We start from the raw sequence: 135,159 nt of genomic DNA, 5'->3' as shown, positions 1-135,159 counted from the left end.
AACCCTCTAACTAACAATGCACACACAAGATAGAGAATACAACACGCAGCAACACCCACAATGAGACAAGCTACATCTTTTTTCCCTAAACCTCAACTCTGCCCTGTGAATCTTGTCCTTAATCTTCCCCTCTGTCTTCATTCTGAAAATCACCCCCCTCAGCTCTTAAATTTCCTTGTGCATCTTCAGATTCTCTTATGCGATATGTCTAATGAAAGTCGTACACTTCTTATATTGTTCATCAAACCGCATCACAGCCTTATCGTCATCACTAGGCACCTTCATTTCATCAGAAACGACGACAGGGCCAAATTAAAGCAAATCGAACAAAATAATTGGCTTTACCAAATTGACCAATTTTGAAGAGGAGCAGAACTACTGACCGGTATTGCACATTGCGGTGGCACCGTCCAATACACCTCCCGTAAGCCGCATGCCCATTGGACCCGGGCTCACTAATGTCCACCATGACGTGGCCCTCGACGTCAGCCTCCTACCTTCCCCCCGTCGCCTCAACCTTTGTGGCCACCCGCTACAATGGAGTTAGGGTTAGGGATTCAAAAGGAGAGTGGGGAATGAAAGAGGAGGATAGAGGGATTTGAGGTGAGGGACTTCTTTGTAATACTTATTTGGCACGGGGTCTATTTTGGAAAACCAATAACAGACATGTCGCGTGCCTAGTGGCCTCATCCATCTCCCGCCCTCCCCACCCCTCCCCTCACCCTGACCTAGCCGCCACCGATGCCGCGACCACCATCTTCCTCGGCACGCAAAACTGAGCCACGAACACGCGTGCAGCCCATCTATCTTTGCGAACTAGGATCCCAATTTCTCCCCTCCCCCCCGGCTGTCGGCAACAATTTGCAGCCCGAAGCTGCCACCATAGGAGTTTCCCCAATTTGAGCTCCAGATCTGTCCCCATGAGCAGCTCTCATACAGTTGACAAGGTGATATTTTGCTTCCCCCCCCCCCCTCCTCTATTCTTTGCCCGAAGAAGTTCACTATTGATTTGTCCTGTGCGAAAGTGTTTGTAATTCAAAGTTCTGTAATTTTACTGTAGGATGATTTAGGATTTGAGGATCGTAACGTCCGGTTGGCCTTGGAGCTTGGCGATTCTGAGAATCGGCTGAGGAACAACGTTCCTTTGTGGAAGATGTGCTGGATGAGAAAGATGCTTTGGTCAAAGAGATATGTTCTCTGGCATCCATGGTCAGCGAGGAGAACATGCAGAAGAAGAAGCTAGCTGATGAAAAGATTTTCATGGAAATTGAACTAGCTTACCAGGACAAAGTGATAGAGGACCTCGACAAGCAGCTAGAGGAGATGAGGAATCAACAGAATAAAAACAAGAAGAAGGTTGAAGAATTGACCATTTGTTTTGCTGCATCTTTCAGTGCTGCACTGGCGTTCGGGGTTGTGTTATTTTCTTTAGCTGAGAAGTTGTAGAACAAAAGAGTATTTGTATGACTGCATGTTGTGGCAGTGTAGTGATAATGTTTTTGTGTGTACTATTCGAATGATATGTGGCTCTTGATTTGAACTATATGTGTTTGTTCGCATCAATAAAATAGTTATGAACAAAAAAGGAATGAGGAAGCTGCTCTGAAATGTTTGGACTATTAAGCCTGTGGAGCAAAATTGAGCAAGGACAAGAACTTCAAATAAACATATTGCATTGAAGTGATGACACATAGGGCACCACATTGCAAAATAGTCTTACATTCATAGGGGGTTAACATTCGGGCAGTTGCAAGCAAACTAAATGGAACAAACTAAAACTAACTTAAGCATCCGACCTAACTAACTTAAACTCCACTTCTTCAGTTGTGGTAGCTGAGAATGCAGCATGCCATAAAAGTGCCGACTATCACTGCTCCTGCAGTTCCCAACCCCACTGCAGCAGTTGTCCCGACCATCGTCTGGAGGTGCTTGTGGGTAGTAGCTCCTGCTTCGGAGAGCACCTGGATGAGGTCCACGGCATCGCCAAGCAACGCAAGACACGTGATGCCCTTTGTTGTTGTCGATGAAAACATCGGTCTCGTTCGAACCAAGTTGCGCGCCAGGGCTTTTACCCTCCACGTCACGGCCAACCTGAAAATGAAAGTTCGGAGTGCCGTAGGTGGCGTGGAAGAAGGGATGTGCCGTGCCAAGGTGGTGGCGGAGGTAGCCGGCGTAGCCTAGCGAGCGGGCGACCGCCAACGTGGCGGCCGTGACGACGTATGGGGCCGCCACGGAAACTAGGTGAACTTGTTGTCCCCTGACATTGGCGAGCATCACCAAATCATCAGGGCGCCTTCTTCTTCTTCGTGGAGAACTTCTTTTTCTTCGGCTTCGGCGTACCAGCATCCGGCGGCGGCTCCTCTGTGGCCTTGGCGGGCCCACGAGCCTCCTGTCGCGCCCTCCGGTCCGACCGGCTTGCTCCAACCGCCAGTCCTTTGCGTCGTGGGCCAGCTACTTCGGCTTTGGCGGCGAGGATGGCCACGGCGGCGATGAGGTCCTCGAGCCTCGTTCCAGCTGGGAAGATGGCGCACGCGGCCTGCTTATGAACCCTAGCTAGCAATCGGTGGAGGAGGCCAGCGGGGGAGCCTTTCATTTCGTGGCAGGGCTTGATTTCGGTCGACATTGCGAGCTAGGGTTTGAGTTAGTGGCGGCGGAGGCGCGGGTTGGGATGGGGAGAAGGGGGCAGAGGAGGAGGGAATAAGAAGGGGGGTTCTGTACTATTTTCTTGTGGGAGAAGAGAAAATGGAGGGCCCGGCTATGGCTTCTGTTGAAAGGAAAGCATCTCCGTCAGCTCGAGCTAACCGGAGGCGATGGAGGTTTATTGAGTGTGTTATGTTCTGCAATTGTAATCAACATGGAGAAGAAGGAAGTTTTTCTGATAGTGGGCCTGGCGGCCATTGGTTAAAAAATTGTCCGGCCACAGGAGGCAGTCGGGCTTTTTTTAAAATTGGCCAGCCATTCGTTGTATGCACCGGTCTTTTTAAAATTAGGCTCTCAACTTTATGTGGCCAGTCACCGGATCAGCACCAACACCACCACAAAACTACTCCAAACCACCGCCATTGCTCAAACTTAGCACCACAAAATTAGCTCTACATGTCCTATGAAAACAGTAGATCGAGATGTCTTTGGGTGCCAACTAGATAGGGGATGCGATTTTGTGGATAAAATGGGATCAAACTGCACTAATTTGGGCTGGAAATCGAGGCATTTGAGGAGAAAAGGAAGAACAGAAGAAGAAACCGGAGGTGGCTCGGGCGCACGGGACGAAGAAGGGAATGGAAAGGAAAAAGAAAAAGAAAACCCGGTTGCTAATACGTGCAGCTGCACTATTCGACTCTAGCGAGCGCACGGTGGTCCGAACCGTCCGATTGGATTCGTTGCTGCCGGACAATCCATCCTTATCCTCTTTGTCAATTTCCTCGTTTCCATCTCCTCACTTCGATGCCCAAATCGACAAATTCTACTCGGTCGTGGTAGCCATGGCGGCCCGGCCTCCGGGCGCTCAACCTCCCATCGGAGACTCATCCTCCGCCTGCTCGCTATCTCCATCGACCTCCTCCGCCTCCTCGCTGTCTCCCTCGACGCCGTGCAAGCGCAACCTCCTCCGCCTCCTCGTTGTCTGCTTCGACGCCATGGTCTTGTTTTCTTGCTGGGATATGTCTTCCTGTCAACCCTCTGGCTAGCTCGCGTGCGTCGACTCTTGCCCGTCGGCTCTGCGCGCAACGAGTGCTAGCACATCCGGATGAAATCCAGGCTAACCATAATCAGGAATCACAGCCTCCACCTAAGGCGCTGGCGCAAGTCAGAATTCCTTGGGGGCCTTGATCTGGATGCGGCCATGCTAGAGGAGGAGCAACTATCAATTGGTGCATGCCTGCGCCATCTTAGCATTGCTAACGCCATCTTCCTTGGCTTGGCTATGGTTAGTTCATGTAATGCTGCGACCTTGGAATCCCATTATATACAGATACAAATGCTTTTTCCGAAGGTTGTGCGCCTGGACCAATCATAAGCATAAATTTGCATTTGCTAGCGTATTAATGATGTGATTTTCATTCAGTAGAAAATCTTAATTTTATTCTAAACCGTACCGCACACGGAAGGAGGGGATTTGGAAAAATCATCACGTGAAATTGTTTGAGTTTCAGCAGGAAGTTGCAACGTTCTGTATATGACTGATCTTTGCATTATAGAGCGATTGAGTATGACCTTTCGCCGGTTTTTTCTGGTCATTCAAACAGTTGATTGCCGAGTAGTTGTTGACAAGAACCAAACTGTGATCTCCCTGCTGGTTAATGGTATTGATTTCTGTGTGGGTGGTCTCAGTCAAACCGAATTCGGAATTGTTGTGTGTCCGACGTTTCACGTCCGATTGTCTCGGATGGCTAGCTGCGGTGTGCACAAACGGACCGTCGGACGTAAGACGTCATACGTATAGCAGATTTCAACCGAATTTTTCTACCATTGAACAGTGCTGCACTAGAACAACACTTCCCTAATTTTTTCTTGTTTTTAGTTGTCATTTCTATTTTTGATTTTTGTCAGTGTAAAAGATCTACGGATGGTAAGGTTCTGCATACACTTTATGTTTGGCGAGCACTTCATCATTGTTTATATTGCATATAAAGTTGCTTTTCCGTTCATCCGAAGTTGCTAAACCCCAAACATCAGTAAGTTGATTGTTTAACAAATAGTTGCTAATTATGTATAGTTAGTTAATTAATATGTCAAATAATTGTTTAATGTTGATTCAAAGTTGTTGCACCTCGCAAAATAATCCAAAACGTTGCTAAACTTTATATGTACTTAGGATAAATTTTCAGCACAAGGTTGTTTATTATGTGTACATAGTTGTTAAAATAACTCATAGTTGTTTATTATTGATCCTAAGCTGTACATCTTGCACATCGTTGCAATGATTTTTCAATACTCCCTCCCATCCATAATAAGTGTCTCAAATTTTGTACTATGTTGCTAGTATGAGAGTCAAAATTGCCGAATATATGAACCAAAATTTCTAGGATGTGAAACAAAGTTGCTAATATAGCAGTCAAAGTTGCTATTGTGTGAGTAAAAGTTGCCGGTATAAAAGCCGAAGTTGCTACTATGAGAATCAGCGTTGCCGCAGTCAAAATTGCTAGTATATGAGTGAAAGTTGTTGGTATAGCGGCCAAAGTTGCTAGTATGAGAAACAATGTTGCCAGTATAGCAGCCAAAGTTGCTACTATATATGTGAGTGAAAGTTGTCGTTATACAAGCCGAAGTTGCTAGTGTGAGAGTCAACGTTTCCGATATGGGAACCAAAATTGCTAGCATGTGAAACAAAGTCGGCCAGTATAACAGTCGAAGTTGCTATTATATGATTGAAAGTTGTTGTTATAGCAGCAAAGTCGCTTTGCTGGTATAGACACCAAAGTTACTAGTATTTGAGTCAAAGTGTCAGTATTGTAGCCAAAGTTGCTAGTATGAGAATTATTGTTGCAAGTTTTGAAGCCAAAGTTGCTAGTATGAGTATTAAAGTTGCGGGTATAAAAGCCAAATTTGTAAGTATATGAGTCAAAGTAGTCAATATGAGAGAAATATATGCTAGATCACTTGTATGCACCCATTAGGTCTTGTAGCTGCATCAGAACGTACTCTTCTTCTTTAAATTGATGATACACCTACTTGGGTGTATTCTTCTTCTTCAAGGTTGCCGATACATGAACCAAATTACTAGAATGTGAAACAAAGTTGCTAGTATAGTACTCAAAGTTGCTACTATGTGAGTGAAAGTTGATGGTATAGCAGTCGAAGTTGCTAGTATGAGAGTCAACGTTTTCGATATAGGAATCAAAATTTCTAGCATGTGAAACAAAGTCGCCAGTATAACAGTTAAAGTTGTTAGTATATGAGTGAAAGTTGTCAGTATAGCAGCCAAAGTTGCTGGCATGAGAAGTCAAAGTTGCCTATAGCAGCTAAAGATGCTACTACGTGAGTGAAAGTTGCCGGTATAAAAACCAAAGTTGGTAGTATGAGAGTCAACATTGCCAATACATGAACCAAAATTGCTAGCATGTAAAACAAGTCGCTAATATATCAGTCAAAGTTGCTAGTATATGAGTGAAAGTTGTAGGTATAGCAGCAAAATTGCTAGTATGAGTATCAAAGTTGCCACACCAAAATTGTTAATATGTGAGTCAAAGTGCAAGGATAGCCGGCAAAGTTGCTAGTATAAGAATTATTGTTGCAATCAAAGTTGTTAGTATGAGTATTAAAGTTGCAAGTATAAAAGCCAAATTGTTAGTATGAAGTCAAATTGACGGTATAAAAGTCAAATTTGCAAGTATATGAGTCAAAATTGTCAGTATGAAAGACAAATTTGCCGTATGCAATAGGTGCTAGTACGGGAGCAAGAGTCGATACTTATAACATTTTTTGTAGCCAAAGTTGCTTAGATGAGAAAAATAGTTGGTACTATGAGAGTTAAAGTTGTTAACACAAGAGCAGTAATTGCTAGCATGAAAAGTATAAAAGACGAAGTTTCACCAGAATAGCGAAAATTGCCACCAGGGCGCAGCAAAATCTAAATTGTTTGTGTTAAGTGTGGTGGCTATCCTGGTGTGTAGATTTGTACAATCTTGTGTGGTGGCATAAGTTTTTTTTTCTTCATGACTATTTTTTTAACTGAATTCATGACTATTTTCGATGTTACAGATTAGCACTATGTTGCTCCTTGTTCGTATGCTGCTGATTGAATTCTTGTTCAAGAAATTAGAAGCAAGGGAGTGTTATGGAGAGATTTTGGAGACGTTTTTGCAAGCATACGTACCTTTAGTTGCTTCCCTTCAGTAGCTGTTTTAAGCAGATTTATCTACAGTTGCTAGCTCGTAAGTAGCAGCGAAAGACGTATGCATTTTCTGCTATTGATGCGGTAGGTAGGGGAGAACGAATGGAAAAAACCTATAGTTTGCTTGCTGCGCTTACATGGTCGCTTGATGGAAAAAAGCACAGCCTGGCGGATCACTTGGTCGCACGAACGCAAGCGCAGACGGGGGATGGATACGTGCGATGACGGGGCTGCAGGCTGCGGTGGCATTTTTTGATGGGGCGTACTTTCCGTTTCAGGAGGCCGCTCGGGAGGCTTACTTAGCATACGGCCGCTTCCTAGTGAAAGAAAAAGAAAAGAAAGACTGGGCCCTCGACCCACCCAGCCCCCAATCGGCCACAGCTAGGCCGACTGGCTTGTCGGCCTCGGCGAAGCCGACTGGGCTCCTGTTGGCTTGGGCCAGGCCGAGAGCCTGCTGGCTGAGCTGCGGAGGACCGGGCCTTTTCAGCTTCAGCCAGGCCGAGTAGGCTCAGTCAGCCTAAGCCAAAACCGAGGCCGAATTATGTTTAAAAAATTTAAAAAATGCGTATTATGTTAAAAATATATTAAAAATCATATTATTTAAAAAAAATTAGCGCAAATCCATGGCGCTCAATCCTGGGAGAGGAGCAGCATCCCATCCCATCCCGGCAAAATCTGATGCGTATCGTCAATCTGATTTCCCTGGTACTGATCTCGATCGATCTACTATGCTGCTGCAGTGCAATGTCCCGCTTGCGTCATTGGTCGTGCATGCAAGAATCAGATGCAAGCAAGGAAATCAGATGTATCACGCACGCACATCAACACAAACTGTCCGCGTGAAAATGTGACTAAGGATTCAAGAAACTTGGAGTAGAGTAGTGAAAGAAATACTAACGATGAAAACGGCACAGCTATCACAGACAAAATAGTTCTTGCCCCCCAAAATGGCAAGGTTGAATCCAATAGTTCTTGCCACCAAACAGGTTGCTTTCAATCTCTTTCAAAGAATCCTAAAGTCCGAACATGCCCAAAAATGTCCAAATGCAGAATGCTGTCTTGGGCCCAAAACAATAATGCAAACTAATTAGTCGGTTAACGAGTACCACAATGCATTATTACACGACAGAGCACAACATAATCCTAAGAAACAGAAGCAGCACGTAGGCTTGGCAACAAAAGGACCATAACAAGTGACACAGGATAGTTTAAAAAAAAAGGTGGCACAGGTGCAACGATATGGAGAGAAGAATCAAGGGCGTGACTGCATCTATGCGTGCCTGAATTTCACTCCCTTAATATAGCAGTACTCGCGTTCATCAGCATCAAATTTATCCTCATCCACATAATCAGGACGCCGTCAGCATGGCATGGGCACAGGCCACCTGTAGTTATGAATGCATAATTGTTGACAGTCAATCGATGAAATGCTCCAAGCATATAACATGCATCAGGATACCCACCTGTTAAACCTATCGATGCAATCCCTATCCATTTTTCACAAAGGCACACCAGAGGTATCATTGCAAATTTCTCCCGTCGTACTGTTAAGCATACCATTAAATAGATCATGTAGCAAACTTCTTTAAATGCTCAGAAAAAATAATATATGCGATATGCATTTGAATACCTTCTTTTGTCAAACGATGCTAAAATTTTACGAATGTCTGCCCAAAACAGGAAAGGGGTTCCTATCTTCTTATCATAGAAGTTCATGCCAAGAACATCCCCATCCAGAGTAACAAGAGGACCTCCAATCCCAAGCTAGCAAAGTGACATCGACGGGTTGTGATTTCTATTCCAAATAGGTATTGCTAACCAACTCACTCTGATGCAACTATATATGTACGAGTAAATTCCCTATTTGCCACTGAAAAAAGACATGTAACAACAACCTAGTAGAGAGCTTCGATAATTGGCACAAACACTACAAATCCATGAAACGTTGTTCACATGTTTTTACATTAATTCCTTGGTGCAATGACCCTGTTTTTACATACATTATTTTCTTTCATATTATGCAGAGGACCACGAAAAAAACAGAGCAGAACCACCAAAGCAGCCACAGAGTCGAGCATTGTTGCTTTTGATGATAATGCATCGGCAACTCGTATAAGTTTTCCAGCAAGGTTTGCACTCAATTTTACAGTCTTATGTTTCCATTAAAATTTGCAATGTTTTCTAAGTGACTTCCTTATGTAGTCAAAGAATATGAGGCTTCAACTGAAAATAAAATAAAAATAAAGGTGACACATCATGTTCTAGAAAATCCATCAGGTAAGATATCAAATTAGATTCATTGCATGACCTTGTGACTATTTGTGGGGGCTGAAATGTGTTTATGCATACATGTTTAGGTGTAGGTCTGCGAGTGGCTGCCAGAGGCCCTTTCCATTGAGTATCCTATGGCTGCGTCGATGTCCAGTTCAGATGGACAAGCTGTAGGTCCTGCTGCTGTGCCAACCAAGAAAAGAAAGAAAATTGCTACGGCAATCAGGAAAGAAGGGGAGAAGGAGAAGCCTAAAGGGAAAAGAAAGAAGGCGAAGATATTGCAGCCACTTGATAGCCCAGTAATGGCTACCACAAGCAAGAAGCAGTTGTTTACTAGTCGTTCGAAGTCTACGAGAAGCATTCAAATGCTTAGTCTATGATGTGAAAGTGTACCATGAGCTGTGAGCATGTCATCCTTTTGCTTGGCTTGGTTTCTGTGAACCAATGTATGTTAAACCATTATGTGGAGCTTCTGTCCCTTAAGGAACTGCATGCCAGACATGGTGTATTTGGGCCATCTCTATGAACTATGTGTTCAGACTCACTTTTTTCTTTTGATAATGTGTTCGGACCAGTATTTGTGTCATGTTTTGGATAATATTTTCATACCATTTGAACTAATATTATGTGTGCTTGAAACTGAACATAGAGGTCTTTGCACCTTAATGGCATGAAAGGAAACAAAGATCTCTACTCAGCTCAGCTTATCAGCCATGGTATAGTGTTTTTCTCTCACAACAAAACAGCATCAGCCAGCTTATCAGCCGCAGAAACCATCAGCTGAACAGGGTGATGGAAACATTTGCCGCGTCCTATCCTAGGGGCATATTTGCCTTTTTCATATACCAAAAATAGCACCGCTAGTAGGTTCTGTACACTGCAGTGGCACGATAGGAACCGAAGATAAACTTGATGGCAGATAAGGAACTGCAAATTTTTCAATGGCAGATAAGAAAGTACATCTTTTTCCAATGTCAAATAGGGAATTGACTATATTTACTCACCATAAAAAAGTAGGCAATACAAAAACATATAATTACCTTAGTAATCTTGCACGAGGAATATGGAAGTAAGAAACAATCAAGTGCGCTTGTCGAGAAAATTAGCTGCCCACTCGTAGCCGTTAATTCACGTGATTTGAAACAACGCCCTATGGCTGCAACATCAGAACACATAGGCCAAGAAGCAAGAGTATTTGCTGGACGAAGATTATAGCAATTCTTGACACTGACTAGAGCAACATTGTAATGTAGATCATAATGCTCTAACGTCCCATTTATGCTTCTGTTGCTTGGAAGCAACACTTCAATCTGAAAATGATACAAATGATGAGACTTAAGCAGCACCTTAAAAGAACAAGCAATAGCATGATAATAAGCACTAACCCTCAAGTTTTCAACAATGTTGTTCTCGTCACCAGAATTTCTAATCAAGCTTGCCGATGTCAAAATCTTTGTAGATCCATTCCATCCAATAAAAAAACCCGTGCATGCAAAATTTCTTTTTTCTCCTGCACCACATTTTGGTTATCAGGTAGTCTGGTTATCAGCTAGTTGTGATCAAAACAAACATTAAACAGTAAATGGCACGTCACTATAAAGTCACCATTGAATGAAGCCAGTGCGACAACACTGCGATTTATTCTAGAAGAAGTTTTTTCACCAAGTTTTGCCCAAACACCTTCACCACGTATATCGCCAAAAGGCTCTTCAAAAGCATTGACCAAAATCATGCCAGCTGAGAAACATACATTTTGGAATAGTTGTTAGTCGTACAGGAGAGCTAAGAAAGGTCAGCAAATATAGAAATGCTGACTCAAGTCTATATCTAAGTGTTCCTGGTTGAGACAATCCCTGCGTCCTGGTGCAACAAGGTTAGTTTTATATATATACTCCCTCCGTCCAGAAATGATAGGAGTATGGGTATGTACACATACCCAAAGTGGGTTTTTCAATGTGTGAGTAACTACACTTGGGAGTAAAATGGATTTTATATATATATATACTCAAGCAGTATAAGCGTACAAGTAAAAGAGCTAATCTAGTTGATATAAAAATGTAAAGAGCTAAACTTGCACAGCATCTAAATAGATATCGTTACAAAGCCGCAACAATTTGCACGATACCACAATGTTAAGAAGTCTTCAGTGGCTGGAGGCTCACCTTCTGGGTGTCTGTTAGATTTACCACCTACAGGTGCTCCAAACCTGCAGAAGAAAATAATAGTTACCAGTAACCCAAAAATAAAATGGATCAAGCCAGTGTGTTAATACACAAAATGGTGCCAAAACCTAGTTAGAATCATAGGCCAAAAACAAGATACAGAAAATATGACCTGAAGTTGTATGGATATAATAAATGTTTAATGAAAAACATGATGATAATGCCTTCTAGTATGCACATTTCAGTAAGACAAACATGCAGCTGCAACAATGGCATAAGAAATACAAAAAATATAATACAAGGCAACTGTGATACATGCCTAAGAACAACAAATATTTTGGTTGAGGTGTCAAAGAAACAAGTTAATATTTGAAGTAAACATTGAGAAACTGAAAAATGCAGATGCCAAACAAGATAAGGAAGGGCAGTGAATGATCCAGATTATCACATACATATGCTGTCTGGAACACAAAAGCCTGACCTTCTAAGCTCATGCAAGAGAAGAGGAAGTGAGGTAGAATGGAGTAGGTGAACTAATGAAAGGCATACATCAGTTAGACATACCCGTCAACCAAACTTGTTGAACGTGCAAGACCTCTCTCCTTTTCCCAGGTTTTCCAGTAACGGTCCAGACACTTCAAAATTGTGCCCCATGGTAGGAAAACTGTTCTTTCCGTAACCAAAAAAAGGTTCGTGCCAGCAACTTTCCCATGAAAAGAAAAGATCGTTGCACCTTCCCAAATAAAGGTGACAGGTAATGAGGTTACATTTGAACAAAATATAAATGGTATGGAACAAGAGTTAAATATAAAATAAAATTCATTTTTATTGCCTACATGCATAAAATAAATTAAACAGAATAAAATGGCTTTATTGTAACGCGAGTGTACCATTGAGGTTTTACTGTCAAGATCTTTATCATCCACATATGCCCTTAAATCTTCACCCAATTCCACACTCTTGGCCATTAGGTCACCAGAGACATCACGTCCAACTACACATGCCTCACCATGGGGCACAGATTTCAGCTTACGATGGAAATTTCCAACAGTAACATCACGGAAGCCACAGACTTTGACAACAGCAACGTTGTGAACTAAATCATATTCACCCATAAAACCCCTATATACTTCCTTGCCTTCACGGCGCACTTCAATCTACAAAACAATAATAAGGCAAGTAATGATTACATAATGATCAGAACCAAACAAAATAGTAATAAGCAGTGAATGTCAGTGTCAACCTTTAAGTCAAAATAGTGCTCGTTTGTTTTACCATGTAAAGCCCTAACCAAACTTGCAGAACTTAGAAACCTTGTAATACGGTACCCTTCATGTCCTATAGCCATGCCCGAGCATGAAAATAAGGTTATGTCTCCTACAGAAGATTGCAACTCGCTCGGATCATTGAACTGGTAGTGTTTCAATATATATTTGCTGGAAAACTAAGAAGACTGTAGCAGTATCTATAATTACCATTGCATAAAGAAATTGAGACGACACTTCGACCGCAATCAGATAGCTTAGTGCAAACATCTTGACTAGAGTCCCCATCACGCAAGCGACCTAGTTGAAGAAAAGAAATCATTAAGTCAACTGTGAATGCACCAATAAAGGGTGGGGATAGGAGAAAAAGAAAAACTAGAGACCTGAGATCCACTCAGTCTTGCAAGCTTTTCTGTTCTTACAAAAGTTTCTAGTGAGATCTCCGCCGCCCATCTTAGCTTTCCGCATCTTTCTCAAGGCTGAAGCAGAATTGTTTTAGAAATATAACAACGGGGCAATATGTGGGGGGTCATAAGCAGTAATAAAGAAACAATGTAAAACTATAACCATCTAACCAATCAACGGAATGCTAATAAAAGCCATTATGTCAGGACTGAAAGACCAAAGTTTATAATTTTGTTATCTGTTTGTTTCTTCCTAGATCATATAATCTAGCTCATGGTCCAATGGTAGTATTATAAAAGATCACCCAAGATGCCAAAATAATCTGAAATAATCATCTCCTGGGCAGCTTATTTCAGATTATTTTGGCACCCCTGGTGGTCTTTTACTATGTTACACTTGACTCGTAAGCAAGATTATATAATCTAGGAGGGAAACAAACAAGTCCTAAGCTCAACTATCAACTATAGCATCGAGTGCTAACATGAAAATGCCTGCACACACTACTCTATTGCACCTGATGTATCGATAGTATCTACCAGGTAGCCTATTCCTTGGCGCGTAGATGGAGGGGCCGTGGAGGCCGGCGTCGGCGGCGCGGTGGAGGCGCGCGGATGGAGGAGGCGGGGCCCGGGAGGCCGGCAGCGGCGTCGCGGCGGTGTGGTGGAGGCCGGCAGCGGCGTCGCGGCGGTGTGGTGGAGGCCGGCGTCGGCGTCGGGAGGCAGGGAGGAGAGAAAGGAGAGGAGAAAGAGAGAAATGAGAAGGACCCGGGACACCTATAGAGGTTTTTTATAGGTGTCCTGGGTTGAACCTTTATAGGTTGGGCCTGAAATGGGTTGGCCCAAAATATGGGTTTAGACTTAAAAATGATCACTATGTCCATACAAACACTTAAGCGCCGCTTAAAGTTTATCTTTACTATTTCTTAATTTACAGTTACTTACGTCGGTCCCTCATGTCCTATTGTGCTACCACCCGAGCGAAAAAACCATCGTAAGAAAATCTGACATCCCCGATCGACCTCCGTCCTTGCCACCCATGCACACACAATCTGGTTTCCTCCAAAACAGGATAACAATCTCGCCATCCCGAAATTATCTCCAGCTTCCGTCGTTACCTTCTCCCTCCGCAATTATCTCCAGTTTTTTTTCTTTTTTCCTTTTCCAATTTTCCTCGCATCTCGCTCTCCCCCTTACGAAAAGAAACGGGCGGCGCAGCGGCGCTCCTTGGCTGCTCCAACCGCCCAAATGCGAGCCGGAGGCGGGATCCGTGTCTGCGCGCAAATGCAAGCCAGCAGCGGGATCCGAAGGGGGATGAGCCGGCGACAGATTAGAAAGCCGCCGCCGGGATTCGAAGGGGGCGGCGCCGGCGGCTGGAAGCGACAAGGGGGCGATCCTCGACGACTTAGGCCGCACAAGCGCGTGCGCATCAGAACTCGCAGTCCGAGATGCCTTACTTCAGCCTGCTCTGCTTGTCAGTTCGTCTGCCGGTCGCGAGCTGAGGTGGCTACGAATGTGTCGTCCCGTTCCCTTGGGAGGAAGGAAAGGAAGATCGCTGGTGTTGCTTCGCTGCTGCTGCCAATGCCATGGGACCTGCTCGATGGAACGCAAGTACAGGTATATACTTCTTCCTTCTTCTTTTTAGAAATATCTGACTTTATTGATTCAATAAAGAGAGTACAAAGTATCAACTAAACTGAAATAAAAAACTACAACGAAGATCCCTAATAAAACTATAAGTTACATCAAGATTCTTCGAAGTAAAAATCTCTAGATCTGTTATCCGCATCTTGAAATCTCTCCATGTCTCTCGTGATGAAACTCCAAAAGACCAGACCTGCACAAGCTGGACTAACCTTGTAGGTTTTGAATAGCCGCATGAGTCGCTCGCCGCAACCGATGAGAACTTATTATGGTTGAACGCACTTTGGCCGGGGACACACCCCTTGCAAGTCAGGTTGTCGAAACGCAGATCCGTCGCCGAACCGGTGAGGAAGAAGACCAAAATAACAAAAATATAAACCGCGAGATCCACTAGCTCCATGGAGTAGATCGTGTTGACTACACCATGACGAGGATGGAGCCGGGAGACCATTGTTCCACACGCCGCCGCCTCCATCGTCAGGACGCCGTCGTGAGGACACAAAACCTTCAAAGAAGGTACTCAAACTATAGCCAGATGTTTATCTATGGTTCCCCTCATCGTCCGATACCTAATAGACGGTCGGAGACGAGGGGAACCGACAGAACGGTGGCTCCTATTCCTCCGACGGCTAGGGTCCAATCGTGGAGTGTCTGGAGCTGGCCACCTGGGAGACTGGCTCGGGCCTGGCCTGGCACAACTATAGCTGGCCAACGGGCCGGCCGGGCCACATAACTGCTGTCGCCGCCACCCCGTGCGGCCTTTGCGCAGCTTATGCCGCCGCGCGTGCACCGCCCCCGCACTAGATCGGGACGAGGCTGGAGGTGGACCGGGAGATCGGGTTAAGGTGGAGAAGGATGATTAGAGAATTGGCGCACGAAAAAGGAGAGATCTGGATCGGGAAGGATCGGATCGAGAGGTGCCTGCTGAGTGGGCTGCCTCGGCCTGGAGAAAAGAAATTTCAAAAGAGAGGCAGGCCGTTGTGGGATTGGGCCAGGCTTAGAAAAGAAGAACAGATGGGCTTACGGTAGGTAGGTACGTACTGTAAAAATTTCAAAAAAAAAGTTAAACGGGCCGGGCCAGCCCGCGGGCTGGAGGACGAGGCCTAGGCACGGCCAAAGGTGAAAGGGCATTTCTCTCCTAAGTGGTTTTGCTGGTGATGACAACATGTTGTGGTGGTGTCACGGCAGATGCCATAGGATGGCTTAACTTGGGGCCGATGGACGATGAGGGATCTGGAGGAGGGAGGACGTGAAGAAGAACACGCAAGAACACACGGATCTACCCAGGTTCGGAGCCCTCTTGCAGAGGTAAGACTCCTACTCCTGCCTTGTTGTATTAGCCGGGATAGACAAGCTCTACAATGGTGCTCCTTGAGCTGTATTCTTGAGTTGTGGTCCGTCATAGAAATATGTCGGGCTGCGACAGTTTCCCATAGACAGACCACCAACGCTTAGTCGAATCCAGCTAAGAAGGACGCCGAGATATCCCCAGGTTCTCCTAGCCGAGATCAATTTGATTCGGGACTCCGGGCTGTCATACTTATCCTGCTTGTAGCCGAGATTCTTTCTTCTTCGTGACCGACAATTAAAAGCTTGCTTCTGCCGACGTAACCGCCAGCTGTGATTCGGACTTCTTATCTCTTTATCCCAACGGGAGGATAAGGCTCGAGTTACTGCCCTTGCGCTGTTTGAGGCGAGCGTGCCGTCTCACCGGACAGTAAAGCCGACCGAGCCATTTAAGGATTGGGCTTCGGTTTCCACACGCACACACATTCTCCGGATCTCGCGGGATTCTCGGCGGCACGCCGCGCAGCAACCGAGCATGCGCCTTGATGGACATAACTGCCCAAATCACAGGCAATCTTCCCATTAGCCACTAAGGGGATTGCACGGGAAACGCGCACCCCATTACTGCGGCTCGGGTATAAAAGGAGGAGGAGGGCATGGGCGGAAAACCCTTCGCACTCCTTGCTCTCTTCGCCCCTTCGCTCTTCTCTGCTCCTCGCGCACTTCACTGCCGCTTGCTAGCTCCGAGCAACTCCGCCACCGCAGTTTCTCGCCTCCGAGCTCGCAACCGCCGCTGCTTCGCCCGCAACGACTTAGGCCTCCGCCGCATTCGCTTGCTCGCCCGAGCCTTGCGCAAGCACCATCTCCACCGAAACCTCCAAACCCTAGATCTACTTTCCATCCATGGCGTCTTCTTCTCGCGCCCCGGCCGTCAACCCTGTTTCTCAGGCGGAGGAGAGGACCAGCTCCGAGCGCGCCGCCTGGGAAGGCTCCGATGTGACCCCGACGGACATCGAGTGGCTCCGCCGCTCTCGGCGAGTCCCGGAGGAGGTCCAGTGCCGGGTTCCCGGCAAGGAAATCGTTCCGACTCCAGAAGACGGTGAGTGCGTCGTCTTCCTCTCTCATTTTGAGCGCAGCTTCGCTCTCCTCCCTAGCGATTTCTTCGGCACTTTAATCGATTTCTTTGGCCTTCAGCCGCACCATCTCCCAGCGAACGCCATTCTCACCCTCTTAGCATTCGTCACCTGCTGTGAGGGTTATCTCGGCCTCTGGCCATCCATTGACCTGTGGTCCCGGTACTTCATGTTCCGGCCACAGGTTCTCCCAGACAAAGATAATCCCGGTGCCACAAAGCCGATGACCCAATGCGGCGCCGCCACCATCGTCCCTCGCTGTAACTCGGCTTTCCCAAGGATCCAGGGTCTTGAGTCATGTAAAAAGTGGCTCAAGACCTTTTCTATGTCAAAAACTCCTCTTCGGCTGACAAGATCAACCTATCGGGGTTCGAAGTCGGCCCCCCGGAAGAGAAGAAGAATTGGTCTTTCGATCCTAAATAGACCAATCCGGAGGTCAACGAAATCCATACCGCCATCCTCGAGCTCAAGGAGGAGGGGATGACGGCCGACGATCTCCTGGCAACTTTCGTGTACCGGCGGCTGTGCCCACTCCAGCGCCGGTTACACAAAATGTGTTTCTACAGCGGTCAGCTCGACCCGGACCGAGTATCGACAGTCTGGCTTGACCAGGCCGACGTCCGGCGCCGGGTCAAAGCGATTGCAAAGATCAGCCTGCCGGAGCACTGGAGCTGGGGTATGCCCGCGTACAGCCGGAAACACCGAGCGCCCCCGGTAAGTTTCTCGTTTATATGTAACTTCTGCTCTCGTCCGATATAAGATTATACGGGCCTTGCTTTGAATTAACTCGGCGGCACCTGATTTTTCTCTGCAGAGGTTCGCCCGTCAAGAGAATGAAGACGGGAAATCCCCGGACAAACGCTTTGCGGCCCCGCGCCTGACCATCGACCATGAAGATCCGGACTCGGAGGACTTCATGCCGATTGCTCACACCGGCCCTCGCCGTATGGAATATAAGAGTCTCTACCATCTTCTTGTAAACATCATAATTCTCGTAACCAAAATGCTTAATCCTGCCTTATCCCTGAAATAGCTGACTCGGGTGAGCATGCCGCTGAGGCGCCGGAACCGGCTGCTGCCGCTGCTCCGGTTCAGGAGAAGCGCGCGGTTGCAAAGCGCCCCGCCGAGAAGAATCTTTCGCAGAACGTGAAGCGGAAGAAAACCGCGGCACGTGGTCCTAAGCCGAAACCCCTGATCGTCGGGTAAGGCTCTTATTACCTCTACCTCTGATGCCGGCTTCCTTCTTCAAAATCATGCGAATGACTAAGCTTTTTATTTCTGTAGGGAGGCTTTAATGGCCACGCAATCTCGGACGTGTATCGCGTCCGAGATCCCGGCAGCTCCCACTTCCCGCGCCGAGGTTTCAAACCCGGCTAGGGGCGGGACTGAGACTGCCGGGAATCCGACATCCCCCGCCCAGGATGTCGGCCCGAGTGTCGACGCCGCGGTCGTCGGCGAGACCGAGACTCCTGCGGCCGGGTTCTCGGCAGGCGAGGCCGCTACCGAGATCGCTCCTACCTCGGCTGCAGTCGAGACGTCGCAGGAGCCATCAGCTGCGGAGATGCCGCAGCAGCCGGCTGCGGGTCCTCAAGGACCTCAAGAGCCGCAGCCAACCCCGACGCCGCCTCCATCTCCATCGCGGCCGGCGGACGCCCAACCTGCTGCCGCCCAGGCCAAGAAGGCCAAAGGCCCTGCTGCTGCTGCAGGGTCGGCAGCCCAGGGTTCCGTTGCCCCGCGGCCTTCTGTCAGGCCACAGGAGGTGCCCCTTTGAACGACCAGCGGGCACAGCTGGGGGTCGTTGGGCCAGTCCGTCATGGAGTGAAACAGCGCCGACCACTATGAGGTGACTTCCAACACCTTGCAGTCGGCTCGGCAAAGCCTGCTGGTGGGACCTTCGCCCGCAGCAACTCCGGAGTCAATCTCGACCCGGATGTACCAAGCCCGGGTGGCTTTATTCGAGGCCGGCCAAGCCACGGAGGTATGAACAATCCTTCATAAAACTTCAACTTCTAAATTCAGCATAGTATCCATATTCCTAGTCCCCGAGGTTCAGCGTGAGTAGGAAATAGTCGGCCTGAAGCTTGTCCCGAAGAACTGCAAACACTTATTCCCCGAGATTCGGACCGGGTTTAGAATAGTCGGCCTGAAGCTTAGAATACTTCAAACACTTATTCCCCGAGATTCAGGCTGGGTTTAGAATAGTCGGCCTGAAGCTTAGAATACTTCAAACACTTATACCCCGAGATTCGGGCCGGGTTTAGAATAGTCGGCCTGAAGCTTAGAATACTTGAAACACTTATTCCCCGAGATTCGGGCCGGGTTTAGAATAGTCGGCCTAAAGCTTAGAATACTTCAAATACTTATCCCCCGAGATTCGGGCCGGGTTTAGAATAGTCGGCCTGAAGCTTAGAATACTTCAAACATTTATTCCCCGAGATTCGTGCCGGGTTTAGAATAGTCTTCCTGAAGTTTAGAACAGTTGGTCTGAATCTTAGAATACTTCAAACACTTATTTTCCAACATTCAGGGCATTAACTTCCTTTTGCAGTAACCTTAATTGTGAATCACTGTTTTGCAGCTTTGCATGAACAAGTGCACGGCCATTTTCAAGACTTTGCTAGCAAAGTATAAGAAGTTGGAGGCGGAGCACGAGGCGCTCAAAACTGAGCGCGACAGCCAGGGTAAGTATCTTTGACCAGAAAAGAATCTTTGTCCGAGTATCAATGTGCGGCGAGAACTAACACCTGCTCCTGTTCACAGCCAGGGACAGCGCCCAAGTAGCGGAGCTATTGAAGCGCGTCTCCGAAGTCCAAGGTAACTCACCGTCTGTATCCCGGGTTCCATCCATATTAGATATCAATCTCTCTAATATCTGTCTGTTAAACAGATGAGAAGACTCAGCAGGCCGAACTGCACCGGGAAGAGGTGACCCGGCTGCAGGCACAGATCACGGCGCAAGACGATGCGCACCGAATCAAGGTGAATCAACTCACCTCGGTCCTCTCTTCCCAAGCCGATGGGAAGATCCGGCTGGAAAGCGAGGTGAAGAAGGGCAAAGACTTAGCTGCCCAGCTCGAGACCCGCGCTACTGTCGCGGAATTGGAGGACGCCGAGAAGACCGCGCTATTCAAGGTTGTCCAGCGTGAACTCGTCAAGATCGACAGCATGCAGACGAGTAAGTTATCTCGACTTAAATTTCTCATCCAATTCCTTGTCTGAGTAGCCGTGACAATGTGCCGGGACTCACTGCTATTTTTCGTCTCTGACAGAGTTCTTCCCCACATCCCTCCAGCATGCTCAAGAGGCCGTGAAGGTCGCCCGTCGGACGAGGGAGCCGGCAGCAGCGGAGGGGGAGTCATTCGAGTACGACTTGGTGGATTACCTGGTGAGCATCGTTAGCCGGGTTAGACCGCTCAAGTCATTCGGCGTCAACTTGCTGAACGCCGTCATTCGGGCCTTCCGCGCGCTATGGCTGGGAGAAGAAGCTCCGGCGGACATCCCGACTCTGACGAAACGCTTATATAGATGCAATGTGAAGATGAAAAATCTTAGGTATCAAAATATTTAATTCGAATGGACCACCAAAATGGATTTCTAATGTACAACAACACATGACGTGAATGGTGATATGGAGCCTTTAAATCTTCATGATGTACATGACGTGGATGATGATGTGAATACCTTGCACGTCAAGCTTGCAAACATTAATTGCAATTAGGATGATCAACTTTATAGGTTATGTAGATGGGCAAAGTATTAACCTGTTTTAGATACGGTCCAGAGCCGAAGCGGAGGGGTAATTAAACACGAGAGACAGTGCGATGGTATCTTAAACACGATACGACTCCAGGCGATGGAACCGATGAAATTAATTCACCGCTTTTGATCTCGTGTGCAACCCACCCGTCCTCCTTCCTGCCCTCGTATTCTACAGCTTTTCCCCATCTCATATAGTCTACAATCCGCCAAGCTACCATGGCTGCTTGCGCTGGGTGCATACGCTCAACCTTGGTCCTAAACTCCTGATCGAAGAATAAGATCTAGTCGTTCCTTGGCCATAGCTGAGCCGTGAGAGGCCAAACCAGTCACCTTGAAGCGAGCTAGGGAATGGAACGGCGGTGAGGTCGGTGGTGCAGCTCGGGAATGGAGCGCCGGCAGCACGAAAGAACGTGGAGTTAGCTTCTGTCTAGCTCGTGTTGCTTCTTGCTTGTTTGTTTTCGCCATTGCTGCCCCCTGCGACTGTCCAGATGTTCCAACTCTGAGGAAGGTCTGTCAGGGTACTCTTTCACCCTCTTTAGTTTCAACAAATGAACTAGTTTTTTTTAGGTTTCAACAAATGAACTAGTTTCTTTTTCCAAATGTGTCATTTTAAAATTTTAGTTCATTTGGTTGAACTAAGAAAGGTCAAAGGATATCTGAGGGTCACAAAATTACAGCTCTAATCAGGACAGGGCAATTAGTAGTACGGTAGTTCATCAGTTTGACCATGGTTCTTGACCATTGACCCTTGATTCTGGTATACAACACTTCAGAGCTGAACAAGTTTAGGCGATAGTGCCTAAATTCCTTCAGTTTAAGGTTGCCTTTTGTGTTTGAAGCTTTGCAGGCATCAAGGATACAATATGATTTTAATCATTTGCATAATTTGTTCATGAGCCGCGCATGAACTCTTCGATCAGCTAGAAATTCAGTTAGAACATATGCAACTCCGTATTGTGTTAATAGTTTATTTTCTAGACGGACGTTATAGGCAATGAACTTATAAACTGATCAAGTTTGTTTAGCACGAATTTAGTTATTTGTATTGTCACAAATGGAGCTACAAGGTTATTGACAGGGGTGGACCCAGTCGGGTTATTGGGTGGGGCACGCCCCACCCAATAATTTTCAAAATCCTTTATTTTTAGTACAAATTATCAAAAAAATTAGGAAAAAATAGAACCGTAGTGTATTCATCCCATCCAATATTAGAAACGCAATGTTTGTTCCATCCGATATTGAAAACCTAGGTCCGCTACTGGTTATTCAGATGTCAGTATTAATCTCAAAACACATGAAATGAAGTCTCTTTTAGATACAAAGCTACAGTAAGGTACAATGCATCGGTAATTTTGTATCTAAATACCTAATCAATGCTTAAGATACACCATTAAAATAACATTGTGAGTGTCCTTAATGAGTTTGGATTTAAAACGTTAAAACTTTGTAGCGATAGACAGACACATAGTATCTCTCGTCCGAGCTTGCCCAACCCCCAAGGCCCATCTACGGAAGCTTCGTCCAGCGGTCCAGCCTAATCGCCCACGACGCACGAACCAGTAACGACGCGCCACGTCAACCGTCCACATCACTTCCCACCTCAACCCTCACTTACAAGTGGGCTCAAATAACTTACCTGTCCCATCCGGCAGGGACACATTGACACCCTCCATTAATCCTCCCCCACCCGGGCTTCCTTTTCCTTCCAGTCCCCGTTCTCTCTTTCTCTCTCTCTCTCCTCTCTACGATTCCCAATTCGAAGGCTTTACTATCCCTGCACCGATAAGCGGCGGCGGCGGCGAGGCTACGGGCCCTTCTGCAGAGGAGGCGATGGCGGCTACGGGAAAGTTCAACCGGAGCAACCCCGCGGTGAAGCGGATCTTGCAGGAGGTGAAGGAGATGCAGTCCAATCCCTCCCCTGACTTCATGGCCCTGCCCCTTGAGGTCTCAATTCTCGATCCCTTCTCCTACCTTTACCTTGTGTTTTATCCGATCTGGTCTGCTTTAGGCCTGAATCGAATGTTAGTTACGTAATCTTGGAATTAGTGGCGTTTGATGGGGTGCGGAAATTCAGGTGACGGATTTAATCCGTTGACATCTAGGTGTATCTGCATTTTTTGTCTAGATCTTTATTGCGGTATCTGTACTATTTCAATCTGATCAACATAGTTATATCCTTGTTGTCATTAGATCCTTCGTAACGGTAGATATCCTGCAGATTCCAGACATCTCGATGAACCTAGTGTGAATCAAAGAGTGAAATTATTACAGTGCGCTCTAATTCCAGATTAGAGGTTTATTACCGCAATTTGGGACATTGATCGCCTTATTATGACCTCCAAATGTGTATTGCCGTGCAGGAGGACATCTTCGAGTGGCAATTTGCGATCCTGGGGCCACGGGACAGTGAGTTTGAGGGAGGAGTCTACCACGGGAGGATCCAGTTACCCTCGGACTACCCATTCAAGCCACCATCCTTCATGCTGCTCACGGTCTGTAATTGCTGTGTCCTAATTTCTCTCTCTTAGTTCAACATATACGTTTTGTGACCTATTGATAAATCTTGCTTTCTACGTTTCTCTTTATCTATTTGCTGCAGCCAAGTGGAAGATTTGAGATTCAGAAGAAGATATGTTTGAGCATATCCAATTACCACCCTGAGCACTGGCAGCCATCATGGAGTGGTGAGTCAGTGAGTGGTCATTTGTTTGTGAAACGGCTGCTCAAATAAGCCCTTAAAATAATGGACAACAAACTGCATTGAGTGTTACCATTACGAGTACTTAATAGTGTTTTGGTTTTGTGGGATATATTAACGTGGTGCGTATGGAAATACCATCTTCTGTAGGTTTTCAGAATTTTAATGTGGCAAGTACTTATCTACGACAACTGAAAGAAAGATGCATTCTACTTTCCTATAAGATAATGCATTCTACTCCCTCCGTACCATAAAGGTTGGCACGGATTTGAACCTTTATGGAACAGAGGGAGTAGTTCCTATGATTCTTAAGGTGAATTTGAGTACTAGGGTTAGTCTGTTTAACAACATGTTTTAAATGTTGTTATCATGTTATGCCAGCGGCATCTGGTATGTGCTTGAGATGATTACTAGAATAAGCCTAGTATACTAACACTTAAAACTAGAGCCAGAATTCGTATGCGATCATTTGCAGTTTTGCACCTTTATAACGTTGGGGCACCATTTTCTGTAGTATAAAATTTATATTGCTGTCATGCTGTGTACTGTATGCCCATGGAGCCTAATAAAGTTTTCTTTGTGGAATTGCATGCCAAGTGTTTAGTCCCATGGGCAGGTGAAAGGAGGAACATGTTATTCCTTCATTATATGTTATGCATACTTATTTCTTGTGAAACAACTGTAATCTTAGATCTTATTGTCACTAAATTATCTTGGTTAGTACAACGAACCTCTGGTTTGTGAGACTCAATTGCAAACATTTCTCACAATGTGTATGTTTGTAGTGCGTTCATATCTTGTTGGTTGGATTTTATTTGTCCATATGTTATAATCTGGACTCGAGAGTAGGTCGAATGGTTGATTATCTTTAATATAGAAAAACCCACAATTCTTCCTTCCAGCAGATCTATCTATTTCGTTTTCTTGATAGTTATATATATAGTTTTTCTCCTTGTTCGTAAGATTTATCCAGTGCTGAGCTACATTATTCATATTGCAGTGCGCACAGCGCTTGTAGCATTGATTGCTTTCATGCCAACAAATCCTGGTGGGGCATTGGGTTCACTGGACTACAAAAAGGAAGACAGACGAGCATTGGCTCTCAAATCACGTGAAACACCACCAAAATTCGGCTCCCCCGAACGCCAAAGAGTAATTGATGAGGTAAATTCACATTGAGAACTTGAATACATCTTTTGTTATGTTTCTTTGACACAACAAAGTGTTGCAAACACAGATCCATGAGCAAATGCTCAGTAAAGCTCCACCAGTTCCTCAACTACTGACGAATGGCCCTGATGAGGAGGCTAACAAGTTAACCCCACACGATGCTTCTGTTGAGCATGCTGTCAAAGCAGCTGAAGGTGTCAAAACTTCTGACACCAGCTCTGGCTCTGCGATTGCTGACCTCCCAAAGCCTGCTTTGGAGGCCGAAGTTGCTGAAAACATTGTCGAAACTCAAGCTAGGTCAGATGCGGTCACCAACCATTCTACGGCTGATCAAAGTCCCAGGGAAAGCATTCAAAGAGTTGCCACAACACCGCAGATTCCTGCCATTGCAATCCAGAAGCCAAAGCATGACAGATTGCTGACATTGGCTGCATTTGGTCTGACTCTTGCTATTATGGCCCTTGTGATCAAGAAGTTCTTCAAAATCAATGGACTGGCTGGTTACATCGAGGGCAAGTTTTAGGTAGGTTTGTGCATAAGTTGGATACAAGAGCCACCCCCATTCTGCGTCTGAGCGGCTATGTTATGCCTACTATAATTTATAAACCCGTAAGAATTGTAAATGTTGTTGTCTAGCTATAGATGAAGTGAAAAAGTGAGGAGATGGTACTATCCGTACCCTACTGTATGTAGTACACCTGATGGAAATTGTTGCATGATCTTGCATCCTATGTGCGCGCCTGTTGTGCTATGGCTTAAGTTTTGTCTGCCAATAACAGCTGAGTAGAAAACAAATAGCTGAACTAATGCTAAGTATCGGAAGTGCAATAATAATGAAGGAGCATGTTTCGTCAAAAATAATGAAGGAGCATGTTTCGTCAAAAAAAATGAAGGAACATACATTCACTAGCCTGGAAAATTTCGTCACTCTTTGGAGGCTCAAAGCTAGCCTCTGTGCGCTCTATCTGCTGTCCAGCGGATGATTTTATTATTGCGAGTGAAATGCAAGAACAAATGCAAATGCCTCACTGTTGGATACCCAGAAAAACCTTTACGAAAGAAGTAATTCTGTGGAAGCAGTATTCAAACCAAGGCGAAACTAATGAAAATGCTGTTAATCCAGGTGCAACATTTCGCCATTATGATGAATATTATAGTAGTGCATCTGTTTTGTACAACCTCTGAAGCTTCAGGATGCGGAAATACATAAACATCTAGCCAGACTAACGAGAACAGCATGGTACAAACACAATTCCAAAAGATCACAACAAAAATGCTTGAATCTGAGGTTGCCCGCTTCATGGCTAGCTGGAAGCTGGAAGCGGCTGAAGGGCTTTAAGAGGATTCATGATTACTCCGTCAATGAGGCCATACTCCTTTGCCTCCTTGGCACTCATGAAGAAGTCGCGGTCAGTATCTACGTTGATCTTATCCAGGGGCTGCCCGGTATGGTATGCTAGGTACCCATTCAAGTTAGCCTTGTGGTGCAGCATCTCATTGGCCTGATAGAAATGTAATTCAAAATTAGAGCGCTAACAACTAATGATGATGCAAATATCAATTGTATTTCATTGGTGTGTAAAACTAAGTATTGTTTCTTTAGAATAAGCATAAATCAGTAGGGCATAAGATATGGAAGAAAATCGTCATTTACTCGGATGCTGTACTGGTCTAGAATTAGCAGAAGAGTTTCGCTTTGGAAATTCACCTGGATCTCGAGATCAGTCTCTTGTCCTTGGGCTCCTCCAAGAGGTTGATGGATCATTATTCTTGAGTTAGGTAAGCTGTATCGCTTCCCTGCATTACATGCACCAGTTCTATGATGTGTGTGTTGAAGCATGGAGGTCATCCAAGTTGTAGGCTGCATCTAGTACTATAGCAATGTAATTGCAATCAGTCATATTACCTTTTGTCCCACCACTAAGTAGAAAAGCACCCATACTGCAGAAGGAAAGATGGAAAAAAGGTAAAAAAGAAAAGAGTGTTAATAATCAATGTCTCACGTAAAAGCAAGTGCAAGACAATATAGCAGAGGCCATGTATGGCCTGTCACACTTTTTGATGGAGTAATGTGTTTTCAAGTTGTCATGAATAATGTAAGACTTTAGGCTATATGCATCCTAGATGCAGAGGGTGGGGGCAATAAAGCTTCCGTTTTCTAAAAGAAAAGACAATATAGCAGAAGGCATCACAGAATATGAAGTTGAAGCTGAAGGGAAAACAATCAACATAGGGACAATAATGAATATTTGTACATTTGCAGTTGAGAACACATAATCATTTTACTAAGGAACTGTAATCATGAAAATATAGTCAGTTCTCTTGATATTCTATCCAAAACACCGTTACATACCTTCACCTAGATAAACTTAAAACTAGGAACTATTGAACACCTTCTTCTAAAATAATCCATATTCATTGCCGACATTATTCATTGCATTTTTGTCGTATAAGTAAGCATCCAAAAATGAAAGTATGGTAGTAAATATCGACCCAATCTTATTTACAACCTAAATGCTGCAAAAGGTGAGTTTACAAGTGACAAAAACTAAACAAATGACAATGAACAAATGGAGTGGTTCTCTGGTATTTAGCCATCCGTACAGAGTTCACAATCATACAATTTGAAATCCTATTCATCTTAGTTAAGGATATATGAGGTTAGAAAACCCCGTTATGCAAAATTGTTTGCTATCTCGAACTATGAAAGACTTGCAGCAATAAACTGGACTCATCCCTAGTCTGGGAAGGTTATATTAAATAGAACATGCCAGATACCAGCAAAGATTCTATATGTGTATTAAATGTAAGAAATTTAAACGAATTAGGCAGGCTGAATAGCTGGAAACAGGTACTTGTTTAAATAAGCGGAAACCAGAAAAATGGAATTGAAACCCTGATTTTAATAATCAAACACAATGATAAGAGATTATATGCAATGTACAAAGCATTCTATACCTGAACCAATTACATGTTAAATAACAGAATATTTTCAGAAAGATGACAGATCGTCAGTACTCGGTACCTTGCAGCAAGGCCGATACAAACTGTGGAAACATCAGGTCTGATGTGCTTCATTGTATCAAATATGGCCATCCCTTAAAAGGAATTTATGTTACTGAAGCAACTGAAGCAGGAATAAGATGAATCTATGACAACAAATATGAGTCTGAGTTATTACCAGCTGTCACTGACCCTCCTGGAGAGTTCACATACATAATGATATCCTACAAGAAAATTGATGTGTCATGAAAAAATGAGGTATTTGCTAGTTGAGATGGAAACATCAGCCTCTTCTACAAACAATTAAGCTCCAAGATCAGATTTTTTTTCTTTTTCGAACGGGCTCTTTCCATTACTATCATAATGGAAATCACAAGTTCCTAGAAAGCAGAGGAAGGAAAGAGAGTAGTGAGTTCAATGCACTGCCAGGAAAATCCGCTGTCAACGCCTGCAATTGTAACACCAACTATGCGGCAAAAACTTGACAGCACTGAGAAACTTCGAGAACACAATTATGTAACCAATCCCAGGCGTACTCCCTCTGTTTTTTAATACAAGGCATATAAAATTTTCTCTGCGTTTCCGAAATGTAAGGCGCACAGAGTTTTCATTGGTCCATGCGAGCCCACCATTGCATGCGAAGAGAAAAATCGGTAGCCAGCCATTGCACTAGTGGAGAAAAAAACGGCAGTTTCCTTTTGTGGATGTATGTATGCACAGGAGAAGGTGATTTTTTCTCATAGATGGCATCGAGCAGGCAGTTTCTCCCTCCAAGTCAAATGTCTGCCTTGATATTCACGCAAAAGACTATACGCCTTATATAAAAAAACGGAGGGAGTACTTAAGAAGCTCAAAACCAAATCACTGAGGTATGACATCAATACAAATAAACAATCTTAACAGATACACCCGCACATTTATCACATAGGTCTTGGCAATTAGGATCTAGATAATAAAAAAAATTCCTACAATATCGAGTGGCTTTCCTTAAATAGATAAGCACATCCAAGAACCACAGTGCCACACACTACTTCTTAATTTCCAGAAACAGCCCCGTGTTCATATACAGAACAGCGTTTCTAGAGTAAGCTATGATAAGATCATAACAAAGCTTCTGGCCTGACAACTATTGATCTAGAATTAGGAATTGCACAGAAGGAAGAGTGTTATTCTTCTCAGTTTACCTTGTTGGGGTCAATGGCATCCAAGTAAAGAAGCTGCGCAACAATGACGTTTGCCATATCATCCTCCACAGGACCGCCACACCGGATAATTCTCTACACCAAAATGCACGCACATGGTCAGAAACCGCACAATACATATACACAAAATCTCTACAGGGGAGACCAAATAATTGTGCACACAATCCAATAATCCCGTACATGCTGGAAGAGCTGGCTGACAACGCTCTGGAACCGCTCCATCACCATGGGCGAGGGCCCTCGATCCTGTCCCGCAGACTCTATAGGGAAGTAGGGGGACCTCGGCATCAGCAAGTCATCCCTACCATACACATATAGCACCATTAAATCCCTACTCAAAATTTGCCCCAACCCAAGGCTGAGCTACAAAGTGTTTGTCCCCAAATTGACTTCACCTGATCGACCAAATCCCGCGCCTCTGAGCAGCTCCGTAAGTCCCCACTCCGCCTCCACCGGCTGCAGCGACCACAGGTCGGGCGCACCTCCGGGTCCTGCAAGACGAGACGGTTAGGGTAGAGAGGCTGGGAAGGGGAAGAGGAGACAGAAGGACAGTGCGTGAGGCAAGGGAACCTGAGGAGCGGGAGAGATCTGGGGCCTGGATTGGGGTTAGCTTTGGGGCCGAGGAGAGGGGCGGTGAGAGAGGAGGAGGAGGCGGTGGTGGTCGCCATGGATGGGGCGAGAAGAGCTCGCGATGGTGGGGTTTTGGCCGGAGGGGGCTTTGGCTGCGCTTCTTATCCGCGAAGAGCAGACAGTGCTTAGAAGAAGGGCAGTGAGACACAGAGACAGGGTGAGCGAAGAAACTGAAGAAGACCCAACGACGCGGGGCGCAGGAAGAGTATGGCCTTTTTTACTTTGGGCCTGGGCTTGCATTTAGCAGCATTGTCAGGCATCTCTATGGTTTTTGGATTGAAATCCTTAGAAATATATTTTATGTAGTAGGAAATTTTCCATTGATTCAAAATTCATGGAGAAACTCTTCTATTTTTGCATACCACAATCTAACGAACACCGCTGCAAATTCAATTGTGTAGGATTCAAATTCAAGTGGTCCTATATTGTAATGTTACCATATATTTTTATTTCTGCGCCTAAGGATCTTGAAAATTAAAGAGGCCTTATACAAATGCTAGTACTCCGTATTTGGTTTGTTCGTATATTTATTGCCTCTCTTTGTTGCTCATACATGGCATACTTATCGTAGAGAGTTGCGGTGGTCATTTTGTTCGCCACATCATTTGTGATAGCTACACTTGGTCTATGATTCTATGATTGCTCACCAACTAGACGCTCCCTAAATTCACGCGCCTTCTGATAAGTGCCAAATGTTCCTAACAAAGAATTGTGGAAATCGTGTTTAAACATTGATGTGGAGTGCAAGTTTGGAATTTCAGCATTTTTCTGCTACTACTAAAAGCGAGTAACGGCTGATCTAAAATATCAGTCAACCAACCGACTGGATCCATCTTATGTCGTTTCAATGACATATGATATACGTCACGTTTTAATTACCTCCCAATGCCACTGTCACCCATATGACTTGCCCCCATAAATTATGAAACCGAGTTTATAAGGACCGAACGTTCGCCCTTTCATCTGCTGTTCATCTGATTGGGAAGAACGTGGTTGCAATGGAGCAACGTGTCGCAGTGGCAATTTTAGTCCGGCGGTGCCAACTTTTCATGTGCAAGTGGTAGCTTTAGCCCGTCGCACGGCAATCTAATTTGTTTCATTAGTTTCAAGTCATGACTAATTTGTTTCATTAGTTTCACGTCATGACTAATTTGGAAACCTTTCTGTCAATTGAACTCAACTAAAAACAAATCACTCTCACTAATTTAAAAATACTCCAAGCAATGGACAATTTCTCTCGCAAATAACTTTCACGTGCTAGTTGACACGTGCAAGCACTAATGATGCCACAGCCACTAGTACTCAGAAATGCTTGTTTTGTTACACCTGATGCAGCCAATCTCTTCATAATTCGACCAAAATATGAACGTATCGGCTTCAGGTGATATACGTTGCATCATTCCATTTGCCCTTTCTCTTCTTTTACGTTTTTCAAAATTCCTAGACTACATAAATGGAGCATACATGGAGAGGCAACGGAGAGAATGTTCATAGACCATACGCAATAAGTCTCGAATAGAAGTTTGCTCCCTACAGACAACATACATGCTAGGTTACAGCCAACTAGTACTGAGATACTGTACGCATGACCATACACACGCTACGGCCGGTTAGTACATGAGATACACGTGGTCATGCATACGCTACAACAACTAATAATACCACGTTACATACAGCCAGATGGCCAAGTCTTTAAGATAAACAAACTAGTGTTGGATGCTTATATAGATACTTAAGCATAGCTCTGCTCAGGATGGTTAGCTGTGATCCCCAAGGCTGATCACATCTCTAACTTGGTGCGATAGGCAGCCTTTAGGAAGTTGTCGAAGGGGCTGGCGGGTGGAAGCTTCACCGTGGAGCACGGCTCTAATGACGTGCGGTTGATCTCCAAACCACAGGAATTTGCCTGGACAAATGTAGTTAGTGATACCGAGATCCGCAGCAAACCAGTATTGACATTTGGGGTTCAATGAATCTTCATACCTTGGGAGTGATAAAATTCTGGGCAGCGGGGAGATTTGGAACCGGATTGTCGGGAGTCGACTCGTGGCCATTCACAAGCCAACTTGATAGCTTCTTTCTAGTGCCTGATCCCAGGGCCTCGCATTGACTAGTCATTGTTCCGTATGGGAGGGGGGAGGTAGAAACAGATGCACCTGCAACCTGGCCAGCTACATGTAGCGCCTGACCACAGAAACAGTCTGTTACTGAGAGACCGATATGGATAATGAAGTGAAGAATAACAATGATTATGTAGTTATAACTAGCTTCAATGCACACACATACAATAGATTACAGCAGAGGTAGAAAGGGAAAGAGGGCTAGCCCAGTAGTAAATCATGTGCAAGGGGGGCAGATGAATTTCATCGCAGGAACTCACCGATTCAAGCAACTGACCAACACCCAAGACGCGGGGAGCAGATTGTGGTAGAGTAATCTTGGATATGGAGCTAGCAGTATTTGTAGCTGGTGACTCGTGAAATCCACCATCCACCGAAGAGGTTCTCGAACACTCCTACAATAGAAAAGGACCTCTCAGAAGATGTAAAAATAAATATTAATGATGATAAGGTGCAGTTACAAGAAGGAACATTGCACTATCGTAAACTGTTGCAAGTGCATCCACCTAACAAATTTTGTGCCTTCCTCTCAAAATAAAAATAAAAAAGTGTGCCATCACTAATGGCCATTTAATGTGAGTGACCTACCTCGTCAAAAGAAAGGGATTCATCAGAAAATGCCTGTGCATTAAAGTTGGCCCAGTCAAGGGCTGAATTTGACCCAAACAAGGGCACTTCTTCAGGAGTAAACATTTCCGTGAGCTCCTTAGTGAGTACATCCTTGTCCATCTGGTTACGTAATTCCAAGAACGGTAGAAATAGTACATCACTTTCAACAGCATCAGCATGTGATCTTACTAGGACCACAAATGCAGTCAACAGCAAACAGATGAAAATAACAAAACAATCTCACATGACTAACCTCAGTTAAACTAGAAAGTGCAGAAGCAATGACATCAAGTACTCGCTGATCAGTTATCCCCACTTTCTTCCTGCAATCAGAAAGAACAGATCTACCAATGTCTTGATCACTTTCAGAACCATAGTTGCCTATATCCGATTGCAACCTTACATAGAGCTGCAAGTCTTCACCAATTCTTAGATAAGAATCAATCTGCAAAAAATTCCATAACATAGTTTGCACTGAACATTCAGGAAATACAAAATAATTTTACATTTTGCTAAGTAGAATAAGCAAATGTTTGTATAGAGATAATTGGGCAATGGGCACAAAAGAAGAAGGCTACCATCAAAGTGAAGCACCAATGAACATGAGTATTAAGAAATATGCCTAAAAAATGTCTATTGCAATCATACATTTTTAGAAGAAAAAAAACTGAAGTGAAATTTCACATAAAGAAACATAATATAACTATCTTATTAGAATCTGTACTAGAACTTCGCACTTACATTGGATGATGTAAAACATCTTAGCAGCTCTGCCAATTCGGTAATGTGGCAGATTTTTCCAGCAAAAGCCAGCATACTCGTTGCTAAGGTAAAAATAGACCGTTGGCAAGAAGGGGACAGGTCTCCTGGAAAATTTGCATAAACAAATACAAGTGACTTTCACGATGCGGATGCAGGAAAGAGACAATCATAAATTTCATTATGCAGATCCTACCACTTGGGGTTAAGGCAATACTTCTGAGGGACAAAGGCAACTGGAAGAACTGAACGTTATTAGTGTTGCTTGAATTCTGCAGCAGCAACATCATTATTTCAACATGGGGAATACTACTCAACCAAAATAATGTGAACTTTCATACTATGCAAGGATATATTTCTTGATGTATAAAGAGGAGAGAAAACCACTGACATGGCTATTTATCTTTTCATAAAAGAAAAATTCATATCCCAAAATGTGAAAACAAATAACAACCATTCGATAAACTTTCCTTGATGATAATTGAAATTTCAAAGCTGTAGTTCCAAAAGGAACTCATACCTTAAGGCGGGAAGAAAGAACCGTAAGGCTGTACGAATGACCTATGGCCTCATAATTAAAAGGAGTGTTATCAGTCTGATTGGCCTGTATCCAGAACGCAGACAACAATTGATTTGTTTGATCTTCAGTCAACGGGACGATTTTCGTTTCCTGGAAGATACATTCAAGATTTTTTTCAGTAATTGTGATTAAGAGATACATGTCCCTCTACATGGACCCACCTGACTAAAATATAAACATTAGCAACATAAACAAAAAACTCTTGCAGGCGAACCGGTACTAAAATAACCTTTGGAGAGGGGAGGGGGTAGGGGGAGGTACCTCTGCGGAACTACTCAGTGTTGCCCATCGATCGATAAAAGAGAAGACCAACTTTGAAAAATAAGCAGGACTTTTTCGTGCCCAAACATGTTTATTATCCTCTTCGTGTATGTTTCTTTCCTTTCCATCATCATGCATCATATTTCCAGGCTTATCTGAACCTAAACATTCTTTCTCTCTCCTTAACTTTTCAAGTAGAGCAGTAGCTGAAGCAAATACAGATGTAGCTCGAGACTGCCACTTCTTTGTTTCATATAGGAACTCTGAATCCCCCCTCTGATGGCTTCGGCCTCGGACAATAACAGCGGAAAATATGTGATGCGCCCCCACACGAGTATCTACATCTGGATGTACCATGGACTTCAGTATCTGCTGGAGAAGAGCTTCTGGAAACACCTGCTAACAAAAGTTAGATAAAGGAATCAGCAAAGAATGGCAGCCGTGGCCCACTAACCAGTGAATATGGATTAGCATTTTGTAAAAGATGGAAAGTAGGCAGTACGGTAAATTATTTAATGTGTAGAAGAGATACACGGTTTCTGAACCTGATTGCAGCCCTTAATATTCAGTTCATTTGTTTAACGACTAGATAGTATGAATTCAAAACTGACCATAGGAGAATTTGAAGATCCTGAAGTCAAAGAGATTATGTGGCAAAGTATCAGCAGACTTCCAATAGTTGCTCTGGCAACAGCAGGCATAGAAGGCAAATTCTCCAACGTAATCGCCATCATATCATAAAGTGACCGCACATCATGAACCTAGAAGAAATTCTGAAACTTAGAGAAAGTGGGGAAATTATATGTATTTGCTGGTGCAATTCTTTGACATCAAAGCTTGTGAAGTTGCAAATTTCTACGAAAGATGCAACAAAAATATTTATGGCGATTGACAAATGTTAGCATGTAACTTGAATAGTATAGGACATACTCCTCTAACAACTTCAAGAAGGCAACCCTCCAGGAAATTTTGAAGAGACTCATTCAAGTTAAGCTCTTCGACACTGGCTGACTCCAGAGCCTCTAGTGTTTTCCTCAAGTGCCTGCACAAGTCACCTGCTACTACAAGTTCAGGAGCAACTCCTCGTGATCGCAACTGCCGTGCCAAAGACGTTGCTGTCTGAATAATATCAGACTTAGTCTGAGGATCATGCAAAATATTCTTGTGGTCCAGGTGACGGATGACAGCAGTCAAAATCAATTGTTCATTGCCTATGAGAAAAAAAAAGTATTAGCAGACAAGGGAAGCCCTTAAAACAGTGCAAAGAGGAAAAGAAAGTGCACTTCATCAGACTACAAATGTACTTGATAATAAAGTTGTCAGCAAACTTGTAATAAGCTTATAACGCACCTGACAATTGAAAACACCAAACATAGTGTCTGCTCAAAGGCAACTAGATAGATTGGCAGTTTGGAAGAGCAAGGAAATTATTGACATGTTCTCTACTACTAGGAAGAATAAGGTCTCCATAGCATGCTAGGCAACTACAATAATAAGATCTTAACAGAACTTCCATATGTATTATAATGTGGCTTATGCAGTTTTACATTTTTATTATACATGCAATTCTGATCATCCAAAATTCTAAATCTTCTTGGGGAATAAAAATGCTACCTGAACTTTTCTCTAGATAAGACATATCAGACAAGACAAGCAAAGCCAATCCATGCCGAGGAGCCCATTGCTTCTTCATATCAAAGTACGAAAGCATTGGATCCAGGATGCGCCGCATGGTTGTACTCTCTTTGGCCAGTTCAGCAAGCTTCTGAACACAGATAAATGACCATACTTCTGGAGATTCACGCTCCTCCCTGCATCGCCATTCAAAGAAATTGTAATTTGTTGGGTGCATCTGAGCTTGAGTATGAAAGAAGAAGCATCAAGCATGTCGGATGATCATTCACAAGGCAATTACTTATGTTATCAAGTTCCCGTTCATCTCTTCATTGGTGGATCAAACAGTGAACATGAACTTGACTTCTTTATATTGTTACTCTACTATTCTTCTAAAGGAAAGTTTATTTAGTGTGTTCTTTCATGATCTTTTTCTGCATTCTGGTGCACCGTGCATGCACTTAATAGTAAGATCACATTAGTCACATAAATAAGTTGTAAAATAATCATTGAAACACATCTACGCCTTTAAGTGTGCCATACTGCCATTAGCATGCATGTACCCTTCAAAATAGGAAAAGGAATAGATGCCCAATTGTTTGACAGCATGTAAGACCAAAATGAACTGAGAGACCGCAATGCAGTAAAAACTTGTGTAATCTACAGAAGCATGAATCCTTCCGAACAAAATTTAGAAAACAGTGGTACAACAAGCATACATAAATGACACTTCACCTGGTCAAGGCTGAAGAATCCCTTGCTGATCGCAGTGTAATAGTTGCAGTTGCACTACGGAAATTCACATCATTACCTCCACCTAAGCCAGCTCTTCCATCACGCCTGACTATTTCATCAACCCAGTTATGCTGTGATGCATGTCTCTCATCATCACCACCAGTGGATTCCTCCATTCTGTAATTTTCCAAGACCGATTGCACTATCTGTAACATCCAAGAAATTTGAATTCTCAACATTCGTTGTTGCAATAAACTTGAGAAATATAAATTTATTCAAGAACTAATCAAATAGAAATAGTACACGGAGCCTAAACTCCCCGAAGAAAGAAAGAAACCATAATGCAATCATTTGAATTCTAATGTATAATGATCTAATCATTTTATTATAAGTCAGAATATCAGATCATGAGTAAAATGGATAAGTTGATAATGTTTGCAGTGTGCAGAAGACAATACAAATTGAGAAATTTGCACCTACTCCAGTAACAAGTTTAATCTCCTTTGATTCTCCACAACCACAAGTATGATCAATGGAACAATGCCATAAAAAGAACCGATCGAAGTTACCTCGTCGAAATCAGCAAATATGTATGAATGTTCCTTCATAAACCATATCTGCACAAGTATTACAATAATTAACAGAAGTTAACTTTTAAACAAAAATACAAAGTAACAGAACTAAAGAAAAAGAACTGCAAAACCACATTTACCATTGCTGACAGACACTGCAGGCTTGCTGCCCGCAGAAGATTATGCTCCACTCCCTGTTGACGTGAGAGCGTGCACACTTTGTGAACCAAGCTTTCAACATTCCGTGCATATGTGTTGTCTACCTGGAAACATGCTAGAATAATGAAATCTCATACACAACGCAAAGAAAACAAAGTGACTTGGATGATTATGAGGAACGGATTGAAATACAATGTTTATAACACAATATGTGTGTGGTTCATCATAATGCCCACCTGACTGTAAATAAACTTCGCTAAAGTTTGACATCCAAGAATATGAATGTTCTCTTGCTTGCTTTCCAGAAGGTCCGTAAGGACATTCACTAGGCTGATTGCAAAATATGCCCTGTGCCATCACATGTGTAACATGACATAGAAAATTAGCCACAAAGCTTCATCGGAAACTATTAGCATTTTGACATATGAAACATGAGTGGCAGCCAACATTTTCAGAAACTCACATCTGCTCCTTACAAATGAAGAGCAGTTTGCTGTACGCTTCAGTGATAATTTTGACATAGTTCACATGGGCAGCACGCAGCTCCTTGCGACTCCTCTGTTCCAGAAACTTGGCAATCTGGCAAGCATGCAGTGAAGGAAGAACTAGTGGTTATTTTCCTAAGGAATATTTTAGCAATAAAATAAGAGAAAACATAACGCGAACATCACATGCCTTAGGAATGCGCAGGGGGTTCTTCGCAGCATATTCGCATAACTTCATGATTTTCCTCTCATTTGGAGGGCCATCCTGCGAAAGTAAATTCTGCAACATAAGAAGCTATACACCCCACTACTAAAATATGACCATCAGTGGTCTTTTACAAGTAATACCGGAAGCTACATTCTGCAGGAAAAAACATCGACAGTGGCGGCACAAGATAACCAGGTGATTTGGCTACATTCTGTAGAGCATGTTAAGCGAACTATAGCGACAACCGAACACTTACGGGCATCTTGGGGAATATCTCAGCGAGCAGCTTCTTGTAACGCTTGACGGGGCGCCGCGAGCTCGGGCGCAGCGCCGGGCAGCACACGCACATGCTCTCGCACGACGGGAACAGCTTCGCCCCCATGAACCCCATCTTCTGTGGCCCGCTGCCCGCAGAGGCTGCAGCAACCGACTGGATCTCCGCCCCTACACCTGCAATGGAGCGGATCTAGATGGTGTGCCGGGTGGGCGACGCGAGTGAGAGGTGTGAGGCGTTGGTGGTGACGCTAAGCTAGGGCTGCGGGCGGCGGATTGGAGCTTTGGGTAGGCCGGAGCACGAGATAGGTCAGGGAGAAGAAAGAGGACGTACGGGGTGGATGGGGGGAGACGAAAGGCAAGTAGGAGTATATTGTTGGAGTGGAGTGGATGCACTGGAGTTGATCCTTTTCTAAGTAGGTCAACAAAATTTTATTCCAAAAATGACAGTTCCGGACGTTTTCTATCCAACAAGAAATGAATAATTGGAAGGAAAAAACAATCATGTCAAACTATCACATATCAAGTGATTTTCTATTACATGTATTTTAGTGGCGGAGCCAGCTGGGTGGCCTGGTGGGGCCAGCCCCACCCTAACAATTTGATTTTATATATACATATACTATTAATGATGATAAAAAGGCCTGAGAAAAATGCAAAAAAGCCCAAAAAACCCGGTTGCCACCCTAAAAAAATGTTCCAACTCCACCACGGATGTATCTAGACACTTTTTAAGCATAGATACATCCATATTTAGACAAATTTAAGTAACTTAATATGGGACGGAAGAAGTATGATAAAAAAGATTTTAAACAAACTCTTAGGAGTATGAGGCCCAGTTTGTTTTTAGTCTTGTGTTTACTCACAAGCTGGTGTGGAAAATAACCGGAGAAAATACACTGGCATGATCGACCAGTCTGAATTAAAAATAACTGACTACAAAAAAGTACGATTAGCTTGCATAGGTACAACCACATTGATAGCTCCTCTTAAATGTTAAATGTTTTTCTTTTCTTCATCTGTTACTTGTCTAGAGTATTAGCCTAGAGTTGTACTCCTAGTTTTGGTAGAAAAAAAATAAGAGTTCTACTCCTAGTAAACTTAGTTTGGGCTGGTTTAAGGACAAAACAGTAACCTCATAGCAAAACGCCAAAGTTTGGTTCCGTCGAATAAAGGCTACCGTAGTCAACTGTAAGTCCGTGATGGCAAACCCCAAACGAATCCTCATATGAAGCCAAATTACACGCGATATTAGCGAGCCATCGATTTGTAGACTAAAATGAGCAGCCCAAAATGGTACAGAGTAGTCTTTGTTTCATGTATGTTAAACAAATGTACTGACTGATGCACTGAGTTAGCAGGATGACCGGTTTGAATTCTCATAGGGGTGTCTTTTGTTTGATTCCGCACTTATTTCGGGACGGAAATAGGTAGTTTAGTGGAGGATACAATTCATTCCTTGTATTAAGACACTGTCCATGCGTCCATGCATTCTAGGACTTATAATAGCCAGCTGTTGTACCTTTGATCAACTTTAATGCTGCCATGCCTGACTAACTATGATGTTCAATGATGTTCCTTTCTCAGAACATTGGATTCTTTTTAATAGCTACTATACGACGGTGATTATTTGGCAGGACGTTTGATGTCAAGAACTCGAGATTTTATATCATCACATGTGATGCAGCTTTTTCTTGGTTTGACTTAAAGTGGTACTCTGCTTTTTTTTGGAAGGTAGTGATGCACATGCAGCATTCCAGAGATCACATCACGCGTGACCGACCGTGTCCACTTTTATGGTTCGTGGCAGGAGCCGGTCCTGGATTTCATGACACGAGGCTGCCAAACAAGGCAACTTAAACTGGCGAGTCGGCCCGGCCCAAGACGCTCTCCGTTTATCACGAGCCGGCTCCATCAAATGACGGCCCACTGCAGCGACCGACCTTGACCCGCCACGGCCCACTCCAACCCCCGACCCAGCCAAGCGGCGCCAGTACTCTCCGCGGCCATCGTCTTCCTCGCCGTTTCGCAAACCCTAGCCCGCTCGCTCGCTCGCTACCTCCTCGCTGCCCGCCGGCCAGTCATGTCGAAGCGAACGAGGCTTGAGGGCTTCAGCATCCCGCGCCCCACGTCCTACAGCTTCGAGCGCTCCCAGCCCGCCCCGCGTCTCTACGTCCCCGCTGAGGATGACCTCGACGACATCGCCTTCTCCGACGACGCCGCCGCCCCCTCGGATGCCGCGGAGGGAGGCAAGGCGGAGGATGAAGAGATCGACCCGCTTGACGCCTTCATGGCGGAGATCCAGGAGGAGATTCGCGCCCCGCCCCCGCCGCCCAAGCCCGAGGCCCTCCGCCTCGGGGACTCTGACGAGGATGACGACCCAATGGAGAGCTTCCTGAGGGCCAAGAAGGATGCCGGGCTCGCGCTTGCCGCCGACGTTATGAACGCCGGGTATAATTCCGACGAGGAGGTATACGCTGCCGCCAAGGCCGTGGACGCCGGCATGATGGAGTATGACTCGGACGACAACCCCATAGTTGTGGACAAGAGGAAGATAGAACCCATACCTCCCCTGGACCATTCGACTATCGAATACGAGTCGTTCAACAAGGATTTCTACGAGGAGAAGCCGTCCATTTCAGGTGAAGCACTTGGCTCCCATATTTAACTTGTGATACCAATTTGATTAATCATTTCGTTGACTGTTAAATCTCAGTTTGATCTCATAGTATAAAGTCTGACGATAGGTCTAGCTTCAGTATATTAAGTCATGAACTATGCATAAGCTATTTTGATTGTATGTTAAAGCTTAATGTCCCATTGTTTTGTAATGGAAATGATGCCTTACTCAGCTCTTGGATCACTATTTTTATTTTTTATGGCATGCTTATTGTTTGGTTGTCGGCTATTAGGATAGATACCTCCAAGTCTGTTATTTTGAGATGGCAGGCACCTGGTCATCATCACCTTACAGTTATGGCGCTCATGCACCTGAAACGGTTTCAATACATAATAATTATTTGAAAGCCATGACTCATTTTTCAACATTTTGTGCCGGATATTTTTGGTGTGATCCATTAGGTTTGTTAATTAAGCTCTAGCATTTACTTCAGTATCCTTGGGCTGAAGCTTTTCCTCCACCTTTGTCTTGTGGAGGCCCTTGCCAGTGTTCCAAATGGACATAAATCTTGTCTACCCTAATTTCCACATTGTTCTGGCTTATTTATCTGAATATATACAGAACCGAGATATATCTTTTTTGTGAATATTCTTTTTTATGAATGAGCTTATTCTGCACTAACAAGGTTGCATTTGATGAGCTAGTGGCCCATGCACAAAGGTGTTGTGTCCAAGTAGAGAATCTGCTGGACATATTTTTAGCATCCTATATGCTTCCTTAACACTTAACACTATCTCTTTACAGTATTTTGTTATAGTGCATTCAAAGGGAACAGTTGCTGGAGGGTTTAGTATCACTAGTCCTGAGTTACCCTCCACGAGGAAGCAGTCAAAGGCCCATACTAGTGATTTCCCTATTCCAGCACACTAAGACAGAACTTACTTTAATTGCTAGTGTCTATACGAAAGTGGAATATTTTCAGTTGTGCATATTGTATTTTCTTCGTCTTCTGTCTTTTCCTAAAGAATCAGTGTAATGAAGTTTCTTTATGTTACAAAGCCTATGCAACTGGACCCCTGCAAGTATTTTCTCATGTTTGGCGTGGTAACAACTAGCATGAACCAAATTGCTTATAACTTCTACAGGTTCTTTTTTCTCGTTATTTATCCTAGGAGTCAACATGTATTGAGTACCTCCTTGTCTCTTGTAGGGATGAATGCTGAAGAGGTGGCTGATTATATGAAAAGTTTGGCAATTCGGGTTTCAGGCTTTGATGTGCCAAGGCCAGTTAAAAACTTTGCGGATTGTGGGTTTCCTGTTCCGTTAATGAATGCTATTGCCAAGCAGGGCTATGAAAAACCGACAACAATTCAGTGCCAGGCTTTACCTATCGTACTTTCAGGGAGAGATATCATTGGTATTGCGAAAACCGGTTCAGGCAAAACTGCAGCATTTGTGCTCCCTATGATTGTTCACATTATGGATCAGCCTGAGCTTGAGAAAGAAGAAGGTCCAATAGGAGTGATATGTGCTCCGACAAGAGAATTAGCACATCAGATATACCTCGAAGCTAAGAAGTTTGCTAAGCCTTACAACCTTCAAGTTGCTGCTGTATATGGTGGTGTTTCCAAATTTGATCAGTTTAAAGAACTGAAAGCAGGCTGTGAAATAGTTGTTGCTACCCCAGGGAGACTAATAGACTTGCTTAAGATGAAGGCATTGAAGATGTTTAGGGCAACTTATCTAGTTCTTGATGAAGCTGATCGCATGTTTGATCTTGGTTTTGAGCCACAGATACGATCCATCGTAGGTCAAATTAGACCAGACCGACAAACCTTGCTTTTCTCTGCAACGATGCCATACAAAGTGGAACGCTTGGCTAGAGAAATTTTGAGCGACCCTATTAGAGTTACAGTTGGTCAAGTTGGCAGTGCTAATGAAGACATCAAACAAGTTGTGAATGTACTCCCTTCCGATGCTGAGAAGATGCCATGGCTTATCGAGAAAATGCCCGGGATGATTGATGATGGAGACGTTCTTGTGTTTGCAGCTAAGAAGGCTAGAGTCGATGAGATTGAGAACCAGTTGAATCAGAGAGGATTCAAAGTTGCAGCACTTCATGGTGACAAGGATCAGGCATCTCGCATGGAGACACTACAGAATTTCAAATCTGGGACTTACCATGTTCTTGTTGCAACTGATGTTGCCGCACGTGGTCTGGACATAAAGTCAATTAAAACAGTTGTGAACTTTGACATTGCAAAAGAAATGGATATGCATATTCATCGCATTGGAAGAACTGGCCGCGCTGGTGATAAAGATGGCACTGCATATACTCTGATTACGCAGAAAGAAACCCGATTTGCAGGTGAACTGGTTCATAGTTTGATTGCTGCTGGTCAAGATGTGCCCAATGAACTTATGGATCTGGCAATGAAGGTAGGTTCCTGGCAGTTTAGTGGTGAATATTTCGCGTTCTGTCTTGCATTATATCGCAAACTCGCATGGAATTATAGCTGAACACATAGCATTGCAAAATTGCACATTTGCAGCAAATGCGCATTCAGCGTAACTAGTCGCTCTAGCATGAATACAGACCCTTTTCTAACATGACTATCATTTGAATTTTAGGATGGGAGATTCAGAGCAAACCGTGACTCTAGAAAAGGTTAATCCTTTTTATTTAGTTACACATCAAGTGATCTAGATGCATCCTGTTGTAAACTGATTATACTAACAATTTATTGTGCTGATCAGGTGGGAAGAAAGGTGGCAAAGGTAAAGGTGGTGGAGGCGGCGGTGGCAGCAGCGGTGGTGGTGGTGGGGGTGCACGTGGACGCGGGCGTGGCATACGTGGAGTTGATTTCGGCCTTGGCATAGGCTACAGTACTGAATCGGGGCCACAAGTACCTGCTCCAAGGTCGGCAACTGTAAACGCGTTGAAGACAGGAATGATGCAAAATTTTAAGAGTAGCTTTGTCTCAGCGGCTTCGAGTATGCCGAGCAACAGTGCGCCTTTGAGGGCTGCTCAGTTTGTAAGACCGGCACTTCGTGGTTTTGTCTCTGGTGGCACCATAGGAGGAGATGCAGGCGCAGCACGGCCAGCACCACCGGCACCCTCCTTTGTCTCCACATCCAGACCTGCAGGAAACACTAATGAAAATACGAACACAACCCCTGAAAGGTATGCTGTTATGTGGATGCATGATCATTTTATCCAACTTGTAGATCTGTTGCCAGTATTTTGCAATGTTCTGTATTCGGGTTGCTAATCGCTGGTCAAAATTTCCATGTATTGCAGCTCGAGGGATCAACGGAGAGAGAGAAAGCGACCATCCGGTTGGGATCGCTAGCAAGATTTTGAACCAAATTTTCTCCAGTTTTGGTTTGTCACCTTCCCGAAACGTATTGATGTAGATTGTACATTATTACATGATGTTAATGATAAAATGTTGTTCCTACTTATCCGTAGTGAGCTGTCTCCGTTCTATTTATGTCCCGATGTACTGCTAGACATCCTCCAATCTGCTAGGTGTTATTCTCTCTGGCCTTCTCCTGGCCACTGGCAACACAGTTTGCATAATGTCCTGATTATCAAGTCCACAGTGTGCAGATCAATGTATGAAGATCGACAATAAGTCTCATCTTGGAATGGAATTTTATATTGCGCTGATATAATGAGATGTTGCTTTTGGCTCCCGAGCTTTGGAGCTCGGTATATATTTACACAAAAAATATCCGAAACATAGATGCGAGAATACAATACCGATTTACAAAATTTCATGGGAAAATGGTTTATTTCTTTTGCGTCGGGCCACCGAAAAAACAAAATGCCACCATCCATAGTTAATGGTGCTGCCAGAGCAGCTTCTCCTCGAAGGTCCGACGGTTTCGTTCTTTCCAAATTTTAGCAAATTGAAATAGTCATGTGATGCATAAAAATTGTTAGAAATGCTAGAATGACTCGCAGATCGCTTCACGTGCCAGATACTATGTGGGTAGTCCGCAGGGCGCACGGTGCTAAACCCGGCAACCCGCTCTCGCCGAGCGGGCGGGAGACGACAGTACGACACTGTAGGTAGGAAAAAAAAGCTGCCACCGCCGGCTAGCTAACACGCAAAGTTGGGTGCTGTTCCTCTCCTCTTCGATCCCCATCCACGGCACACAGCAAGAGGAGAGGGGAGAGAGAGAGAGAGAAAGAGAGCGGCGATGGGGAAGGTGCCGATGGATCAGCGGCGGCGGCGGCTTACGCTGGAGGACTACGTCTTCTTCTTCGGCAGCCGCAGCGGCAAAGGCCTTACCATAGACCTCCTCAACCAGGTCGGCAACTCGGCACCCCTTCTCTGTGTCTCTCTCCACGCGCATGTCTGCTCTAACTCCTTGTCGCCTCGCAGATCGTCTTCATGCACGGCTTCATCAAGTTCCACCACTCCAACAAGGTACCCCTTGCCCCCAAAGCCCCATTCTCCGTTCCTGTATACAGACCCCATCGCTGAGAGGAAAGCTAATGCATGATCCTGGCGCTTGCTTCCCCCATTCATCTATTATTGACCGCAGCCGGTCATCCTCGACGCGCTCAACTCGGTCGAGCTCCTGCGCCCGCGCCGCTCCACCGTCAGCATCAACGCCGTCGCGCCACCGCCTAGCGCGGCGGCGCCCTCGGCGGCCGCGCTCTCCACGGAGGACGTCAAACGCGACATCGCCGACCTCGGCTGGCGCGAGTGCCCCATCGGCTCCCTCCTCTCCGTCTCCGCCCCTTCCCCCGTGCCCCTCGCGACCGTCCTCCCGGGCTCCGGCGCCGTCCAGCGCGTCTCCCCTCCGAGCACGCTCACATCGCCCCTGCCTCCCGCGGCGCCGGCCGTGGCAGGGAAGAGGAAGTGGGCGTCGACGGGCCAGGGAAAGGAAGCGGTTAGGAGGAAGAAGAAGAGCATGGGGGAGCTGCTCACGCGCCCGTCCCTCGAGGTCGAGGATTCGTCTACCGGCGCATAAGTGAGGTTTGGCTCGCGCCGCCGCTTCTATGCCACCAACGGCTTTCTCGCCCTCACCCTTCGTCTGCAGGCTCAGCGGCGGCATTGCCTCTGTCGATTGATCTGTACTCCGTAGTTTCGTTCACTATCTAGCTGCAGTACACCCAAGTGCTGAACTGAATTTCTGATTTCCCTAATGATCAAAACTGTATGCCTGTTTAATTAACGCCGTTCGGAGTTTGTTTCGAGCATTTGGGCGATTTATTTTCTTGCATCTGCAGATCTGCTAATCCTGTATTCTTTTACTGCCGGTTTAAGTTGTTCTGAATCATGATGGCCCCGGTCAGTTCAGCGGAGGTAGTAACTTGCAGTTTCAGGAAGGGCTACGGGCTACCTTGATCTGGTCTGGTTGTTCTGATTAAACCACTTGAATGTTTGTACATTTGATCTAAACTAGTTGTATCTCAACCATAAGTAGGTCAAAATTGATAAGAAAAATAAATTAAAATTCGGATTTGCTAACTCTCAGTCGCCTGAGAATTGCAATTTCTGGGTCGATGGAGATAAGCAGGGATAGAATAGTAAACCATTGTATGTTGACGAAGAATACTAGTTGGTTCAGTGGTTAGCATTGCCTCCTGCCAATACGAGGTTTGAGGTTTGAATCTCCTACATGTTGACTTTTTTGTTTTGTTTTTTATTTTATTTTTATTTTTGTTCCTTATTTATAACTTCGTTCATTTTTAATTTTTTTATTACTTTTCCTTGTTTTAATTATTTTTTGTTGTCTCTTTTTTCTTTTTTCATATGCAACTAATTAGTAATGCACATAATATGGCCCCTATTTTATTTGTTTAGTTTATCCGATCGACTTTATCACAAATGGTTGTCTGTTTCTCTAAGCCTCTATGTTTATTTCGAATTGCACAATCTGAGTTTCACATTTGCACAAATCATACATGTGCACTAACTATAATTTTTCGAGTTGGATGGACGTTGCAACTGTAGTATTTACAACCGCACCCGTATATTTTTCCAATTGCAACTGCAATTTTCTCCGCCGCATGGGATTGCAACTGTAATTTTACAGTTACACCATAATTTCCTTAAAAAGGGAGGAAGGCAAAAGGCAACAAAAAGAATAACTATTACTCCCTCCGTCCAATATTAAGTCACTCAAATTTGCCCAAATATGAGTGTACTGTGCTTAAAAAGCGTCTAGATACACATGTAATAGAAAGTCACTTAACATGGGACGGAGTGAGTAGATTTTAAAAATTGCACGTGAAATTTTAGGTACAATTTTAAAATTGCAAGTGGAGTTTTGTGGGCAATTTAAAAATTCCAAGTGAAATTTATGCGCAAATTTAACAATTGCACGCAAAAATTATGCAAATTTCTAGGTGATAGGTCCCTAACAATTTATTTTTTACCGGAACCACTCTTTTGCTCTCTATGTATGCCGACATTTTAAAACTTCACCTGTAATTTTTAAAATTGCACCTAGCCTGTAATTTTTAAAATTGTCTCAGCTGTAATTTTCCATGGGGGTGCCACTGTGGTTTTCCACCTTATATGAAGAACCAAAATCCATGCATGCAGAGGAGTTGGATGATTTATCTTTAGTTTTTATTTTCACACATAAATGGTGGTCAAAGAAAAAAAATGTACACACACATGCAGCATCGAGTTTCTCAGTCGACTTAGACGTAGGCATTCCCGTTAAAATTGGTAGTGGAGAATTGGCTTGTCATTTTTTTACTATTATTCAAATAAACACTCAATTGACTAAAAATTTGATAGATAAACATTGATCACTGTCCAAACACACCCTTGCTATTCCCTCTTTATCCGTTGGAACGACTCGGTGGGACGCCATTCGTGGCTTGCGATCAACACCCCTACACGTGATGTGTGATACAGTGATAGAGCATGTCGCGTTCGCTTCGCCGTATTTGGCCTATTTGGTGTCTTTCGGCCATTCATAAAGTAACAACTGGACCTGCAGCGGACCTGACCAAACTTCACTTCCATCGAAGCCGAGGCGAATGGATCAAAGACTCATCGTCGCTTTGGAGTCTTGGCCTGGGTCTGCAAGACTGCAAAAGGTAGGCTCAAACGTTCTTCGAGGAAATCGCAGAAACCACTCATTATTATTGTGAGACTTCTTGGGCAAAACATCTATTATTTATACTTTTTGCACAGAACACCTACTATTTGTCTAATCCGTTGCACACAAGTCCTAATCTCAGTTTCAGTGCGATAAACACGTTTCTGACCGGTGGGCCCACCTGTCAGTGCCAACGTGGCGTCTCGGCCTTGCCAGCGAGGATTGGGTCGGGCCGAAGAGGACTTCGGAGCGGCGCGGCGTTGCGTTGCAGTTCAACACGGGCGGACGGGCAGCGCGGTCACGCTGGATGCTCCCGTGATGCAGACGGACGAGGTGCGCGCCTCCGCCGGCGTCCGGGACGACGGCTCCTCTTGACGGCCAGAGCTGGAGCTTGTTTCACCTCGCCGAGTACAGGGTGGCCGCCGGCACTGATGCTGCCACGCAGACAAAGGACCGCCGCCGCCGGATTCCCAAAAAGCCGCAGAGGGCGATGACAGAGCTGGGCGCGGACGACGTAATCGATGACGCAGCCCATTCGTCCGCGTGTAACCCGCGCCCTACCACGCCGCCCACACCTGAGCCGTGCCGTGCTGTGCCGCAAGCCGCCCGTCTGCCCGCGTGCCTGAGCCGCGCCATGACGCACCGCCGCGCCGCCCGTGCGCCTGCGCCGCGAAGCATGCTCGCCCGCGTCGTGCCGCGCCGTCCGCCCGACGCGCCCGTGCCGTGGCTCACCGCCCCGAGGTACTCTTGGGCCCGACCCAATCCACGTTGGCAAGGCCGAGACGCGATGTTGGCACGGACGGGTGGGCCCCATCTGTTAGAAACGTGTTTATCACGCTGAAACTGGGATTAGAACTTATGTGCAATGGATTAGACGTATGAACAGTGGGTGTTTTGCGCAACAAGCTTCGCAAAGGTGAATGGTTTGTGCAATTTTCTGCACGTTGTTCGGATGATCTTGTTGGGGGTCGATCACGCCTTGTTTGTTTGTCTGCTTGTTCGGGCGAAAGGGAAGCCTGCAGGGGTGCGTGGGCCCGGCACGGCCGCACCAACGGCATCAATTCCTTCATCTGCTCTGCGGGGCCAGTCGTCAGGTTGGCCATCCCAAAAGAAAGACACCGGCGTTCGGAGCCGAGAGGTGGGCACCGGAGAGAGAAGAGAACAGCGGAAGGAGGAGAGGGGAGGCGCGTGTGGGTGGAGAGCGAAGAAGCCATGGGGAGAGGGAGACGACGGCAAACGACGGAGATCCATGGAGGGCCACTGACGCTGGAGAAGTACCACCGGTTCTTCGTCGACCCCTGGGGCACCCGCGTCACCATAGACCACCTCAACCACGTTCGTGCTTAACCAAATCCCTCTCCGTCCTCTGTTTGTTGTTTGCATACGCCCCAACTTTCCCCTTGATCTCCGATTTCCCCTGCAAGTGTTCTTAATCTGTTCTTCTTCCATATTTTGGACTTAATCTGTTCCTCTTCCATTTTTTAAAACTGAATCTGCACTCTTCCTATGCGATGGGCTCGTTCCGTACGTGCGACTCTGAGTCTGATATGGCCGCTTCGCTTGCAGATCATTTCCATGCATGGCTTCGTCAGGCTCCACCATCACCACAAGGTTTCCTTCCGTCCTTTCGTTCAATTTACCTTCAATTTGTTCTCTCCCTTTTGCTTCCGCTATGCTGTTGGCGCGACTTGATGTTTATTGTTGCGAGGGAGCAGGAGGACACATCATGGGCCTTTTGGTGGGGCAGGTCGACTTGGAGCCGCCGCGCCGCTCCACGCTGCACTGCGCGCCGCATGCGGCCCCGCCCTCCGCCGCAGTCATCCTCGCCGCGGAGGCGAAGGCCGACATTGATGCGATCGGCTGGGAGGAATGTCCCGTCGGCTGCGTGGCCGCCTTCGCTGCCTCCGGGGACCCGCCGGAGCAGGTGCAACCCACGCCCCCGCCCGCCGACCGTGTCCTCGCGCTGGCGGTGCGGCGCGCGCGGTCCAAGCGGACGCGCAGGTCTGCCTACCAGCGCGTCGCTTCGTCCTGCTGCGCCAACAAGGTGAAGGAGGAGGTCAAGGAAGACGAAGAGATGTGGTTGCCGCCACCGTCGCCTCCACCGCTGTCGATGCGATCCCCGACTCCTCCACCCCCGCCGCTATCGCCCCCGCGCCAGGAGACTCTGGCGCCTTCGTCGCCGTGCTCCCCGCCACCAGGCTTCGGCTCGTCCGCGGCGCCGTGCTGGAGCCGCCCTACCCCTACGTTGGCGCCGATACCCTCCGCACCACCGGGCTTTGGCTCGACGCCGCGCTGGAGTGGACCACCATCAGGCTTCGGCTCGCCGCAGGTGACGCCGCCTCCTCCGCACCTGTGCTGGGGCTTGCCGTTGCCCATGGCGCCACCGCCGTCGTGCACGGGAGCGCCGACGTACACGCAGCATCTTCAGCCTGCAGGACCGCCATCATGCTGGCGCTCGCCAACGGCACCGCCGTCGTATCCGGCACCGTTCTGGGGCGCGCCCCCGGAGCTGCTGCCACGGCAAGCGCCTTGGTGCTGGCCACCTCCTCCACCGCCGCACTGGCTACCACCTCCTGTGCTGCAGCAGCGGCCGCCACCGCCTCACTGGGGCTGCATCGGCCCGTCGGCACCTCCGACACTGCAGCAACTACCACCTCCTATGGGGGCGCAACATCCGCCGCATTTCCAGGGGCAGCATACGCCACCGCCACCGGGTGTGTGCTGGGGCAGACCGGTGTTTTAGGGACTGTGCTTCAAGGCTTCAACTGCATGCTATACTGTTTTTGCTAAGCTTGTGAGTTTACTACACGGAGACAGGAATTACATATTAGATTATTTAACTGTTAAAGAGTTCTGCTCTAGTTTCTGCTTTCCATTTGACAGTATCGTCTCTGTTGTACCCAGACTAGGATATTATCACATTAGTCATGTCTCATCTTTTTCTTATGTACACCAATTTCTTTCTTTTCCTCCGTAGCAACATGTCTAACAAATTTGCTCTGAGATTCTCTAACTTGATCAATGCCATAGGCAGCCTTTATTTGTTGCTTCAGTATGACGATGCTCGAATCTTGTAGTCTACATTTTGAATTTCTTGTCCTAAGTTCAGTTCCATGAACTACACACCCCACTTGTGGTATAAGTATAAAAGATTCTCTGATGAATAGCTTAAAGTTAATTCTCCTCTAGGCGAAATGGCAATTTGCAGACTGTTTCCCCATAATGCTTAACAGATGCTGTAACTATACTGCAAATACAATTGACTAATGCTGGGCGCTCTATACACAACTACACTACTTCTCGTATCAGCATCTGAAAGAAATACATACATGGTTACACCTAACAATGAGCAGCGGAATGCTAATAACAACATCGCCGTTCTTATTCGTACAGATATACACAGAAATACACGTCCTACTTACTACTGTATCTCGCAGGTCACAGTACCTGTTAGTGATCGATGCACGCTGGAAATGGCAACCGCTCCATGCTTCACTGGAAGAACAAAGAACTAAGGAACGGGGAGAAGAGGGAGAGGTTTCCTGGTCAGCCGCCGCGTTCTCCTCTCAGAGACAACTCTCCTCGGATCAGAGCCCTCGAGCAACGCATCTAGCTCTGCCGGGTCTACGGCCAGCCTCCTCCTGATGAAGCTGTCCACATCAAAGTCGTTCTCTGCCTCCCGAGTGTTTCCAACAGCTTGGCTGTCGTCAACGCCGTTGAGGTCGGGAGTACTTGAACCTTCAGCTGTGGAACCTCCAGAGAGCTCTCCAGCTGCAGAGGTCCTCGTGGTGGTTCTACCTTGGTCTGTCGCGCTTCTCACATTGTCTTGCCTGCCTGGCCCGAAAGTTTGGTCTATGTTTAGGAGCTTCTTCACACTATCTAGAGCCGGATCAATGATGTCGAGGAAGCCCATCACCCAGGAGGCATCATCCACAACCTCGATACGCTGTCAGGATGGTTAATGATCAGTTGCATTATCAGCGACAATGTGAAGACCAACAACTGCTGCTAGCCTGCTAGGCTGCTACTGTGTTGTTCATGGAGATGCAGGCACAAACTTTAAGTTACTCCATAGGTTGCAAGTACTAACCTGCTGAAAATAAAGGTCCCGTATTTCTTCAGCTCGAACTGGATCCCCCTGTTCCTCCTCTAATGCCGCCCATGTCAGCCATGTCACCTCACTCTGAGAATTTATGTTCAATGAAGACCTCAACAATCTTCTGGCAGCGGTGTAGTTACCAGCACGCTGCTCTAGGACTCCCCAAGCCTATAAAGTAAGGTACATAATTTATGCTACAAGATAGCAAATGAAATAGCGGTACCTAATAGGCTGATACTTATAGTGGTGACATTATAATTTTCCAGTTACTAGAATGAATGCCAACTTGAGTAGTTCAAATCATGGGTAAAGAGGAAGTTTTATCTGCTTAAGTGTGTAGAACTATAGTAAAGCAGATGGCCAGATGCTTCACACATACAAGCGTTCACCTTGAAAAACCATGAGAGACTAATTCATCAAATGGAATTGTATAGTAGTGAATGGAATACGAGACGATGCAAGACTATAACTAGCACTTTAACCAAGTATAGGATATTGTTTGAGGGACATTATTTACCTGAAGACAACGAGCAGCACATTCATTTGTTGAATTAACCGACAAGGCTCTTTGATAGAGGGATCGTGCAGTTCTCTCATTTCCTTCTTTCCACTCCATCCACCCCCAAGCCTATAACATGAAATGCTAAGTTTCAAATATAATTTGACAAAAAAAAAGAGTCCATAAGCGACAACCATGGCACTTAGCATCAAACAGCAAGGCCAAGGCAGATACATATGTTCTAATTTTCTTTTATATCAGCAAACTGGTACTTTAATCATATATTTTCATTCCTAAGTTTTAAAGAAATATCCGACCAAGTACTCCCTCCGTCCCAAATTAACTGACACGGATTTGTATAGATTCTTATACAAATCCATGTCAGTTAATTCAGGACGGAGGGAGTATCTTTTATATCAAATCGGTTTACTTCAATGTGGACATACTGACGGATTTTAACTTGAGTTACGCGTTAAGTGGGGTAGTGTGTGCCCACATCAAGTAGAACCGGTGAAGCTTTCAATATATTCCGACCGGTAGGGGAGGTTAGGCATGTGTGCATGTTGTGGTGCGAGTATGGTATGTGTTGGTTTATCCTCCTGCTTGTATACTCTTTCTAAAAACAAAGAAGAGAACACTCAAGACCTCCTATAGTGAAAGTTAAGTATTAAAAATATCGGTTTTGCTATTGTAAGTCGCCTGTTTTTTAGTTAGAGATCAATCGACATGTTAGGCATCGGATCTTAATCCAACGATAGCAAGTAGGAGATGAGCGAATAAGGATGACCCTCAGATCTTAATTCAACGGCTCTGAAACTTCGACTGATATTTAAGACCCATTTCTTAAAAAACAGGCGACTTTGAACCACACCCTAAAAATATATCTAATCGCACCCAAAAATTAAACTCTAGAGAAACTCGAAATATATCACTGGAGGTCTTTAAGGACACCGGCTAAATAGTCTAAACTCCAGATTGTAAAAGGATATAGAGCACAATGCACAACTAATAACAAAAGCACAAAAAAATATTATAAACTCAATGGATCCACTGGATATTCCCTGAAGTTTCCATTCCCTAAATCATTGGATTGTACACAATGACAAACAACTAGCTAGGACACTCCCAAATTGCATCCATAGTGCCAGAGGTACTACACCAAATCAACGCAGAAACTGAAAATTGTATCACCAGGCAGAACATCCAGTAGAAAAACTAAAACAAGCTTACAAGCAGACTGTAAATGGAATTAAAAAAGCACATGGAACTGAAATGATCAGATTAACAGAAAAGTTAAGTGCAGAAAAATCTTACTATCCAAACTGGTTGGTGCTTTGGATCAATCTGAGATGCTTTTCTAAATAATACACGGGCAACATTTGGAGATGAACAGTTGTATTCCAGCAGTGCAAGTGACTGAAGAATTACAGGGTCCCTAGGATTCACAGCATGGCCAATCTTAAGTAATTTCCTTGCTTTGTCAGTGTTGCCTTGATTGGCCTCAAAGAGTGCCCAGACATGCCACGAAAATCTGTTCTTAGGGCTAGCCTGGACAGCTTTCTGCACAGGAAAACTGACGTTATATTCTGCAATGAATTTTGATATTTTTTTTGAAGGAATGTCATAATTAATATGCAGAGTCATCACATATAGACGTGAACCGAGAGCATTACATTATGACCCTAGCAGTCGTTATAGTTGAACAACTGAATCTCACCATTACAATGATGCTAGTTAAGTGGAGCAGATTTTCTAAGTTCTAAAAACAACCAGATAACTCCCAACAAATAATCTGAATCCACAGCAATTCCATCTCTAGTGGAATTCCTTTGATCCTTTCTACTTTGCTACTTTACACTACATCTTAAGATAAGAACCTCTTAAGACACATGAACTCAAGGAAATGGATGAGAACTAGATCAGCAAAAACGTGAATGAAATGTATGGTTAACTTGAGACGGAAAGTAAAGTATTACCTCAAAGAGCTTCCTGGCCATGACATTATTTTCTGCCCGCATTTCTACCTGAGCCCAGGACTACTAGAAAGTTGCCATATATAAGTTCATAATTTCTACAAAAATACAGCCCTGCAATTTATGTAGTAAATAGGTAACTGTAAAGCAAATACTTACTAGCCAACTTGCACAACTTTTTGGATTGCATTGAGTAGCTTGTTGGAATAGCGTTCGTGCTTGTTCAAATCGCTCTGCTCTTGCTTCAAGTAAAGCAAGAGTCTGGTAAATGTACTCATTTCCTCCACAACATTTCAGACCTTTTGCAAGTAGGTTTCGAGCCTTTTTTATGTTTCCTTGCTTGATTTCTAAAATTGCCCAGCCATGCCAGGCTGCAATGTGCTTTGCATCAGCCACAGTAGCAGCATCAAATAGCTCCCGTGCTCTCCGAGGATTTCCGCCCCTGCTTTCTAGCACTGCCCAGCACTGTAATTCAATGTAAAATGACAACAATGACTTCTGCATGCTTTATTGGACTTTGTCATTCGCTGAATGAATTTCTAGGCGCATACAACATGCACATTCTGGACAATGCCAAAGATGATTCCATCCAGGTACATGCAGAATTAACATTCGTAAGTATCAGATGACTTTCTTCAACTTCTAATTAGTTCGTAAAACCAATTCAAGAAATTATGTTTTGACATCAATAGTGTCTGTAAATAAGGCAAAATTGACCCTGCCTTGATCCCTTGGAGGAGCTCTCGGTGTACTCTAGTCTCAGCAACTTCTATGAACAGCTATTAGTCACTCATTGATGTTCATAAAAAACAAAGTACAACGTGGTATTTCTTACTCATTAAATCACAACAAATTAATTACCTGCCAAATGTAAGGATTTTCGCCTTGTGTGGCTTGGCAACCCTTTTCGTAAACTGCTCTAGCTTTGTCAAACCTCGACTGTTTACTATATAGCTTCCCAAGTGCGACATATGGGCGCCCATCTTCAGGCCAGTACAACATACACTGGATCAGAAACAGATCGTCAGATCCTCAGTTAGATCAACTAAACTACTCAATACTGATGTATAAACAACTAAAAAACTGATAATCACACTATGCGACTTCATTATCTCTTGTTGTTTCACTAAGATGGACGTTTCTTCTTTTTTTTGGATATGCATGCTTATCAAATTCCACTGCGTAATGTCCCCAGTTCTTTACGTGCGCACCTTGTCAAGCAGTTTCTCGGCGTCAGTGAACTCGTACTTCCTGGTATGCACCTTGGCCCGGTGGAGCCAAAGCTCGAGGTTGATGGGCAGCGGGCGGTCAGCCGCGGCGGGGGGCTCGCCCATCGCCGGCTCGAAGAGCGGAACCTTCTTCGCAATCTCCTCCATCCTCCTGTCGAACGGCCCCACGCCTACCGCCTCCGCGTCGTACCTACCCCCGTCCCGCTCGGGTCCCCCCGCCGCCGCGGCTGAGACGAGCGGCCGCGCGCGGCGAAGGCGGATGGAGAAGAGCGCTGTCGTGTTAGGGCCCGAGAGGAGCGGGGGTGGCGGGGAGGACGAGAAGAGCCGCATCGCCATGGCGCGAAGCAGAGCCGGAGAGTGCTGGTGCTCTGGTCGGAGCAGCGGGGCAGGCCGAGGGCCGAGGCGCGCCTTTGTGAGGGGAAGGGGGTTGGAATTTACGGGGCTGCCCACGCGTGTGCGGTGCCGTTGCTGCCGAACTTGAAGTTGCGGGGGTAGGAGGGGGAAGCGGGGAGCCGGGGATGGGGGTGAGTAGCTGGAGAGGCTCGGAGCGCGCCACGTCGCCACGGGAGGCGCCAGTTCGAATCGCCGTCGCTGACAAGGTGGGGCAGCAGCTGGTGGGAGTTTATGTTTTCTGGAAGAGTGGCGTATTTCTGTTCCGGGAGGCGTTTTTCTTTCTAGTCTGTGCGATCATCTATCCCGCTTGCAGGTTCTTCCGAATAACAAAAAAGAAAAATCTTGCAGGAACACGAGGCCGAACGTCCGTTAACACGGAGGCGGTGCCCTTTGTCGCATTTGCACCCACGGTGCGGTGCTAGCCACAAGTTTGGCTTTTTCTCCCATTCTTTCTCTCTTTCCCGCTAAATTAGAGGGACTTAACAGTCTAGCCACTGACAACCTTTGCTCTTCTCTTTTCCTTTCTCTCTCCCACTTTTAAGTATATTATGGTACATGACATATTTTTAAGTACATATTTAGTACATTATGATATATGTATTGTACCTTAACAGTTTTTAAATATCTCCTGTACATGAATTTATGATACGGGTACACCGTATGATACATTACATTTACCTTAACAATTTGTGAGTATCTCAACGAGTACATGAAAGTATATGATGAGTACGTGAAGGTACATCACAGATACAATTAACAAGTACCTCATCAACGATAAATTACATCATGTATCGGGACAAAATTAGAACACAAACATTCATAAATAACTAGTACCTCGTCATGTACCATGGGTACATGATGGTACTCAAATATCATATCACGAACATTTAAATAAGAAACCACAAAGATTCAAAAATCACACCGTACATGATGGTACTCCAAAATCACATGATACACGATGGTACTCCAAAATCACAACACAAAATCATGACACACGATGGATTCAAAATAAAAAATCACATGGTACACCAAAAATCAAAATAAAAAATCACAGCACAAAATCACCGGGACGGGAGCTCTCCGCGGAGAAGCCCGGGACAGAGCTCTCTGTGGCGGCGGGGGCGGGGGCGGAGGAGCCCGGGACGACATGGGCGCGGTTGAGCGAGCGGCCGACATGGGCGCGGCCTTCCCCTGAAGGCGGAGGCCGAAGTCGCGGGCCAGGAGGCCCTGGATGTCGTCCATGGCCACCGTGACGGCAGGCGGATTGCTGGATCTGAGGCGCGAGCACCCGGGTAGCGGCGCTTCTGTTGCCCGCTGGTTGTTCGCCAAGGGGAAAACACTAGCGCCTAGGGTGTGGGCAGAGCGAAGAGGGAGGGCAGGTGGGAAGGTGGATGCGGCAGCGGGTTGTTTACCGGAGACGGAGATGTCGCCGGCGACGGGAAAGGAATGGTACAAATGGAAAGAGAGAGAGAGAGGGTGATTGGATCTAAATGGGCAAACGTAATTAATAGATAGGTACAGAGATTAGGAAAAAGTAGATGAACAGGTGTGTGGCCACCACCATGGGTGCAGATGCCACTGTGTGCACCTGGAGGTTTGGCGAATGTCCATGTCGTGTTCTCGAAATGAAATAGACGAGCTACAGAAATACAGACAAGGAAAAGAGAAGCATCCATTTCTTGCTTCTCTTTTTTTTTTACAGCAGAAGCATCCATTTGTACCTGTGATGCGACCGGGGATGTATCAAACTGTCAACATCCATTTTGCTGGCTGACTGATGGCCGCTGGCCGCTGGGGCCACTTAGTATGTGGCAAACGGATGATACTCTTTTAACTCCAGCAGTCAGAGACTCAAGAGTCGAGTGATCTTGCGATGGTACAGAGCCATTCACACAAAAATAAACCAGCATAACACTCACTTAGGTTTGTCTGAACGGCTTAAACATATGAAGCAACAAACAGCAGACACATCTTTAAAAACATAAATTGAAGGGATATTTTCAGTGTCTTTTAGACTTGTAAAATAACTTGCTTAGGAGCCAATAAATTCTTGCAAAACAAGTTGGCTGTTATCAAAAGCTCCAAAGCAGAAAATACACTCGACAGATAAAGGCAGGCGTATAGCTGCACTGCACACTGCACAACAGTGCAGCCAACACAACGATATGTGCATATTGCAGAGAAACGTAACGATAGAAGACCCAAGCATAAAAAAAACATTCTCTCCCGAACAAAGAGTAGCCCATTACAAGTACGTGCAGATGTTCACTCTGGAGCCATTATTCTCTGACAAAAATGAGCTGTAGGTGAATTAGAAAGATAAAATGTGAATGTTTGTACATTTTTATCCTATTCCAATCATCAAAAGAAATCAAATCTACAGTATCTGAACTTGGATCCCATGGAGACAGTCATCTTCTCAATGTTTTCCTGACATTTCGATTCCTGCCAAGTACTGGAAGATGACAATGAGATAAAATATGCATGACTTAAGGTTAGTTCAAGCATCTAACCACTACCACCCCAACGACGTTTCCTTGCAGGTCGCAGATTCTTGATATCATTTGCACTACATGCAACAGCTAACAGTTCGTTCTTCCCATCTTCGTCATTTTGGGTAACAACAGGTTCTTTGAACCTCTCCCTTCTCTTTTGCATCTTTTCCATTACCTCAAGTATGTGTTTATTGTCACATTCCCATGAAACTTCCTTGTCGCAAACATCTTTTGACATTGCATTAATCATTTCTAACTGACCTGCCGAACTTGCTTCAATCACTGATTTCAATGTCGCTTTTCTTGGATGATTAAGCTTGCTTTTTGGAAAACTATCCTGATGGTCCTCTTCAATCAGTTCCCCCTCCTCAATCTCATCTTCTTCATTGCCATTTTGGCTTTTCTGGTATCTTGTCTTCTCCAAATCCTGATAGACCGAGTCATGATAGCTTCCATTCAGTTTCTGCATTTTCACATGTACATCCTTATGTTTGGAACTGTGCAAATCCTTTTCTGCAGGAAGACATTCTTCATTCGCACGTCCAACTTCACGCCTTACCTCATTGCCGTGTCGCTTAAACTGCAATAAGATGATAATATAGCATTGAGGAACAAAAGTCCAGCAGATGGTGAGAGCACACAAGCAAATATGGTAAAAGGTACACACTATCTTGTACAGAAATGGCTAAAACAAACAAATAGTGCGAGAAATTAAGACATCTGTGCTCCATGGTTGAGTAAACAACTACACTTAAAGCTTTTAAAGTTATTCCTTGTCATTGTCATCAGTACACAAAGGTTTAGTAGAAACAAAGGCTGCAACAAAAGAAAATTGTACAATATACCTCGATCAGTAATTTAGTGTCAGGAGTTCTTATTTTACAATGCTGGTCAGGTTGATAATCACCAGATATGGGCATACAAAGATCAGGAAAGAAACAAATCGATTATGAACACTGAAGTTTGTTTTGTGCTGCAAGTCGTAACCCCGTACTTCCATTCCCTGATTTCGGGACCCTGAACTTCCAAATCCCAGCAACCTACATAATATGCTCGTTTGACACACAGCGAAAAAGGCGAGGTTAACCATGCCCTCTTCTTATTCAACTGTGGGCCCCAAACATCAGCTTCTTCCTCCTACCTCCTTTTCGGTAGTATCCATCGCTCACTGGTGTGTCCACCTTTTTCCTCATGCCACCTCCTCTATAAAGTGGCATCACTACCTCCCTCCTTTCCTCTTATGAGCCTCCCACCCCTCCCTTAACCCTAGCACCACCCTGCCACCTGCTCATGTGTGCCAACATGTGGGCATCTGTGCCACTGACGTGTCCCTGGCCTCCACAATCAAAGGAGTCCTCGTCGACCTACAGAAGGCAGGGATGCCATCGAGCGAGACCCCCGCACGCCCCAACGTTGGAGTCGATTTTATCTTCTCTGTATTAGACTGACATCCACTGCCCTTGCTGTCGAGTCACTGGACATTTGCTCGTGGCTACACTACCTCCTCTCGCTCAACGTCTTTCCCAATCAATCACATGATTCTGCACCTGTGGTACCACCTCCATGTGAAACTGACGCCACCTCCGCTGATTGTGCTCGTTAGCGCTACCTAGCGCTGTTCCGCCGCCGTGCACCGTCATTACAGCTGGACTCTACATACCGACTCCATCCCGCTTTCGGTATCTCCCGCTTGTTAACAGCCAAACAGGAAGGGCTAGGTTGGCCAGGTTCAGGGTTCGAAGTTTGTGGATTTGAAGTCCGGTTCATTTTAAACTGAAAGCAAACTTCAGGTTTAGAATGGACTTTTTTCTTAAACAACAATTGTCAACTTACTGGTAGTTATCCGGCCCACCCAACATCTGATGAGATAAGATCACAGGAGGGTATGTGAAAGTTTACTTAGAGGATATTAGCTCAAAGAAAAACAAAAAAAATCTGAAAGATGAATATTTGGTAATGCAGAAATATATTTTTAAGAAATATCTTCACCAAAAGCTTCCTCTAAGAGTTAACATACAGGCACGGTACGGATTAATATTCTCTGTTTAAGTCCCAGCTATATATAACCAGGTATGTCATTTATCTTTGACATGATCATAATGTAAGCCTGAACATAAATGTAAATTGCTACAAGAGTAAACTGTGCCTATTTAATTGATAAGATAAATCATAGATAGGAATAGATAACAACTTAAACATATCATGTTGCTTTCTTTTCCTTAGTTGAAGAAACCATCCGTCTGTCTTTTCACTATCATCACAAAAATAATTGAGCCGAATGTGTTAATGTGATTATCTCCCATTTATGCTAATTAATCTACGGCTTTTCTACTAGGGATTCAGAAGGTATGACGCACCAAAAGCACATAATGGGAAATACTATCATCACAAAAATAATTGAGCCGAATGTGTTAATGTGATTATCTCCCATTTATGCTAATTAATCTATGGCTTTTCTACTAGGGATTCAGAAGGTATGACGCACCAAAAGCACATAATGGGAAATATTTGCAAAAGTTTAGTATAATTAAGGGTAAATCATGTAAGAAAAGGCAATTGTTCCGATGAAATATTTCTTAAGAGTACATATGATGTAAGAAAAACGCAGCCTGGATTTGAGCTAAACCTGGTCATGGAATTAAACGTGCAGCAACACGTAGGTTATTTCTGACTAATTAGCCATCCCAACTAGTCTTTGATTATGACCTATATCATTTTAGAAGGAACGCCAAAAGGAACTTCAGTAACACAACATTGTCACGAAACCCCCCTTCTCTCTCAGCATGCCAAATGTCAAAACTTAGAGTGTATTTGGTTTGAGGCTTTGAGCCCAAACCAACCCCGTCAAAATTTGGCTTAAGGTTTTTGTTGCCCATGTTTGGCCAATGTTGGCAAGAAAATGAACTAGCATTGCCTAGGGAGCATGGTCTTGCCAAAATATCCAAGAGCCAAATTTTCTGTCATAACAAAAAAATTGGCATGGTTGGTTTTGGTCACCATCCAAACACACCCTAAAACCAAGCTTTCACACACATCATCGTGTACTTTGAAGACTTCAGTGGAGTTTGTTTCCCAATTAACAAATCGATTAGTTCTACTGCAATATGGTCAAATAAAAATATCAAAGCATGATACACGAATCTCCAGTCAGTAAATAGCGTGCATCAGAATCTGTCATGGAATCTTGTTAAGTTCTGAATTGAGAATCCAATAGCAGAGCCTAAATTTATTCTCAGGTATATCAATATGCTTAAGAAATCAAACCAATCAGCACTATACCAATGTAGAATGTATGTTAATTCAAACCTTATAAGTTACAGTAGATTTTATGTGTAAAAGTGAAGGTACAGTTAAGTGCAAGTGTAACTAATGATTAGATAAAACCATGCATTAAGCAAAGATACTACTGAGGAAACTTGTATGAGCACATTAGTTACAGGTGGATAAAAATGAGTAAAACTGTACTTGACATATTATTGTCAGGATGAAAATAAGAAGACAGGGAGGTCCGGAGGTAAACAGTGTCACTTCATGAGATTGGATCAATTCAGTTTTTACCATTTATCAAGGAGCAGTAAAAATCTACACAGTGAAGAAAGAACTTAACATGAACAGGCCAGTCAAACAGTTCAAAGTACTGATATGCTAACAGTTAACCAAGCGGTCCTCGTCACATGTTGGCCACCAAACACTTCAACAAGCATCGATGCCTTTTTGCATAACTTGCAGCGCATGCTAGATAACTGTTATTTCAAAATAAACCTACCAGTCAATACAGAACGCACACACACGCACACAAAAAGAACACAAGTGCCCAGCAACATGGACCTCAATATAGTTGTATTAAAAAACTAAATTTGTACAAATTGGTTTAGATCCTAGCATGTAATTCATACAAGAGCACAATCTACAAGAATGGGCACAACTTCAGTGTCATCTATTTCATTGTCACCACGTTGGCACTTCAGGACATTCTGTGTCTCCATGTGCATACAATGTCTGGCTACTGTCAAGATGCAAGTGTTTATGTATCTAAATTAACTATCAAGAGGGCAGGGGATTTCTGTCTTCATACGTGTTCAAGACACTATGGTAGAAGAGAAATCGGCATTCAACTGACCACGTATAAGTATGTGAATCAAATAATTCACTGCATGAACATAAGTATGCAAACCCAGAACAGGGAGCATAATCTCAGCAGTGGAAAAGACACTGACACTAGACTGTAAGAGTGAACGAAAGTAGGAGAAGATTATAAAACAAGCAGAATATCATCAGAAATTGCTATGTATGTGCACATGGGTATCCTCCAACAGGAGTTATCCCGGACTGCTGGAGTTATCCCTAGTTCATACCAGAAATACCAAAACAATGGAAAGCTCAAAATGTGGATAACATGGACTACACCGAAAATCCAGAATCCTGTTGCGGAGTTAATTTAGGCCTTGTTTGACATGGAGTAACTACATCTGACTGACATGCATGTTTGATTTAATATGACACCAAATTTCTTGTAGGATCTCACCAGACAATCTAAAACAACTTAGACAAGGATCACATGTATTTCTTGTGAACTGCTTAATGCCCTCCCAAAAAGACAAAACATAAATTTCAAAGAAAACTGAGGACTTGCAAGGATAAACTACCGTACTGAGCTATGTGCAATTCAATATTGAGCAGAGCATAAAGCCCCAATCCCTTTGTGTGTGTGCTGGTCCAACTCACCATCTTGCCAACTTAAGATGCAAAGGAAAGTATATATAGAAAATTATATATGTGTACAACATTGCTGATTTTGCCTCCTCAAAGTTTACCTTTCTTTTCCTATCATTCAAGTGGATGCTATCTGCGTCCTTTGGCTGAAAAACCACTAGCTCATGACTTCTCTCATCATGAATGTTTGAAATGGTATTACTATTTCTCATATCACTGAAACTATAAATGTCTGCTCTACCAATTTCCTTTGTAGAACTGTGCACTTCCATAGCATAAAGCTTCCTATCACAGATCACGGATTGGTCATGCGTGAATCTTCTTCCTTTTGGAAATGCTAAACCGACAAGATCTTTACGGTTCATGGGACCAAGATCAGCATGGAGCTTCCTCTTGACTGGCAGAACACAATAACCAGTATCAGCAGAGGCAGCAGTATATAAAGCAGGTTGTTGAATGCCGTCAACGTGAAATGAAGAATTGCGGTGCTCGTTATTTTGATAATATCCATCATGATGATATTGCATCATTTTAGTGCTCTGAATTCTATTGTTGTCAATGCATCTGTTTCTTGATCTCAAGGAAGTTAAACCAGGAGTAGTCCAGTCCCTCTCAAAGTTCTTGGGGTAGTCATTTGCCTGAGGAGACAAACCAAGGTGATAAGGGTGTCTCAAATGCTCATCATTCCTTTCTGCAGATCTTCTGTTTCGGTATTTTCCTCTAACCGCAGGACCCCGCAACTCATCAAATCTGTAGTCATTGTGGAAAAAATCATTATCCTCACTATGGTCATTTCGGACTCTTCTTGTTTCATGGTAATAACTTTGTCTATACATCCGCCCATCAATGTCATCAGAAATCTCAGCTTTTCGCATTGACTTGTACCTATATCGATTATCATGGCGTTGGTGCCACCCCTTGACTGAAGAGAAGCTCGGCACAACATCTTCATCGTCACTGAATTCATGCCAAGAAGAACGGCGCCGATGGCTAGAGATATTGCTAAGATGTTGCATGTCATTTCTGAAAGCTGATCTTTCGATAGGTGAATAATCACACTTTTCATACACCTGATCGTGAACAGCATTGTGACGATCATTACTGAGGAAAGTGGACCTAGATCTTTTCTCATAGCTTCTAGCATACCTGGTAGGGTAGCTATCCACTATTTTTTCTTCCTTCTCAAACACATCATCCCTTACACGAGCTGAATCTTTCCTCTTCTGTTCTTTTCCTTTATGCCCAGATTCAAGGAGACGGCTGTCATTTTGACAGTTCATGAATACTCCACTGGACCTGAAATCAGCTTCATCTGTCCTTGCAACTTTAATTGTCTTGTGATATCTATCATCAGCAGGAGAAGGGGTATAGCTATGACTGTCATCCGTGCTACTTTCTAGGTCTGATTTACGTGAATGGCGGCAAAAATCAGATTTGGCATGCACATCCTTAAGCTTGGTACCGGAACAAAGAGCTTTGGAATTTGAATGTCTACCGGCTCTCTTAAAATAGCAATCTTCTGTTGATTCTTCAGACAGCATGTCAGAACTAGAAGAATGGTCCCTTGTACAATCTGAATCTCTTACATCCAATTTGTTCCTAGTACACTCTGACGAACCTCCATTAAGCACTTCCTTATCAACCACCCTGTCCACAACAAGGCTGGTGTCTTTCAAACATTTGACGCCGGGATCCACTATTCTGCATTCATTGTGATTGATAACACAGTCAGCTCAATAATCATTTTGCAGAATACAGGAATGACATTCCGCAAAACAGCAGCGACATGTAGTTTCTACTCTGCATACCTTTTAGTAGTCATGCACTTGTCATTTACTGTTGAATTGTCATCTGAAGTGGAGTGATTTGAGGGTGAAAGCATCATGTTAACCTGCACGGTCAGATTAACTTGTTAGAAGGCATAAGCCAGATGATATAGCTGCAGCATATTAGAGACCTTGATGAACATACTTGTATCACGACATCAGAATCCCTTTGTCTTGGACGCCAAAGATCTGCCGATGGAAGACGTTCAAACACACCACCTTCAACATGGATTGCTCTACCCTTTGGCTAGATGTACAGTATTAAGTTAGCTCCACAGACTGGACATAAAACAGGCATTGATCCACAACACCAAAAGTAACTTCATATTACCTTGGAAAGGTCATTACTTCCTTCAAATCCACAGTAAGTTGCTGACTTTGGCATTAACTTAATAGATTCGAGATTGTGGTATGATTCCTGTATGCAGAGATATGTAAAAGAATTCTTAACAAGTACAATGGTAAACCTTCAAGGCAGCGCCTCACCTGATCCATTCCTGGCAATTTTTCTGCAGGTGATCTGGCTCCATCTGCGAATTGTTTCTACAGAAGAAGAAAAATAGTAAAGTTGTTCTATTATCATTACTCAACTTACAACAACCCAACATAGACATTAACAAAAACAGGGCGCAAACCCTACCATGCCAAAACAATATTTTCTCCAGCCTTCTTCATCCAGATCAAAATTGAAGTAGTCAGTAAGATCCACACCATGTTGTCTCCAAGGCTTCTGCTGAAATGCTTCGATGTTTATGTCAAAAACTGTCCTGAAATAATATACCAAAATAATCGAGTTAGCAATCAAGTGTAACTACATATCCTAATTATGAAAGGAAGAATATAGATAGACATGCTGATTCGCCGTTGGTAGTTGGTAATAACTAATAAGGAACGTCCATACAAATTATGATTTCTAATCACCAAATAAGAACATAAGTACTCATATAGCAAAAAGAGCATGAACAGCAGGGTTCCATACACAACTATCAGACATTTATTTTTCTGCTTGGATGAAAGAATGAAATATACCTGTTTCTTGGCAAGAAAAAATAATAATCCTTCTGAAATGCATGCTGGTAACCTAGATCACCTTGTCCTGTGATTGGCACTGTTGTTTTGTCGAGAAGTCCCTGGGGGTGGAACCCACCAAGCTGGAACAACACAGTGAAATAAAGGAGATGAAACATAGTACAAGTCGACAGAGTTGCATCTTGCAGAATGGACTAGACAACCCCTTGTATCATGTCATTCATCCAAATTAGAATCAGTAAATCCACAAACTAGCAATCCCAAGCTAAACGCTGATGTATCACAGAAATTGTGATACAGAGCGTCGCAATCATCTGGGCTTTCTCAAGAAAGGCTTGGATAAGAATTCTGGGAACCTGCATAATCTATGCATCATGGATTTGAACCAGTATTGAAAAATCTGGAACTTCAACTTCAAGCACGTCTCAATTGCTTAAGTTCCCAACCCACTACAACGCCAGTAAGAGTATAACTAGAAAAGTAAAAATGTAGCTAGAGGTGCAACATGGTGACCCTCAGGGTACCTTTTGACCCTCCTTAGTTGAAACAAATGAACTAGTTTTTCAAAAAGTTGTGTCATTTTAAAACTTTAGTTCATTTGGTTGAACTAAGTAGGGTCAATGGGTACCCTGAGGGTCACAAACTTTATGTAGCTAATGTTTCAACAAATTTGATACTCCACTAGCAAATGGCAATTTCTCACAACTTCTCAAAGCATACCTTGCGAGGGCCGCCGTCGTTAATAGAGAGACCTTTCTCGAGGCTGCCACGAACCTCCCCCTCCTCACTCTCGTCCGCCCAACCCTCGCATCGGCCAGTCGAAGGAGGCGGCGGCGCGCAGCCGTCCTCGTTGAGCACAATGTGGAGATCATCCTCGCTGTCCTCGTCGCTGCTACTATAGCAGGCGAGCTCGTCGCCCAAATCAACCGCCTCGTTCGCATCGGCCTCGGCGTCGGTAGCCGGGTCGGAGTCCTTGGCGTTGGAGCCGCCGCTCTCTCCCGCGGCGGCGAGTGCGGCGGCTACCTGGTCATCGAGGTCGGCATAGAGATCATCTACGTCGTCGTCGTTCGCCGCTGCGCTGGCGGCGTCCGCTGGGTTGGCCATGGAGAAGAAGAGGGAACACGAGTGGGTACTACGGGTGCTAAGTCATTGGTGAGCGGTGCAGGTTGCGCAAAAACCTTGGAGCGCTGCTGCTAAACCTAAAACCCTAGCGGTAGATGGCCACGGGCCGGTGACGAGACATGTGAACCGTGGCTTCCAGGGTTCTCACGGGCCAGGCGGTTAGGATTCCTTCTCTTTCTTTTGGGCTCTACTTCAAATATTGGAAACAGATATACTGAAACGAGAGATGAGAGATCCATGTTTGCAGTTCTATTTGTGTCTCTCGATTCCAGGCTGGTTTGTGCCTCTCGATTCCCGCGAGAAACAAAAATATGTGTACGGAGTATAGCATATTAAGCTTCAAAAATGTCGTTTGATATCACACAGAAAAAAAATGCTGGAATTTTAGACATGAAGAATTTCTAACGGGGTGCCACATTTCACAAAAGATCATCCAAATCCTTATACAAATTGCTTTTTTTTTCAGAAGTAGAGAATATCCCTAAGTCCAAACTTCCTAGTTTTCCCTTTGTTCTGAAAAGGGCCTAAACCCAGCATCACAATTGCACCAAATCTAGCCATATTCGAATTTACGACACCCCCAATGGTGCAACAAGTGTATTGGGATTAGATATACATGTAGCGATGTCAGTAGTAACAATATGAACTGCATACAACATCTACAAAAAGTTACCTTGCAAGTTACAATCAAAATCGGTTGTGTGTAGTATGGATTTTCTGTGTCCTACACTAATAATCCCAATAGCAACTCGGGAATCCCTCTTCCTCAAAGTGTATAAGGGTCCTTACAAGCCGTCACTATTGCATACAGATGAACCAGTATCCCGTTGCCTTGCGAATTACAACACTCAAGTGCAACCAAATTCTTCTCCTCAGAAAACTAGATGTCCTCAACTGATGTCCTCAAGTGGCGTAAACTGGATGCTGCTCTTGTTCTTAGAAGCTGAATAGCCCACAAATATAGACACACAAACGGCTACTACTGAAAGGAGCAAGGCAAAGGCAGTTGCAGCATCCCAAGAACGATTAGGAGATGGGCGGTATTGAACAGCGTCAACCGAAGGTTGTATATCCAGAGACAACCAGTTGCAGCTTGCTGAATAATGCTCGGAGTTGCTCCATGGTTTGCCTCCGGTTGGGTACCAGAAAGCTACTGCCATATTACTGGGCTCCCCTATTGTGAACTGTGCATCCTGCATAGCCCAAGAAACATTTCAGTGCCACAGATTTAGTAACAAAAATGTGTTGATGACTTGGAACTTGATGATCTTGAAGCATTCAATTGAGACGCATCAATTCTTGTGTATGTCAGCTTGCAGGTTCAACAGATGTGCTTGAACTTGTATTGCTGACATCTCTGTGCAGTGACGGTGTGACATTGTCCAAGAACCTATAGTATTTTCCGGAAAATTGGCATAGCAAACCTGCTTTAATGGGCTGTGTGTCTTAACTCTTAAGAGCACCATGGCACTAACTGTGTCATAAGGTGCACGTATTATATAAAACAAACCAGACAACTAAGATAACCACCAAACTATATGCAATGTTGCTTACACAAAGTCTTCCTTGCATGACTGGCAAATTTCAGATTTAGTTGACATTTTGTCCATGTTTGTTGACCATGTAACTTCATTTCTGCACATTTCCCTGGGTACGCTGATGTTCATATAGTACTGCGGAAAATAATGGAACAAAATAGTAGATAAGCACCTGCTGAAACTGGTCCATTGTTCTTAGGGGCCTCGAGAACTCGAAGTAATATGTGCCCTTGTCATCTTGTTTTCCATAAGGACTGTCATCATCCACAAAACCTGAAGAAGAGTTCAATGATGGTCAGATGATGAAGTTCTACTTGGTTGAATTTTCCTTTTAATCAAGTTTAACACTCTGTAAGGACCCATAAATTGATTTTGATGACTGGGCAAATGTTCCCAGAGATAACGTTTCATATGCTGGCAGTGGAAACTCATTAAGTAGCATGCAAATTAGCATGGAGAGAACTATGGGCATTAAGAAGATGAGAATACGTCCATCATATGTTATTCACTTATTTGCTTTTACAGAGATATATGTATTTGGCAGCTTCTCCGAACACCATGAGGCATAAATGCAGGATTGGGTATCATGAGATCATGGACAAAATGTGAATCTATCGATGATGTTCAATGGCTTACCTGAATGGAAGGTCAGGGAACTGTGCCACCAAGCCCCATGCCAATCATTTTGAGCATTTGAATTGTTTTCTGAAATGCAAATTGTTACACACAGTTGTCACAGAAGGTTGATGCAAAAAAAAAATCTAATAAAAAATGGAACTGTCAAATTAAGCTGATGGTTTCTCAATTTTAAAAAGCATAAGTACCTTTAGGACCTATACCATCAAGGTAGCGGCAATGGGGATTCCATGCATAGACATCAACAAGATGACCAAATCTACACAAATGAAGTATTTCAACATCAACTTTTCACGTGCTATTATGCATAAGAATAACTATACAACAAACATGAGAGAAAGACATGGCAGGCTTACCTATCAGCTCCAGTTCCAACTGCATTATCCATGTGATTGCCACCATAAAGACGTCCAGGAATAGCATTGCCTACTGAAAAGTGCATAATGTCGACCTCATAACCTCTGCAACTTTTCCTCGTGCAAGAACCAGGCAAATCTTTGCACCCTCCCATCTACAAAAGGCAGAACAGATCCAAGTTTGAGATACATGGTGTAACAATAGATCAGAAACAGTGATATTATTATCCATATATACTCAACAGGCGCTCAGTACACAGTAAAAGAAGTAATAAAGTTAACTACCTGCTGACACAGCAGTACTAAATTTACAAATGTGATAAATAGCTTATAGCACCGTGACTTGAGAGCTGAGAATAATCAGGCAGAAATAAAACTTACATTATAATATGTGGCTTTTTCTCCGACTTGGAACATCAGAGCAACAGAAGGGCACTTTTTATTTTCGCTGCAATGCGTGACAGGCCAATCAAAGCATAAGTTACTTGCTACAGAATATAGCTGAAAAGTAATGGAAGAAGGCTAGCATCCATTACACTGAGACTGGAATTATTTGCTCCAGACATGAGATCACACGGCACTTTCAATTAAATCAAACTACCATCAGGCCTATTATGATCATGGGCCTAGGCCATGTGGCCAACCAGCATGTCCGAGGAAGCAACACGTGTGTCCATTAAGGAAGGCATAGGATAGAGATGGGATGGGTTAGTTTCATAAGGATACCGCTTGTAGTTGCAGCAGGATGTGTGTGTGATGTACATGGTAGATTAGGAAATCTCTTAGGTCTTAGTTATCTTTGGTATGTTTGAGTTTGAATGAGATCCGACTTGTGGATTAAGTTTAAATTATTTGGTATGTCTTGAGTTCGAATGAGATACGACTTGTGGATCAAGTTTGAATTGATAATTAAGATCTAAGACATTTCCTAATCTACCACTCTGCCAGGTTTCTTGTCCATGTACGTACATGCACATCCTGCTGCAACTATTACTAGTTGTATCCATCAGGGATACTACCTGTATCCAAATAGTTAGGAAACTAAATGAGCTCTACCTTATGCCTTCCTTAATGGACAAGCACGGTTATTCCTTGGACATGCCAGCCGGGCACACGGCCCAGGCCCATGACCATAACAGGCCTTGAAGAAGACAAAGGTGATAAGAGAAAATTGTCCTTCCTCCCAAAAAAAAGAAGAAGAGAAAATGTCATGCGGTAGCCAGGACAACTAACTGAGGTTCATGCAAATCTTTCAACCTCCATAACTTACATGGCTACAATTGAAGTAGTAGACCAACTTAAAAACGAATGTGATAATATAAGCTTTGGCAGTTTGATGGTGAGTTCGTGCAGCAAAAACGGCATTGTCCAATGTCTCCAATAAAATCTAAAAGCTCAGAACTAAAAAAAGTAACCATAAAGAGCAGTAGAGCACTACAAGTCTACAACTTCCACTAACTGTATCATGCAGAACAATAGCATATATATGCAGAGTAGAGTAAATTTGTACAACAGAAAAAGTGAAAAGTACCCTTTAGAGTAAGCATAACCCCCATCAATTTTCAGCATGAAGAAAACGTTGACGCCATCATGCACAGCCTGCAGATACAGTCCATTCCAAAAGTTAACCAAAACCACCACTTTCAAGACGAAATGCTTCTTCGTTTGCAAACCCACCACACATCATATTCAGATAGGTGCCTATAAAGCACAATTCAGAAAGCTACTCTCTCCGATCCATAATAAGTGTCTCAGATTTTGTACTAACTTAGTACAAAATTGTACTACTAAATATGAGACACTTATTGTGGATCGGAGTGAGTACCTATAAATGACACTACACATCTTATTGGGACACCAAACGCGCCAAACCCAACTGTATAGCATCGAAGTTCATGTATTCACTGGTCACTCTACTGCAACGACTTACGCAGCTTTATATTCTAGGATCCACTTTGTTTCCCGAGATCCCCGATTTCCCATACGGGGAGCGAGGTATAGAGTTCAGAGGGCGTGACAGGGGAGCGAACCTTGACGGCGACCTTGCCGCCTGGGTAGGCCTTGTCATCGTCGGGGTCGAGCGCCGGCAGCAACGCGAACTCCGATGCCTCCACCGCATCCCAGTCGGCGGGGTGCCCGTCCAGGGTCACCTCCCCGGGGCGGAACTCAGCTAGCACGCGCCCACCGCCGCCGGCGCAGGTAGGAGCCTCGCCGTGGTGCTCGTGCGCGGCTGCGAAGGTGACGAGGGCGGTCGCGGCCACGAAGAACGGTAGTAGGCTCATGATGGGCGGGCCGCGGGGGAGGAACGCGCGGATTGAGTCGGCGAGGTAGAGGCGGGCGCCTACCTCTGTGTGATCAGGACGGCGAGAACCTCGAGGCTGATCTGTTCTGTCTGGCTAGCCCACGCGGCGGCGGCGGCGGCGGCGTGGAGGTGAAGGCGTTCCTTCTCACCGGCTGACCGGCTTAGTTGGGACCGTGGAATTTTGCGTCGCCCGTGAACGTCTGAATTGACGGGGGTGCCCCCCGCAGAGGTGCCTTTGCCGCGCGGCCGCGGAAGAACGGCAGAAAGATGAAAGGATGATTAGGGGATTTCGCGAGATCTGGCCGTTTGACCCATCTGCACAGTTTTCTTCCGAATAAAATAAAATTACACAAAACCACCGGCAACATTTCAAGAAAACCATTTTTTTTAAAAAATTTCAAATCACCACCACTTTCGTGGGTTGTACTCTGCGCACTAATTTGAGACGCGCGATTTGATTGAAAACCTGACATGCAGCCCACCTGTCGGTGCCACCGTGGCGTCATGCTGGACAAGTGGTGCCACTGTGGCCGAACCGAGTAAATTGTGCAGAACCACCACAATGAAGACACTTTGTTGCGAAAACCACCGTTTTGCTAATTTTCGCGCAGAACCATCACGTTCCAGGCAAGTTTCTGCACATAGCATTGATTATGTCGTTTGGAGCGTATAAGCTCATTTCTGAGATCTCGGGCCGCGCCCTCCGCCCCCTTCACCTGTTCGACGAATTGCTCAAGCTACACAGTCGACGTGCTGCTACTTGCTTCCCCAACCAATAACAACACAACATAGAATATCTGGAGCATCCCATCACTTCAAACTCCTACAAAAGACATGCACAAGGTGTTCGACCATATGGTTGGCCGATGATTTTGGCGTCGGTACATGCCGGCGCGAGGGACAGGGAGCACCTAAGGGACGAGGTGGCGCCTTCCATTGATGTCTACCTGCGTGTGTTGTGTCACGGACGAGGTAGAAGACGAGGACGAAGGGGCCAGGCCCTCGCTTAACGGACGGAGCTAACGCTAGGTTGAGTTTGTCAACTCGACATATGGGACCGAGGTGTCAGAAATGAGCTTATACGCCTCAAACGACAGAATCAGTGATATGTGCAAAAACTTGCCTAAAACACGGTGGTTCTGCGAAAATTAGCAAAAATGGTGGTTTCGCAACAAGTGTCTTCAATGTGATGGTTGCGCAATTTACTCGGTTCGGACACGGTGTCACCACTTGTCCAGCGTGTCGCCACGGTAGCACCGACACGTGGGGCCCCTTGTCAGGTTTTCAATCAAAACGCGCTCAAGTCGCAAATTAGTGTGCGGGAGTACAACGGTCCACAAAAGCGGTGGTGATTTGGAAAAAAAAATGTGGTTTTCCTATAATGTTGCCCCAAATGTGGTGGTTTTGAGTAATTTTCTCGAATAAAAATCCATTTCCAGCTGACCGATCTTGAAAGCCTTGTTCAGTTTAGTCACTTGTCTTTAAATACACTGAAATGCCTCTAATTTTTTAAGTGCAATCATAAGATTTCAAAAAATGGATCACATGCCCGGTTTGTGCTATACATATTTTGGTAAATTCACCTATTATGACTACGGTTTGACATTTGACCGCCGGAAGTGGTGGTTAAACCGTTGTTATAATAGACCATGTAAGCAAATATTCCATACTTATTTTTTAGAAAAGTAAGCAAATACTTATGGTAGAAAGAGCGAGAAGTGAAAGCAAACCACTTAAAAAAGCACTCCCTCTCTTTTAAAAACGTATTGCAGAAATTTTAAACATTCATAATAGTATAGCCAATATTGATTATTCACGTCACGTAGAGTACATGGTAAAGTAACATAATAATGGATTATTTTTTAAGCCGACTCTATATGATTTGTTGGTATTAAATTTGATGGTGTATAATGATATCGAGGCTGTCTTGGGTAATAATCGGACTCCTAACGAGGAGTGAGTTTCTCTCTCTCTCCTCCACATCTGCAGTTTTCAAATAAGAACAAACTAATAGTCAGCCTTTGCAGGCATATATAACTTTATTTTATTTTACATAAAACTACAATTCATGCCAATTTACAAGGGGGACTTGTTTTTTAAAATTCTAGACCGGATTTTATCGTACCCTCCCCATCTGGGTTTGCAAGACCATTCTTCAAATTTTAGGAAATCTAAATCACACGACTGTTCTCTCAACCGCATGCATTGATTCTCTTGGTCCCCAACATTAATCGAGTTATGTCTTGATGTTTGTCTTGGTATCAACGTTTTATCTTTGTAAGTGTTTTAAAACATTAATTCAACGTTTACCATCTCACTGCCAAACACTATGATTTAGTTGTAGTACCATTTTTCCATAGGTGTCTTATAAATCCAAATAGAGGAAGTACACACTACCGTGGTAATCAACAACATTTTAAGCCTTAACTTTGTAGAGCTTCCATTGCCTCGATTTGTCTTTGTTGTCTGCCATTGCGAGTCATCGCCGTCATCACTCCTTCGAGCTTGTCCACCCCGGTCGCGCCCACGTTTGGACTCCCCGTGAGCTCCAACTTTTCTGCCCTCCTTTCCCCTCCTGTAAGATCCGGTCGGAAGGATGTGGTCAGAAACCAGAGAGGACATGAGATGAGATCGAGGAAGAAGCTGAAAATGACATGTGGGACAATGATGTCAGTGGATGTAATAAGAGGTGTTAGTGATACCGGTCATGCTCGCTCTTTTACGACCTTCCAAAACATGTCAAATGTTAGATTCAACCAGGATTAATAAGGTTAGGTGCCAATTTCAAGGATTTAGGTGATCAGCTTTGAACTACTAGTTGGCTACTGTAATTTTTAAAATTCGTAATAGCATTTTCTTTGAATTGCTGGTGGCTATCATTTTTTTGTGCGTCGCTGAATCGAGATTCTCGTTCTCTTTTGCTATTGTAAGCCAGCCACAGCCTATTCAAATTTGGTATCACCACTCCGTGTCCCCCGAACGCCACCGCTTCTGGCTCGAACGAGCTTCCCGTTTAACCCTTGGACACTCCCGCTCTCACCTTAACTACATCCGGCTCTAACCCTTAATTTCTACAAGATTTTCTTTTTCTCCGTGTTTTTTTGAAATATCCGGCACCGTGTTTCAAAAAGACATCGAGTGCCGAATAACAAACGCAAAGAAAAAAGAAATGGAGTAACCGGAAAATTCGTGGGACACCTGTTTACCTCTCTGAAAAAAGATGGGTCGGAAAGCATATCCAATCTTGTGACTCTGCCAGCTGCCGGGATAGCCCCAGACTATTCAGATTTGTTTGCGTGAACATGATCAAATGTACTTTTCTGATCAACAGCTGCAGTCTAATATTCAAATCGCTGGGTTGGAAAGCGATCGCGTGATTGAGTCGGCCAAAGATAGAATTGTTCCAAATCTGGTGGTTTGCCGGGAAACAGGTCTACCGCTTGGTTAGACAGACTAAACAATTTTGTTAGACTAGTCTGATCACGTGGGGTCTTCACTTTCATGGCAACCCTGGGAGGCTGGGAAGAGTGCGAGTGTTCGTGAGTGTGAGCCATGCAGCTCTCTTAGGTGGGCCCGATGAACAAAGCTGCTGTAGTAGCTATGGAGTAGGAGTAGACGCCAGTGAGTGGCATGGCATGGCCGTCATCGGGAGGATCAATCGCGTCGCGTATGGCCGCACCCATATGGTATGGGTCCCTCTGTACTTTTTTTTTTGTAAAGAGGTCTCTCTGTAGTACTATGCTCCACGTTGAATTGAGCCCCCTGATTCTCTCGAGGTTGTATTCCATCGCAGCTTGCGTAGGTTTGAGCCCAAGTCTACTTTACCAATACCCTTGTACAGTACTCTTATTAGCTAACCGATATTTTTTCACTATAAAATAATAAGGACACGTCATTAGACGTAGAATACTTAGAGAATACCGCAGAATTTGACGACGGAATTCGGTCGAAGACTACATTCATGGAAGCCTTTTGCTCGGGTGCTATTCCATATGCGTTAAATCGACATAATACAAACACGGCGACAAATCCGTAGAGTACTCCGACAACCTATCGGTGGCTGTGTCTTGATCAAGTAGACTGCTCTTATGTGTCTATGGCTATGGGTTTGTCTTGTCTATTTGGTTGTTTGCGGTGCATTTATATATTAGGTCGGAGTTACAGGTGTTCAACTTCAACGCATAACCTTTTGCTATTACCAAACGGGAGTGCCTATTTCTCGGTCAGTTAACAATCGTAGCCATCAAATCAAAAATTTCTTATCATCAGATATACATTAATTTTACACGAATCTTAATAAATGAATCAAAAAATTGTTATCATCGACTAAGAAATAGTTATTTCTCAGTCATCTAAAAAATAGCAAAAACATTACGAAATCTAATCGTATAGACACATGTTCCTAAAAGAAGCTAATAAGATCAATTTTGGCAAAGAAGGGCAGCAAGCTTCGACGCGAAGCAGGGCGTGCCCAGCGGTGCCCGATTGGCGTGCGCAGGAGGGAATCTCGCAACGGAAGAGAAAGAGATGTCGCTGGAACGGGCCGGGGACCAGCGGAGGCGGCAGTGGCGGTTCGAGGCAGGACGCTGGGATGTGACAGGGAAAGGGAAAGGCACGCGCGCGGCACTCATGCAGACGCACTATTCTCGTACCACGCGCGCCCCTGCGTGTCGCGGCCGGCCGGTGCCGACCAAGCGGTACACGCGCCACATGGGCCGCGGCGCGGCGATTGGCCATGCAGGTTCCGCCGCACGTGGGCGCGCGGCCAACGTCGTTTCACGCCGACTCGGACCGGGGACGGGTGCGCTCGGTGGTTGCTGCTGCTTCGCCCCCGCGGGCGCGCGAGCCCGTCGCCGTCGCCTTTGTCCTGCCTCAGGTCGCCCTTTCTTTTTTCCTGGCCCTCCGTGAGTCCGTGACGAGACGAGATGGTCAGTAACTTGGTGCTCCGCGCGCCCACGTGATAACGAGTGCTATGTCTAGCCAAGGAATGGACCAGCTCGCAGCTCTCTGAAAAGCTGTCTGAGACCTTTACATATTGATGCATTAATAAATAAAGCTACTCACTAAAATTAATAAATAAAGCTACTCACTAAAATCTCGACAAGTATTTAAAAACGAAAAGAATATAAAAATTTAAGAAGAGAAAAACACCACAAGGTGCAAATACAATAAGGTGGTGTAAACATGCTATAAGAGCAAATACAATAAGATGGTTGAACTAAAACCACAACAAGAATTTTAGAGTATAAGAAATATATTTTTGCTTAGTTGGATGAGAAATAAGAGTAGAGAAAAGAGAAATGGACTATTAGTTAAAAGACAGCTGCAGCAAGAGCTCTCATAAACTGTGTGAGACTAGGACGTTGACCAAGTCTTTATAAAATAGTGTAACAGGAGCAAGATTAGCTCTCACGTTAATCTTGCTCTAATGCCAAATACCTTGAGAGCAATGACCCCAGCATGCACCGCCCTGCTGTTGCCCATGACCAGGTCTTAGCCTGGATTGTGTTGAGCAAGCTCGCGATGTCCAGCTGCACATATGCATCTATTGGGGTATGAAGGAGCAACGATTCACGTGACCTTACATAAAAAAGATGAACGGCTTACTGTTTTTTTAGCATATTATGGGGTATCATAAAAGTTCTCTTTTGCATGTGTTTCATGCTTCCTGGCTACCTACTTTTGAGGTAATCGGTGAAAAAGGATTTCAAGTGAATCTTTAATTTTTGCAACTAGTTGCCCTTGCACCTAGATTTACCGAGTTTTCTGTAACGAAAACTAAGTAGCCTTTCCCGTTAACTTGCAAATAGAGTTGGAAAAGTACTCCTACATAGTTTATGTTATATCTCGCGCACTTACAATTTACAATTTTCACCCAAAAATATGACCATGTGTGCAAAAAAGAAAGATCTTCACGGTAGATATTTGTCCGCACTATGCTAGCCACACTTTGTTCAAATGTAGTTAATGTTGGTTTTTAACCGCACTCTTAGCACTTCAACTGTATTTTTTGTCAATAAAAATGCATCAAATACTTTTGCCAACACAAATATATTCAAAACTTTTAAAGTGTCACGAATATAAATTTGACGCACTTTAAAACCAAGTTGACGCATTTTGGAACGGTGACGTAGTATTATTGCGTACACTGCTTCTTTAACGAGTCTCTTTGATGCGAAGTTAATAGTAAACCAAGCATTGGACAGCGAAGAAAACTTGCTTGGACATGCTAATGTTGCTGAGGATATTTGTTCGATCACATTATTTCTCGCTAACAAAAATAGCATCGTCAAACGCAGTATGAAACTCTTTGATAAACTTTGCCCTAAGATTAGACTAGTTCACACAATGTTACAATTGGATTCGTATTGAAAATTATTTTTTAGTTGTATACGGAGTAACTTTTATATACACATATGGTAAAACTTATTTGTTGGATAGTTGGTCAAATTTTAGTATAAAATTCAGTGCTATCTTCTCAGGTTTGACGCTCGTAAAATAGGTGTACATACGTCTGTGCTGTAACATGTGTTTAAGAGAAGAAAAAATCGTGTAGACCTTAGCATATACTCTCTCCTTTTCACAAAGGTTGGCGTATTTGATTTCGTCAAGACAAACCTTTGATCAAGAATTAGTTTGTTAATATATAAGTTATATGATACGAAACCATAATCATTAGTAAGAACTTTTAAAGACGAATCCATTGATATAAATTTCATGTATGAAATACACATATTTATAAAGTTTTCATTGGTCAAAGCCTTGTCTTAATGAAACAAAATACGACAACTTTTGTGAAAAGAAATGAGTAAGTAGTTGTAAAACACAATTATGTTACAGCCCGTTTGGTAACCATCATTTCATTTCATTTGATAGAAATGAAATGAAATTCAATTTTTGATAGGATTTCATTTGGTTCAATTTGAACTCCTTGTTCAAAAATCATGTTTGTCTACCACATGAATTTAGAGAGTAAAAGACAAGTCCAAAGAAATGGTGCCTTTTGTAAAGAAATTGGAGTTAGTTATAGTGCAATTTCATGAAATTTGAGATTGAATTCTTGTGACTAATTCCGTGGCAACCAAACAAATTCATTTCTGAAATTCAAAATGAATTCCTGGATTCTGAGCCCAAACGATGGTGCCAAACGAGTTATTAATGTTGAATAATGTATAAGTGCGACTTTACTGTGTGAAGATAGCATTAGCAGTTTCAAAAAGAGAAAAATAAATAGCAGGCAGCTCCATTCACGTTAGTTCGTCGTCATCTCCAGCGCGAGAGCACGGCACACTCTTTCTATCCCTTACCTTTCGAGCCACCGCATCGTCATCGGTCCAGCAGCGCCTTGCTCAAGTATCCTCACCTCATCCTCTGTAAGTCGAGTCGCTCCCATCTTTTTATCCTTCCACAGTCCCACTCCCAAAGCCCATCAATGTCTCCAATAACAGCTGCTGAGCCGTGAGGCAAGCTACCGGACGAGCTCGAGCGTGCGCAAACGGACACGGCCGCCTAATCCAGACCTGTTTCCCACCCCGCACCTTCGCCATGGCCTCGGGCAGCCGCGCCACGCCCACGCGCTCCCCCTCCTCCGCGCGGCCCGCGGCGTCGCGGCAAGCGGAGCAGCAGCACCACTACACGCAGTCCTCGGGCGGGAGCACGTCCCGCGCCGGAGGGGGAGGGGGTGGAGGAGGAGGAGAAGGAGGAGGAGGGGGAGGCGCGGCCGCGAGCGCCGCAGCAACGGAGTCGGTCTCCAAGGCAGTGGCGCAGTACACCCTGGATGCGGGCCTCCATGCGGTGTTTGAGCAGTCGGGCGCGTCGGGACGCAGCTTCGACTACTCCCAGTCGCTGCTCGCGCCGCCCAGCACCTCCTCCGAGCAGCAGATCGCCGCATACCTCTCTCGCATCCAGCGCGGCGGCCACATCCAGCCCTTTGGCTGCACGCTCGCCGTCGCCGACGACTCCTCCTTCCGCCTCCTCGCCTTCTCCGAGAACGCCGCCGACCTGCTCGACCTATCGCCCCACCACTCCGTCCCGTCGCTCGACTCCTCCGCGGCGCCTCCGCCCGTCTCTCTCGGCGCCGACTCGCGCCTCCTCTTCTCTCCCCCGTCCGGTGTCCTCCTCGAGCGCGCCTTCGCCGCGCGCGAGATCTCGCTGCTCAACCCGCTCTGGATCCACTCCAGGGTCTCATCCAAGCCCTTCTACGCCATCCTCCACCGTATCGACGTCGGCGTTGTCATCGACCTCGAGCCCGCCCGCACTGAGGACCCCGCGCTCTCTATCGCTGGGGCAGTCCAGTCCCAGAAGCTCGCGGTCCGCGCCATCTCCCGCCTCCAGGCGCTCCCTGGCGGGGACGTCAAGCTCCTCTGCGACACGGTCGTCGAGCACGTCCGCGAGCTCACGGGATACGACCGCGTCATGGTGTACAAGTTCCACGACGACGAGCACGGAGAAGTCCTCGCAGAGAGCCGGCGCACTGACCTCGAGCCCTACCTTGGTTTGCATTATCCTGCCACTGATATCCCTCAGGCATCACGTTTCCTGTTCCGGCAGAACCGCGTACGAATGATTGCTGATTGCCACGCTGCTCCGGTGAGGGTCATTCAGGACCCTGCAATGCCACAGCCACTGTGCTTGGTTGGGTCGACGCTGCGTTCCCCACATGGCTGCCATGCACAGTACATGGCTAACATGGGTTCCATTGCATCTCTCGTTATGGCAGTGATCATCAGTAGTGGTGGGGAGGACGAGCACAACATGGGGCGGGGCGCCATCCCGTCGGCCATGAAATTGTGGGGCTTGGTGGTGTGCCACCATACATCTCCACGGTGCATCCCTTTCCCACTGCGGTATGCATGTGAATTTCTCATGCAGGCCTTTGGGCTTCAGCTCAACATGGAGCTGCAGCTTGCGTACCAGCTGTCAGAGAAACACATTCTTAGAACACAGACCTTACTCTGTGACATGCTACTCCGGGATTCACCGACTGGCATTGTCACACAGAGCCCGAGCATAATGGACCTTGTGAAGTGTGATGGTGCTGCGCTGTATTACCATGGGAAGTACTACCCACTAGGTGTTACTCCCACAGAGGTTCAGATTAAGGATATCATCGAGTGGTTGACGGTGTGCCATGGAGACTCGACAGGGCTCAGCACAGATAGCCTGGCTGATGCAGGCTACTCAGGTGCTACTGCATTAGGGGATGCAGTGTGCGGGATGGCAGTAGCTTATATCACGCCAAGTGATTATTTGTTTTGGTTCCGGTCACACACAGCCAAGGAGATAAAATGGGGTGGTGCAAAGCATCATCCAGAGGATAAGGATGATGGACAGCGGATGCACCCACGATCATCTTTCAAGGCATTTCTGGAAGTGGTGAAGAGTAGGAGCTTACCGTGGGAGAATGCTGAGATGGACGCAATACATTCCTTGCAGCTCATATTGCGTGACTCCTTTAGAGATGCACGAGAGGGCACTAGTAACTCAAAAGCCATTGTCGATGGTCAGGTTCAGCTTGGGGAACTAGAACTGCGGGGCATAGATGAGCTCAGCTCAGTTGCAAGGGAGATGGTTCGGTTGATCGAGACGGCTACAGTACCCATCTTTGCAGTTGATACTGATGGATGTATAAATGGGTGGAATGCAAAGGTTGCTGAGCTGACTGGCCTCACAGTTGAGGAGGCAATGGGAAAATCATTGGTAACAGATCTTATCTTCAAGGAATCTGAGGAAATAGTTGAGAAGCTACTCTCGCAAGCTTTAAGAGGTAACCCTTACTACTAGTGCTGTTAACATGGTTTCTCTTGCCTTGTTTTTCTGTTCTGCATGAATCATCTACACAATATTTCTTACCAGGTAATTTCATGCATTTCACATCGAAGTGAGCTAGTATATAAGTATGCTCAAAAGTGAAAGTATATCAAATTTGTTTAGTAGGTGCATCAAAGGTGGGAGTAGTTACTATGGAGTAAATTGGATTTTCCATGCTGTTTATAGTATTGTAGATTACCTGGTCACACACAATGAACTTACATTATTATTAAGGGGAAATGGTGGAATTGGGTAGTCATGATTTACGAACTTGTTTCTCATGCAGGTGAGGAAGACAAAAATGTAGAGATAAAGTTGAAGACATTTGGGCCAGAGCAATCTAAAGGGGCAATTTTTGTTATTGTCAATGCCTGCTCTAGTAGGGATTACACTAAAAATATTGTCGGCGTCTGTTTCGTCGGCCAAGATATTACGGGGCAAAAGGTGGTCATGGATAAATTCGTCAACATACAAGGGGATTACAAAGCTATTGTACACAACCCCAATCCTCTAATACCGCCAATATTTGCTTCAGATGAGAATATTTGTTGCTCTGAATGGAACACGGCAATGGAAAAACTCACAGGATGGTCGAGAGGAGAAGTTATTGGTAAGCTCCTGGTTGGAGAGGTATTTGGAAACTGTTGCCGACTTAAGGGCCCAGATGCATTGACAAAGTTCATGATTGCCCTTCACAACGCTATAGGAGGACAGGATTCTGAGAAGCTCCCCTTTTCCTTTTTCGACAAAAATGGTAAATATGTACAGGCCTTATTGACGGCAAACACAAGGAGCAAAATGGATGGTGAGGCCATAGGCGCCTTTTGCTTCTTGCAGATTGCGAGTCCTGAACTACAGCAAGCCTTCGAGATTCAGAGACAACAAGAAAAGAAGTGTTATGCCAGGATGAAGGAACTGGCTTACATTTGCCAGGAGATAAAGAACCCTCTCAGTGGTATCCGATTTACAAACTCTCTGTTAGAGATGACTGATTTAAAGGATGACCAGAGGCAGTTTCTTGAAACTAGTACTGCTTGTGAGAAGCAGATGTCCAAGATTGTAAAGGATGCTAGCCTCCAACGTATTGAGGATGGGTCGGTATTCTGATCTTAACCCTTTTTAACTTCACCTGTGCATAATAATATCTGCGAGCGTGATCCTTTTCTTTCCTAACTTGTGCCTGGACAAGGAATAATTTGAATATCAGCTGGGGCTAATTTTGTTTGTTTATCAGAGAAGTCTGGTCAACTGTCTTTGCATTTCTCTAAATTGTAATTTCTTTTGTGCATAGGAACCCTTCATGACATTTACTCCCTCCGTTCCATAATTCTTGTCTCAAATTTGCCCCAAAGTGGATGTATCTATTCCTAAAATCCGTCTAGATACATGTAATATTTCGACAAGAATTATGGAACGGAGGGAGTACATTATTACAATCCTTGCCTCCTTGGTATCCATCTGGTGAATTTGCTTGCCTAACACAACATTTCAAAATATTACTACTTAAACTTATCAAACATCACACAATAAAATGTTGCATAGAGCAATGCTGATGAGGAGATGAATCGAGATCAAGACTAGTTATATCAATCTAGGTGCGATGTGTGTGTCAGTGAACCAGGTGAGTAGGTGACAGATAACAGTCCCATGATATCCTGCTTCCGCTATTCCAGATTATTATACTTCATAGTTTGCTGAGGGGTTATAACCCTTTTACCAGCTCACTGCATGTTGGATGAAACAAATTTCTGGCTAGCTGGGTATGGCATACCTTGTCTGATATTTTCTGGTGGTTGACAAAATAACCACCAGTGACTCAGTTGGGAGTATGGGACCAATCTTATTGCCGAAAGAAGGGGGGCCAAGCTAACTGGTGGTCTGTACTTTCCTGGTAGAACTAGACAAACATTGTGTTCTGGTTTTGTAAAGAATAGTAAGAATTAAGCCTTCACGCGGTTGCTGTACAGTTTTTCTTTGTCTGTTGATTTGATTAGCCTAGCTCTTATTTTCCTTTGTTGTTTGCTTTGTCTGGGCGGGCGAGTTGTATGGGTTGCATCATCTTGATGTCTTCTAACGCAAGCAACACACATTTGAGTCCATGTTTGAGAAAAAAATTAAGCCTTCACGTCGTAGAACAATTGGGAAATCTGTAAGTGTAAGCAAATAATGTTTGTAAATGGGTGTTGCTTAGGGCACAAAGACATAACTCTTATACCTAAAAGGCCTATCTTTCAGATGAAAAGAGTAGCGTGTATTAAGATATTTTGCATGTCATCGTTAGCGTTGTTGTTATTGCCTGGATTCTCAATATTGCTACTTCAAATACCATGGCCCTAGAAAACCTCAAAGCAAACTTCACAACTCACATAACTCCAAATAGTACTAGAAGTACGTGCTATCCTAGTCATTCCATGGTAGTATCCTAGTAGATCCTCAAAGAACTGTGCTTACCGCAGTGGTCCATGAGATCCTTGCTGCTCATGTTGTAGGTCTAGTTGAGATTTCTTGTGAGATGGGAGTGTTGAAGTTTGATTAGGTTGCCGGTCCCTCTACAGCTTAAGCTTTTGGAGAAACTGGCTGGTGCTTGAATGAAGTCAATACAAAGGAGGTTACTCTGAAAATGTCATTGCATCCAGTCTTGTTTAATAAACTTGGCAATCATGTTTGCATATGTTGCACTTCAGCTGATTGTTTGAAATTTCAGAGATGCTTCTGGTTGCCTTGCACAATTGGTTAATCGTCTCAGCTCTTATTATGGACGATGAATGTGCACCACTTTTACCCAAAGGAAGTACCAGACTTGTCGCAAGCAAAATATTCCCATATCATGTCGCATGCAAAATATTTCCATATCATGCTGCGAAGTTCAAATATAAACTAATCTGAATACCATTTTGTATATTAAGTCACAGTTTTGTGTAGTCTTTTATTTACTTTGTGCAATTTCATTATATATTCACTGGTGTATGGCTAGAGCCTAGAAGCACTATCTCATTTTCGCCATGATCCAAGACATTTTACCCCTTCATCGTTAAGTCTGACCATATTTTAGCATTGGTTCACCAGAAGTTTATTAGTTAACTTTTTGCTTATTTTACAGCTCTTTGGTGCTTGAGAAAGGTGAATTTTCACTTGGAAATGTCATGAATGCTGTTGTCAGCCAAGTTATGATATTGCTGAGAGAAAGAGATTTGCAACTTATTCGAGATATCCCTGATGAAATCAAAGAAGCCTCGGCATATGGTGACCAATATAGAATCCAGCAAGTTTTGTCTGATTTTTTGCTAAGCATGGTGCGGTTTGCTCCAACTGAAAATGGCTGGGTTGAGATACAAGTCAGACCAAACGTAAAACAAAATTCAGATGGAACAGAAACAATGCTCTTCCTCTTCAGGTTAGTTGCTTTCCTGCCTCTTGATAAGCATACCAGAAGATGATATTTTGTTTCTTAAAGGGATAACTTTACTTGAATTTGACTAAGAACAAGACAACAGTTACTTAAAATTTAGATCGGTTACTTTTGTGGCATAGTTTTACCTTTAACCACAGATACTAGGAAAGTCGGAATAAAATCTTATGCCTTATTGCTGTTGTTTTGTGTTATAATTTTATTACAGTATATGCCATGACATGAATGTGCTAGTCGTCTGTAGTGCAACATTGTTTCTATTTTCTTATCAAAACATAAAAGTCAAATGGTGTTCCCAAATAAAACAACAGTAACGAACACATATTTGACATATTTTTCCTATAGAGAAAGAAGGTCACATGTGAGGAAAGAGATGAGACGTTGTAGGCCTAAGTGTGGCTATTAGCCACCAGGGACATAAAATATAAGAGCACTGTTGGGTTTTCCCAAGGATGAATCACATGAAGACGCACTCGCACACGACAACCACAGGATTATGGCCAAAGGCACCTGTCGTGCCTTGTCTTTTTATTTCTTCTCAATCTCAAAACTCTCACACGACCTGATACAAAGTAGCTGCCCTACAGGCGTATATATACACATCCAAGACCTAGCCCGTATCCTAGTTAGACTCCAAACCGAGTAGTACTCAACTACAACTTGATTAGCTTCCTAAGGGACACACTAAGAAACTAATTCCTATCGGACTCAAACACGTACACAGACTCAAGATTAATTCTAACAAGCACAATAATGTAGGAAAATAATTTAGCTTTTCAGTGAGATGTATATGATTTTTAGCCAGCATGCACGCCAAATTCACATATCCAGAAAGTTAAAAAAAATAATTATGGCGGCAATTAATTTTTACTTGATGCTAAATCGGTGATGCGACAGATCTAGTGTTGAATGCTAAAGTGGAATCAACCATATGCTGAATGAGATAATAGTTATGAGGGTAAGGGTGATTTGAAGTTTTAAACAGTTTGATTGCGTAAGGAACCAACTTCAGGTTTTATCCCTCGGATTAGATAGATGGGAGGATCAGAATACTCTTTTTGACTTTGATCGCTTTGGGTTGACGCTCTGATTCTCTAGGACCATATCACCACGAACAGCCCTTTGTTGTGATCACTCTGGGTCGAAGTCACATCTTTAGACTTGTATGGGTCAAATTCCTGTCTGACAGCATTCCATCAAGGCCTAATTAAACAACAGCCAGTTGTTTCTTGTTTGTCCCTTAGTAACTGTCGTTGAAGTTCAATATATAGTGCTCATATTTTTCAATTCTCCTGGCCTAGTAAGCACCTTTGTTATATGTATACACAGATTTGCTATTTCTTAGGCGACCGATACATTTTTATTTCTAATACCAAATTGCACATTATGAGACCAAATTGTGTGTAAATTTAGGTGTACAAATGTGCAACTGTCCAGCTGCAACATTTGAAAATGAGTAATTACCCAATTTCCGTTGGACAGGAAATAGCAAATCTTTGGATCTTCCTGCGCATTTGAAAATGAGTAATCAACCTAGACACGTGGATTTCTCAGTCGACATAGAAATAGATACTTCCATACACATGCACAGATTGTAGTTTACTGGTTTTATCAGCACCGCGGTGGACTTGGGGTCTTTTAGCTCAAACTGTGATAGCTCAAACTATGAGAAGGATCAAAGGATTATCTTCCGTAAATCATGTTGCTACAGAAGTCGAAATTTGTCGCAATACTGTCATAACAAAATATTATGCATTCTACTTGCTTATTTGGGAAGCGTTCTTCTGAAGGATGGTTATAATGGCGTCACATATGAATGAGTGAATGATGCTTGGAAGTTCAATTACCGTTGTGTTTGTACCGATTGTCAAGTTGGAGTCGCTCCTACTGACCTTGATCACCTGTCATCTATGTGTGTTAATCCAGATTTGCCTGTCCTGGTGAGGGCCTCCCCCCTGACATTGTCCAAGATATGTTCAGCAACTCCCGCTGGACAACCCAAGAAGGCATTGGACTAAGTGTGTGCAGGAAGATCCTCAAATTGATGGGCGGTGAGGTCCAGTACATCAGGGAGTCAGAGCGGAGTTTCTTCCTCATTGTGCTCGAGCTGCCCCAGCCTCTGCAAGCGGAAAGTAGGGAGAGGAGCTGATATGGCAAGCTCAAAGCTGACCTCGCCTAACTGTTCGGTCAGTCAGGTGACCTGAGATCCCCAGATAGAAGGAGAAGCCCGCGGAACCAATATCACTTGGAAGAAGAAAGTCGGGAGCTGCAAATGTAATTCCCGCCGGCCACTCCTGGTAACTCTGGTGTTGTCCGATTAGAGTTTTACGGCGCCGAGTAATGAACATCAACACTGACGGTAACCTAGCTCGTAGCATAGGCCATGACCACTTGGATAATACATACCATGTTCTTACTTGCTATGAATATATACATTGTATATCATGCATAAGGAGAGCTGTGCAGCTCCCATGATTGTATTCTAATACATATTTTGTCCTCCCGATCCCTTGCCATGAATCTGTTTCTATTTACGCCTCCCAGGCATATGGAACAATCTGCATGCATCCAGCACCTAGCCGCATGTGGGAAGATTAAAAATGATGCGTGTGCATGCAAGGCAAATGGTGCACACCGTCGTGCAACCTTTTCTCCTTGTGCACTGCAGCACATGCATGCTTGCCTGCTAGCTCCTGTTGTTAGTTAGACATCGTAAGATCAACTTGTTGCATGCCTTGTCGCCGTGGTCGTCTGTTCATACCATTGATGTTGGCAGCGTGCTTCGATCGACCACTATCAATGCTCGGTCGGCACGTCGTCGATCGATGAATCGATCGATTCTCATGCAGAGTCTAGACAGAGAGATGATGAACAGGCCCGGTGCATATCCATCAGCAAATGCCTTAGCTGTAGCCTGTTTAGCTGTTTTCCCGTAACTTTGTACTTTCTAGTGTACTACTGTACTGAATTACTGATATATACTCGGAAAGCTCCAGACTGATTAATTGAACAGTCGTGCATGAACAAACTCTTCTTTGAACTTGTGCATGACCAAACTGGACTTTCCTGCGCGCGCAAAATTGGTCGATACCTGACGAGAAAAGGCTTGAACGAACGGGGTATGTTGTGAACCGTGGGCCGTGGCTGCTAAAGTGTCAACGGTCAGCCATAGTAAACTCCCAGCTGCTACCTAAGCTGGCCAGCTAGCTCGCCCAGCTACCCCACAGCTTAAGAGACAGCTTAACTAATATAGGTAGAAGACCTTTTAATTTGTCTTTCACTTAATCTCAGTTCGTCCTTAACAACATGAACGCCTAGCTACTGTGGAATGGATAGGTATCCACATGCATCCATGATCTATATTCTACTCATACCCAACAAGGTAACATGCATCTGCCGCGCGCGCGCCTGGCGCAATTTTAGTTGAGCAGCAAGCCGAGCGCGTGAACATAAATGCACCGGCGCCTGTGCTTAGCTTCCTCGCCAACCCAAATCAACGGGCACTACCACGGCGCTGCCTGACTGCCTCACGCTGCTACAGGACTCCTCCTATCTTCACCAAAAGTCGTCGCGCGATGGACCCCGTACTTCGACTCTGGCTGCTCAATCCCCCGGCCTCGCCTCTCCTCTCCTCTCCTCTCCTCGCTGCTAGGTTGTCATGCATCCTTCCCCCAACCACCTAAATTAACTCCACGAGCGCTCACAGATTTTCGCTCCAACCATTGTCCAGCCCGCTTGATCGGGTTCAGTTCAGTTGCTATATAAGCAAGGCACCGTCCTTCGCTTCAAGCATCACAAAAGCAACACCACAACTTAATCCAGTGAGTTGTTCAGCTAGCTTCTCATGGGGAGGGTGGCGAGGTGTGTGCGGTTCTCCATGCTTGCAGCATTAGCCGTTGCACTTGTTCTTGGAGTGGTCTCCGAGGCAAGGCTCTTGGAGAAGCAGAACTTAGGCGGTGGAGGAGGCTTTGGAGGTGGCGGTGGCTTTGGTGGTGGAGGTGGGCTTGGTCATGGTGGAGGTCTTGGCGGTGGGTTTGGAGGCGGTAAAGGAGGTGGTCTAGGTGGAGGCGGTGGTCTTGGTGGAGGTGGAGGATTTGGTGGTGGTGCGGGTGGTGGTCTTGGTGGAGGGCTTGGCCATGGTGGTGGTCTCGGTGGAGGCCTCGGTGGTGGCGGTGGGGCCGGTAGTGGCCTTGGTGGAGGACTTGGGCATGGCGGCGGTCTCGGTGGAGGCCTCGGAAGTGGTGGCGGTCTAGGCGGTGGAGCCGGGGGTGGTCTTGGTGGTGGAGCTGGAGGTGGTCTAGGTGGTGGTGCAGGTGGAGGAGGCGGACTCGGAGGAGGTGGGGGCCTAGGCGGTGGCGCGGGAGGTGGACTCGGTGGTGGTGCCGGAGGAGGCGGTGGCCTAGGCGGTGGTGCCGGAGGTGGTCTCGGTGGTGGTGCAGGTGGAGGTGGTGGACTCGGCGGTGGTGCCGGGGGAGGAGGCGGACTCGGGGGTGGTGCCGGAGGAGGCGGTGGTGCCGGAGGTGGTCTCGGTGGTGGTGCCGGAGGAGGAGGCGGACTCGGGGGTGGTGCCGGAGGAGGAGGTGGTTTCGGGGGTGGTGCGGGTGGAGGTGGTGGACTTGGGGGTGGCGCTGGAGGAGGTGGTGGCCTAGGTGGTGGTGTGGGTGGAGGAGGTGGACTCGGCGGTGGCGGTGGTGCCGGAGGCGGATTTGGTGGTGGCGCTGGAGGTGGTGGTGGACTAGGCGGTGGTGGTGGCAAAGGTGGTGGTCTTGGCGGAGGGTTCGGTGTCGGGGGAGGATCCGGAGGCGGTGCGGGTGGCGGCTTTGGTGGGGGCGCCGGTGCAGGTGGTGGTGGCGGCTTGGGCGGCGGAGGTGGTGGAGGCTTTGGAGGTGGTGGTGGCATCGGTGGAGGCCACTAATGATCATGCATGAATGGGTTGTCCCGTTTACATGGTATATGCATGAATGGAGTACATAAAGAACATATATGATCGATTAAGCTTGAGGAAATATAATTTTGTGTTTGCAAATCCTTATTCATCATCTTCATAAAGGAATAAAGTAATTGAGTTTTTATGTATGCAATCATATTGAATTATCTGTCAATTTCATTAGCTATTTTAGGGCCATATATCTTTTGTTCAATTGATGTGAGTTTTTGAAGAGACTATAATTAGTATAGCAGTAAATAGATTGCTATACTTGTTGCTTGTGTGTAGCCTCTACTTTGTTGGACCCTGTTGACAATCTTTATTCATCTGTATCGTTGTATCAAGCCAATACAACGGTATTGGTGTTTAGACAGCTCGTTTGTACAACAAGATGCACATGATCATACTTGGTTGGGCGCGGCAGATTATGAGCTATTGATTTCTCACCCATCTGTGCATTGTGATCGTGAACTTTGTTGGATTTAGAAGACTATGAGTTATGGATTTCTTCCTAGCTATTTTTTGTTTCCAAAATATTGAAACACTTGAAAGTCGTGTCGGCCACCCATGACCCATCCATGCCTGATGCAATCTGTAGACGTTGCACACAAATTATGATGGCGCTATATAACCCCACAAGTCAATTAATTCGGTTTTGCAACGTCCCCAAAAAAACCCATAATACCTGCCAAATGACCCAATTCTAACAGCCAGTAATTAACACGCACAAGTTGGAGAGTTCGGATTGAAGAATTAAGGATTAATTCGTTAATTAAATCTGTCACTGTCCTAAGGAGTATTACAAGAAAACCATCCTTCATCCTCAATTAGCTTTTAGACATCACGGAACGCACAATTACAACCACGAGTAGCGAGCAAGTGTACAAGGTTGGGTCGATCGATCAGTTAGTAGAACGCCGGGAGCCAGTCCTTGCCGTCGATGAAGTCGACGGTGAGGAACTTGGCGGCATCCGCCTGGGTGAGCTGCCGCGACCACGGCACACGCTGCGACGCGTCGGCGCCCGGCCCCGTGCAGTTGAACTCCCCGAGCGTCACATGCCTGCAGCAACGAATGAACACATACCGTCTCAGAATTATGTTTTGCATCAGTCAAATGAGTCAAGGTCTCATTAGCACCGGCTAGCTTACTCGGTGCTGCCTGAGTAGCCGTAGTTGGTCCAGCCTGCCGGGTTGATTGTTTTGGAGAGGTAGGTGTTGACGAAGACGACGCGGGAGTAGGCCTCGTTGGCGCGGCCCAGGTACACCTCCCCGACGCCGTACACCTTGCCCTTCAGGAACACGAAGCCGCCGCTGTCCTGCTCCACCTTGCGGTCCTGCGCCGTGATGGACCCCAGGATCGGCGTCCGACGGTCGGGCTTCACAAAGATCTCCGTCGTCTGCACAGCATTTGAGATGACCATGTCACGTTTATGCATGTGTGCGGAGCAGCTGGTGAGATGTTACTCTAGAAGAGTGCGTGCGGTGCTTGCCTGGAATATGGACTGGGCGCCGCCGAAGATGAAGTCGATGTTGCCCTGGATGTAGCAGCTCTCGTAGTAGTGGCGGCCGGTGTGGTCGTAGAGGGTGTGGTGGGGGCTGTAGAAGGCGCAGTGGTAGAAGGCCACCTTGTCGCCGCTCACCATGGCTGCCACCGTGCGGATCTCCGGGTTGTTGGGCAGCCCCGCGCGGGCCGCATTCTGCGGTTGCATGTCGTATAAAAAACCAAAGCAGATAAAACCGGGGCCGCTGATTCAGGTTGGGAGAAAAACAAGACGAATAAGAGGAGCACACGTACCCTGAAGCTGAGGCCAAAGACGACGACGTTGTCCGCGTGCACGGCGAACGTGGCGGACTCGGCGTTGTGCGGGGAGGCGGACTCGTAGGAGACGGACGTCCGCCCCTTGCCGTTGCCCCTCACGAAGATGAACGGCTTCGTCTCCGGGATCACAACTTTCTCCCTGCACGAATGCAATGCATTGCAAGCAAGCGCGATCATCAATCAACGAGCCAACAAATCAAGCAACCAACGCACCACGCTTGCACATATGTACGCACGCACGTGTAGATGCCGGAGCGGAGGTGGACGATGATCCACTCGTAGTTGCCGACGGGCACGGCGTCGATGGCGGACTGGATGGTCTTGAACTCGTCGTTGGGGCCGACGATGAGCGTGCGCTTGGCGTTGAGCTTGGTGGTGAGGAGGGGCCCGTTGACGATGTCGGCGCTCTTCCCGGACGTCTTGCCGTGCGCGTCGCAGAAGAGCGGCGACGACAGAACCGCCGACGCAGCAGCGAGGATGCAGGGGAGGAGGAGGGTAGGCCGGGCCATGGGTACGTCGTGCATGCCAGTGCTGCAAAGAATAGCTAGCTAAACTCCCTATTGCAATGCAGGCGGGAGAGGAGGGCTCTTAACAGGGTGCTCTGTTTCTGGCCGTTCGCTGCCGGTGGGCAGGGGAAGGCTAGGAGGGAAAATCGGGGGCCAGTTTTGAAGCTACACAGCTCTGGTTACAACTGAAAAAACTGGTGTTCGTTTTCATGGGCTTACTAGGCCCATGGGTGTGTCTGGGATCTGCCCGCAGCGACGCATTCCACCTGCGGTTGGGTTGGCACATCGGCTCGGTTCAGCATTGTACGATGCCTCCTATCGTGTCGTGCATAAACTTCTCAACCAAACCACAGGGTAAAACAAAACCTCGAGAACAGGTGATACTTTCCTGCCAACTTGACTGACCTCGTTGCATCAACACGCATCAATGTGACCAATAGACGCTCCTGCCGTGATGCAGGCATGCAGCAAATGCCAGCTGCGAGCAGTGAATGGCAACGGTCTCTGCAACATTCAGCTCTCTGGAGTCTGGACCATGCATTTTGAGTTCCAAGGGACGATGTACAAAGAAAATCGCAGCCGGGAGAGCCCGAGAGGCTTCATTTAGTACCCAGATGGTCCGTCACATGCACTGATGCTTCCTGTTAGGATCCCGCTTTCCGGTGTCCTGAGAAGCAGAAATGCACTGATGCTTGTCCTGAGAAGCATAAATGTACATATTACAATCGATGACACGCCATTTCCTTGTTTTGAATCTGATCTCTTGCCCAAATGGTACAACCTTTGACTCTTTGAGGCACGGATCCGTATTAGTACAATCGATGACACGCCATTTCCTTGTTTTGAATCTCATCTCTTGCCCAAATGGTACAACCTTTGACTCTTTGAGGCACGGATCCGTCCCCTTGCCTATCCGGTCCCAAAAGTTCACGGGTAGCCGATGAAGGCTTGTGGAACGAGTAACCCTTCAATGCCAAATGATAAGTGCATAACAGGTTCATGTAAAAACAATGACTCGCGGCTTTCCGTTTCTTTATACATATGTTACCGCAACAACAGATCGCACAAAGTTTTCTCATTGTTGTTTTTTTGGCCGCTTTGCTTGCCTCTCTTCTCTGTTTTCTTAGATTCGCTACTCTTCTCCTCTGTTCCAGGCCACCTTTCAGAAAAGTTCCAACCCTTTTCGTTTGATCGTGCTTTATCTCCGTTATCTCATTCTCCATCAGATATTCTCTCTCAGTCGAGTATATAAAAGCAGGCAACGGTTCTGTTCCCTCGCAGTCGCAGCATTGCCTTCCCATCTCACGAGCGAATCGAGCTGTTGGGCAGCCACAAAATTGTTTTTTCCTCTCCTCTAACTTACATTTCCCAGTCCCAGCGTGACAATGCCCACTCACCATTCAGCAATGAGTACTTCCCACGGATGGCAATCGAAAATGGCATCTCGTTTTACTCTATGGGCATGGCTCGCCCTCGCTTGCGTTGCCGGTGCTGATCCGCCCGCGACATTCATCTTTGGTGACTCGCTCGTGGACGCCGGAAACAACAACTACATCGTCACTCTGTCCAGGGCCAACTATCTCCCCAACGGCATCGATTTCGACGGCCACCAGCCGACTGGCCGGTACACCAACGGCCGGACCATCGTCGACATACTAGGTGAGTGAAATATACCACATCTGGTCCCTTACCTGAACTTTACTGTCACACTGCCTCTATTCGCAGTGCAGAATGTTCATGAAAAAAAAAATCCGTGTGTTCAGGGCAAGAGATGGGGCTAGGAGGGTTTGTGCCGCCCTACATGGACCCAAACACCACAGGCGACGTCCTGTTCAGAGGCGTCAACTACGCGTCCGGCGGCGGAGGCATCCTGAACCAAACCGGGAGCATCTTCGTCAGTACACTGAACTGGTCTTTTTTCTTTGTTGAGATCCTTCTCTATTTTTCCTTGGTTTCATCAGCTTGTTCTCGCGCAATGCAAGCCAGGAGTGAGTGGTGTCCATCGTTTCTGCGTGCGAGGTTGTTCAGCTCGTCTTTTGCATGAGCAAGCGCATACAACTAGCTAGTAGTAGTAACAGAGACTTCCAGTTGCTCCCATATTGAAGCACGTTTTACTGCCGTGAAAATTTCAGACTAGTGGAAAACTTGAGTCCCCCCTGCAGTTGATCTGGAATGGTTTTGGAACAGGGTGGGCGCATAAACCTGGATGCCCAGATCGACAACTACGGCAGCAACAGGCGGGACATGATCGCGCGGCACGGGGAGGTGGCGGCGGTGAGCCAGCTGAGGGGCGCGCTCTTCTCGGTCACCATGGGCTCCAACGACTTCATCAACAACTACCTGGTCCCCATCCTGTCCGTGCCGGAGCGCGCCGTGACGCCCCCGGAGGCCTTCATCAACGGCATGATCGCCAAGTACCGGCAGCAGCTCATCGTAAGCCAGCGTGCCACGAGTCCATCCCAGCCTCGACGACCGTCATCGATCGATGCTAATTTGATTCTGGGGTTTGGGTATACATTGCAGAGGCTGTACCTTCTGGACGCCCGCAAGGTCGTGGTGGTGAACGTGGGGCCGATCGGCTGCATCCCGTACCTGAGGGACATCATGGGGACGGGCGTCCCGTCGTCGGCCGCCGGGGCGTGCGCCGAGTTCCCGAACCAGCTGGCGCAGTCCTTCAACCGCAAGCTGCGCGCCCTGGTGAACGAGCTAAGCGTCAGCCTCGCCGGCTCGCGCTTCCTCTACGCCGACGCCTACCGCATCGTCTCCGACATCATCGACAACTACAGATCCCACGGTACCCAAATCACTCGTCGCATCGCATCCACCGGCTCGTGTAGCACGAGGTGGGAAACTGAAGAAGCGTTGTCGTGTGTGTGTACTGTAGGATTCGAGGTGGCCGACTCGGCGTGCTGCTACGTGGGCGGGCGGTTCGGGGGGCTGGTGCCGTGCGGGCCGACGTCGAGGTACTGCGCGGACAGGTCCAAGTACGTGTTCTGGGACGCCTACCACCCCAGCGACGCCGCTAACGCGCTCATTGCTCGCCGGATCCTCGACGGCGACCCGGCGGATATCTCCCCCGTCAACGTGCGCCAGTTGGTCTTCCATGCATAGGATCTTATTTATTTTCAGGCCGTTCTCAACCTCTGTGTTTGTAACTTTTTCTAGGAATCCACGAGACCAGGAAATTAGTGTCTTCGATGTATTTCGTTGCCTGTTCATGGTAATATGCCAATTGTATTAGGTTTGGAGGACCCTAATTTTTCGAAACCGGATGACCAGTGGCGGAGCTAGACAAGAATGTCCCAGGAGGCAAGGAGGCTAAAGCCAAAAATTATGTTGTGCATGGTTGAAGATGAGCCTAGATCTTAAGGTGCGGGGGGCAAATTATGTATTCCTCAGTCCAACAAGGATGTCTCAAATTTGACTAAATTTGAATGCATTTATATACTAAGTCATGTCTAGATACATCCAAATTTTAACAAACTTGAGACATCTTTTATTAGAAGGAGGGAGTACTTCTTCTAATTATAAGCCTAAATAAGAACCTGCTAACTAAAAACAATTCCTGCACTAAGCTCCCTCAGTGCGGATGACAACTGAGATGGCAACAAGCTCAAAACAAACTTCAATTGGTTAGTTTTTTATTTAGGGAATGCCATTCGGCTAGCTTTATTGATCATCAAATAGACTTACATCGTTAACCAACACAGGCAATAAAAAGCTAGGGGATCATCGTCCCAAACACAAAAGAATCTGGTAAGAAAACAATTCTTAGCAATCTCATGAGCTACCGCATTGGCTTCCCGATGACAAAACTCCACTGAAGCCTTACTAAAACCTGAGAAGAGGATTCTACTATCAAGGAAAATAGCAGAAGCAGCTGTTGCGGAGAACCCGTCATCAAGCATCGTCTCCACCACCTGTAAGTTGTCCGACTGGATGATGAAGTTATTAAGTCCCAACTGTTGTGCAAAGAATAAGCCATCTCGAAGTGCATAAGCTTCGGCCATTAGTGAATCCATGACGAAAGGGATGTGCCGACATGCTGCCGCAATAAATTTGCCATGGGAGTCTCTGACGATCACGCCTGCACTCCCTCTTCCCTCATCATCACTGAACGCCGCATCGACATTAATTTTCAGGAGTCCTTCCGGCGGACAAGTCCAGCCATCACGCTTGACCTCAGCCTTTTACTTCGAGCCACGCCATGAGTTTGTCGCCAAGGCACCGATGGCCATGGCAGATCTTTGTGGTGTTTGCACAACCTCATCACGGACAAGCTACCTGCGTTCCCACCAAATGTACCAGGCACCTGTAAGAATAAGCTGAGGCAGGCCAACACCTCCAAGCGGATCCCAAGCTCCCTTAGAACAAATGATATGATTAAGTGCTACTGCTCCTGATCTATCCAAAGCAACAGCCTCATTTATCACTTCTAGAACACCCAGACGCTGCCAAACCAAGCGAACTCGCTAGCAAGTGAAAATCATGTGCATGATATCCTCGCATCCCATCTCACAAACTGGGCAGCCACTAAGAGGGGTAATGTGTCTATTTGCTAACACCCCAAGACAAGGGATCAAGCCGTGGAGGGCTCTCCATCCAGATATTTTTATCTTAGCCGGTATCCGCAGGCTCCACAACTTCTTCCACACAGGATTGACCTCCGATCGACCAACACCTAAAACAGTTCTTTCCTTCCTCCCGAACTGGTAATCCCATTCAGCATGATAAGCTGAACGGACCGAAAATAATCCATTCTTCGTGTGATGCCAGGCAACAACATCTTCCATCAACAGAGGGGGCAGAGGAATCTCAAGAATACGATTAGCATCAATGGGCCAGAAAATATCTCTGATCAACACCTCATCCCAAGCACCAGTAATCGGATTTATCAGCTCCGATACTTTATCAAGCATCACATTCCCTCTTGGCATCATAATTTTCCTCGATGGACGGGATGGGATCGAAGGATCATTCCATATATTAATTTGTGTACCATCCCCCACACGCCAAATACAGCCGCGATTAAAGTTCTCCATCCCCAAGAGAACGCTCTGCCAGGTGAAAGAACTGCCACTCTTGAGCTTTGCTTTTAACAGATTACCATCGGGATAGTACCTTGCACCAAGCACACGAGCACAAAGGGAATCAGGTCGTTCCAACAAGCGCCAACACTGTTTAGCCAACATCGCCATATTAAAAGTGTGCAAATCTCTGAACCCCATACCTCCTCTCCACTTCGGAATACAAAGTTTCCACCAAGCAAGCCAATGAATTTTTTTGTGCTCGTCATCATCGCCCCACCAGTGCTGCGAAATAGCATCAGAAATTCCCTTCCAAATGTTTTTCGGGATCTTGAATACTTTCATCGCGAACACCGGCATAGACTGTGCGACTGCCTTCAATAAGACCTCCTTCCCCCCTGTGGAGAGCATCTTCTCCTTCCATCCACTAGTTTTAGCTTGCACACGTTCCACCAAGTACTTGAAACAATCACTTCTATCCACTCCTACCATGGCAGGCAGACCAAGGTATTTATCATTTAATGATTCTGTGAGTATGTGCAAAACATCACATACCTCCGCTCTATCCTCAACTCTTGTATTGGGGCTAAAGAAGACACTCGATTTTGCAACGCTGACAAGCTGTCCCGAGCTAGCACAGTAGAGTCCAGAATCTGCTTCAAGGTATTTGCATTCTGGACATCCGCCTCCATCAGGATCAACGAGTCATCGGCGAACAACAGATGTGAAAGCACCGGCGCATCTCTGCAGACCCGAACGCCCGTTAATTCTCCCGAGTGTTCAGCGTCATTAAGCAAAGCAGATAGCCCCTCAGCACAAAGGAGAAACAAATAAGGTGATAAGGGGTCTCCTTGACGGATGCCCCTCGTAGGTGTAAACACTTCAGTGGAATTAGAATTAAAATGGACCGAGTATTTAACAGAAGAGACACAAGCCATAATAAGATTCACCCATCTCTCTGCGAAGCCCAACTTCAACATTATCTTCTTCAGAAAGCACCATTCTACCCGATCATAGGCCTTGTGCATGTCCAATTTTACTGCACAATATCCCTTCTTCCCCTTCTTTTTTATTGAGTGAATGCACTCATAGGCCATAAGTATATTATCCGTGATGAGACGTCCTGGCACGAAGGCACTCTGATGCTCATCAATAATTTCAGGTAGAATCAGTTTAAGTCTATTCGCCAACATTTTTGACATCACTTTGCAGACCACATTACAGAGACTAATGGGTCTAAATTGAGATAAATTTTCAGGATTTTCCACCTTAGGAATCAGCACAATCATTGTACCATTCCACCCCTCCGGTATTACTCTAGTATTGACGGCTTCTAGCACTTCACTAGTAAGGTCGCCTGCCAACAAGCTCCAGAAACGCTTATAGAATAGAGCATGTAAGCCATCCGGTCCAGGAGCTTTAAGATCACCAATCTGGAATAAAGCTTTCTTCACTTCTTCTTGTGTAAACGGAGCTAACAGGGAAGCGTTCATTTCATTCGTTACCTTCCTTTTCACCTTTTGAAAAACATCATCATCTGGCTCATCAACCTCCGAGTGGAACAAACCAGAAAAATAAGATTTAATCAGGTTGCTCATGCCATCCGGGTCTTCCCACTTCACCCCCGCTTCATCAGTAAGATTCTTAATAGTATTCTTCTTCTTAGGAGCAGTGGCAAAATTATGGAAAAACTTTGTGTTACTGTCTCCATGCCGGATCCAATTTGCCCGCCCTCTTTGGATCCAATGGATCTCTTCTTGCTCCAACAAAACTTCAATTTTAAGCAGGATCTCCTTTTGATCAAACAAGGATTCGTCAGTAATAGGGCCTCGACGTAACTCTTCTAACGTTCTCTTGAGGTTCTCAATTTTTTTTCCGCGGTGCCTTTAGTTCCCCTCTGTCCCAAGCGTGCAGCTCTTCATGGACTTTTGAGGTTTTCTGCATTAGTTTGGGCCCCACACCGCTAGCACAGGCTCTATTCCAAGCATGTTGAACAATCTGATTTACAGTTTCTTCCTCCAGCCACCTTGCCTCAAACCGGCGAACGGCCGGGCCGCCAGACAAGTGGACTCCGGCAAGATACTCAGTGTCGATGGTAACCGGATGGTGGTCACTCTTTGTCATCCCCTCATTTACCACTTTAGCAAAAGGGAAAAGCTCATTCCAAGCCTCGTTAGCAACAGCTCTATCCAACCTCTCACGAATTCTCCCACGGCACCAGGTAAAAACAGGAATTCAGACAATCCTGAAACGCCTGCATATACCTCAACGCTCTGGGCACTTCGCCATCCTTCTCCCACGAGAAAAGAATCTCATTGAAATCACCCAAGACCAGCCAAGCAGAATCCCTCCTGCCATGGAGATCACGCAAGTAATCCCACGATTTGTATTTGTCCTCCCACTTCGGCTCCCCATAAAAACCAGTTAACCTCCACTCCACGACGTCCTCCACAGCAACATCAATGAAATTTGCTGTAATGTCATGGACTTTAATCTTACACTCCTTCTTCCACATGAGCAATAGACCACCACTGTGACCATCGCTCTCATGGATCAACATCTCATCAAACATCAACTTACGAACCAATTTTTTTGCCTTAGCTTTTCCCAAATGTGACTCAGACAGGAAAATCAAATATGGTTTTATTTGCCTCTGGAGATCCAGAAGCGAACGAACTGCGCGGGACGTGGCCATGCCCCGGCAGTTCCAGCTCATGATCTTCATTGATTATGGGCCGGCTCCTCTCGGGAGCTAGCCAAAATAAAGTGAGCTAAGGTGTCACTGTCCCCAATCATCTTCGTACGTTTAGGTGGCCGATTCTTCTCCGGGGTTGAGATCACCCCTCCCCCATGTTCACTTGGCTTTGTATTTTCCAGCAAGAGAACTTTATCGCAGACGCTTCCCTCTTGACTGTAGCTTTTGTTCCCATCTGCATAATTAACAAGGCCATCTGCAGCTACAAGCTGCTTGCGTGACCTCAAGTATCCGCCCGGGTCATGGTAGAAAGCATCAGTCGGTGGTTTTCTTCCTCCTTTCATGCCCCATTCTGCGTGGATGTCTGATTTTGTTCTTAACCAGGCAAATTGCTTGCTGCAAATAGTTCTGAAACTGTGGTCCGACTGAAGGTTGTTTTCTTCTGAAGCCAAAATGTAGCAGACATCTGACTAAATTTTCTCAACTGCCGCAGAATGCTGATGTGCCCAGAGCAGACCGGAATCAATCCCAATAGCAAGCTGATTCATTCCACATTTACTTTCCGGCTGAATTGTGACAACAAGGTCTGTCTCTCCCTGAGGGGTTTGGTCCTGTTACAAAGCAGCAGGTGTAACATATAGAGGGGTATGGCCCCGAACTCCATCGTCAGCAACAATGGCGTGAATTCCACAGTAGGTGTTGCCACTACCATGGGAGTTTGCAGGGGATACCTTTGTTGCGTGCTTGTACTTGTTGATGCCGGCTTGGAGTAGTTCTTCAAATTTTTGTTGCAGCTCGCAAACTTCTGGCAGCAGGTCCGCCTCGCGTTCCACAGGACGCCGCACGGAGCATCCCGACACGGCCTCGGCCTTAATAAGTTCCAGCATCCTCCTCCTAAAGAGATTCTGGTCCATCATGAGTAGATCTAGAGAAATCTCCGGTCCACTGCTCGTGGCGATCCGAGGTTCGTCGCGTCTCCCATCCCCTCCAGCCGCCACAGCAGAACCAGGGATTTTGCCCCTGGCCTTCGGCCGGTTTGGGGCCCCGGCTCCGAGACCTGTCAGTGATACGCCTGAGCCGCTGGTGACTGCCGTGGCAGGCCCCTCGTCGTCTTCAATTTCGCCCGTCGTTTCGCCTGTTTCACGCTCCGTCATTTTCGCCTTCTTAACTACTTCAATTGGTTAGTTGATGGACCATGTTACGTGCTCCAAGTGTTAATGTTTTTTTAAGTGGAAAATATATTACAAATCCAAGTCACCTATTTCTGGACGGATGGAGTACTTAATAAGAATTCGGTTGGATGATGCGCACGATGATGGGCAACTTGACTCGAAGGGCGGTGTACGCGTCTCTCTGATGTTTGCGGTCTGCATGGCCAGCCTCACGCCGTTCTTGAATATCTATGGCATGGAGCAGTGCAGGCTCGACCTCGACGGCTGCAACTACTGCCTCGTCGACGCTGTCTCCAGCATTCGTAAGTGCTGCAACCGGAAGAAGACTGGCAATCATCTTCCCGACATGCTCCATCCGGTTCGAGATATACCTTTTCTACAACGTCTCGGCCGCTGAGGTGGTGATGTCGCCGCCACCACCGCCAGCAGGCGGCGGCGGTGACAACTCCGCCCCATCAAGCACCACCGGTGAGTCATTTGTTTCCGTCCATCAATTATTTGACAATTCAGACAAGAGAATGTGTTTTTCTGTCCAGGCAGGTAGGTACTTCAAAAGATGTTGTTGAGTTTGTTCGTTTCTTCCCAAGCCACAACGTAAGGTGCAGACCAAAGCTGAGTCATGGAAACCACCATCACTGGCGGCCTGAAGATTAATGTTGATGGTTGCTTCTTACATGAGGACCATACACGCGCAGTGGGGGATTCATTGTGCATGATGACAAATGTCACGTGGTTGGCTCCGGTGTGGGTCGTCATATCAACACGGGGGCGGCGCGAGGGACCGGCAAGGCCCTGCCCCCCCCCCCCCCCCCCCCGATTTGTAAATTCCGCTTATTCTAGTGACTTCTATTGTAAATGTCTTCCTCACTCCCGGTTGTTGATGGCTTTCTCCAAGGGTGATCCCTCATTTGTCCATTTGGGGGTGTTTGGAGAAATGAGGGTGTGGAAAATATGTTGTTGTCCAATGGTAACCCCCAATTTATTTTTTCACGAGTTTTTGACATGTGGACCAAGAAGACAAGTGAATGAGAAGTTTTGCACAAATTATGACTCCCTATACTATCCCCAAATTTGAGAAAGAAATGGGGGACGTGGACCACTTTTAGACAAATTGGGTTCCCACTGGATTGCATTTTTATGTTTGGCCCCAAATGGACAAATAGGGAAGATATGGGGGGTGCCCTTAGAGATGCCCTGAGGCACCCATTCTATAATCTATTTTTCATCTCTTATACATTTATTTTTGCAAAGTTATCACCCTTCATGAATCGTATCTCATGATTGCACTTATTGATTTCTCGGATCACTTTGGAGGTGTATAACCCAGACTCTTCTTCAACGTCATCTAAGATATCATGCTCCGGCGAGAGATGTACACACGTTGTCAAAACAGGGAAAGCAATATGTGACTCAAGCAATTAGTGTAGTTATACGCAGACATATGTTGACGGAAGTGTCACATCAAGATACTATGTATAAGACACGATCCATTTCGACACCGTCATCGGAAACAAGCCGTCTACCAATTCTTCTGCATCAGTCTTTGTTGGTTATGACGCTCATGAAATTCTATATCTTTAAATTCCTCGTCAAAAAGTGAAACTTGAAAATAATAACTCTACATTGTTGATATCCTATTGATAAACACTAAGAAACTTAGCTAAAATGATGTTGTATTTGTCTTCTTAAACAGATGTAGTGACTCGCGGACAGGTCAACTGGCGACAGATGGGGTAATTGGGTTTGGAAAATGTGTTGTCTCTAGTCTCACAACTAAATGCAAGGGTGCCATTTTAGGTGTTCCTACAGGCAGGGACGGTGCCCTTTTAGGTGTTCCTACAGGCAGGGACAGAGCAAAGAGGGGCGTGGGGGGCAAAAGCCCCCGCTCTGGCGAGCGACGATGCAGCTAAGGCGACACTCCCAAATCCCCAATTCTGCTCAAGATCGAAAACAAAATCGGAAGTGCCAAACAAAGCTATTGCTTGGAGGTTTATCAAGCAGGCTGCAATAGGTTAATCCACTTCTAGTTCATTTTCTATATTTATCTATTCGTGTTTGTCCAAAGAATTTGCCGGACTGTTTTCCGAATTCAGATTAAAAAAATATATTCCTTCTTTCTGTCGTTGTGGTCATAGAGCCAACTTCAAATTGGTAGAAATGTAATATGCATTTATATTTTGATTACTTAGACATGAATATATTTGCTATGCTATGCCTAGTGACAGGATTTGAGAGAGACAGAGAGATTGCACCACACTTCACAATTCTCACTGATGCATCAGTTTACAATTTATAGAGAATACAACTGAGGGGGAGAGAAGAATGCGCATGGAGAGCTGGTCCTTCGGATCACAGATCACAACAGAAAAGGCCTGGTCTAACTCTCAACAGAAAACAAAAAACGAAGAGAAAAGAGGAATAAAATCTACAGCCTTATTCGTTACACAACGGCAGTCTAACACCTAGTTATATTGGATATCAAGACTACGTCTCTTATATGTATACTTCACCATTGCGGCTTTGATTTTTCTTGCCTCCCTCGTGCCGAATTTCCGGCTCTGTCTGTGATTGCAGTTTTAGATGACGGTGGTGGCGGTCAGTGGCGCAGCTTGGCAAAAAGTTTTGGGTTGCAAAAATATAATTTATAGAGGGGCAACAATATAATTCCTATGTTCGGAGCCTATTAACTGAAATTTGTGAGCCACGCGTGCCCGGTGATAAGAACGACGTCGTTGGTGACTGAAGTATTTGTTGAACTCACCGGATAATCGCGTGCGACAAAAGTACTTTGTGATGCCTTGTGTTCTGATGAAGACGTGCGATTTTGGATGGGAACGCCGGTCTCAGCTCCATCCACCCATGAATTTTCTTCGGATTTCTTTCTTTTTTATCGGACGCTTCTGCACGTTAATTTGTCGTGCGGGCTTGTGTCTTCTGGAAGAGAAAGTACGCACGGCACAAAACTGACACGTCCCCTACGTTAATCAGCCTGACCCTTCAGTCCGGTGCAGCACATCTTGGCCACCGCTTCCCTCGCAATTAAACACACCTGCAGTCTCTCTCAAAGGTCAAATGGTCTTTCGCACAAACAGAAAGTTGCAACTGCAAGCTATCCCAACCAAATCCAGACGCTAACCCGATTCAACTACCCACCCAAAAAGCTGATGGCCGCCGCATCGCCGGATTCCGGCGACCTCATCCTGGTCGAACCGGCGAGGCCGGGGTCCCAGGTCGCCGTGGTGACCATCAACCGCCCCGAGGCGCTGAACGCGCTGACGCGGTCGATGATGATCTCCCTGGCCGCGGCGTTCCGGCGGCTGGGCGCTGATGACGGCGTCGCCGTGGTGGTGCTCGCGGGGCGCGGCCGCTCCTTCTGCTCCGGGGTGGACCTGACGGCGGCGGAGGAGGTGTTCAAGGGCGACGTCACTGACACCACCGCCAACCCCGTCGCCCAGATGGAGCTGTGCCCAAAGCCTATAATCGGCGCCGTCGCCGGATTCGCCGTCACCGCGGGGTTCGAGATCGCCCTCGCCTGCGACCTCCTCGTCGCTGGCCGTTCCGCCAAGTTCCTCGACACCCATGCCAAGTGAGCTCTCCTCACACGCTTCGTTTTCTCATTTTTGCGCGATGTAATACACACTACCACACGATTGCGCTATGATTGATTCTCGCGGCCAATAAATCCAACTTGGCTGGTCCTGCAAGCAGGCCGACAATTCACAAGTATTATGGCATTTCCGTTAATCTGTCAAATCATCTCAGTACACTGTTTTATTAAAAGTTTGTGCTATGTATGTTCAGAAGAAGAATTATTCCTGCAATTCAGAGGCGGGCAAACTTGACATTAGAGTTTGTGCTATGTATGTTCAGAAGAAGAATTATTCTTGCACTGTCCTGCAATTTATAAATTCTGCTTAGGTTCATGACATTGCTGTCTCGTCTGTAGTTCTGTACACTTCGCATGCTCTTCTCTAATCAGACTTTGCCCAATCTGATGTAGGTTTGGGATATTTCCTTCTTGGGGTCTTTCACAGAAGCTCTCTCGTCTCATTGGGCCGAATAGAGCGCGAGAAGTGTCACTAACTTGCATGCCTGTCACTGCTGAAATGGGGGAGAAGTGGGGACTTGTTAACCACATTGTGGATGATAGTCAGGTGCTGAGTAAGGCCATAGAGGTCGCCGAGGCCATTGCAAGGAACAACCACAACTTGGTGGTGCTGTATAAATCAGTAATAAACGATGGGCTTCAGCTGGACATGGAGCATGCCCGAGCTCTTGAAAAGGTACGAACTTATGAATTGCATGAAACATAATGCTAAAGGAGGGCATATTAGTTTTGTCCCAAGTCAATAGTTTTTAAAGTTTGACCATGTTAATTGATAAAAACATCAACATCTATTTATTTCGTATTGTCAAAAGTTTGGCCGAAGACAAAACTAAAACGCCCTCCTTTCGGAAAGTACTTATCTGTAGCTCAATGTTGCAAATTTACAATCAGTATTTGTTGTTTTAATTCTATATGGTGCTCAAATTATTTAATTTACCAGATTTAGTGCGGAAGTTTACCACGATATGTTAATGGGAAACTAGGCACATTTAGAATGAGTTAGTACACTCGAAATATGACATATGGTAACCAGTGTTAAATTCTTTTTTGGGGGTAATAGTGAGCAAGCATTCTAGCTAAATATTGTGTTTACTGGTGTCGCTCCTTGAAACTGGAAATACTCTTTTGTACTAGTCGCTGTTGGGATTGGAACAGAAAAAAGAACAATGCTGTTATACTGATACAATGATTACAAGTTGATCTGAGTAGCAATGCAGCAGTCCAAAAGGGTGCAGGGATAGTTGGTTGTGGCCCCACATGGAAGGGTACCTAGTACATGTCATCGTAAGCAAATCGTACGAGCAGGGTCGTATGGAAGAGCAGTTCTGAAGAAAGATTCGGAAATTGCTTTCTGTTGATGTTTCTATATTCAGTGAATCTCAACGTTCTTCCAGAACAAAAATCTTGTTTTATCAACAGCAACCACTGAGATTTGAGAGAGTTTATCCCATGACATGATTTAAGCTGGCAAGGCAGAGATGACGAATCTAAGGTTAACCAACCTCCCATAGTGATATGATTCATGAAGAACTGGAATCTTCTTTGATACAGGATATGCACATAGATATAGGTATTTGTGGGTAGTTTTCGTCGGACAGGGGCAATCTTATATTAGTTTGAGAGGAAGCAGTGGTTATGACTGTAGAATCATTCCCTTCATACGTCATATTAATAGGCATTAACTTGGATTTGTAGCTATTGATACCAATCATCGCTTGGTTTTGTGCAGACTTTTAACTGCAACATGTTCATGGAAAAATATACAGAGTCAGGATGATTTCGTACATTAGAAATATAGCATTTAACATCCTTAATACTGGTTATGGTCTTAAAGTTCGTTTATTGGGATAACGGGCAAGCTTTCTGACTCAGTATCGTGCTTACTGAGCTACTGCTATTGGTCCTTGATGTTGGCTACAATCAAAAACAGAAAAAGTAGACATAGCTTTTGTTGCTCTTCCTAACCTTATAATGTTCACTTAAGGTACCCTCTCTTATGCTTGCATTGCTATGGTTTCAGGAAAGGGCTGTCAACTATTACAATGGCATGACAAAGGAGCAATTCACAAATATGCAGAAATTTATACAAGGTCGGAGTTCTAAAGCACCATCAAAGCTGTAGATACCTCTGTATGCACTGAAAGATCAATTTCCTTTACATAGCTCCTGAAAAGGTTCGAGGCTTATTCGGTTTGGAGGAAAATAAATCTTACGACAAGGAATAACATAGGATTATGAGAGGGTAGCACTTGCCATCCTAAGGAATTGTCTCATTTCTATGGACAAAAAGAGGTTAGACATAATGTTTTCCAAAAACACAGGAAATCAATGTGATTCCTAAAGAAATCAATTGGATTTTTAAGGGATCACTTTGTCATTTCGTACAAAACAAATGCATTTAAAATGAATCTTTTTATGGAATTTTTAATATTTTGGATTTCTTATGAAAATCCACTAAATCGAATGAGGCCTCAGTAACTGTCAAAAGCAAACACTCCGAATATTTTATTTTTCTAACGGAAAACAACTGCAAACATGACATACTCAGATAGTACGATCGCATGCATACTACTATGAGGTACCAACTACCGATACATCAGTTTAGGTAGTGTTTGGATGGTAGAACAAGGTGGAATGTAATGTAAACGTTTTAGATTTGAAGCCCATTCCTGCGTTTGGTTCCTGGAATTTGGTAAATTGGAATGGAACCACTTGGTTCCTCAAAAGAGAATATTCCACAAATATCCGGAACCAACCGATGACTCGAAAATGTAGAAATGGTTTCGTTCCAGCAGGGTCACGGGCGAAAACGAGAAGCCAATCCTAACTCCCTTCACCCACTACATGTGAAATAGGCGTGTAAATTGAGGGTACGATAGAACATTGTCCTGGTAGTCCCAACCTCGCTGCACTCATTGCTCTCGGTCTGTCCTCCAGGCTGCAGCCCGCAAAAATCGACGACTTCTTCGTCTGGACCTAACCTAAGGCCAACTGCAGCGGGGAGATCCGTTTTGTGTTCATTTTGATCTACTTTTGGTCCGCTGTTCGTTTTGGGTCTACCATTGCCTCCAGCAAGGCCATCCATTTGGTCCACTTTATTACTTATAGACATGCGGGCCAGGTGAGGAAAAAGGAGCAAAGTGCGGACAAGCGCAATGCAAATGACCTTGTCTGCACTTTGGATTGGAAATAGGGTCGCGTCCGGAGGGGAGTCTGTTTGGCCCAAAAGGACCAAATGGGTCTCCCCGTTGGAGTTGCCCTAAGCTCCAGCCGACTCCATGTGACAACATTATCTAGCTTTTTTGTGTGCTCTTTGAAGGCTACACGTGGTGTCCAATGAGACATCGTCATACACCGTGACTTCGCCGACTTGTCCTTGTGTTAGACACCGCTGCTCTTGGTGGACTCCTACGTGGTGTAGGTTGAGACACCGTCATACACATCCTATGCCTTGGTGTATTTTTCACTGAGTTGTCATGGTGCTAAACACCACCGCTCGTGGCGGCCCTTCTACCTAGTGTCCGTTGAGACACTACCATACATGGCGCCCGTCTTGTCACGTTCGTATTCTCCACCAACTTGGCACCATGCTAGACACTACCTCTCGTGGCAGCCTTTTACATGGTGTCTATACCTGGGCATGGGTGGCCTGGCCCGGCCGGCCCAGGCCCGAACCCTGACGTCCCGGGCCAGGCTCGGGCTTCACTTTCCAGTCCCAAGCCCGGCCCGAAAGCCCGAAATGACTAAAACTGGTATTACCGAGGGAAAAATAGGTTAAAAAATCATTTATTTATTCTGAAAACAATTATTTTAATGCTTAAATAGTCATTTTGTTGGGCTTCGGGCCGGGCTCGGGCTTGAGGTTTTCCCGTCGGGCTTTATGAAGCCCGGCCCAGGGTTTGCCCAGGCATAGTGGTGTCTAATTAGGACACCGTCATACATGGCTCTAGCCTTGGCTCGATCATTCTTCACATAATTGTCGTCGTTCTAGTTGCTGCTGCTCATGGCGGCCTTCTATGTTGTATCTGTCGAGACACAACCACACATGGCGCTTGCCTTGCGCATTCATCACCAACTTGGCGTCATGCTAGATGCCGCCACCCGTGGTAGCCTTCTTTTGTGGTGTTTGTTGAGACATCGCCATACACGATACATGCCTAGGCACATTCCTCGTTGATCTGGCATCATACAAAATGTCGTCGCTCACGGTAGTCTTCTTTGTGGCATCTGGCGATGTAACACCGCTATATAGGTGTTGTTACTAATTTCCGCTCTGCGTAGCATCGGGCTCCGTCACTGGACTAGCATGGGTGTCCATCCATGTGTTGTATTCACCAATTTTTTGCAAGGTCCCTTGCACCTTCGACGACTATTACATCATCTTCAGTGTCAAGCCTACTCTATGGCGTTCTGACACCCAAGCATCGGCGAGGCGAACGCGCTCCATTGACATGTTTGCGTACCAAATAAGTGTGTCTCCACGTCATATGCTCTTGCTAGGTATCAACGAGACAAAGGCAAGGCATCTTGTCGGGACCGACGAGGTGGACATTTTACAAGAATGGATGGTGACGAGGCGAAGGCCACTTTGTCAACTTATGTAGCTAACAAAGCCGCCAGACACTTCACCATACATCGACAAGACGGCGGAACACATTATTGGCACCTACGCGGTTAAACTATCGTGGCTTAGCGATCCATGGAGTGAGCGACCTCTCTCTTCATCTTTATCACCCCCATCTTCTACGTCAAACACATGGATAAGACAAGACTTGAAAGTAACACAATTGCAACAGCTTAATCGAAGGTGATCTGCAGGCTTGATCTGCTAATGTAATTAAGCATGAGTTTTCCGAGGCTCCGTGAAACAGGAGTCCAGAATTGTCATATCATGTTGGCCGAGCTAGCAGGCCACACGGAGCGCATTTTTCATATGTGAACTTGTAATTTTGTTTACCTAATATGAGATTAATAAAAATACATGTTCCATACTTTGTCTTTGTTTATTTGTGTATGCACACATCTTTTATGTTCTCTAACGTGTTGAGAAATATACTCCATCTACCTTAGAGTAAAATTTGTTATCCCATAATTTTTGTCTTAAATTTTTCAAAATATGGATATATCTATTCTTAAAAAGCGTCGAGATACATGTAATATTTCGAGAAGAATTATGGAACGAAGAGAGTATTTTTCTTGCTAAACACCAATTTAAGGAAATGTATATGCAAATATTTTTGACACTTCTAAATATGATTTTGACTTTTTTTTTAAGAAATCAACTTTCATAGAGCCCGAGCTCTAAAAGCAATTTCCTTTATCGGGGATCAATTTTTGGGATGTGCTTGAGACGCTGCAAGTTGTAATTGGTGTCTGTAAAAAAAAAATCCACAGTCCAAATAAGTCAATCCCACTAATCTCAAAGCAACTGCTGCAGAGAGCAAAGGCACGCACATACCTCGGCGTACTCGGCGTGGACCGTGGTGTCGCCGCCCGCTCTGCCCCGCCACCGCCTCCGCCTCCCCAGTACTACCTCGTAGCCGTAGGCCCGCAGCCGGCCACGGCGAAGCTTCCTGAAGCCCCAGCCCAAGGGTTTCCCGCGCCTCCCTTAGCCGGTTCCCATGGCGCCTCCCCTCCCCCTCCTACTCCGCATCCTTCTCCTCCTTGTCGCGGTCGCCGCGCCCGCTTGGGCAGCGGCGCGGCGGGAGGCGTTCCGTCGGGACCCCGGGCACGCTCAGTGGCACCACGGCGCCTTCCACGACGTGGAGGATAGCGTGCGCGCCGACGTTCGCCGCATGCTACACACCCGCGCAGAGGTACTCTACTCCCCCATCGCTCCTCCACTCCCCCGCTAAACCTCTGCGATCCCCCTCACGTATGGCGTCTACTAATGCGATCTGCACAGAGCAATTGAGCTCCACTGGATCTGACCTCGGTCGGAGCTAATTCTACTCCCGCACGTATGGGATCCGTGAGCCTGTGGATTTTGTTTCTCTCACTAGGTGACAATGATAGCAATTTTAGTTGATGCGGTACTTGTAAAAAAAAGGAATTGTGATGCGTATAATTAGAGTTCTGGCTGCGAGCATGTTTGAGAGTGTTCACATTGGTTCGGGTTATCAATTATGCCCGGAACTGGGGGCATCACAGATTAAACTGAGCTTAAAATTACTGTTATTATGTTGTTGTTAACTAGTTTCTATGGTCATGCCGGTGCTCATATAACCAGGGGAGCAAAACGGATGTTAACTATCTGTTACCATTCGTTATTTTTCTTTTCAATTTTTCATTTAAAACATATCATAGTTATTTCATAAAGGTTCCAATGTATATTTAACACACTGGGGGCATTTTGCAGGTTCCATTTCAAGTGCCTCTCGAGGTTAATGTTGTTCTGATTGGTTTCAACGGTGATGGAGGGTATAGATACCCCTTGGATGGGCACAAGCTTGAACAATTCCTAAAGATGAGTTTTCCGCTCCACAGGCCCTCTTGTCTCGAGACAGGGGAGCCAATTGATATTGAGCATCATATCATGTATAACGTGATCGCTGTAAGGCTTCATTTAAGCTGCTCGTGTACATTGTTTTTCACCACCATGTTATCATTGTATTCATCCAGTGCTATCATGGAAACTGTACTTCTTTAGGCTGGACAACCAGAGCTGATTTCGCTTGAGAAGTCACTGAAGGACGCTATGGTTTCTGCAGGAACTGCAAGGGAGGTAGGCATATGCTATTTTCCTTAAGTATTATGTTTAACTTCTCTTCAGATCATAATGGACACAAGTCATGCAACTAACTATCTTGTCCCTCACAGAGTGAATATGGTAGGGAATTTCCTCTCTTTGAGGTAGAAGCAACTGTAGTAGAGCCTATATTCGAGAGGCTATACTCATTTATTTTTGATGTGGAGCCTGCTCATTCTGCAACCGAGATGGATAGACCTGTACCTGTTGCGATATTTGTTGTTAATTTTGATAAGGTGCGTGGACTTATATCTAGCATAATTCTTTTTGTAAGCATGATTATTTTGGTTAGTTACTGATTCCTTTCATGCCTGCATGCAATTATAGATAATAGAAGTGTAGTCATTTGGTCATATTGGAGTAAAAAAACCTTAACTTTTGGTTATTTATCTTCCTATTACTATTTGAGGGAAACTGTAGGGGGGGAAACCCCACTGGAATATATTTTAGAGATAACCATTCAGAAGGCATTATAATAGAGCCCATAAAGAAAACAAAAGGTTAATTCGACCAGTTGGAGTTACATCCTAATGACTGAACAATATTCACTTTCTGTAATAGAAAAACAAAGCCATACTCGCACTTTTGACAGATCCAAGTCAGGCAATTTTCTCCATCTAAATTTGTTTTATGGTATACTATAAAAGTACACTTGTTTCTTTGTAATTAAATATGCAAGTAGCCTATGGTTGTGAACTCCTCGAAGGACATTTTTACATAGCTTGTGTAATAATTGGGAGGTGTGAAGAGATCAGTCCCGAAAGACATCGACATGAGCCCAACAGTCATTTGTGAACTGGCTAGAGAGGAACATGTGATTCAATCTCCATCCTTGTGTCTTGTAATACTTTCAGAATAGTAATTAACATTGAAAAAAGTTTTCCTTGGCAGGTTAGGATGGATCCTCGGAACAAAGAAGTTGATCTTGATAGTTTAAAGTATGGTAAAATTGGTGGACTGACAGAACAAGAGTTAAAAAAACAAGAAGCAGAATACATCTACCGGTACCGGTACAATGGAGGTGGAGCAACTCAAGTTTGGCTGAGTTCTGGAAGGTAATAGTTATTCGGGTATACTGCTTTTTTGTTACGACTCGAAGGAAAAATTGACAGTTCAGGAAATTGCGTTTTTAACACATTAAAAGTGACCAAAATCAATCTCCTCTCGGTAGGATATGAGTGCTGGAGCGATAAAAAGAGTAGTCTAGAGAAAACAAATATGCTACATTCTAAAGTACTTCATGCTTCGTTGCCACACATCCTTTTTTAATTACATGCTCCTTTTTGTTTCATTATTTATACTATTAGATTTATGTTCTGTCACTTCTCTATACTAATTTGTACATTACAAATCAAGGAAGAGGGTCTTTTTTCCCCGATCTTGAGAAGCACAAAGTGTTTTATACTTTTATCCCCTGTTTTCTGCTTTGTGAAAGCTACTGAGCTGTAACAGCCAACATGCAATCCTGTAGAATTTGGATCATTGTTTTTCCCCAAAACAGATAGTTATTACCAAGAGTGTTCTTTGAACTGGAAGTAATGCCCAGGCCGTCTTCTTTCAGTACTACTTAAAAGAAGAAAAATCATATTCGCCTCTTTTTATTGCTTGGTTGCTAGCTGCCACCAGGGTTCCAAATCCTGGCTGTAATTGGCCAGTTCTGATCAGTTTTGGATAATCCCAACTTGAGCAGGTATTTGTAGACTAACCAGAATTCGTATTAAGTGTCTGTTATTTTGATGGTAAGCTGTACTACTGATCTTGGAATATGAAGGAAACAGAAACACTTATGAAATATACAAACAGAAAGAGTTGGCTGGGAAACAATTGGTCTCTGGCATAGTAGACAGGATCACAGGACCAATGGTTGAACACAATCTGAAATTGTACCCTGGTTGCCGTGACCCGTTGAATTACATATCATACACCATTTACTGGGCATGATTTTATCCATAAGACTAAAAAGTGCTCCATATGTAGTACTATCATCCTGTATTATTAATTGTTGCATGTCAGAGTTATTTTCTTTTATCGTGCACTAGATTCATTTAACAGATTGCAGTTAAGTTGTGCATGCTCTAAAACACCAGATTGATCCTTGCAGATTTGTTGTAATAGATCTGTCAGCAGGCCCTTGTACATACGGGAAAATAGAAACCGAAGAAGGCAGTGTTAGTTATAGGTCATTGCCTCGGCTATTAAATATAATCTTCCCAAGAGGACTTGCTGCTCCAAGTGCTAGTTCAACACAAGATATTTTTATGGGTCACCTTGGAAGTTTAATTTCAACTACCATAGAGCATGTGATAGCTCCTGATGTCAGGTATTACTAGAAACTTTTGTTGTTTTGATTGGAGTTACTTCGTAATTGATGTGTAACTGAAAATCATGTTTTGTTAAGATCTGAATGAGTTATTAATAGGAAATCACATAAAAAATTGTTGTCTGGAGTATTCACCTTTTCTCTCTTGGGAAATGCATTTTGGCCAGTACAGCCACTGGCCTGTACTGTCCCTGCTGTCCGATCCGTCGTGGGTCGCCAAGATCTGTGCAGGATGGCACCGAGGGACAGCACAGGGTGTGTGTGGTCTAGAAGGATTTACCGGGTTCTTCCTTTTGGTTTGGATGGCGAACGGAGAATCACTCTCGTCGGCTTTGTGCAAAGAGGGGGGAGATGAGAAGGGGGCGAAGAGCGGAACCAAAGCCTAGCAGGCGGACCGAGAGGTGTAGGATAATGGCCTGCCTGCCGTAGCCCCCTGCAGTCGTGTCCTAGCAGGATTCCTGGTGGGGACAAGGCAGGCACGATATAGGCTCTGCCCACTTAGCCGTTCGTAGGCTCGTCCGGCCCGCTGCAGTTGCATGACTCACGAAGCATGAATCTTGGAACAGCATTGGACGGCCGGATTGTACAGGCCATTGGCTGTACAGGTCAAAAATCCGCTCTCTTTCTCTCTTTCTAATAATAATAATTTTCAGCATACTTAAATCAGGAATCAAAACCCAGGTATTCAGGGATCAGGAAGAAGTTAGAACACCTCACCACTACCTAAGTGCGGTCTTTTGTCTCTTCAGTTTCTTGTGCACATGTTGTCCATTTACTTGGAGACTGCAGCATAAACTAGGCTACTGTGTTTCCTGTATGTATGCAGTTTACCACCCATCCTTACAAAAGAGATGTGCAATTAGTTTGTTTTGTCATCTCTGGGCAGGGTATGGAACACAGAATTGGAAGTCAGTTTTTGCCGGCTTTGTAGACTCAGTTTGCTGCTTCTGTGCTGTGCTTTGGATATCTTTAACTATGCCGTGAAAAGCAAACTTGTGAAAATTCTGGTGTCCTGTATGCTAAATCAGTTTAAAATTAGATAAATTATGTTGTCCAATGGTGCTTCTCTCATATTTTGTCTCACAGATTCTGGAACACAAAATATGAGTCAAAGGATCAGATGATGCATAATTTAAGCACTGAATGTTGTATCTTTTCTGTTATTCTGATGCGTTCTTTAAAATAAATTCAGGTTTGAAACTGTTGACATGACATTGAGGTTGCTTGTACCCATCATTGTGCTACAGAACCACAATAGGTACAACATTCTGCAAGCCGGTCACAACAACAGTATAGATGTTCAAGCTATTGAAAGAGAGGTTAGTTGACTTTCTTGCATGAATACATCTATAATTTGCTGAAAGAATAGTATCTTATAGTCATGTCACCCCCTAGGTTTTTTTGTCCATGCACTGTTTGGATATTTTCTAGGAGCACCTTATAGCTATGCAAATTATATTGGAAAAGAACTTGGTATTAATATTAAATTGCATTTCATTTCAAGTGCCCAAAAAATATTAGGGAAATGCAATTAGCTTGTGAAAGAATAGCCATTGTTTCACGATCTATAGTGCCAATGTGATGTCATTTAAAATGCCACTTTGCAGGTAATTATATTAAGTACCTGTGACAAACCCCTGTGAATAGTTTGCTTTTGTCTTTTCGCCTAGATCTTGGTAGGAGAGAACTAAAAGCTGCTAGTATGGAGTGATGATCTGTCTTGCAGCTACTGCAGTTTTCTTGCAACCTGTGACTCCTGAACGTGACATGGCCGTGTTTTTGTATTTAGGAAGGTTATGAACTTATGACCATCATGGTTCAGTATTAGTTGAAAATGAATAGAAGTACAATAATGTCTTAACCTAATGCCCGGCTGATTTTATTCCAAATCAAAATATGTCCGTGCCTGTTTTGTGCAATAGGAAGTACACATGGGTTATTATCAGTGGCATACGCAGGCATATGTAAGAATATTTGTTTTTAACCTTGTGACCTCTATTCATACTCCTTTGTGTTTTCAGGTTAAAAAGATGGTCCATACTGGACAGGAGGTTATAGTGATTTCTGGTTCGCATGCACTGCATGAGCATGAAAAGTTAGCTGTCGCAGTTTCCAAAGCAAGGCGTAGTCACTCTATTCATGAAACAAAGACTGATGGTCGATTTCATGTTCGTACCAAACCATACTTGGATGGAGCAATACTCAAAGAGGTCTGTTGAATTTTAGTTTCACCCAAATGCATTATGTTGTAATTGCAAGGACGGATTTCCATATGGTAGCTTCATAGACTTACTCACGTATAGATCTTGCATTGTATGCTTCATTTTGGGTTGAAGGGACACTCGTGGTAGTATCAACATCTTCACGTACTTATATAGCAAAGTATTTATTGGTTTCCTTGTTTAGTAAATATAGATGGATGAGAGGTTAGTATCCAGAGAACCATTTTTTGGACTTCAGCTGACCTATTAGCCATGCCTTCCAGTAAGTGTAATTTGTAATCTTCATGAGTCTTCTACTTATGCGTGGTAAACGGCTGAATCAAGTGCAAAATATAGACATTTCTGGCACCAAGTGTAGAAGACCATACTGAATGTCTCAATTAGCTGTTATGATATGAAACCTGAGCAGCATGAAGAAGACTACTAATTAGAGGGGAAATCATATGGATGGATCCAAAATGCTTATTTATTACATTTCAAATGCTATGTTGCAATGTTGTGCTGTCAACTTGTACAGGAAATGGAGCGTTCTGCTGATGTTTTGTCAGCTGGTTTATTGCAAGTTGCGGATCCTTCCCTCTCGAGTAGATTCTTCCTGAAGCAGGTGTGTACCCTCTGTGAAACAACGTGTAATCTTACATCAGTTTCATGAATCACGACACCTTTTTTTAACATGGGCGTTTCCTTCGATAATTTCTCTTGTCAACAACAGCACTGGATGGATGAACAAGATAATTCACAAGATTCTATCAAGCACAGGCCTATATGGGAATCTTACATGCCCAGGAATAAGAAAGAAAAACGAGGAGCTGGGAAAAGGAAACATGGCAGTCTGTACAGAACTTATGGAACCAGAGTAATTCCAGTGTAAGCACCCCCCCCCCCCCTCCCCCGCCCCACATGCACACACATATCGTAGTACTGTAAATGAAAAAAAGAAAAAAAATGCTGGCAAGTGATAAAACAAGAGCAAGAAACAAAAAGACAAGAGTCACCCTTTTCATTGATTCATTTTTCCTTGAATTTTGGTTCCTCCTCAAATAATGCACTAGAAAAATGAGTAGTGCTTGTGCTGTGCATAGGAGTAGAACTATTCTCATAATACTGAAGTAGTAATAATACATCGCTGAGATTATCTATTTTCTAAATCAACAGCTTTGTATTATCATTGGCTGATGTTGATGCTGAGCTTATGATGGAAGAGGAAAGTCTTGTTTGGACGAGTAAAGATGTTGTAACTGTACTCGAGCATAACAATAAAATGATTCCTCTAAGGTATGCTAAAGTTTCTATAGACACAATTGTTCTATGGATCCACTCACTGCGTGAGTTCAAGTTGCTGCGGTCTTTATAGCTTCCTGTTGATATTGCAGCTATGTGTCAGAAACAACTAGGCAGTTTGCTTATCCATCTCTAGCACAGCGCCACATTTTGGCTGGTTTGGCTTCTGCAGTTGGAGGCCTGAGTGCACCATACGAACGGGCATCACGTATTCATGAAAGACCAATTGTGAACTGGCTATGGTCCGCAGGATGTCATCCTTTTGGACCATTCTCAAACTCCTCTCAGATCAGTCAAATCCTTCAGGACGTTGCACTGGTAATGTTTACCAAGAACACCTATTCCATTTTTGTCAAATATACAATGAGAGGTTTGTACATACCATAGGACGAGCACACTGAATCATCGAGTTCAGTCTAGACTCCATTGCTTTTGCCTCTTTGCCCAATTTCTGTTCAATGTCCATTAGGAGCATGATAGCTTTGGTATTTATTTTCTTTACTGTCTCATTTTGCCATTTGTGTCCAGAATTCCTGGCTATTATGCATAAATCTGTGTCAGGGTATTGTAATCACCATCACCAAGTTTTATTTTTCACCGATATAAGTTCTGATTCCTTCAGCTAGGGCTGTTCAAACACAGGTTTCTGAACCTGTGTCAACATGTTACATGTATCCGTAAGATAGACTTAAAAAAGCATTGGTAGTGCAACTGTTGGTAATAAAATGTGTCTCTCCCAGATTCCGATGTAAAGGCAGTATATACAATCCTACCTTCAGCTGTTGCCTGTTGCCATATTCTTTTATAGTAATTATGTTTTCTAATGTGTAGAGAACTACGATTTATGCTCGGGTTGATGCAGCTCTTCGCAAAATAAGGGGCACATCAGAGGTCCTTTGATATTCAATTAAACTTGTCATCATTTGGTTATTTTCTTGATGTACACAGCGAACTAAAAGTTTGGTTTGTTGTTTGGTGTAGGCCGTTCAATCTTTTGCGTCAGCTCATCTGAAGACGCCATTAGGAGAACCTGTTAAAGGTAATAAAAATAAGTCCAGCACTGAGTTATGGGTAGAGAAATTCTACAAGAAGGTAACCACGATGCCAGAGCCTTTCCCCCACGATCTTGTTGAACGGTTAGAAGAGTACCTGGATGTAAGTATATGTCTCATAGATTGCAATAGTGTGCTTTTGGTGTAAAAGTTATGTCTGGACCTGATTTCTTCTTCTGCATCCCATTTCAGAGGCTTGAAGGACAACTTGTGGATTTATCTTCCTTGCTATATGACCATCGTCTAGTTGATGCTTCTCAAAACAGTTCTGACATCCTGCAGAGCACTATGTTTACAGAACAGTATGTTAATTTATCTGGAGTCCCAATATCTTCTTGTGCCTTCTGTTCTGGCTTACTGGAAGTCAGGAGTTCAAACAATAATATTGTTTTGGTAATTAGTTGCTCCATATTTACCCTCTTGGAATAATTCTTACTCTTTCTTGGTTGGACAGGTATGTAGAACGTGTTCTTTCTGCGGAAAGGGACAAGATGAAGTGCTGCACCATAGAATATAGTCACCCAAAACAGTCATCCCAGACTTTTGTCTATGGTGGGATCCTCCTGGCTGGATTTCTGGTGTACTCCCTGGTCATTTTCTTCTCTTCACCAGTTCGTTAACTCAGCATATTACTAGATGAGAGCAGTTGCGGCTTATCTTTATGGTGACAAGATGGTAAGCTTGTGACGTCTGCGTGAAGCCATGAGCTAACATTTTGTTGTATTAGTTAGGGTCTGTCTCTTCAAAAGAAAGATGTCATTACGGGCTATCTTGAATTGTGGCACAGTTTTGTCTGTGTTAATTTTTTTTAGTACATATGCTGTAGGCATCTGCATCCACATAGCATATTTAACCCTTTTGTTCATGGCAAGTAGGCGACATCATCGTTTTCACCCTTTTGCAACTTATTACTACAGAGGATATACAGAGAAACCAAACACACGTGATTTAACAATAAAATCGCCTTCATCATGTTGCAAGTTAACTCTTTTTTCCTCTCATTGGAACATTTTGGATATTCACTTTAGTTCCAGTTTTGGTTTCCCCCGATGCTTAGTTCATTCCGCTCACTATAACTATCTTAAAATCATAGTGAACCCCACCAGAGTCGAATTTTCTTGATACATGTGGAGGCCGAGGGCTGCCTGGACTTTTCAATTTCACTTTCACGAGATTTGGCAGGGACCTCTTGGCCTAGCGTGAAATTGAATGTTGTGAACCAAGCACAGTTAAGGTTAAAGGTGTCTTTCGTAGGTAAATGTTAATGCTCTTGAATTTGGCACCAGAAGTGCGAAATTCAGATACAGGCCATCACAAAAATGTGTCTTTGATAGGAGAAATTGAAAAGAATAAAAGCAAATTTACACTGAACCTGCAGGAGTATACAAAATAAGGCATGGACATGTTCTTTCTGTGGGGACTTAAAATCGAAGACGAAGCAGGCATGGACGTGCGCACGAATACACGATCATCGGTTCCAATGGCAGTGCTCCCTGATATCCCGGAACAGGCAGGCGAGCAGGTGCCTGTCATAGTCCATGGTGGCGTACTGCACGACGTGGGCGAAGTACCTGACGGCGTCGTCGTGGGCGACCATGCAGTGCATGACCCCGCACCGGCGGAGCACCTCCACGTCCCTGGGCGCGCCCACCAGCGACCCCAGCAGCGCCACGAACCCGGTCACCAGGTTGCCCCCCTCCAGCTGCCTCGCCGCGCGCCCGCCGCCCTGCTCGAACGCCACCAGGTTCGCCAGCAGCACCTTGGACGCCTCGTCCAACACGAACGCCGGAACGTGCAGCACCCCGTACCGGAACGACACGTCGAACATGTCCCGCGGGGCCGCCTTCCGCTTGAACGTCACCCCGGCCTCCTCCATCTTGGACGCCTGCGGCACCATCGACGTCGTCGTCAGCCGCTGCCCGTTCATGGCGCCGACGTCGGTGCTGCTAGACCGTGAGGACGGCACCGGCGAAGGCTGCTGCTTCCACACGGCCAGCGAGGCTTCGGCGTTGCTACCGTTGCCGTTGCGGGAGGACTTGTCGGCTGTGTCCGTGGCCGGGTTACGGACGTTGCACTCGTAGTGCAGGTGCAGCAGGTGGTGGATGGTCTTGCCGCTCCGTGGCCGGATCGGGCGGCTGGACGGCAGGTCGCCGGCGAATGCCTTGCAGAAGATGTCCACGAGCGCGTCACGATCCGTTCCGCCATCCTCGGTGGGGAAGGCGATGCCGTGCAGCTTCTCGATGACGAAGAAGGGGATCTGGTTGTCGAGCAGGAGGACGTCGCGGTACATGTGCTGCCACGCCCACTTGGCGCCCCCCGGCGCGCCGGCGAGCTGGCCCTCGCCTTTCCTCAAAAAGAACTCGAGCAGGAAGCAGCCGTCGAGCACCAGCAGCTCCGCGAAGTCGTCGGGGCCCAGCGCTTCGTCGAACGCCTCCGCGTAGCAGCGGCGCGCCTCGGCCTCCAGCGCCCTCGCGGCGCGCACGTAGGCCCCCAGGGCGGATATGCCGGCTCCCTTGTCGTCGTCGTCGTCGTTCTTGTGCCGCTGCCCTGAGCGCGAGAGGAAGTCGCGCAGGAGGCGCCACTTGTGCTGCTGCGCGGCGCCGAGCCCGGCGCCGGCGCGGGCCCGGTGGTGGTAGTAGGGGCCCACGGACACGACCTTGGGTTCGTACAGGTCGCGGTGGAGCTCCCGCACGGCGGCCGGGAGGCGGAAGATGGTGTAGGGGTCCTCGGGGTCGGAGGGCACCGCGTCCACGCGCCGCTGCATGGCCTCCACCAGCGTGTCGCGGAAGAAAGCACCGCCGCTGCTTCTCGTGTCGTCGTCGTCCTCCATGGCGTGCGCTCGGGGAGAAACAACTACGTGTACAGGCGCCCGCCGGCACTGACTTTTAAAGGGGGAGTCGTTTAGAGCAAGAATAACAGTGGGATATAAACTGGCTGTAAAAATTTAAATATAATATTTGTGTTTAGTTGCAGGGAAGAAAATAGAAATCAGTCTGTAATTTAATAGCCAGCTGCAGCACAGGCTCATAAGTTGTCTGTGAGACTTGAATGTGGGTCATGTTTTAATAAAGTACTACATTTTTATATCTCACTATTGTACATGCTAACTATTAGACTTGATATAGAGGGCTTATAGCCAGCTGTTGGTTGCAACTATTATTCTTGCTATTAGCGCGTCATGGGCCTCAATCCGTGGATGGAATATTGCATGGTGTACCGCCTGATGTGGTTCTGACAGAAATGCACACGGAAAAGTTGTCCGCGGTTCTAATCTCTAGCAGTTCCCCTCATCTCTCACGGCCGATCTGGCCTCAAGAGACGAGGGGAACCACGGATCAACGTCTGGCATCAAGTTTTGCTACCTTTTTTTGTTAGGTTTTTGTGTACTTCTCGGTGACGTCTTGGCGATGGAGACACCGTCGTCTAGAAGATTGGTGTCCTGACTCCTTCATCGTTCTGGTGTAGGCATTGCAACCTATGCCATGGAGTTAGTGGTTCTCACGATATGTCTTTTCGGGTTGCTGGTCTTTTTCCTCGTGGATTCATCGACGGAGAATCAGTTTTACAACTTGCCTTGCAAAGGGTATTATCCCGGCCATGATGCGTTCAATGATCTTAGGTACTCACCGTTTGAGGTGGACGGCTCATGCGGCTTTTCGAAACATTTGAAGTTAGTTCAGCTTGTGCCAACATGATATTCTGCAATTTTGTCAACGAATACGTGGAGAAGTATCAAGATGCGAAGAATGGATCAAGAGAAGTTTAATTCTAAGGACTACAATGAACCTTTTAATTTTATTAAGTATCTTTGTTTTTGTGTTCAATAAAAGAAGGAAAAAAAAAGTTGTTCTCGGTTCTTTGCGCTTGTTCTATGCTATAGTCAAGCCTAGACTTTGGACAGGGCGTGTGATGTACTACATTTCTACCCTTCCTTTCTTTTTCGTGCCAAAAAAATTTCTCCCCTTTCGAGATCTTAAAAATGGGATGAGGTATCATAACAGAAACGTTTCCCTCTTCTTTTCTTTTTTCTATGGATTCAGATTAGCCAATCGAACTACGTACTCTATCTTTTGGCGGCGAGATCGAGCTACTCCTCATTTGTGCAAATGAAAACTAGTAATGGTTTACAGCTCAATATATGTACCAGGAAAAGCATTTTTTTCATTCCAATCACATTCAGATGACGGAAATGACTGGAACGAGTTCAAGCCTTTTCAACTCTTCGAGCGCGGACGCAGTCTAGCTGTCTAGGCGAGGCAAGCAAGAAAAGGTAAAAACATAAGATAAAAAATGAAATTTGGCACTGACCGCCGCCTGTGCACGTCGTAAGCAATCTGGCATTTCCAAGCACATCCGGAGATTGCATTGCTTGTGACGGCTGGCGCGCGCGCGCACACACATGCATGACTTGGTCGCACGTCAAGCAAATGGTGCCATTCGGTAGATCATGCCCTGCACTCCGCACTTTGGTACGCGTCAAGCAACGCAACCAACACAGCTCATGTAGTAGACAAGTATTCACTCCGATCATAAATTGTTGTCTCAAATTTATTCAAATATGGATATATCTATTCTTAAAAGTCGTCTAGATACATATAATATTTCGACAACAATTTAGAATCGGAGGGAGTACGTACCATTAAATTTTAAATTTAAGTTGCCACATAAAATTGGGCATAAGTACTACTCACTATGTTTCAGATTATACGATATTATACTTTTGTCCTACGTCAATTTCTTAAATCGTTGGTTGCTACTTGCTAGACGAATCGTATATGATTTTATCTTTTGTAGCATATGGGTGCTACGACAAGATGAATTGTCGTCGGAGTACAAAACCCTAGTCACCTAGGGTACGATGTAGACTAGTGTAAGCCTAACTGGAACGACCTCCGTCTCAAAATAAGTGTCACAATTCCGGTCTAGATACGTATGTTTGTATCTAGGAATGTTTCATTCTGTAGATCGATTCGCTCATTTTGAAAGAAAAAAAGTGTCACTTATATGGAAGGAGGAAATAGTATCATGAACGAATAAAAAGATTGTAATATTAAAATGCCAATACACCTCTCGTCTTATATGATGTAGTGCATCTCTACACTTTGAGCTATTCCTTGGATGCAAGGAAGTTCATGTCTCACAAAAATATCTTGCACAATTGCAGAAATTTGTGCGGGAATATGCATTTTGTTTTGTCTAAACATTTAAACATTTAGTTATTTTTGCATGCATATGGCTGCTATATCAGCCATTATTTGCTATAGCAGACCACAACTACAATAATGAATTGTTTAGGGGCATGCAGTAGGCAAGCTCGCCATCTAAAATTTCTCCAAACTACAACATAGCTACTCTATCCATCCCATTATATGAGGCTTATTTCATTTGCTTTGATCAAGTCTTTGACCAAAAATTGTTTTATCACTATATTTTTTGTGACTTAAATTGATATCATGTATTTTAAATTACTTGCTTGTGTTTATGACTTGAATCACATAAGTCACATGTTAATGAAGTAATTTTGATCAAAGGCTTGGCCAAAGCAAATGAAATAAGCCTCATATGCTGAACATGCCCTCTCTCTTTCTTCCGTCGTGCCATTGATGATGCTGAAAATGTGTGATGTTCTCGCTTGGTGAAAACATTATGATCTATGTTTGTGTTGTCCTGCCTTTATATGATGTCGAATGATGGATCTAAATATCAATTATTTGTGCTGACATAATACAAGATAGTGTGTTATTTGTACATGCAATCTTGTGTTGTTTATAGCATATTGTAATGTTGCAAGGCTACCTAATTTTCTTGTATGAAATTGTTTCTATTGACAACTATGAAAAACAAAAACCAGGAAAATGAACCACTTGGACATGTACTCTACAAAGGTGGAAAGGCCAGAGGTGGTGCAACATCAAACGCCACCACAAAGGGGTTAGGATGAACATTCCAACAAAGACTCGATGTCCAAGTTACAAAGTTTGTATGCGCCAGCAATGCAGTCACGATACACGACCACTGATTTCCTTGCTTTCAGGTTAACATCTTTTTTATTTTGTAGTCGCAGCACCATGTCTAATTCTCTTCACCATAACTAATGGTTTAGTTGTGTGGACAACTTTCTTATTGCAAATTGCTTTTTTGTGTCTTTGGAGCCTTTTCTTGATCATTTTGGATGTGTTCTCGTTGTTAGTGAAGCATTGTCTATAACATCATCAGCTTGATCATTTACTATCAGACATGCAAGACGAGCCACCGGACGTGCTGGCAATAATTAACGAAACTCATAAAATCTGTAAAAAAAACAATACGAGTAACTCAAATAGATTGTACGAAGTGAAGACACACAAAATAGAGTTGACACGTGTGCTTTGAACATTAGACACAGCCATGCCACAAATCCCTGCGCTAGTTACGTGAGTTCAATGATACTCGCATTCTTTAGCTTTCTTGCCCTTTTCTTAGCATTTTCCTAACCTTAGTTCTTTGGCTTGTTCTAATGGAAAAGATATATCTTTTGTAAATATTTGGAAGATGAAATTCTTGGTACATGTACGAGTGACTGTAATGACTGCTATCAGCTAAGATAAACATGTGTGACTTTAATGACTACAACCATTTCATTACTCCTCTCCGAAAAGATAGAGATAAAAGTAGGCTTTCTGCACTTTGTGGGACATTTTGGCTTAAGGAGAGCGCATCCCACTAGCCACTAGTTGATCATAAATACAGCAATAAGAGGAGGGGGGCTCATGCCACCTTATCTCGAGTCATACATTTGGTTATCAGATCGGTTTAGTCCGACAAATACAGTTTACTAAATACAATTTTTTTATAAAAATTATGTTTTGGTTTAGGCAGTAACAATCAATTTCAGTAATAACCAACTAACCAAAGTTGACTCAAATTTTTGGTCAACACATAAATTTTTGTTACATGTTTCGATTCTTAGTTCAGTCTTAACCCAAGTACCAAACGGGAAACATATACTCCTATATACTATTATAATATACCACATTCTAACTGTTATATTAATTTTTTTAGAGAAACATTATATTAATATACTCTGGCCAACATGTATGCTGCTAACACCTTTTTTTTTTAGAATTAATATGCTGCTAGCACCTAAGCCCGCATATAAGTTGGTCGTGCCTTCCGACCCACTACACCAGAAGGCAGGCCCAAGCACAGCTCAAAAGCCACAGCCCAGGCCCATTTAGCCCAGCGCCCCAAAAGAAACATACAAAAAAAACATCGCTAAATAGGCGGTGCCGTGCCAACCTGCCGGCCTGAGAACAAGGCCCTGACACGACCAAAGGCAGCTCGCAGGCCCGAGCCAGTCTCCGCCAGCTCCATATACACTACATACATTTTCTCTCCACGATAGAGAAGACGGAGGCAATCCAGTGGCGAACTCGGCAACTAGAGGTCCAAAAAAGTTACCCGGTACCTCAACACTCTTTACTTCAAACAAATGAACTAAATTTTCAAAAAGTGGCAAGATTTTGCAATTTTATTGGACTGTACCCGTTTGCACCTCCACCGCAACATCAACCATTCGCCGGCGAGGCGATCTAGAGGCAAACTTCTGACCTTCTCGCCAATGCGCCTCTGGTTATTGCCCCTCTCGTCCTCGATTAGTAGAAACAGTATCAATCACATTTCATCGAGATCCTCAATTCGTGCCAGTTCTAGCATCATTAGTTGGAATTCGTTAGGGCCAATTTCAACGTTGAATCTGGAAAACTAGACATGATACCGCCCGTACATTCGAATTAGTAAACCGCATTACGTTCTTGGCCGTTGCCAAATTTGTTGCCATGCGTGGCTCCGGCAGTGATTTTCATGATCTGCACGCTAGGTTATAATTTTGGTTTGCCATCTTGTCCAAGTTCCAGTGAAATATTCGTTCAAACTGGTTGGTTCCACGGCTTGGTAAAACAAATTTTACATTTCAAACTTCCCATGACAAGTTAACATTTAGATGTTTTCCCACCAGGTGAGAAGAAATATATGCATCAGTGATGCACACTGAGACGTGACATCAGTCTGCCTGGATGATGAACAACCAACCTACCTTCCTCGCGATTTGAAACGATTGACAGTAGACACAAAAAGATCATTACAAAATCATAAGCGTAGGAAGACAAGCAGGATATTGCTGTCCGAGACACTGAAGGGAATGGACACAATATGAACCAATCCCCTCCCTCCACTACACCCTCGTAACTTGTTAAGATAGCAAACAATCGGAAAAACAAGATTGTAAAGAGATATGGGAAGGTTGGTAAGCGGGTTGCTCATTAAGGTGAGCAGGCCGACCAGTTTTCCTTCCGTGTTGGTTTGGCTACAGCCGAATCTGGCAAGCAAAACGAGGGTACAAACGAACCCACGACTTGGTACAATGCAGCCTTAATTCCCGTACTGGAGAGTTGCTCAATATATAAAAATAAGAACAGAAGCGCAAAGATGGACTTGCTATCGGATAGGTGAGTTGTCAGACAATGCTTTCTAGGCAAATGCGTTTCCGTCAGATCGCAGCGATTTTCACTGCTCGGAGCCCAGTGCATATCTTCATCCATACAACCGAAACAAAAACTAAATCGAAGAAAAAACAGAGGAGACTACGGATCGAATCTGTGGTCCTCAGGGATAATGCTTATGATTTTCATCAAGGAAGAAAATTCTCAGGTCTCAAAGATGTGCCATCACGGGACTCGCAGAACTGGATCGGACAAAGACAAACCAAATAAAACGAGAAGAATTAGCAGGGGGCAATGTTGGAGAATGTTATTCGCTGCGCCCCACGGTTAGAAGTGGGCGAAGCGACTCAAGATCCCCGAACAGTCTCGCCCCTTCGGAAAATTCGAGCCCCGTGGAGAAATCTGAGGGATCGACTCATCAAGGGGTTCGAGTCGAACAAATTCAACACCAAAAACAAGATCAAAAGAAGAAGAGACGAAGATATACGGCGACAAATTGTTCAGACTTTACCTATGGCGGCGCTGCGACGAGGAACTCGGCTGTTCGTGTCTCCAAATTTATAGGCGGACGGATACGGTGGCTAGGGTTTTATTTTGGTTAATGGGCCATGTGATCCTTTTGGGCTGGCTTTGGAGGGGCCGGACAAACTTGTGCTGCCGTTATTCGTGGTCAATTGCTACTGTGGGCCGAATAAGGTCTTATTTCGTGCGTTACATGCCGGTCTGCGGCCCTACGCAGCTCGAGGAAACCAAAGTCCTGTCACGAGTGTAGCTGGAGATGAAAAATTAGGGTCCCGATCTAAATCCATCGTTTTTCGTCGTGATTCGTCGGCTCCCCTCGTCTCCTGCCGATACCTTGGCGCTGTGAGTTGGAGAAACCTCAGTTCCTTCTAGATGTATACAGTTCTTAGAATTATGAGTCTTGTGATCTTTATCAGCAATGTTATGGCAAAGGGTGTGATACCGTCAAGAATAAAGGTACTTCGTTTTTTCTTTGTTGTGGCGGTGCCTTATAGAGCGGTGCCATGGGGCCAAAGAGTCCGATCTAGCGGACTTTGAGTTCGTGTCCTCGCAAATCCGTTCTTATGGATTTGATGAGTTTTTGCTAGTGTCATGTTGCTTTTGTTGGTTTGATCTATTGTGACTTTGGAATTCTTCTCTGGCGTTCTGACGAAGATCGTGTGGTTCGACGACCTGTACTTACAGGGGATCATCCCCGGCACAAGTACGTACAATGTTCACGGCTTCTCATCTTATGGGCGACTCAATGGCGTTTTGGAACCTTTGATGGTAGTCAAGTTTGTGCAGTGATACGAGTAACGATGTTGCCGCTCCAGTCTAATTATAGTCTTTTTGCTGAAGCTTGGATGGTATTTCGTGTTGCAAAGATGGATACCTCGAATATGTTTTCGAAAAATTTCATTGTAAAATTCCTAACTATAGGGATTACTTTTGTAATTTCTTGTGTCTATGGTCCCAAGCACTACACTTGTAATAGTTTTCGTGATTGAATAAAGTTATTCCTCCGTCCAACCAAAAATGAAATAAATTTAAATGTATTTATACACTAAGTTATGTCTAAATACATCCAAATTTTAACAAACATAAAATATTTTTTGTTGGACGGAGAGAGTACAAGCCATTTAAAACAAAATATGATCGATCCATTCCTCCGAAAAAAAATTCTGATCGATCCATCTTTTTAGAGGGAATGATCGATCCCATCATCAGGAGGGTGGGCTGTCAATCGATTCACCAAACTTTTCTGTCACGTGGATGCTGAGCGGATACTGTTGATTCCCTCTGCATATGATACGGATGATTTTGTTGCTACGAGTTACAACATCTAAAAAAATTGCATGTAAAACACCCCACGGAGCCCTACCCAGAGCAGTGCTGGTCGATTAACACTTCAAGATCAGTGCGCAATGGCCCCCAGGCCTGGACAGTATAGTCGTTGTTCGGAGAGTAGCTCGACTCGTTAGGCTAAAGAACCGAGTAGAATACCTCCTGAAACTCGTTAACACTAACGAGCCTAATGAACCGATCTAACGACTCTCGCGAGCATGCTCGTTACCTCGTTATCGGGCGAACTGGCTGTGATCGATTGAACAAACCCACCGCTCGTTAGGCCTGGCAGCTTCCCTCCCGAACAGGCTGCCCAACAAGTGCCAAGCCCACGACTCGTTAGGGCAAAAGCCCACCGAGGTCTCCTCGTCAACACGGACGCATACACGCAAGGGTTAGTTCACACGCACGGAGACGGAGTGCTCGGTACCAGCCGCCGCCGTCCCCCGGATCCTCCTGCCTCTCTCTCTCTCTCCAGGAAAAAGCGGTGACGGGCGTCAAGGCTTGTAGCCTCGCGAGGTCGCGTTGCCGGCGGTCCGGCGCCGGCGCGCCTAGGCGGCTAGGCGCCTCTCCCATCGACGCTCTGCCACTGCATACATGCTGCCCATTTTTTTCGCCGCTAACGAACTTAACAAGCGCTCGCGAGCAGTAAACGAACCGAGCCGAACAGGCTTAGATGTTCATTAAGGTTAACAAGCATAACGAGCCGAGCTCTTAACGAGTCGGCATGCTCGTTAGGCAGGCCTAATGGCCCCCGAGCAAGTACTCCCTCCGTCCCATATCAAGTGATTCAAATTTGCCCAAATATGAATGTATTTATGTATAAAAAGCGTCCACATACATGTAATAAAAGGTTACTTAATATGGGACGGAGGGAGTACTACCTTTTTTATTTATTTTTTGAGAAAACACAGTACAGACGCAAGCACTCACACACACGCACGTACACTCACCCCTATGAACGCACGCACGCACATCCTACCCCTATGAGCACCTCCGAGAGACTGAGCCAGTGGCCGATCATCTTGAGATTGACGAAGTCACCACATGCGCCTCGTAGTTGACGAGTACGTCACTCCCACTGAAAGCACAACTGCGGTTAAAACCTTGAATAAATTCAGGAAATGTAAGGACCCATGCCAAGTCTGAGACTTGAACCTAGGTGGGCTAGTTCCACCACAAGGAACGGTGGTTGAGCTAGGCGCAGTTCGCAGTACTACCTTATTTTGCCGATCAAAAAAATATAATCCCTCTTTTCTTTGCTTATTCCTCCTTTTCAGTGTTTCACAATCTATTGTTGACACCTTATATTGGCATGCCGGCAATAGGATGGCAACATTCTTGCCGTTTCTCAAAGTCAACCGCTAGAAATTCTTTTTCCTATGGGTTGTCTGATTAGTAAAAAAAAATAGTTATCCCTACCTTTCTCTCTTCAAGTCTTCATGCGACCTTCTCTGCGCCCACTTTCAAATTCCTTAGCTCATTTTACAATACATACAGACATTTATTTACTTCCTTTAAAATGCAATCAACAATGGCATGTGGAGTAGGATTCAAAGTCATCCTCTTGGTTTAGGGATATTCGATCTACTTCGTGTCTGTACTCATCCAGTGGCATTTCGAAGTGCAAGATTGTTGTTTCGCTTGGCGAGCCTCCGTCTCCACCAAACAACAATCGTGTGGCTCTCCCGCGGCAGTCGAACAACGGTGAGTCAAGTTTGTCGACGAGCTACATCAATTCGTCAAGCTTTTCTCCTGCGTCTCTCGCCTTTCGCTCGTCGACGAGCCGGACTCCATCGCCTGGAAGCTTTCCCCTTCCGGGATATATTCCGCCAAGTCTGCCTACTCTGCTCAATTTCAAGGACTCATTCGGCATCAACACTCTAGTCTCTTCTAAAATTGTCGGGCGCCAGAGAAGTGCAAATTTTTTGCTTGGCTGCTCGTGCAACGCAGGGTTCCTACGGCGGATGTGCTGTCCAGGAAGAGTATCCACAATGACAATTGGTGCCCGTTCTGTCTTCACACCATGGAGACTGCTGATCATATCTTCCTCTCCTGTTGCTTTGCCCGTTGGCTCTGGAGCTTGGTTGCCGAGTGGTCGGGGCACTCTCTTTTCAGCCCTGGTGCTTGGTAAGGGGGACACCCCCCACCCCACCCCACATTGATCTTTGGTGGATGGACATAATTGATGAGGCGAAGCGCTCTTTGGATAAACTCAAAGCTCGCGGTGCAGCGTCCCTCTTCCTTCTGTCCCTCTGGTCCATTTGGAGGGAGCAAAACAACAGGATCTTCAACGCCAAGCACTCTACTGTTGAGGGAGTTCTGCTGGTGATCAAGAATGAATCGGCAATGTGACGCTTAATCGATAACAAAGTCATTGGTGCTTTGCTCTTTGGACCCGATGATGTGCCCTAAATTTGTAACTTGATTTTTGTTCCTTTCTTTTGTAATTATACTTTGTCTCCCATGTGGTCGATGTTGTGTCGACCTCATGGATCAAGAGCACGCTGTGCCTCTTCCTGAAAAAAGAAAACGGTGAGTCGGTGATAGCTGACAACACGACCACGGGAGCTCGGTTTGGCGGGTAGCTCCATCTCAGTTCTCTGATAGCACAACGGGCAAACATGACCACTAAAGTTTAGAGTGATACACCAGTTGCCACGTCGCGATTTCCTCCTCCAGGCATATGTGTGCGCGGCAGGTGCCCCGTCGTTGTGTATGGCCTGCAATCGTTTGCCCTCGATCACACGGACTCACGGACCGGGAACACTAAAACAGAGGAGCACATGACCCTCGATTCGCTCTTGTCAACATTCGCTTTGGCTCTTGCGGCCTTGTCGGATTCCCCATCGTGAAAATTATTGTTCTTTTCCACCGTTGGTCGCGGAGGCACGAGAATACGATCCCGCCTCCACACAAACTGGAATTCGAAGCCTTCTGCTCCGCACGCTAAGCGCCCATAGGCCACGATAAAATCATAAACGGCTATATTCGCTTTCTTCTTGCATGCAGCGAAAAATCTGCACGCATGTGGCTACAACATGTCAACAAGAGCTCGATACCGACGGGTGGGCGCGTAACTGCGTTTGTCATGTGCTTATGCATGAACAAGAAAGTTATCATGCATGCCGAGTCCTTTCCGAGTCAAAGTGACATTTTCAATACTCCGAGCAAAGCACAAAAGTCAGCACAGCAAAGACGAACCTGGCACGCGCGATCCAATTCCAGGCTAACTTCATGATTTTTGTTACAACTTACCGACCTTTGTCTTGCACCTACAGCTTTCTCTATTGAAAACAATCACGGCGTGTTTTCTGTCTAGCGTTGGTATACGTCTTGCCTTACGAAAGCTACGAACTCAGCGACACGGGTTCGAATACCCCGGTTGGCGCCACGAAGGACACCTGGAAAGTGTAACGCCCAGCGGCCAGCACTCTCCCAGCGCTCCACCATTTTGACTGGTAGTTGACGTCACCCTACACGTCTTCCCGTCTGGACTGGTCCAAGTCCAACGTACTAGCGCCGTATTGCATGACAGGAGCCCGACCCCAACAACGCATATGCTCCTTCCTCTGCAAGCTTTCTCTTTCATGAAATCTAAAATCAAATCAAACCATTTAATACAGATATCTCCCACGTTGACAAACAACGTTTTTCCCAACACCCCGCTCACGGCCGGAAGAAAACACCCGTCTCTCGGCGCGAATCTGCCATATCAAAAGGAGTCATCGCTGGTTCACCAATTGATAGACCAGGTCCAGGAAAAACCTCCATGCGTTCGGGAGAACCCAATTCCCCCGCCTATAAATCCGGGCCTCCTCCCCTCCCTGGTAACTAACAGCACAAGCCGCACCACGAATAGCGCCTCTGCCTCACGCAAAACCAGAGATTTTGTTCCGATCTACTCCCGAGCTTTCCATTCCCTTCTCGCGCCGGAGCAACCAGTTCCGATCTACTCCCGAGCTTTCCTTTCCATTCTCGCGCCGGAGCAATCAAACAAGCATGTGCCCCGGCGGCAGGTACGCGGGCCTTGATATCCCCGCCGGCGCCGGCGCGGCGGACCTGCGCCCGGCGTTCGACGTGCTCGACGCGGACCACGACGGCCGCATCAGCCGCGAGGACCTCAAGTCCTTCTACGCCAAAGCCGGCGCCCACGAGCCCTTCGACGACGACGACATCGCGGCCATGATCGCCGCCGCCGACGCCGACCACGACGGGTTCGTGCAGTACGACGAGTTCGAAGGCCTCCTCGGCCGCGCTGCCGCGACGGGGACAGCAGGCGGGTGCCGGTCCGCGATGGAGGACGCGTTCAGGCTGATGGACCGCGACGGGGACGGCAAGGTGGGCTTCGAGGACCTCAAGGCCTACCTCGGGTGGGCCGGGATGCCCGTCGCCGACGACGAGATCCGCGCCATGATAGGTATGGCTGGCGACGTCGATGGCGGCGTAGGGCTCGAGGCGTTTGCCAGAGTGCTCGCCGTAGATTTGGATGGCATCCTCTGAAAACTCCAAAAGAATTGGAATGTAAATTTTTCTGGGACTTTTCCCCCAAAAGTTGGTTTGTGGGGAACAGAGCTCGTGAAGTCATTGTTGAGTAATTCTCGTTAGGCGAGAGTGTTGTGTGTATCGTCTTGGTTTGTTTTAACCAGCTATTCCAACTTTTTGTAGATTGTTCTCTGTCTGTTTCTAACTTTTCCCCCAAAAGTTGGTTTGTATTTAGTTCGTGCATGACAACTTTTTTTTAGAACCAGTGGGGGAGCTAGGATTTTCGTTCAGGGATGGGACGACTAAATTTTTTTTAGGTTCAGTAAAATCGATGTAACATGGCAATACACAAGCGTAGAATTTATCAAACGAACAAAAAAAAAACTGATTTGTAAGGTCTTAAATGTCTCAAATTTGCATAAAAGACACTTAAAGAATAGCGCCGGTTAAATCCTGGTACAAAGCATTAGTACTTATTCTGATCCTTATATTAGTTAAGTCGTATTCGTATCCTTACCGCGGTTTAGTAAGGGTAACAAATAAAAGTATGCAGGTTTCATTTTATTGTTCCGAGACATATGATGATAGCATTGACACACATGTCAAGTTTAAGATTTGAACCTCAGTGGACTGGTTCCACCACAAGAAACTAAGCCGACTGAGCTAGGCTCAGTTCACATGCATGATATTTGTTTGTTCAGCCATTGGCTCACCCATTTTCTAATCAATGCCTTAAGCTTTGCAAGAAATAACTATTCGTACTTACTCTCGTGAACATTGTAAAATAAAACTAAAAAGTCGAGCCATTTTTCTATTTCTCGAAGGTACCGAGTAGTTTCCCATAAGAGTTAATTGCGAATTTGAGAGGTGGAAGCATTTTTGTCCACCTTTTTGTAAAACTTGAGACGCAGGCGCATTTAGTCCGAATTGGACACGTGGCAACTGCAGGGAGTTTTGCCCGAGGTAGTTTTGCACAAAGGCGCCCCGCACTGAGACAATTTGTACACAAGTCCTCCTACACGGTCAGAGAGGGCACCGTGCGATTAAACCAACAAAAACCACTTCGTCTCATGTCTCTGTCTTCGCGCATGGAGGACACTGCGGGCAATCATCGGCGGCGACCAACGACGATGCCGCTCGAGCCTCGGCTCCGTAAATGGGACGATACCTCCACCACTACTTGCTCTTAAGCTACAACCGCCGAGTCAATTTCTTCAGCATTGTCGTCGACGGAAATTCTAAGGTTAGAGGTTCGCTCATGGGAATGACTCCGGGAAATGGGGAGGAGGGGCCAAGTAAAAGATTGGAGAAGAGGGGTATTTCGGGACTAATTTGTAAAAGGCGCGGGAGGTTTTTAGCAAAAAGACAAACCTGTTTGGGCCACTAAATAGGCCACATGTTGCCTCCTGATTCGCTTGGACCACTCAATCCGCATCGCAAGTTTCAGGACTAGTTTTGCTCAGTTTACAAGAAGATGCACTAAAATGCTCCCACCTCTCAAGTTCTTGTGCCAGTGGTGCAATTACCTCTTTCCATAATAATGTCTCGGTAAAGTTACAACCGTTTCTTATAGACTTATAAACTCGTGGTACCATATTTTTGCTTCATTGTCCATAGTTAGATCGGGGAATGGGCTGCCCGAATGGCCTGGCTTACTGCAGGGCTTTGTGAAGTCCGGCCCGAGGTATGTACCGGTATATCCATAGTGACCTGCCTGCTTAATACCTCGTGGTGTTTGGTCAACTGGAAATTTGTTCATGCCACATATGTTAATTTCTCATAATTCATTTTGAAACTTTGAGCCAGATTTGTTCCTATATTATATTGATTGATTTGAGGTATGGGGTATGTTCTAGAAGGCAGCACCGTAACAATATTTCCAGCATAAGACTTTTGCCGGACGCTCCTATTGGAAACTGTATCTAGTTATATGCCAATTTAAGTGTAAGAACTCATATATACGATATATTTGGATATTTCTTAGAAAATTAGGGGTTAAATGTTGAACTATT

General features: G+C 45.2%; 19 protein-coding genes, 1 long non-coding RNA gene and 2 other non-coding genes across 25 annotated transcripts; 10 read left to right on the top strand and 12 right to left on the bottom strand.

Annotated features, from left to right (window-relative positions):
* Positions 1-8,192: 8,192 nt before the first annotated feature.
* LOC100825478 lies at positions 8,193-12,983 on the bottom strand. Its single transcript, XM_024458958.1, has 9 exons — positions 12,914-12,983; positions 12,741-12,830; positions 12,509-12,642; positions 12,156-12,422; positions 10,709-10,844; positions 10,489-10,613; positions 10,144-10,413; positions 8,463-8,596; positions 8,193-8,217 (listed from the first exon to the last, which is right to left on the bottom strand). The coding sequence occupies exons 1-9, from the start codon at positions 12,981-12,983 to the stop codon at positions 8,193-8,195; spliced, it is 1,251 nt and encodes a 416-aa protein (XP_024314726.1).
* Positions 12,984-22,443: 9,460 nt separating this feature from the next.
* On the top strand, positions 22,444-25,373 carry LOC100831984 (ubiquitin-conjugating enzyme E2 32). The gene is made up of 5 exons (XM_003558027.4): positions 22,444-22,698; positions 23,115-23,246; positions 23,354-23,438; positions 24,453-24,616; positions 24,690-25,373. Exons 1-5 carry the CDS (start codon positions 22,585-22,587, stop codon positions 25,143-25,145), a joined length of 951 nt encoding a protein of 316 aa, XP_003558075.1. The 5' UTR covers positions 22,444-22,584; the 3' UTR covers positions 25,146-25,373.
* A 349-nt stretch (positions 25,374-25,722) lies between these two features.
* On the bottom strand, positions 25,723-29,614 carry LOC100831676 (ATP-dependent Clp protease proteolytic subunit 5, chloroplastic). The gene is made up of 9 exons (XM_003558026.4): positions 29,398-29,614; positions 29,223-29,318; positions 29,008-29,128; positions 28,810-28,902; positions 27,804-27,849; positions 27,648-27,720; positions 26,529-26,563; positions 26,331-26,419; positions 25,723-26,124 (listed from the first exon to the last, which is right to left on the bottom strand). Exons 1-9 carry the CDS (start codon positions 29,493-29,495, stop codon positions 25,927-25,929), a joined length of 849 nt encoding a protein of 282 aa, XP_003558074.1. The 5' UTR covers positions 29,496-29,614; the 3' UTR covers positions 25,723-25,926.
* Positions 29,615-30,922: 1,308 nt separating this feature from the next.
* LOC100831072 lies at positions 30,923-38,220 on the bottom strand. 2 transcript variants are annotated; one of them, XM_010230405.2, is made up of 19 exons: positions 37,816-38,220; positions 37,542-37,616; positions 37,330-37,445; positions 37,103-37,214; positions 36,848-36,970; positions 36,705-36,752; positions 36,136-36,341; positions 35,401-35,597; positions 34,717-34,997; positions 34,398-34,547; positions 33,787-34,185; positions 33,466-33,615; positions 33,142-33,217; positions 32,928-33,052; positions 32,440-32,631; positions 32,166-32,306; positions 31,838-31,972; positions 31,441-31,641; positions 30,923-31,363 (listed from the first exon to the last, which is right to left on the bottom strand). In XM_010230405.2, the coding sequence occupies exons 1-19, from the start codon at positions 37,948-37,950 to the stop codon at positions 31,238-31,240; spliced, it is 2,988 nt and encodes a 995-aa protein (XP_010228707.1). In that variant the 5' UTR covers positions 37,951-38,220; the 3' UTR covers positions 30,923-31,237. The 2 variants fall into 2 exon arrangements, with proteins under 2 accessions (XP_010228707.1, XP_003558072.1); XM_003558024.3 differs by having other exon boundaries at positions 33,787-34,182; positions 37,816-38,219.
* Positions 38,221-39,915: 1,695 nt separating this feature from the next.
* Positions 39,916-44,127, top strand: LOC100831375 (DEAD-box ATP-dependent RNA helicase 24). The gene is made up of 5 exons (XM_003558025.4): positions 39,916-40,474; positions 41,663-42,891; positions 43,084-43,120; positions 43,210-43,636; positions 43,754-44,127. Exons 1-5 carry the CDS (start codon positions 39,916-39,918, stop codon positions 43,803-43,805), a joined length of 2,304 nt encoding a protein of 767 aa, XP_003558073.1. The 3' UTR covers positions 43,806-44,127.
* Positions 44,128-44,480: 353 nt separating this feature from the next.
* On the top strand, positions 44,481-45,441 carry LOC100824874. Its single transcript, XM_003561648.4, has 3 exons — positions 44,481-44,772; positions 44,847-44,891; positions 45,010-45,441. The coding sequence occupies exons 1-3, from the start codon at positions 44,662-44,664 to the stop codon at positions 45,439-45,441; spliced, it is 588 nt and encodes a 195-aa protein (XP_003561696.1). The 5' UTR covers positions 44,481-44,661.
* Positions 45,442-48,507: 3,066 nt separating this feature from the next.
* Positions 48,508-50,804, top strand: LOC100824563 (extensin). The gene is made up of 3 exons (XM_024458956.1): positions 48,508-48,864; positions 48,963-49,140; positions 49,245-50,804. Exons 1-3 carry the CDS (start codon positions 48,742-48,744, stop codon positions 50,270-50,272), a joined length of 1,329 nt encoding a protein of 442 aa, XP_024314724.1. The 5' UTR covers positions 48,508-48,741; the 3' UTR covers positions 50,273-50,804.
* LOC100824259 (protein high chlorophyll fluorescent 107) lies at positions 50,731-55,769 on the bottom strand. Its single transcript, XM_003561646.4, has 8 exons — positions 55,312-55,769; positions 54,962-55,105; positions 54,260-54,565; positions 54,104-54,163; positions 53,442-53,687; positions 52,146-52,256; positions 51,620-51,796; positions 50,731-51,475 (listed from the first exon to the last, which is right to left on the bottom strand). The coding sequence occupies exons 1-8, from the start codon at positions 55,663-55,665 to the stop codon at positions 51,041-51,043; spliced, it is 1,833 nt and encodes a 610-aa protein (XP_003561694.1). The 5' UTR covers positions 55,666-55,769; the 3' UTR covers positions 50,731-51,040.
* A 2,161-nt stretch (positions 55,770-57,930) lies between these two features.
* LOC111828500 (uncharacterized) lies at positions 57,931-66,936 on the bottom strand. The gene is made up of 9 exons (NM_001360199.1): positions 66,506-66,936; positions 65,786-65,907; positions 65,397-65,523; positions 65,243-65,299; positions 65,088-65,174; positions 64,902-65,003; positions 64,739-64,821; positions 63,032-64,631; positions 57,931-58,797 (listed from the first exon to the last, which is right to left on the bottom strand). The coding sequence occupies exons 1-9, from the start codon at positions 66,887-66,889 to the stop codon at positions 58,231-58,233; spliced, it is 3,129 nt and encodes a 1,042-aa protein (NP_001347128.1). The 5' UTR covers positions 66,890-66,936; the 3' UTR covers positions 57,931-58,230.
* A 535-nt stretch (positions 66,937-67,471) lies between these two features.
* Positions 67,472-71,883, bottom strand: LOC100823950 (uncharacterized). The gene is made up of 8 exons (NM_001360198.1): positions 71,468-71,883; positions 70,969-71,036; positions 69,819-69,885; positions 69,438-69,592; positions 69,270-69,340; positions 69,082-69,150; positions 68,618-68,718; positions 67,472-68,100 (listed from the first exon to the last, which is right to left on the bottom strand). The coding sequence occupies exons 1-8, from the start codon at positions 71,717-71,719 to the stop codon at positions 67,798-67,800; spliced, it is 1,086 nt and encodes a 361-aa protein (NP_001347127.1). The 5' UTR covers positions 71,720-71,883; the 3' UTR covers positions 67,472-67,797.
* A 7,141-nt stretch (positions 71,884-79,024) lies between these two features.
* Positions 79,025-87,492, top strand: LOC100829838 (phytochrome B). Its single transcript, XM_003558020.4, has 4 exons — positions 79,025-81,505; positions 81,836-82,643; positions 84,650-84,943; positions 86,885-87,492. The coding sequence occupies exons 1-4, from the start codon at positions 79,285-79,287 to the stop codon at positions 87,105-87,107; spliced, it is 3,546 nt and encodes a 1,181-aa protein (XP_003558068.1). The 5' UTR covers positions 79,025-79,284; the 3' UTR covers positions 87,108-87,492.
* Positions 87,493-88,363: 871 nt separating this feature from the next.
* On the top strand, positions 88,364-90,042 carry LOC100823648 (glycine-rich cell wall structural protein). The gene has a single exon (XM_024461937.1). The coding sequence runs from the start codon at positions 88,803-88,805 to the stop codon at positions 89,871-89,873; it is 1,071 nt and encodes a 356-aa protein (XP_024317705.1). The 5' UTR covers positions 88,364-88,802; the 3' UTR covers positions 89,874-90,042.
* Positions 90,043-90,630: 588 nt separating this feature from the next.
* Positions 90,631-92,401, bottom strand: LOC100829530 (probable pectinesterase 67). Its single transcript, XM_003558019.4, has 5 exons — positions 91,945-92,401; positions 91,681-91,843; positions 91,376-91,582; positions 91,035-91,282; positions 90,631-90,945 (listed from the first exon to the last, which is right to left on the bottom strand). Exons 1-5 carry the CDS (start codon positions 92,226-92,228, stop codon positions 90,792-90,794), a joined length of 1,056 nt encoding a protein of 351 aa, XP_003558067.2. The 5' UTR covers positions 92,229-92,401; the 3' UTR covers positions 90,631-90,791.
* Positions 92,402-93,200: 799 nt separating this feature from the next.
* On the top strand, positions 93,201-95,671 carry LOC100823342 (GDSL esterase/lipase At4g16230). Of its 3 annotated transcripts, none has more exons than XM_024457356.1 (5): positions 93,201-93,869; positions 93,974-94,104; positions 94,343-94,643; positions 94,734-95,004; positions 95,095-95,671. In XM_024457356.1, the coding sequence occupies exons 1-5, from the start codon at positions 93,596-93,598 to the stop codon at positions 95,234-95,236; spliced, it is 1,119 nt and encodes a 372-aa protein (XP_024313124.1). In that variant the 5' UTR covers positions 93,201-93,595; the 3' UTR covers positions 95,237-95,671. The 3 variants fall into 3 exon arrangements, with proteins under 3 accessions (XP_024313124.1, XP_003561691.4, XP_024313125.1); XM_003561643.4 differs by having other exon boundaries at positions 93,202-93,869; positions 94,398-94,643; positions 95,095-95,661; XM_024457357.1 differs by lacking the exon at positions 93,201-93,869 and having other exon boundaries at positions 93,977-94,104.
* A 260-nt stretch (positions 95,672-95,931) lies between these two features.
* LOC104582375 lies at positions 95,932-99,797 on the bottom strand. Its single transcript, XM_010231866.1, has 5 exons — positions 99,502-99,797; positions 99,245-99,443; positions 98,743-99,030; positions 96,049-96,172; positions 95,932-95,963 (listed from the first exon to the last, which is right to left on the bottom strand). The coding sequence occupies exons 1-5, from the start codon at positions 99,795-99,797 to the stop codon at positions 95,932-95,934; spliced, it is 939 nt and encodes a 312-aa protein (XP_010230168.1).
* Positions 99,798-103,331: 3,534 nt separating this feature from the next.
* LOC112269725 lies at positions 103,332-104,030 on the bottom strand. The gene is made up of 2 exons (XR_002961646.1): positions 103,866-104,030; positions 103,332-103,666 (listed from the first exon to the last, which is right to left on the bottom strand). It is a non-coding gene; the product is annotated as an uncharacterized LOC112269725 (long non-coding RNA).
* Positions 104,031-104,118: 88 nt separating this feature from the next.
* On the top strand, positions 104,119-107,132 carry LOC100829229 (probable enoyl-CoA hydratase 1, peroxisomal). Its single transcript, XM_003558018.4, has 3 exons — positions 104,119-104,690; positions 105,105-105,387; positions 106,732-107,132. Exons 1-3 carry the CDS (start codon positions 104,269-104,271, stop codon positions 106,831-106,833), a joined length of 807 nt encoding a protein of 268 aa, XP_003558066.1. The 5' UTR covers positions 104,119-104,268; the 3' UTR covers positions 106,834-107,132.
* A 3,017-nt stretch (positions 107,133-110,149) lies between these two features.
* Positions 110,150-119,319, top strand: LOC100822709. Its single transcript, XM_003561641.4, has 16 exons — positions 110,150-110,527; positions 111,070-111,264; positions 111,361-111,435; positions 111,531-111,695; positions 112,351-112,514; positions 113,561-113,779; positions 114,972-115,098; positions 115,801-115,989; positions 116,519-116,605; positions 116,714-116,868; positions 117,157-117,276; positions 117,375-117,600; positions 118,114-118,173; positions 118,264-118,437; positions 118,527-118,636; positions 118,789-119,319. The coding sequence occupies exons 1-16, from the start codon at positions 110,333-110,335 to the stop codon at positions 118,952-118,954; spliced, it is 2,427 nt and encodes an 808-aa protein (XP_003561689.1). The 5' UTR covers positions 110,150-110,332; the 3' UTR covers positions 118,955-119,319.
* A 244-nt stretch (positions 119,320-119,563) lies between these two features.
* On the bottom strand, positions 119,564-121,222 carry LOC100828931 (UPF0481 protein At3g47200). Its single transcript, XM_003558017.4, has one exon. The coding sequence runs from the start codon at positions 121,162-121,164 to the stop codon at positions 119,803-119,805; it is 1,362 nt and encodes a 453-aa protein (XP_003558065.1). The 5' UTR covers positions 121,165-121,222; the 3' UTR covers positions 119,564-119,802.
* Positions 121,223-126,825: 5,603 nt separating this feature from the next.
* On the bottom strand, positions 126,826-126,913 carry LOC112270309. Its single transcript, XR_002962703.1, has one exon. It is a non-coding gene; the product is annotated as a small nucleolar RNA snoR118 (small nucleolar RNA).
* Positions 126,914-126,973: 60 nt separating this feature from the next.
* Positions 126,974-127,047, bottom strand: LOC112270246. Its single transcript, XR_002962646.1, has one exon. It is a non-coding gene; the product is annotated as a small nucleolar RNA R66 (small nucleolar RNA).
* Positions 127,048-132,479: 5,432 nt separating this feature from the next.
* On the top strand, positions 132,480-133,377 carry LOC100828629 (probable calcium-binding protein CML10). The gene has a single exon (XM_003558016.4). The coding sequence runs from the start codon at positions 132,665-132,667 to the stop codon at positions 133,163-133,165; it is 501 nt and encodes a 166-aa protein (XP_003558064.1). The 5' UTR covers positions 132,480-132,664; the 3' UTR covers positions 133,166-133,377.
* The last annotated feature ends 1,782 nt before the right edge of the window (positions 133,378-135,159 follow it).

Source organism: Brachypodium distachyon, chromosome 1 (genome assembly GCF_000005505.3).
Source record: "Brachypodium distachyon strain Bd21 chromosome 1, Brachypodium_distachyon_v3.0, whole genome shotgun sequence".
NCBI lineage: Eukaryota > Viridiplantae > Streptophyta > Magnoliopsida > Poales > Poaceae > Brachypodium > Brachypodium distachyon.
The sequence above is the reverse complement of the archived record's forward strand: the minus strand, read 5'-3'. Positions and strand labels throughout refer to the sequence as shown.

What these genes read in the sequence shown, in the direction of transcription:
- LOC100829229 (XM_003558018.4), top strand. Translation starts at nt 104,269, where the DNA reads ATGGCCGCCGCATCGCCGGATTCCGGCGACCTCATCCTGGTCGAACCG. An exon ending in TTCCTCGACACCCATGCCAA is followed by an intron (nt 104,691 to 105,104) that starts GTGAGCTCTCCT and finishes AATCTGATGTAG; the next exon opens with GTTTGGGATATTTCCTTCTT. An exon ending in ATGCCCGAGCTCTTGAAAAG is followed by an intron (nt 105,388 to 106,731) that starts GTACGAACTTAT and finishes CTATGGTTTCAG; the next exon opens with GAAAGGGCTGTCAACTATTA.
- LOC100831676 (XM_003558026.4), bottom strand. Translation starts at nt 29,495, where the DNA reads ATGGCGACCACCACCGCCTCCTCCTCCTCTCTCACCGCCCCTCTCCTC. An exon ending in ATGCCATTGACCCCAACAAG is followed by an intron (nt 27,850 to 28,809) that starts GTAAACTGAGAA and finishes ATTTTCTTGTAG; the next exon opens with GATATCATTATGTATGTGAA. An exon ending in TGTATCGGCCTTGCTGCAAG is followed by an intron (nt 26,564 to 27,647) that starts GTACCGAGTACT and finishes TTCCTTCTGCAG; the next exon opens with TATGGGTGCTTTTCTACTTA.
- LOC100825478 (XM_024458958.1), bottom strand. Translation starts at nt 12,983, where the DNA reads ATGGGCGGCGGAGATCTCACTAGAAACTTTTGTAAGAACAGAAAAGCT. An exon ending in CGCACTGGCTTCATTCAATG is followed by an intron (nt 10,614 to 10,708) that starts GTGACTTTATAG and finishes AATGTGGTGCAG; the next exon opens with GAGAAAAAAGAAATTTTGCA. An exon ending in GCATCGTTTGACAAAAGAAG is followed by an intron (nt 8,218 to 8,462) that starts GTATTCAAATGC and finishes TCATAACTACAG; the next exon opens with GTGGCCTGTGCCCATGCCAT.
- LOC100824259 (XM_003561646.4), bottom strand. Translation starts at nt 55,665, where the DNA reads ATGGCGATGCGGCTCTTCTCGTCCTCCCCGCCACCCCCGCTCCTCTCG. An exon ending in AAAGTTGTGCAAGTTGGCTA is followed by an intron (nt 54,164 to 54,259) that starts GTAAGTATTTGC and finishes ACTTTCTAGTAG; the next exon opens with TCCTGGGCTCAGGTAGAAAT. An exon ending in TGGCCAGGAAGCTCTTTGAG is followed by an intron (nt 53,688 to 54,103) that starts GTAATACTTTAC and finishes TTTCCTGTGCAG; the next exon opens with AAAGCTGTCCAGGCTAGCCC.
- LOC100831072 (XM_010230405.2), bottom strand. Translation starts at nt 37,950, where the DNA reads ATGGGGTTCATGGGGGCGAAGCTGTTCCCGTCGTGCGAGAGCATGTGC. An exon ending in TTCTTGAAGTTGTTAGAGGA is followed by an intron (nt 34,548 to 34,716) that starts GTATGTCCTATA and finishes AATTTCTTCTAG; the next exon opens with GTTCATGATGTGCGGTCACT. An exon ending in AATCCCTTTCTTTTGACGAG is followed by an intron (nt 31,973 to 32,165) that starts GTAGGTCACTCA and finishes TTTCTATTGTAG; the next exon opens with GAGTGTTCGAGAACCTCTTC.
- LOC100831375 (XM_003558025.4), top strand. Translation starts at nt 39,916, where the DNA reads ATGTCGAAGCGAACGAGGCTTGAGGGCTTCAGCATCCCGCGCCCCACG. An exon ending in AAACCGTGACTCTAGAAAAG is followed by an intron (nt 43,121 to 43,209) that starts GTTAATCCTTTT and finishes TGTGCTGATCAG; the next exon opens with GTGGGAAGAAAGGTGGCAAA. An exon ending in ACGAACACAACCCCTGAAAG is followed by an intron (nt 43,637 to 43,753) that starts GTATGCTGTTAT and finishes CATGTATTGCAG; the next exon opens with CTCGAGGGATCAACGGAGAG.
- LOC100822709 (XM_003561641.4), top strand. Translation starts at nt 110,333, where the DNA reads ATGGCGCCTCCCCTCCCCCTCCTACTCCGCATCCTTCTCCTCCTTGTC. An exon ending in AAATAAGGGGCACATCAGAG is followed by an intron (nt 118,174 to 118,263) that starts GTCCTTTGATAT and finishes TGTTTGGTGTAG; the next exon opens with GCCGTTCAATCTTTTGCGTC. An exon ending in GGTTAGAAGAGTACCTGGAT is followed by an intron (nt 118,438 to 118,526) that starts GTAAGTATATGT and finishes ATCCCATTTCAG; the next exon opens with AGGCTTGAAGGACAACTTGT.
- LOC100831984 (XM_003558027.4), top strand. Translation starts at nt 22,585, where the DNA reads ATGGCGGCTACGGGAAAGTTCAACCGGAGCAACCCCGCGGTGAAGCGG. An exon ending in TCATGGCCCTGCCCCTTGAG is followed by an intron (nt 22,699 to 23,114) that starts GTCTCAATTCTC and finishes ATTGCCGTGCAG; the next exon opens with GAGGACATCTTCGAGTGGCA. An exon ending in CATCCTTCATGCTGCTCACG is followed by an intron (nt 23,247 to 23,353) that starts GTCTGTAATTGC and finishes TATTTGCTGCAG; the next exon opens with CCAAGTGGAAGATTTGAGAT.
- LOC100829530 (XM_003558019.4), bottom strand. Translation starts at nt 92,228, where the DNA reads ATGCACGACGTACCCATGGCCCGGCCTACCCTCCTCCTCCCCTGCATC. An exon ending in CTCCGCTCCGGCATCTACAC is followed by an intron (nt 91,844 to 91,944) that starts GTGCGTGCGTAC and finishes GCATTCGTGCAG; the next exon opens with GGAGAAAGTTGTGATCCCGG. An exon ending in TCTTTGGCCTCAGCTTCAGG is followed by an intron (nt 91,583 to 91,680) that starts GTACGTGTGCTC and finishes ATGCAACCGCAG; the next exon opens with AATGCGGCCCGCGCGGGGCT.
- LOC100823342 (XM_003561643.4), top strand. Translation starts at nt 93,596, where the DNA reads ATGCCCACTCACCATTCAGCAATGAGTACTTCCCACGGATGGCAATCG. An exon ending in ACCAAACCGGGAGCATCTTC is followed by an intron (nt 94,105 to 94,397) that starts GTCAGTACACTG and finishes GTTTTGGAACAG; the next exon opens with GGTGGGCGCATAAACCTGGA. An exon ending in CGACAACTACAGATCCCACG is followed by an intron (nt 95,005 to 95,094) that starts GTACCCAAATCA and finishes TGTGTACTGTAG; the next exon opens with GATTCGAGGTGGCCGACTCG.
- LOC100828629 (XM_003558016.4), top strand. Translation starts at nt 132,665, where the DNA reads ATGTGCCCCGGCGGCAGGTACGCGGGCCTTGATATCCCCGCCGGCGCC.
- LOC100824874 (XM_003561648.4), top strand. Translation starts at nt 44,662, where the DNA reads ATGGGGAAGGTGCCGATGGATCAGCGGCGGCGGCGGCTTACGCTGGAG. An exon ending in CCATAGACCTCCTCAACCAG is followed by an intron (nt 44,773 to 44,846) that starts GTCGGCAACTCG and finishes GTCGCCTCGCAG; the next exon opens with ATCGTCTTCATGCACGGCTT. An exon ending in AGTTCCACCACTCCAACAAG is followed by an intron (nt 44,892 to 45,009) that starts GTACCCCTTGCC and finishes TATTGACCGCAG; the next exon opens with CCGGTCATCCTCGACGCGCT.
- LOC104582375 (XM_010231866.1), bottom strand. Translation starts at nt 99,797, where the DNA reads ATGTTGATCCATGAGAGCGATGGTCACAGTGGTGGTCTATTGCTCATG. An exon ending in TTCAAAAGGTGAAAAGGAAG is followed by an intron (nt 96,173 to 98,742) that starts GTAACGAATGAA and finishes TTTGCACAACAG; the next exon opens with TTGGGACTTAATAACTTCAT. An exon ending in TAGTAGAATCCTCTTCTCAG is followed by an intron (nt 95,964 to 96,048) that starts GTTTTAGTAAGG and finishes TTTTCTTACCAG; the next exon opens with ATTCTTTTGTGTTTGGGACG.
- LOC100823950 (NM_001360198.1), bottom strand. Translation starts at nt 71,719, where the DNA reads ATGAGCCTACTACCGTTCTTCGTGGCCGCGACCGCCCTCGTCACCTTC. An exon ending in TGATGGTATAGGTCCTAAAG is followed by an intron (nt 69,151 to 69,269) that starts GTACTTATGCTT and finishes TTTGCATTTCAG; the next exon opens with AAAACAATTCAAATGCTCAA. An exon ending in TTCCCTGACCTTCCATTCAG is followed by an intron (nt 68,719 to 69,081) that starts GTAAGCCATTGA and finishes ACTCTTCTTCAG; the next exon opens with GTTTTGTGGATGATGACAGT.
- LOC100823648 (XM_024461937.1), top strand. Translation starts at nt 88,803, where the DNA reads ATGGGGAGGGTGGCGAGGTGTGTGCGGTTCTCCATGCTTGCAGCATTA.
- LOC100828931 (XM_003558017.4), bottom strand. Translation starts at nt 121,164, where the DNA reads ATGGAGGACGACGACGACACGAGAAGCAGCGGCGGTGCTTTCTTCCGC.
- LOC100829838 (XM_003558020.4), top strand. Translation starts at nt 79,285, where the DNA reads ATGGCCTCGGGCAGCCGCGCCACGCCCACGCGCTCCCCCTCCTCCGCG. An exon ending in ACTCTCGCAAGCTTTAAGAG is followed by an intron (nt 81,506 to 81,835) that starts GTAACCCTTACT and finishes TTTCTCATGCAG; the next exon opens with GTGAGGAAGACAAAAATGTA. An exon ending in CTCCAACGTATTGAGGATGG is followed by an intron (nt 82,644 to 84,649) that starts GTCGGTATTCTG and finishes CTTATTTTACAG; the next exon opens with CTCTTTGGTGCTTGAGAAAG.
- LOC111828500 (NM_001360199.1), bottom strand. Translation starts at nt 66,889, where the DNA reads ATGGCCAACCCAGCGGACGCCGCCAGCGCAGCGGCGAACGACGACGAC. An exon ending in TTTTTCTTGCCAAGAAACAG is followed by an intron (nt 65,524 to 65,785) that starts GTATATTTCATT and finishes ATATTATTTCAG; the next exon opens with GACAGTTTTTGACATAAACA. An exon ending in TGAATGATAGGAAAAGAAAG is followed by an intron (nt 58,798 to 63,031) that starts GTAAACTTTGAG and finishes ATCTTATTGCAG; the next exon opens with TTTAAGCGACACGGCAATGA.
- LOC100824563 (XM_024458956.1), top strand. Translation starts at nt 48,742, where the DNA reads ATGGGGAGAGGGAGACGACGGCAAACGACGGAGATCCATGGAGGGCCA. An exon ending in CCATAGACCACCTCAACCAC is followed by an intron (nt 48,865 to 48,962) that starts GTTCGTGCTTAA and finishes AAGTGTTCTTAA; the next exon opens with TCTGTTCTTCTTCCATATTT. An exon ending in GGCTCCACCATCACCACAAG is followed by an intron (nt 49,141 to 49,244) that starts GTTTCCTTCCGT and finishes GCGAGGGAGCAG; the next exon opens with GAGGACACATCATGGGCCTT.